Source organism: Zosterops lateralis (genome assembly GCF_965231275.1).
Source record: "Zosterops lateralis genome assembly, chromosome: 2".
Taxonomy (NCBI): Eukaryota; Metazoa; Chordata; class Aves; order Passeriformes; family Zosteropidae; genus Zosterops; species Zosterops lateralis.
The window spans coordinates 8,472,629-8,614,618 of record NC_139763.1 but is presented as its reverse complement, the minus strand read 5'-3'; the positions used below and the strand labels follow the sequence as shown (position 1 = coordinate 8,614,618).

Here is a 141,990-nt window from a genome sequence, read left to right as displayed (position 1 = left end):
GATCCTGGGAGAAACCCTTATCCCACATAAATCGTCTGGAGTTGATGGATGGCAGGAGCCTCAACTATAAAAATCTCAGCCAGAAACATGATAAATAGTTGCATCCTGTTAAAAATAGGCAGCAGAGCAGCAGGCACATGCATTGGCTGAGGAGGATTGCCAGTCAATGACTGAACTGCCAAGGCATTTTGGCATTCAGCTTCAGAACAGGCTTTCAGGCTATTCTTGCAAGTGAACAACCTCTGTAGTAACCTGGTTTTCAGTGCACATCGAATTTCCTCTGGGTACCTCAGGAGCTGGCAGAAGAAAGCCCAGAAGAATGTTCTGGTTGACTCTGGTTTTTGTATATAGCAGGCACTGGAGCCAGCTTCTTTTGGCCAAAATCAAGTTTTTCCCTGTGGGCATCATTTAAATGTGTTTGCTTTACCACCAAATCCTTATTTTGTATAAAGTACTCTAGGGAAAAAGTTGTCTCTCTGCCTCCTCCAGCAGAGTTCCTGCATTTACTTCAACAGTAGCGTATTTGCATGGCGCCTGCTGCATTGGAGGCTCAGACTCCCATAGTGCAGGTAATAAACAAATATTACTGTGAGCTTTCTGGAGCAACTCTCTCTCCCTCGTAAGAACTTCTATAAAACAGTTGCTAGATTACAGACGGGAAAGCAAACCTTTCAAAGAAATTCTCTCAACACTTAAAACTACAAGCTAAGTACGTCAGTCACATGTGGTTTGCTCTTTATGCAGAACCAATAAAACCTTGCAAATTTCAGTTGTAGACCTCAAAACCTCCTGTCTATGACATTTGAAACCTTCTCTCACCAAGAAATTTCCACAGTAACGTCCCAAATCCTTCCCTAGCCCATAGTCTCCAGGCTGTTCTAGCTTCAGATCTCTTCCATGCTCTTTAAACACACAAACCCAGTCTTCTTTTCATCTCTGCAGTGCCCTCCTCCTGCCCTGTGTGGTTTCTAGCATGCTTCCATGTGCCCTCACACCACTCTTCCAGCCCTTCAGCTTGGCAAGAGACAGCACATGCTGTGACTCAACCAAAAATATGTAGATTTGGATGGGGGAGTTGTCAGATGCCAGTCAACATGGGTAGCATCTTCTCTCCAGCTTTTCTTGGGTGGAAGTACTAATTGATGTCTTTCTTCCCCAAGTACTGCCCTGGCCCACTGCCAGATTTGATTCTGTGCTGACCAGTGGAGCTCAAAAGCTCCAGTAGTCGGGGACTAACAGATAAACAGTGTGTTTGTGTAACTTTTGTGTCCCTAGGAAACAAGGCTGAAAACAGAAATATGAACTATGTCCATGTTTACAGATATCTTTCTTGCTAATATTTCTGTTGAACTTGCCCCTGGGACTCCAAGCAACTCTATGATAAACACTGCGTGAGCAGATAGTAAAGCATGGTCTCTACTCCAGTTAAAGACAAGGCAAAGTATGAAAATCTATACCATTTAACTATTTAAAAAATGGCTCTTGTAAATAAGCAGTGAGGAATAAACGGCACACAAACACAGAGATAGTTTCAGGCTGTGATCATCCGTATCTGATCATCTGAAAACAAAGATAGATACAAACTCGTCCTGTCTGAGCCCAACTTTAAAAACACAGTCTGATGCATTCACAGCAGCTCAAATGTCAAATATAAAGCCTCATTTATCTTAAGAGGAAATGCTAAAGAAAGAGGTAAGTCTTAAACCACATATCTTATAGGGCATCAACTTCCCAATTTACTATTTCCAGCAGAAACTTATCCTCTCTAGAGATTCACTACTCCACTGCCTTGCCATTAACCATCTGACATATTTTCCTCAATATCCATGGGTTCGGGACACTCATTGGTAGGGGGGACACTTGTCTTAAAAATCCAGGCTTGAATCTCTATGGGTGCAGCATCTCCTGATGCTGTTGTTCCACTTCACTTTTCCCTGGAGCAGTGACTGACACCTTGCTCAACCATAGTTCAGGGAGATGCCATGGAACTAACAATCATCTTAGCTCTAGTTTCAATCTATACAGTCCTGAGCTTGATGGTCAGGTCACTTTGCTAGGAGAAACACGTAGATCTGCCCCAATTAGGCAGGGTGAGGCTTTGAAAACAGGTTTTCCGTCTGTTGAAAGATTGCTCTCACCAATGGATGGTGGGTGGAACTTGCCCACAAGCTCAGGAAGTAGCTAAGTGGGGAACACGGGCCTCTCAGCTTACCTAACCTAGAAGCCTGAATGCCTCAGCTGATTTGGGCCTTACCATGAAAATTTGGTACATACATGAGCTGAATTAGACCAGACTTGTTCTCCATCAAGACTCTGCAGGACACTCAATCACCTTCTTTTTCTTTGCTGCATCAGGAAGGACTTACGCAATTTAAAACTGCGCATATCAGAGAGTTCAAAACAGATTGAGCCCTTCCCACCAAGAGTCCTTTTGCCATCCCAGGGAGCTCTAACCTGCATGATTGGCTCAATGTCAACCTCCTAAAAGAGCCCCTTTTTGATTACCGGCATTGGCAGGGCATGACTTGAGAACTAGGGATGCTGCCATGCAAAGTAGCTAGAATTTAGCTCCACACATTGCAATAAAAATGGACATGTAGAGGTCTCCCCCATTGTTTAGTATGGTTTGGGTTTGGGATTTGAGGTTTGGTTTTTTTAAAGGAAATGTTTTGGGTGGGTGTAGGAGACTTGGCAGTGAAGCATCAGGACAGCCAGTCAAATAGACAAGCAGAACTTCTATTTCTACCTCTCTTGTCTTTAATCCCAGCTTTCCTGCAGCTAAATCTACGGGTAGGGATGTAGGGAGGGAAATCTACACTTATTTATTTCTGGAAATTAGGATGAAGTCATTATAGCCTGCACAGTATGTTTGCTATTATGAAGTTGCAAACTGAGCTACAGAAAGGGCATTTTGTGGGAATTATTGTCAGCTGGCAGTCTCGGGCACTTGAGTACCCTCCATAACATGCATAACGGAATCAATTTAAACCTAGTGAAAGGGACATTGTCTGATAAAGTAATTCCTCTTTGAACACAAGATGGCAGCCTTAAATAAATGCAACCCTGCACAGCTTTTAATCTTACACATCATTAAATTCCTAATTTACACATTATGTTTTCATGGGCCAACCCATAACTCATTAGTGTTGAACTCTTGAGTTGTAAAGACCAACACACTAGACAAATGTGGGCTTCTTTATCCGCTTTTCTTTGGGTGGCAGTTCTCTTTTAATTTACCACAGAGGCAGACTTCAAATTCAACGTTAAGAAAGCTTTCAGATCTTGTGTGCTTTGTGCATCCTCTACCCCAAAGAAAAACCTCTCTGATTACTGTTCTGTACCCACAGATTTTACTGATAAAGTGTGGAACGTGGGATGGGGAATACCATCTTTTTTCAGCTTGTTCAAGATACTGGAGTTCCTTGAAAGAAACATTTTTCTGCAGGAGGATTTCAAACAGGCCTTGAAGTCAAAACTAAAACAGACTGCAAATAATACAGGGTTTGGAGCTGGTCTTCCCACTTTTCCACAAAACTTAACACACCAAATCATGTTTTGACCTTTTGTCTTTCCATTCTCTGGTCTGGGTGTTGGCTGAAAGAAGTCACAAATGCCATCTGAGCAGGAGGGTCTCCATAGGGCTCCAGTACCATGACACTAGAAATAATTCCACCAGAATGGATGGAAATGGCAAGAGAAAGGCTATAATCACTTTCCCTGCCTTGGGAACTACAAGTCAAAAATGTCAAGCATAGAAGGAGTCTTTACAAACCCAGTACCACTGCTTTAGCATTGCATGTAGGAACATAAATGGCTTTTAGAGCAGGTCAGACCAAGGGCCCTTTCAAGCCAACCCCTGGTCTCAGATTCCCCATGCAGGCAGGGGCAGTGGGGAGTGTGGCTCATTATGTGGGGTCAAGGAAAGCAGAGCAGCAAGGCAAGGCTTTGGGCTAAGTTTGTTCTTCCTGGCTGGGCTGCAGTTTGTCATGGCTGCAGGGCCACTGATCGGCAAGAGCTGCTGCTTTGACAAAGCCAAACTCCATCAGCACAGGGCCATAGATGCCCTGATGGAAACTGGAATGAGCTTCACAGATGGCTGGAAAGGCTGTTTATGCGAAGGAGAAGATCAGGATCATCCTTTTCCATCAGAGTTGAACAAGCTTCTAAAGAAAGTCAGTGCTCCTCAAGAGAATGTTTTGCTATGCTGCTGTTCAAAAAAAGCCACAAGCCTAAGGAGAGAAGAGGAATATTCATACCTCAAGTGTAAACAATTGCAGGATCTCCTCCCTATCCTCCACTAAGCCAAATGGAGGCCATCTACAACACCAGCAGAAGAAACCTTGATGAAAGTCCCCATCTATTCTCTTTCTTCTCATGTCTCCAGCAGCTCACCACAATTACCCCACTGGGCACCTTACAGACCCTTCAACTATTTTAGAGAATGGCAGTGGTGATCCAAGTCATCTGCCTGGCACCTCCATGGAGCTAGCTCCTTGTTCTTATAAGATGGATGTCTTCACACCCACCCAGTCCTTTTTTCCAATTGTTTTGTTATATAGGCATTCATTTTTCTCTAGTTTTCTTCATCCCTCCTTTCTCTCCCTTTTGGTGTACGAGAACGTACAATTTTGTTCACAGTGAGTGGGTACCCACCTAGAGAGATCAGCAGAGAAAGAGGTAACAAGCAGTCAAAGTGTCTTTCTACTGACACCACTTTCCAAGTGGAACCTTCCAGAGAGCTTGTGGATGGTGAGGGACAGTGTGTAGCAGCAGGGGATGTTCTCGTGTGGCAAATAAAGGGACTTAGGCTCTTTCCTGAGACTAAACTACCTGGGGAAGGAGGTGGGCTTGTGGTATCAACTGAACATCAGCCTCAGTAGGTTTTGCTTCAATTTCTGGCACGGATTTACAGATATGATTTAAAGCCAAACTGGGCTTCCTGATGCCTTGGTTTACTCCTAGAGGAAATGAGTCTTGAATTTGGAGCATTTATAGGATTCCACTCCACGCTCTTGCAAACACATTGAGAGCTGGAGACTCGAGTTGCATTCTGTCCTTTCTCCACATCTTCCCTATCAGAGATTGCTCTAGAGGTCCAATGCAACCCCCAGCAACATCTGTACAACCTCGTAAGGACATAATTTTAAAACAATGCATTACACAAGCATACCAGGAAAGGATGGATTCCTTCTGTGGTTAAAGCACAGCAGGAGGCCCTCAATGATTTAGGTCCTGCCCCATGGTTTGAACAGATCATTCAATCTTTTCAAGCTCCCAGTTCCCCTTTATGAGAGGGGAGCAGCTCTTGATAGGAATGCCTATGAGGATTAAAGCACACAACATGAAAGAGGTGAGGGCTGTATTGCTAAGCTGCATGACAGCGAGCACTCTCCTTGGCTTGCCAAGTCTCCTACGCTCCTGCCAGAGATGGGACACAGCCTCCAGAGGTGGCAATTAGAGCACTGCCAAGTATTACAGTGATGCGTGGCACACGGCACGGCCACCCCTCCTTGGCAGGGAGCCTCTGCAAACAGGGCTGAGCCACACAACAGCTCCCGGGCAGGGCAGTGTCCCTGCAGGCAGCCCGACACAGCCCACGCAGCTCCGGGCAGCCGCAGGGCCAGGGCGGGTGGCAGGCATGGTGCCCGATGTCCTGCTGCCACCTCTGCTGCCTGGGCATCTGCCTGCACCCTGCCTCTGCTGCCCACAGCCTGCCTGGCCTGCCTGTGCCTCGCTGCCCCACTGTCCACCCTGTCCAGGCTGCCTCACTGCCCATCCTGTCAATGCTGCCCCACAGTCCACCCTGCCCCACTGCCCACCCTATCCATGCTGCCCCAACTGTCCACCCTGCCAATGCTGCCCCACTGCCCACTCTGACCATGCTGCCCCACTGCCCACCCTGCCAATGCTGCCCCACTGCCCACTCTGACCATGCTGCCCCACTGCCCACCCTGCCAATGCTGCCCCACTGCCCACCTTGTCCAGGCTGCCCCACTGCTCACCCTGCCCAGGCTGCCTGACACAGCCCACCCTGTCCAAGCTGCCCCACTGCCCACACTACCCTGCCCCCAGTGCCCTGCCTGTGGCACTGCTCACCCAGCAGTGCTGCTCTTCTGAGGCTCACAGAGTCCCCCCAAAACCTTCTGCTCCCCACAGCCCCTAGTTCTGCACAGCCCCTCTCCAGCCACCCCCCACCATCACCTCCAGAGTCAGCACCTCCCCAGTTCCTGCCCTGCTGCTGACACCCACACACAGAGCCAGGCACAATCCACCTGGCCATATGGACCAGCAGCCAAACACAATTTTCCCCTCATCCACAGCCCCTCTGCAGTCTCCCATCTGCCCTCCCTGCTTTGCACACAGGGCTCAGACAACCCTTTACACGAGGGCCAGCCTCTGCAAGCCTCACCAGAATACAGACGAGACATACCCTTCAGCTACACACTGCCAGAGACAGCCCCTCACACCATGCTCAGGGTTCCCTCTGCTCCCTCTCTTTTGGCCTCCTGTGCATACCAGAGTTACTCCACACCCTGCACAGACAGACCCCTTCGCTCCCAAATGCAGCCACAGACACATGAAGCATGCACACACCTGTGGATCCAGAACTACAGAGGCACGAATCATTGATCTTATACAGGCAGGAGGCTGAGTGGAAAGGCAGCGAGGAGGTGGGATCAGACCAGTAGTGGAGGTCACAAGTCAGTGTGCTGCCTTTTAGGAATGCTGTTACCACATTTGCAACTGCATCCACCTCAGTCAGACGCCAGCTCCGTTACCCACAACGTCACAAGGTCTTCATCTGCACTCACCACTTGCCTGTGCCCCACTGACATTTATCTTCCAGGCAGTTCTCCAACACTGCTATAATATAGGACAAGCCCTATGGCAGAAGCAAACGTTCTGAATCACAAATATCCCTCCACCAGTCTGGCTCTGCATGTGCAAACACACAAGTCCTGACTCCAGGGCTGTGCTGCATCTCTCTCAAGCACTCCCCACCTCGTTCAATACCTGTGCACCTCACAAGACAGAGCATTCTTCTACAACCATCCCAAATATAACCCTACACTTCCACAGGACTGGCTTCCCAAATTCTCCATACAACTCAAGCAACACATACATCTCCACATCCCATATAGATTTTCATATTATCCAAGTCAACAGTAGTCTGCTGGCAGGGCAAGTTACATTGTGGTTGCCAAACCAAGAAATAGATCCCTTCGTTCATCATTAGAGTTAGATGGAGTCTGCTGGGAATGGAGACTGGGACTGCTTAGGGCTTTATTCAGCTTATTCATTTGTCCACTGGTATTAAACAATTTTTAAAAATTGTAATATTTATTTCTATTTTCACGGCATTACATCTATGTTGTATGAAAATAGATCACAGGTTGACCCTTGTACCAAACAGAATATATCCTAAGTAAGAAGACACAACAACCTGTAAATAATAGAGATGATGGTAATATGCAGAGTTGTTTTGTTGTCTCCTCTTGCTATATACACCCCATGATTTTACTTTCAAAATCTCTTCTCATGTTTAACACTGCAGTGGGCTGCTTTATGTCTTCCTGCACTAGGAAAAAAACCCCAACAACAGGTGTTTTCTCTCTGTCACATTGGTGGCATAATCAGCTCTGCCTTGGTTTTCCCTGGTTTCTATCACCATTTCCTGGCCATAGGTAGTGCCTTTGGTGAGATTTCACCCCATTTTATGCCCTTTCCATTGTCACAAGGTCGGGTCACTTCCTTAAAAGTAACATGCTGTGGTCAAGGTTGTTTCCCTTGACCTGGTTTATTGCCTTTTAAATGTTTTAGTGTTTTGACTGTTTCTCAGGTTGAGCACAGGATGTTTGTTGCACTGGTTAGAGGTTAGTATTGCGAAGCCTAGGGAGTGATATATGGACGGTTCATGCTTTCTTTTGGATTTAATTTTTCATCCTCTAGTGCTCTGTGGTGAAAGGAATGTTTGCTGCTTGCCTAGGGAGACACCTGACATTTAGACTTTATCTTCTGTAAAGGCTTGGGCCAAAATTCTCTTCCCTGACTTTGGGAATGGCAGTAAAGGGCACAGAGTTGAAGTGAAGGGGGGGACAAAGAGGGATATGTGTCTTTGTGATACCAGGCCACAGTAAGGAACTGTGCAGCCCTCTGATAAAAGTCAGTTCCTCCAATATAAATGGGGCTTTCATCCCCAGGCACCACGCAGAAATTCCTCAGTCCCAGAGTACTCGTGGGCCTGGGGCTGGAGGAGAAGAAAAGAAGAGAGCTTGTGCTACAGTGTCCTGCTATAATGTTCTAACCAGGGGAGTGCTCAGATTCTGGGTTTGGAGCTTTCACAGCCCTTGCACACTCAGGTAGAATACAAAGGCTGAAGAAAAGGTAAAGAATCTTCCCCTGCAATACTTTTTCTCAAGCTCAAAGCAATGAGGGTTTCCTTTTTTTCTTTTTTTGGCTGCCCCTGCCTCTGGCTTTATCTCGTGTCCTGAGTCAGTAACAGAGACAGATCTGACAGGAGCAGAAAGAATAAGGAAAGGACACCTTTCTGGAGACAACTCTCCAGTGTAAGATAGGTGTGTGAATCTTCCCATCTCCAGGGCATCAGGAGCCATGATCTCGCCCTCCAGAGAATTCACTTTCCCAGAGCTGAACACACTGACTTTCAGAAACTCTCCCCTTAGGTGCTTACACCTGGTTTGCTACCTCGGGTAGGAAACAAGGAAACACCAAGAGATGCTGTGCTGGTATTCCCATAGCTCTTCATTCCTGGCTTTCCCTGCCCCAACCACTCACTGCCCCAGAGGACAGTTCTGAGAAGGAGAGGAGTTCTATGAGAATATGAATGGTTGATCATAGGTCAAAGATGCCAGGATAGGTTTCTTCTGTGAGTGAAAGGTTGAAAGTTTGTGGTCCCAACCTATGTGTGCCCACAACTGCCCCTCCCAATCATTTGGATATCTGAGCTGTGGTGACTGATGGTCCATTAATAGCTAAAAAGCCCCCTTGGCACAATTGCTAAAAGAGCTATGAACTTTCTGTAAATGGCACTGGTTTATAGTTGTTGGAATAAGTGCTACTTAGATGGTTTCCCAATTTTAAATAAGGATTTTGTGTCTTCCTTCGTGTGCTCAGTGTGAGGGAGGATTGGTATGGTTGCGAGTTGCACTTTTGCTGTCCTTCCTGTGGATCAGTCATATCTGTTTTGCAGAACTACAGGTGAAGGCCTTCTGCATGATTCTTTTATTTCATCAAGTATGATGGGCTATAAAAGATAGACTTGCAGCAAGAAGAACTCAGTTATGCTCTGCCCAGTTCTTTTTTTATCACAAATTTTCACTTGCGAGTTGTGTCTGCCAGGCGGATTCTCCACAGTGCAGAGAGGCAGGGGAGCTTTCCCTGCCACGCTTTGAAAGGAAGCCTGAATGTCCTCGAACTGGCAGAATTTAGAGTGTGTTTAATTTCCCTGTCACTGAAATAAGATAGTATTTGTTTTAGAGATTTTGTGAAATACTGTTGTTGTTTTCCCGGCTGACCTTTGGAGGCTCTGCATCGCTGTGGCAGCAGGTTGCTATGGGGATCTCCTCACACGGGTGGGAGCACGAACCAGTGCACACACATACCCTGGGTGCTCCATCCTGCACCTGCTCAGTGGTACTGCACCACTAGGAATTGCTCACAGAAATCTGCTAGGCTGATCCATTAACACATAGGAGATCGAGCTCCAACTTGTGTCCCTTTTTCCCTGTACTTTCCTGTATTGTTTGGCAAAAGTAACTTTTTACTAAGTTAGTTGCTTATTTTCAATGGTGCCACAGGATTTGTTTTCTATTAGGAAATATAACTTGCAGCAAACTGAGGATCAGTCCTGAAGAGCTCAGCTTAAGCCAAGGGTTTAAGCTATACATATTTATGATGTAATTACTCTCTTCTTTTTTTCCGTTGTTTTTTGTGGTTTTGTATCACCTGTAAGGTAAAAGTATGTTCAGTGGTTAATTCCTCCTGGAGAAATCCAATACAAATTCAGCAATACTTCGCTGTTGGACAGATCTCTGAAAGGAAATGATTAATCTACTAACCTTGGATTTAGGAGATATGGATTTGAGTATCTGCTTGCTACAGATTTTCCATGTGACCCTGATGTGTAAATATCCTCAAATATGGCCACTAGCCTCTGTGCTCGAGTTCACAGGCTGCAAAACAGCATCACCCTGTCTCTCAGGGCAATGTGAGAAGAAGGAAGGCACGTGGCCTCAGCTGGGTAATCCCAGCTTCTTTACAAGGGAATCTGCTGGCCCACAGCAGCAGGGTAAGCAGAAGGTGACTGGGAACGAGTGTGGAAGAGAAAGGGATGGCAAAATATTTTGTTACAGACACACACTACAAACTGAGGCTGCTGCAGGGATGGGTTCCACACAAGTGCCTGGCAAAGGCAAGGCTATTTTCAGGAAACTAGACCATAATTTGCAACTGCTCATGCTGACACAGATTTTTCTATAGTTTCATGTCTCAAGCACACTTCTGTTTTGTATGGGCATAATTAGTGCCAGTGACTGTCTCCCGAGGGAGTGTCTGAACTGGAACTCAGCCATCCTGAAGGTACAATATCAGGAGAAGGTTATCTAAGAAAACAGGTACATCCTCCTAATCCCCTTCCTCCTTCCTCATATCCCATATGCAACCTTATTTACACAGTCCCAAGTATTTATTATTTCCTCAGCTATTCCAGAGGACAGACCATTTTTGCCAAATATTTGCCACCCTGCATGTGACATGAGACTCACCATAGGCTGACTGTAAGCACAACATCCAATCTTCCAACACTAGTATACATGCACTGTCTCCCTTCCTCCTTCCAAAACAGATCTTGTCTCTGCATTTTGGTCAAAAATCCATCATCAAAAGTATTTATTTGTTTTAAGTGAATCCAGGAACCAAGTCTTCGAACTGCTGTCTTTTGCAATTTCCTGAGCCAACCCCACTTCTCTGCACAATTCATCACTGCTTGCTTTGTGCTCTGCCTGCTCTACCCCCGAGAAACATTCAAAGACATTGAGTACAGGCCTTAAAAGCACACATGCCTGTGCATGGCCGTCTCTACACATCCTGAGGCTGTATGGGCTGAATTCTCCAGGATTTGAAGCTTGAGGGAGGAATGCATCCAGCAGACACGTCACAGGCAGGGGCCACAAGAAGTATTGCCAGAGCTGAGTGTAAAAGTTGGTATGCTGGAGAGAAAAATCACAAACATTCCCCAGCAACTGTCAATGTGGTCCATCTCCAAGAAGGGCTTCACATCTGGGAAGAAACTGCCTGCAGGTAATTGGGTTTGCTAGAGTTGCCTCTCTAATTAATAAGTGATTTGACTTGGAGATTGGAAATATTAGTTGAAATGATGGCATAAGCACAGGGGCATTGGGGCTGCTGTTGCTGTACTGTTCAGAAAGGACTTTCCTGCACAATCTAATGACACTCTATGGCAGTTTGAGGAATGTGAAGTTGTTTGCCCAGGAGACCAACAATGTGATAATATTGGCATATAACCTTCTAGTATTTGAGTAATTAGTTGCTTAGCTACTTTGGATAGGTCATTATTTTGCAAACTGGAAACATTTGCAAGTGGTGATATTTTCCTCGGTATGGTGAAAGAGCTAAACCTATTCTGGCAGTGTACAACTCCTAGAAATATATATGCATAAATTGTTTCTAATGAGACCATCTGCCTTTTATAGCCCCTTTGGAACTAAATAGTACCCAAAGACCACTCTGTCTTTCAGATATCCATGGTCAGGAAGGCTGCTCCTGGCAATAACAGTATGTAGTATTTTGCAACTAGAGAAGCTTTTTGATTCCTACATTTCAAGATATGTTTGTGTGTGCTTGTGTGCATGATGCTGCTTATATTTGTTAAAGTTATTAGAAATCACTGTCCCAAATCTCTTAAGAGATAGCATCTGGTAACTCATCTGTTAAATTAGTATTTTCAAAGATAACAGAAAGTTCGATCTTTCACTTACAGGGCTGGGGGCAGCTTGGCAATGATTCTTTGTCATGTCAGGATCTTCCTGTGTTTGCAAAGGAACAGCACTGTTTTAAAGGAATACCCTCAATTTAAAAATCACAGCTGAGTTGCTCAGACTCAACATCTCACTTTGAGGTGCTCACATTTTGACATTGGTGTAAAAACTGTGTGACTTCCTGCGTGTTGTGTGCAAAGCCCCCCTGAGCTCAGCATGTTGAGGGCACAAAGGGGCTCAGCACCCCTCAGTCTCCAAGCAGCTGCTGTCCTGCTGCCCAAATCAGGCCTAGGCAACAAGTTTCTTCTTTTACTCATGTTTATAACCTCACACCAATTACTACAAAAATAACAGGATAATCTGTAATTCAGCACTTGCCAGCTCCTTGCCTTCACTGGGCTGGAGCCGACTGACTGAGAATAGTGGAGTCAGGTGCTTTTCTTCACGTCAAGTTTTCAGTCATATCCCCTCTCAAGTCCTTCTATAGCAAAACAGACCTTTAAAAAGCCTCCACTGACTGTTTGTTTGTTTGTTGCTTTACTCTGCAACCACGTGGATGCATTAGCTTTGGTCTGAGGATTTGTAAAGTCATGCTCCATGTGGTTTCTCTTTAAATACTCCCTGCAGTTTCTGGCGGAGGAGACCTCAGGCATGTGCTGGGGGACAGCCTGTCTGGGAGGGAGGGAGATCTGCATGGGCAGGGCAGGGCTCGGGGTCATGTCCCCTGACAGCTGGGGAGGCCAGCTGGAGTCCTGGCCTCTGGCTCCAGCCTGGATGTGGCTGGGCACACTGGTGTACTGGGAACACTGGGTGTACTGGCAGTCACACTGGATGTGCTGCGCAGGCACATTGGGTGTACTGGGCATGTATATTGGGTGTGCTGGGCACACTGGGTATGCTGGGAACACTGGGTGTGCTGGGCAGGCACACTGGGTGTACTGGGCACACTGGGTATGCTGGGAACACTGGGTGTACTGGGCAGTCACATTGGATGTACTGGGAACACTGGGTGTACTGGGCAGGCACACTGGGTATATTTGCCACACTGGTGTACTGGGCAGGCACATTGGGTGTACTGGGCACACTGGGTGTACTGGGTACACTGGGGAGTGAGCAGAATTAGTGAAACATCCAGTGAAGGAGGAGGGGAGCTGCACTTGTACAGAGGGAGACAAGGCTGGGCACACAGGTCATGGAGCAGGGACACAGGGTTTCCACTGCAGAGGTGCCTGGCTGTTGAATGGGAAGGTCACCCAGGGATGGATTTTTTTGAGGCAGTTTCACAAACCTCTCCTTCCTGAGGAACTTCTCAGCATGTGCCTCCAGCCCCCCCAGAGCCCTCAGAAGCCTCATGTTGGCACAGCCTTTCACCTTTCCTTGGATTAGCTGAGCTAAAAGCCATGGGTGCCCATGGGACAGTGCACAGGAGGGTTTTCCAGGGTGTACCTGGTAGGTGACCAGCCCTGAGGCAGTCAGATGTTTCCATGATACTCTGTCTTGAATTAAATATTCTATGCCAGGTCACGTTAATTAACATTCCATCTGTCATAACACAGCAGGGTAGTGAGCTGAGGTGGGGGGGAGGATAAACACTTTCCTATTCACTACCTGCTGTTAATTAGAAGAGAATTTTTTTTTTTTTAAGGCTGCACTCTTTTTAAGAGTTGGTGAATCAGTGCTTTGTGATAACTCAGGTGATTTGGGTGAATCTAAGGTCTCAACTATAGCCAAGATTATTCCAGAACTTTAGTCAATGAGCTTAGTGCATATTCTCATCTTAATTACAGCCTGACAGTAGCCATGCTACATACAGCTCAGGACAAATGCACATTCAGGAGGCTCAGGGTTGGAGGTTTTTTCAGTCATCATCTCAGATGTCTTCCTTTGAAATCTCAACTTGCCCTATTTCCTCTCAGAGGAAAGTTTTGCTGGGAAGTTTGATAAAACCCCTTTGGTGTTTTTAGAGCTGTAGTGCTTTGAAATGTACCTGAACTTTCCTTTAGAGAACTTTTTCCTTTTTTTTTTTTTTCCCTTTTTTCTTTCTCAACTCAAACACATTCCACAGTTGCTTGGCCTTGTTGTGTACCTGTTTGAGGTAGGTTAACTAGCACAATAAAAATATTAAAAATATTGATGAGTTAGCATCTTATCCTTTTTTTTTTTTTTTTTTTTTTAATAAAAAAATACCATTTTCTCTTCTCACATCACATGTGCAGGAATCACCACAGAGTTTGTGACTTTGTGAATAAGCATTTGCACGCACCATGGCAAGGAACAAGAGAACACATGAGAGCTCTGGTAATGTAGGTGGCTGTGCAGCAGGTGTGTCACAGCCATGCCAGCTGTGAGCATCCCTGTCATCCTGCCTCATGCAGGCACACTCACATCAAGCTAACCAGGCACAGTCAGCTTGGGGGCTGCTGCAGCTACTCTCTCTTCTCTTTGGCAGGGCTGTTTTCTGTAGTTTTATCCATCCAGCTTTGCTGCTACATCTGTATTCCATGGAGAAGCCTTTGCCAGTACAGAAGAGTGGTATTCCCCCACCTACAAAACACCCCGATGCAGACACTGTGTGACTCTAAGAGGACAGCTCTGACACAGAGCTTGGTCCCTGATAGTCTTTGTTGCTGAGATAATAGGATTTCCAAGATATGGGGCTCAGGGAGAGAGTTTGCTTCTCTTTTGAATATAATGGCTGGAGCTGGGTTTGGTATTGTTTCCAGTGAAACACACTTTAAAGCAGAACTTTGTTTTTATCTTGACGGGCTTGTTTGTTTGCAAACACAGAGCCTCTATCATCAGGACAAGTCTTCTGCAAATAAGTGTCTTAGTGTGGTTAAAGAAGGCCATACATACATAAAAGTTACCATCTGGTTTGTAAACCACAGCCCAGGGATCTGAGGGGGACTTCCCTTGCACTTTTGTCAGAGCTCCAAGATGTTTTCCTCTGGACTGGGTCACAGCTCTGAGCTGTAGTAGTCTTTGTGTGTTTCAATAGAAATGAGCAAAAGTTCACATCTCAGTTAACAAATGCAAGGATCTCTAAAAAGTAAATCAACATGAGCAAATTGCTTCTGTTGCATAGAGAACACTGGTGTGGCCAACGTCACTGCTACATACACAAATTAAATGTTACGTGCATAAAAGGACTTTCAACCACAGGCAGGAAAAATAAAAGTTCAAAAGAAAATCCATGAGGTAGAGCAAGGCCCACAGAAAAGGATGGACAGCAGGTGAAGGGATGGACCTGTGGGAAATCCAAGAGCATGCTGGGTTTAGTCCCTTTCCCTGTAATTGTAGTTTGCTTGTGTGACAGAACCCCTGGAGAAGAAGAGAAGTGACAAGACAAATGGCTACGTTCATTTTCATAGGTTTGGGCACTGAGGGATGGAATCCAAACTGGCAGAGTAGTTTCTGTCAAGTAGTATTTCAGTGAGTAGGAGCTCCAGGAGGGATTTTTACTCCTTACCAACTCCAACATGAGGTGGATTCACCAGAAAATACTTACCAGGGTGTGACTGAAATCAGAAGTGGACAAACAGGGTCTTCCTTTAGCTGTTCTGCCTCAAGTACCACCCTTTGGACATAAAGGACACAATCAGGAGCTGAAGTCACCGGGAAAGTGTCTTCACCCCCACCTGACAGTGCAGACAGAACTGGCAGATGCCAGAAATAGCAAGGCCTCCAATAAGACCTGGTGTTAAAATCTTAGTTTTTGTGTTATAATGTTACAAAATGTTAGAATGGTCTTAAAATTTGACCGTAAGGTTTGACAGGAACCTCTGCGTTCCCCTCCTGCCTTTTCTTCCAGGTCCTCAGTTTCATCTCTATCTTTGTGGTGCTGCTCTGGCCCTTTCTGATTTTATTTTATCCTCTTTGCACAAAGACTCTTTTCTTTTAGGACTTGTCCCTGTTCCCCGAACTATTTTTACCAGTTCCACCTCAGTCTCTTTCCCCTGTGACTCACTGCTGGGAATCCTCCCCTGGATCATTCCTCCTTTTCTCATCCCCACAGCGTCACTCCTCCTCTGCTAGAGGTCAGAGCAGGAATCACTTCTCGATTCCTAGCTATAAAAAAAGCAATATCTTGGAAATCCAATGCCTGAGGGCAGTCTGGTGACTGCTCCTTCCAAAAGCAGAGCAAACAGGCTTCTGTGACTCTTGCAGGGCTTAGCCAAGGTGCCCATCCCTGATGATGTTTGTACACTGAAAGGGGAGGTGAACTAAATATTTCTGTTTGGTGCCCCTGTACTGTCCTTTGGATGTTCAACATCTGCCAGAAAGGACTGGGCACTGGGTGGGAGCTGGGCTGCTTTTGACCCCTTTCTGACCCCCTGGTCAGAGAGCAGCCACCAGCTCCTCCCTGGAGATGGCCACCTTCAAAGGCAAAACTGTTTCCTGCTGCTGCCTCTCAGCATTGCTCCTGCAGAAAGTTGCTCTCCTTGTCCTGTTAATAAATTTTTAAAGGCAATAAATCTCTGCTTCTTTTAATAATTAATTTTCATCTGACCAAGTTCCAGGTGGGTGTTTAGGCTTCCACTTTCTCCTGGGTCTTTGTGGACGGCAAGGAGCCTGTAAGCCCCATCGTTTGGAAACACGGGCACTCCCAGCCCTGCCCTGAGCCTCCCCGGCTGCCTGGGAGCTGCTCCTTTGGCTGTCTGGCTCTGCCTGCCCGTCAGCAGGGCCGTGCAGGGGAGCTGTGGCTTTAAGAGCCACATCCCTTCCCGATGCCATGCCTTTGGGGTTGTGCTCTCCCTCCCCCAGACCTTAGATTCCCTCTCCACAGGATGTCGGCTGTCCTCCTTGTCTCCTCCCTTCAGTGGGATGGTTTCCTCTGCTCTTGCTGTGATAAGAGTTTGTTTTCTTCTCCAGCATACCCTGGGCTAATACCACTCTCTGCATTTTTCTGCTTTGATACCTGCATTTATGTTCTGATTTCTTCCTCTCTCCTGGGGCCACGCTGCTTTTCTTTTCTCACCCAAAGCAGCTCTGCAGTAAAGACAGGTATAACTAATAGCACTGGGCTTCGTCAATGAAGCAGAGTTCAATTTACCCTTTGCAGAGATCGTACAGGCAAGAAACATCAGGCTAAGATTTATGTGGAACTGTTTGTCTAAATGGGCTTCCTACTTCCTTATTTCCATGGAGTGAGGAAGCTGCCAACATCTGCTCTGTGCCTGATACCACTTCTGATTCCACGAGTAGAAACTTTTCCCAAGGGACCAGGAGCAAGTAGTTTCCCAAGCTGGTGGGGATTTTGAATCAGGGGCTGTGTTTGTAGCAGGGAGATGGATAGGTGCAGGGTGTGGGTGTGCTCTGCATCTCCTGGCTGCACACAGCCTGTGTGAGCAGGGAAAATCCTTTGCTTCAGGCAGCTCCAACTCCACTTGCTCTCCGAAGGGAAGGAGAGACACCCAGCTTGAAGTGAGTCTTCTCAGAGGGCATGAGGGCAGAGGAGCTCGTTTTGCTCAGGCATCATGCATTTCCCATCCTCTCCAGAGAGAAACCACACTGTTGCTCCCATTGTTGCTGGTGTGCAGGGCTGATGAGAGAGATGATGCTTCTCTTGCCCGAACTGTGGCAGTCTTGTCTCCTGAGGGACAAAGTGCAGCTACTGGAGAACAAGCAGCACGTCCAGAGCAAGCTCTCTGCTGCTATGCACTCCAGGGAAGACTCCAGTGAGCCTCAGACCCACAGAGATTCTTTTACACTCAGGCTTCAACTAGAGGGAAATCCAGTTTTCTGCCTAAAAGTGATGTGGTTTATGGCTTTTGGAATGTGTTCTAAAGCTCTTACATGTCACATGTGGCCCCTGCAAGGCTGTGCAAGCATCCCAGCATTTTACTGTGCAGATACTCCTGCCTTCAGATGGAAGGAGATGTTGTAACTAATCAAAAATAGACTGATTTTATACTAGACCTGTAACAGAATAATTCGAAGGGAATGTATTAACTTTTGTTTTATTTAGCTTTGCCAACTTTCAAGTCAGCTCTCAAGCAACCCAGAAGGTTTTAGAAAGTGTTTAATCTAACTCAGACAATTTCCTGAACTCCCTAACTGGACCACCCCATTTTCTGAAACACTGCCAAAAGGCCTCAGTTACTCACAGGCTCCAGCGTGCTGCTCTTTCACAACTCCTCGCTGTCCTCTCACCCCACTCTGGAACCCCCGTGTTGCCTTAATATAGACCAGAAAGAGGAACCTCCCAGACCTCTGTCAGTGCCTGATTGCAGGAGCATCCGGCAGGGAGAGGGATCTCTGGAGACAAGGGAGGTCTTGGAACTGGTGGTTTATTGCATAGGTGAAAGAGCCTCGCCTTCAGCCACCAGCCTCAGCTGAAGGGGTGCCTCCAAGAGAGACTTAGCTCCTTGTTACAACGCATTATATCTCTTTTTGTGTTGAATATTCTAATTTGCAGTAACCAACCGGCGCGAGATACAAATCCTACAGAATTAACATACAGCCTATGAGATTACTAAATTACCATGTCATTCTGTATTCTAAACTTTAAAGGCTACTTCCTAATCTACCTTTTCCCTGATACCTTGGCGGGGCTCCTCCCCTGGGCCCCTAGGTGTCCCTTTGTTTGCTATTACTCAACCCACCTCCAGCTAATCACTGTCTTCCTGCCTGCCATGCCTACATCTCAAAGCTGGCTTTCATTTCTATTTCACTCACAGGCTTTATGTTTTCAGAATCTCTTGCCAAGCAATCATATCTGTAAGCTTTTCCTTCCTCATCTTTCCCAACACCTGATGGAGAAAACATTGCCAGCAGGGCTGGGGTGCCTGATGAGCCACTGCCTCAGTGGCTTCCTGGCTGTGCATGGTGTGAGCATGGACACCCATCCTGCTTGTGCTAATCTGCTGCTCCGGGTGTGCCCTGCCCACCCTCCCAGCCCCACTGCCTGTGGCACAAGCCTCTGTCCCTAGAGAGCCAAGGGACAGTCCCTGTTGGCCCTACAGGACATTGGTGCAGCTTTTCCTGACCCTGGCTCACACTCTGGGCTTGCTGTCCTGATGCCTCTGACCCTCCCTGCCTGTGCCTGGCAAAAGGCAGCAGGGGCAGCTTCTCATGGCCACAGGACAGAGGTGATGGTGAGCTGGGGTTGTTTAGCCTGGAGAAAAGGAGACTCAGAGGTGAGTCACTCTCTACACTCTCTACAACGCCCTGAAAGGTGGTTGTAGTCAGGTGGGGGTTGGTCTCTTTCTCCAGGCAGCAACTGACAGAATGAGTGGACATAGCTTTAAGTTGCACCAAGGGAAATAAAGGTTAGATATTTAGGATATTAGGAAAAAAAGTTTTTTATGGAAAGAGTGATAAAGTCCTGGAATTGTCTGCCTGGGGAGGTGGTGTAGTCATCATCCTTGGATGTGTTTAAACAAAGACTGGATGTGGCCCATGGTTTAGTTGAGTAGTTAGGGCTGGGTTTGACTCAATGATCTTGAAGGTCTCTTCCAACCCAGTGATTTTGTGATTCAGTGTGAATTCCCTCACCTCCCTCACCACTGCACACTGAGTCTATACAGCTGGATACACAGGGACACAGAGAGGACACCAGGATGCCAGAGCCCTCAAAGATCCATCTTTCAAACCTTAAGAATTATTTTTCCAGCAGAGATGGGGCGTAGCACAGTTTTAACAAAGCTGCAGCAAACTGGGGTTTTAGTCACTCCCTCACCAAGAGATGCTTGCTGTTTGGGGACTTATCATCACGTGATAAAAGTGTCCTCCTCAAACTTAGTTTCCTGCTCTTCTCCTGTGCTTCCCTCTGTTGTCCACCCACACTGCTGGCTCCAAATAAGGGCAGTGAGCTCCCTAGAGCTCTCCACCACCTACTCATCACCCTGCTGTCCTTCCTCCCCTGCCTACTTGCCCTGTCCCCTCCTGGTCACAGAGGAAGTGGGATGACAAGAAAAACTGGCTCAACTTTTCCAGGGATTTCTGGAGGAATTTGTTCTCTGAACCTGGACCTGGACCTGACCCTGACTGACTCATCTTCAGGATTTTCTGGAAAAGGTGTTAGGCACCCACAAATCCAAATGAAATAAAAAGCTGAGGGGAAGAGGATAAAGTCAGCAGTGAGAAAAGTGATGAATGAAGCTGCTGGGGTCTGCAGCGTCTTGCAAGTCAAAACTGTCACAAACCTCGCCAGAAGCCATCCAAAGTGCTGGGGTCAGAGCTTGCCTTGCAGCACAGTCCTGTCATGGGATGATCAATCCCAGCATGGGCAGGAAGCTGGTGATATTCCCAGCTCCCCAGGCAGGGCTGGAAGAAGTGATGAAACCTTCAGAACTCACAGCTTTCCTTCTCTCACCCACGGGAAGCAACTTTGCTGCAGGGGGGACACTGCCAGTAGGGAACAGTAAATTTGTGAAGGCAAAATATTGCCAAGGGCAGGGGCTTTCCTGGAGGAAGGTGGGAGCAGAGGCATTTGGGAATGGCAGAGCTGGGTTCCACATACTCGGGATGGATGGCTTTCCTTGGGTCTTGTAGGTGAGATGCATCTCTTAGGAGGTTAAACCTCCTGCTTCCACTCACTGGAGGTCTCTGCTCTAATCAGGATGGCACACAGGGCTCCACAGCTTCAGAGTCAAGGAGTTATTGCTCAGATATCATTTCCCTATCCTTCACAGAATTATTGCAGCAGGAAGAGGATTAACAGGTATGCAAATCACAGTGGAGGTGGGGGAAGAGCTATGCTAAAAAATTAATAAATGCCACGGTGGTATTGCTGCTCAGGCTCTCTGGTGCCGTTTTAGGAAAGCTAATGTGTTTGCAGGGTGGCTGCAAGCCTGATGGGAAGAGGGAGCCAAGAGACAACATTCTCCCTCCTGGCTCCTGCTCTGGGTCAGGTAATAGCATCTCCTGCAGAGCTGGGACTGGGAACAAGCAGCCATCACCCCCTGCACAGGCACACACACAGACAGGGACTGCACAACTGCAGCGTGTCCCTGCTCAGATGCTCAGGACTGCTGCACGCTGAGGAGGGGAGGTGGCAAATGATGGCAGGAGCACAGCCAAGGCTGTCTGTTCAGCCAAGTGAGCCGGGGAAAGGCACTCGCCAGAGTGTCTGTCTCTGCTGGGACTGACTGTGGTCCCTGACACGCTGGGCTGCGCTGACACCTCTTGTCATCCCGCAGCCACACGGCACAGCCTGCTCCCGCCGTCTGGCCGTCATCTGTCGCTGGCCAGCAGGGCCAGGCAGCAGCCGGGGCGAGCAGCGGCCGAGTCCCTCCTCCATCCACCCTGGGCGCCTCCCCAGCCGCCCTGCCCCAGCTCCCTGCCCAGCTCTGATTTAAACGGGAGGCAGCACATCTGCCCCCACCCACCTCACCTACCCCAGGAGAGTACAGAGAGTTGCAGGAGATGGCTAATGGCAAGCCGGTGATTTGAATAAGTCCCTTAGTGCCCAATCTCAATTTCTAAACAAGTCTGCTTTAAATTACATTGATTTATGATTCACATATTTTTATTTGATCAGTCAGTGGTGCTGCAAACCTTCAGGCACTTTAGGTGTTTCTAATCTCTCCATCCTGTTGGAGGGAGGCAGTGCTTGCAAAAGGCTTGTTTTTAACCCCTGAATCCACCAGCCACTCAGCCAGGACGGGCCAGCCCGTCTCCTGTCCTCTTACTAAGGCTCTTTTCCTGATGTGATCATAGCATAGATTATCCAGCATCTCTGGGGTCTCCTGCTGTCACACCAGGACACTCAACAAGGAACCGGGGTGAGGATATTTTGGGCACTGATTGTGACAGCCCATATCTCTGAGAGTTTACATTTTAACATCTGTACCAGGAAATCAGGTTTCTCAGTGTCATGGGGTTAGACAAATATCTGATAAAGATATAAACCTGTCAAATGCATTCACTTTATAAAGGACCAAACCCCGCAGAAGTCTCTGTTGTGTATTCCAAAAACTGCCTCACGCCTTCACACACAGACTGCCTGGGATCCTGCATTCCATGTATTTGGAAGACACTGGCAGCAGAAGAGGGACTGTCCTTGGGGCTGTCTTGCTGTGATTCAGCACCAGCTGCTGAGCAGACCAGCTCTGCTAATCCTCCTCCTCCACATCCTCATCCTCCTCCTTCTCCAGGGCTGGCTGGGTGAGGGATGGGGCTGACTCACCCTGTTCTGCCTCTAAAGCAAAGCTGAGGGCCCCATGGAGCACCAAGAGTTACCGCAGGTGAAGTGAAAGCAAACACTGAGCAGGAAAGGCTTTAACCTTGCTAGAAACTTGGTGGGGTGTTTGAAGCCCTGGCAAGTCGAACGTGGGCTGAGCGTGAGGCTGTGTTTGAGCTGATCTGCAGCTGTAGAAATAAGCCTGGGCAAGGACTCTCTGGATTCCTCAGCCTGCACTGCCTGTGCCACATCTGCTGTGCTCACAAGAGAGCCTGAGAGTGCCTGGGCTGGGCTGCGGGGGGTTCCTTCCCTCCTCACAGCTCTTGTTTACTATTAAATAACCTTGAAGGCAGAGACGCTGCGTTGTGTCCACAGACCGAGCGCTGGTCTGAGGCTCTGCCTTCCCGGGAATAAATAACACTCCCTCCCTTCCCCAGGGCTTCCCAGTGCACGGAGCCGCTGATCCCTCTACCAGGGCCCGACTCCCAGACTTACAAAGCACCTTTTTGCTGCAGCGTATTTGCATCTCTTTGTTGATTTTGCTAATCAAGCTCACTGCTGAGCCTTTGAAAACAGCGGTACTCGAAGGCACTCCATCTCTTTGGGCATGGCAGCCGTTCCAGCAGAGGTAACCCCTTGGGGGCCAGGCAGGTTTGGTCACTGGGATGCTGAGGGCTGTGTCGGGAGCACCAGCGGGTGGACGGGCACAGCATCCAGATTTCGGAGGCACAGGCTTCCCCAACTTCCCGAGCCAAGGTAATGCCACACTGCCACCAAAAGGGCAACACTTCCCTGGCTCTCCCTGACCCCTCACCCTGCTCCCAGACCCAGGCAGCACTGCCTCCTTCCCTTGCAGGGGGATGGGTGGTCTCCCACCCTGTCCCCACCCACCCTGAGTGGCTTCTGGGTCTCTCCTCTGCTGGTTTAGCATCCAGCCCCTGTGGCGACATTCACAAGCACTGCCATGTGCCGAGCTGGCCCTGCAGGGAGGTGACTCAAATCCCCAGCTGCTCACAGCAGACAGTGGGTAGCACAGATTGGGTCCCTGGGCTGGGGAAGCTGAGCTGTGCAGGGCAGCCAGGCAGATACAAAGCCACCCTCCTGGCATGGAGCAAGGGGACAGAAGGGTGAATTCACTCTGGAAACCCAGCTCCATTTCTTGCTAAACTGCCCATGGGTTGGCCCAGTTCAGAAAGAGGAATTACATTTGTGTAGACTGGCAGGTCACAAAGATACTTGAAAGTGATATTTTACCCTAAGATGTCATGAAGTGGGGAGAAAAGGTACCCAGCTTCAAAGTAGTTGTTTCCCTCAGTGCTTTATGCCATCAGTTCCAGCACCTCAGCAAGGGAGCCCAAGCTGGGCCCCACTGAGTGGTCAAACACCAAATGCCCATTAAATTCCTGTGGTGGTGGTGGAGGAACTTCTCCCCAACAAGCACCCACAGACCAGGGACACGACACGTGGCAGTGGCAGCCCAGGTGTCCCCAGTCCCAGTGCTGGGCTCTGTGGTTACCAGCAGCACTCTGAGAGCAGCCAGGCCAGGCTGTCACACGAGAGTCCCTTTGGCATAGGTTGGCTCCAGCTCCGAATTTGCATACTGTATTTGCCAAGGGTTATTAGTGTTGATCAGCTGTTAAATAATCTGCCCTTTTCATTTCAGGAGGCCTGTCAGGACTTGCCTTCACGTAGGCTTTACTTAAACAGCGGTTTCATGGCATATTTGAAAAGGGTTTTCATTAGGTAGCCTTTTCCTTGAAATTTCGACAGCTACAAATACTAAACACTGTCTCTGACATCATGAGCGTCTGCCACATGTGTTGCCTAACCCTCTACATCCCCAGTGTGTGGAGAAGCCTGCAGCCACAGAGCAGTAGAAATCAGGCTGCAGTCCCACTGGCACTCCTCACTGTGCCAAGGAAAGACCCAAGCCAGGAGATGAAGATAAAAGCAGATCCCACATCAGAAAATGAAATTATTCCCTGTTGGAGAAGGCCCCTCTGAGCTTGCTGTACACAGATTTTAAAAACAGCCTCACCCTGCTCTGCACGTGCAGGGATGCAGTCTTTGGGGTGACTTATGGTTGCATTTCAGCATCCTTGGTTTTATCTGTGTCTCTTCAGGGCCCTACACCCTTTGCAATTAGCCAGAAACAGGAGCTCCAGAGCCTGGTGAGGCTGGGAGCACGGGCCAGTGGTTCAAAGGGGGTGGCTTGTGACTCACAAGGAAACAGCAGGATGGGGTAAGAACCACATTTTGTGGTTAGGCAACACTGTCAAAGGACTCTGGAAAGTCAGGTCAGGAAAAACCTCACTTCAGGGCTGAAGGGAGCTACAACAACCAGCTGGTTTCCTCACATGTAATTATGCCCACTACCCTACAAATTTTTAAAAGAGCCAGAAAGGAATGAAAAATATGGATGTGGTAGTAGGGATCTGAAGAGGGGATTGCTATGCATACTGGATAGTCTTGAATAGCCCAGTGGAAAAAGTTGTGCTGCTTTGAGGGAAAAGGACCTTTGCTATTACCAGCACATTAATTAAAACACCTGCCTGCAGGACAGCCCCATGCTCCACATCTCCCATTTCTCTCACCTGCAGATTTTGAATGCCTGTTGAATTCCAAGGGCTTTTCACCACAGTTACTTCAGCACAGGGGAAGAAACCCACAGTGCCAGGGGAGTTTGCTGCCCACTGCCCCCCTGCCATGCTGGGGGCAGAGCCCTGCCCTCCTCTTCCCAGGACTGAGCCAAAGCTGGTCTCCAGGTGGTACATCCAGGTGGATGCTGGCAGAGAAAAGGGGGAGCAGGGAGGTCCCTGCAGATCTGAGCTGGCCACGTTTTCCTCAGCCATGCCCAGGAGGACAAGAGGGTGGCAGTGGGTACCACAGCAAGCTCAGTCTTCCCTTTCTCTCCCACCACTCCTCTGGGGAGAAGAAACAAAAGCGACTGTGAAAACCAACCAATTTGACTGTAACGAACCATAAAACATGGGATCAGCTCTCCACCTCTGGGTCACCTCACCAGCACAGTGCTTGGCTGTGCCTGGCTGGTACTGCCTGTGTTACGGTCATCAGGCAACAAAGCCAGCATTTAGAATTGATTAATTGATTTGTACATTAAATAGGTATTTGTGCTCAATTATTGGCAGGTTTGTTAATAGATTATTATTTAAACAATTGTGATATTTTAAATTACATGTTATTTTATAGATGCACATTTATTTTAAAAAGAAGAGCTCTCCTTGCATCTATTAACATATTAAAAAGAAAATAAAACATTCAGGCTGTTATAATGCACAATGTGGCATTACTCTGGTACTTTCCCTAAGCTAGGGAAATCTTATTTGTTTAATAATAAGTTAACCATGAATATGCAAATCTGCATCCGTGCAGTACCTCACTGCTGTCACTATTAATGAGTTGCAAATTAATGTGACAACAAAAGGAAAATCTATTTAGTGACAGATTTGTGGTTCCTACCTGGCTCAAGAGAGCAACCATCTACAGTCACGTCAGTCTGCTGGAGGAAAATGTGCACATGGCATGGACAGGGTTTTCTTCAGGACTGGCAAACCAGAAACAAGATCTCTTCACCCCAAGGGCAGCAGGCAGTGCTGCTGCTAAGGACCCATCACACTTCACTTGCAGGAAAACAGTCTCTTCACTTTGCAATCAGGGGAACCCATGCAAAGCACACTAATGGGTGAAATGCAGAACTAGCAAGGCTGATGCAGGTAGACATCATGGTGGGATACTGAAAATTTCATCTTCTTCAGTGCTCTGGAGATTTTTGCACCTGACACCGCTCCAAGTGAAACTTGGATTCCTGTCATCTTCCTCTGCTCCTCCTTTAAGCAGAAATGCAATGGTGAATGAGCACATTGAGAAAAGATCTATGTCTTCACAACTGTGGCACTCAACTCTTCTGCCTTGTGGTGCCTCTTCTACCACCACTGGCCTCATACTGAAATGAAAATATGTTCTGCAAAAAAATTTAGGCAGATAAAATGCTATTTTTCCAGTTACCTTGGATCTGTGCAAGTTTAAAGCAATAATGTGTGCCTTTTCCCTGTGCAAACTGATGATGCTGAATGTTTACCAGCAGCCCTACAGAGCCTGGGAATGGCAGCTGCCTGCACTTACCACTGCCTGATACATCAATGCTCAAATGATGGGTCTCATCTACAGTTTCATTATTTTGCACAGAAATGAAGGGAGGAGTCAGCTTCAAACTCTTTTGATTCATGGAGTGAACTTGGCCTCGAGGAGCAGCTTTTGAAATAATTTCCATTCTGCTCCTGTGAACTAAAATCATAGAATCGTTAAGGTTGGAAAAGACCTCCAAGATCATCAAGTGTTAAGCCAGCACTGTGAAGTCCACCACCAAGCCATGTGCCCACATCTACCCTTCCTCTGACCCTGGCTTGCCACTCACTGCATCAGTGTCTCTGGCACAAGACTCCAGCTCAGCCACCATAGCAAAGCAGAAGAAATGGGAAGAGTGGCTGGAGGGAGAAATGACCCAAACAGGAAACTCCCAGGGTTGACACCACTCTGCAGAACTCTTGGGTAAGGCAGGAAGGCAGAGGAGGGGTTCAGTATTTTGGTCCTCAGCAGCATTGCTTATGTCAGGGGAAACTTCCCAGCACTGCCTGTGCTGTGGCTCCCCCTTAGCCTCCAGGCAACCAGCCAGGGAATTGGGTATTCCCTGGGATTTCCCAGCCAGCAATAAGTAAAATTTGGCAAAGGAACCTCTTTGAAGCGAGGCTCATCTTCCTGTTCTAGCTGGAAATAGGGTTTTTCCCTATTGCACCAATGGTTGTTCAACACCTCCACAGGGCAGCACGGACTCCCAGCCAGGCAAATCCAAGTGGTAAGCAGGGGAAATTCAAGGAAACACCTTGGCTTTGCCCCCAACAGCATCAACACCAGGCTTTCACCTTGCAGAAGGCAAGAAACAGGATCAGCAAGGTTTTACCATCCCCAAAGGCTGCGTTTCCATTTCCTCGTTTTTTTATTAACCTGGAGCAAAGCCAGCAGTGTGAGGCAAGCATGTTTGGCCTACGGAGGATGCACAGGAAAGCACTTTAAAGGAGAGCAGTGTGAGACTAGGAACTGAACTGCTGAACACAGCCCCCACGCTGGCTGGAGCTCACCCAGTCCCTGCTCTGTGTCCTTCAGGATCCAGACAGTCCCAGTGCTGGCCAGTTTCACTCCCTTGCCCACATTCAGCCCTGGGACGCTGCCATCTCTCCTCTCCTATCCTCTCCCAAGGCAACTCTCCCCTGGGAGAGTAATTTTGCCTCCTTGCAAAATTACACCTGCGTCCAGCCTTTCCTTGACAACCTCTCCCAAACCACCCAGCACAGGGACAGCCAAGCCAGGCTCATGCCCCCTCCTGCTGAACCCTCTGTGCTCCCTGAAGCACCCTGGTAAAGCCATGTCTCTTTAAAACAAACACATTCCAGACTATGGAAGGGGTGTGTTATGTCAAGGGACAGCGCTGGGATCAGGTGCTCCCTGCCATGACCCTATTTTTAGAGCACAGGCGCCTGGGGCAGGCACACACACCCACATTACAGCGGGATGAGGCTGTTACTGTATTTGAGCACCAGGCAGGAGCCAGCATGGAGAAGGCCCAAACTGTACCCGGTGGAGGCAGGGAAAGCTGACTAAGCAGAGATGCTCGGGGAGCACGTGTTGAGGATGCTTTGAGGAGGAGCTGGCCAAAAGAGGAAGCCCTGTCAATCTTGGGTTTGCCCGAGGGGCTTGGGGAGAAATGAGGTGTTTGCCACACACCCCGGGGAAGTGGCACGAAGCTGATTTATACCCAGCTCAAGCCATCCAAGCATTACACAGGTGATCAGATAAAGGCGTCCATAACAACTGCTTTTAGCCTTACATATTCCGGCTCTCTTCTTTCTGGGAACATCAGGGGGTGAAAGCAGATGGCACTGGAGAGTAGGAGTGTCTGTTTCAGTTCCTTGAAAAGCTGGGGATTGTTTGAAAAGGAAATCCAGCATGCACATAAAAGCTGTGCAGGAGTGACCATCATCCCCCTTACCCCAAGTCTGGAAAAAGGAGGTCGGTAGATGTGTTGGGACTAAGAATTCCCTGTCCTGTGCAGAAATGAGACTTCAGTGCCCAGCAGCAGTTAGTTTTTGGACCATTCTCTCACCTCTTGGCTGAGCTACAAAACCACCCTACCCACAGGAACAGCCCCACTGTAAAGCCACACAATACAAATGGTTGGCAGAAGACTCAGAAGCAGCACACCAGGAGAGGCAGCAGCTCTGAGTCTTCCCTTCCAGGACACCTTCAGAAATAAGGCACTGTTCTCCTTACCTTCAGCCTTCAGGACAATGGAGAAATTTCTTCACAGATGCTTTTCCCAAGTCTGCTCAAGTCCCTTTGGTGGGGTCCTGGCCCCCATCAGAGGAGCAGCTCAGTTTTAACACCTCAGTGACAGTTGACTATTGTAAGACACTCTACTCTTAATAACAGCCCCAATTTTAAACTCAGGAGTTCACAGCAAGAATTTGCTTTCACAAGAGGAAGGCAGGGTCTGCCCAAGCCCAGGAAGCCCAGCCTCTTTGATAAAAGTTTCAGAGCTATGCAAAAATGACATTCTGGTCACTGTCCCTTTAAATCCTCCCAAAATGTGCTCATAGGTTTAATGCTCCACATTAAAACTAAAGCTTTTCCCCTGGTACTATTTTCCTCCACTCTGCAGACTCCATTGAAAAAAATAATTCAGCCAATTAAAATTAAAAGGATGTCAAAGGAGGGAAAATGATTGAACCTATCCACAATTCTTTAACTAAAAGACGGTGCAGAAGGTATTGTGAACACTTTTAAACCCTTGTCCCACCAAAAGCATTGACCTGATCTTTTCTTCCAACATGGAATTTAGAAAGCCAATAGAGATTGTACCCCAGATTTCATCAGATGCTTGCTTGCACCTCTACCAGCCCTGCCCAATTTGGAAAGTACACTCTCCTTTCATAAACATTAATGAGATGAAGCTCATGTCACAACCAGGCACAGAGTTAATGGGAGTCACTTTAGCCTCTTCATTTCTCAACAGTTTTATTGCCTTTAAGAAAATTTTTGTAAAATATAAATACAAAGGCAGAAGATTTACTTACAAAGTTAAAACACAGATCTCAAACATAAACACACAATTCAGAAAATTTAGTTTATGTACAGTTTCAAGCAACTTCAACATATGTTAGTTTTTCAATATTTTACAAGGTACAGAAAAAATAGTTCAAAGTCTTCTTTAAATAAAGAGCATAAAATGTTTAAACATATATAAACAATCCGGTTTGATGTGTGAAAACTAAATTTCACAGCTTTTAAATTAGGATATAAAAGTTCTTACAATTAGTTGATGCGTATGGATATGGTTTAATTTATATTACAAACTATTGAATTATATTCAATAGTGCTTACCTGGCCAAAGCAGGTAATTCTGTAAACAAAAAAAACGAAAATAATATCACCAAGTGCCTTACCGAATTCTATCTCCCAAACAAGCCACACGACTTTGATCACATCACCTAGAAAAAGTATGTTCTGTGTAATCAGTGCTTTGTATGAAACAAAGTCAATGTGTGTGGGTGTGTTCTTTAAAAAAAAAACGTGTTCCGAGTAATAACAAACTTATCCCAAAGCCTGTGTGCATTTAAAGAAACATTATATAACAATTTTCTGTAAAAACTGATTGAAGTTTAAAAAAAAATTCTTCCAAAATCCATCCAACTGGAATTCAGATCTCTTATATAAAGGAAAAGATATTTTCATATTTAATAGTGTCCTTTCTTTACAGAAACAATTTCATTTGAACACATATACATAAAGAAGTAGCTGTATAGAGCACTGTACATTAAATGGCCTGATGGTTTCACCAGAGGATGTCGAAGGGAGGGTCCTCGTGCGGATGCAACCAGTGAAGCTCGGAGCCGAGCAGAGTCTTGAGCTCGCTTGTGAACTCCACCAAGTCCAAGAGCTCTTTGCTCTCTGGGTTAAAAGCTTCAAGGTCCGTAGCACAAGAGAACAACTGGCTGAGGGAAGTCTGTTTGTAAAACTCTGCCTCCGTGATGGTGACGACTTCCAGGTTGGGGAAGTTGCAGCGGAAGATGCGCGAGGACATTTTTAGCCGCTTCACCACGTCCGAGAGCAGAAGCCAGTTCCGTGGTCTGTGGAAGCAAAGGAGAGAGAGGCTCCAATAACTGACAGTAAGTGACAGGATTCCTGACTCTTCCCCAGGATTCCTGACTCTTCCCCACATTGCTGTGTGACAAACCCTCCCTGGTCCCAAACCCACAAACAATCCCTCTGAAATCAAGGCTGTCACTCAGGGGTCGAATACAACAGATGAGCAGGTGTGTATGTATTTATTCAGAGTACTGCTACCTGCAGCTTTGTGAAGAAGGATCCAGGCATGCAGGGGCACTGGGACTTGTAAATCCTGGGCTCCTCAGTGCCCATGTGGGCCAGCAGCCATCCCAACTCAGACACCTAAAGGTTAGCCCAGCTGATACCAACTTTCTTTTCACAAGTAGGGAGATGGCTTATAGTTACAACCACAAAACTCAGCACCTCTGACTTCCAGAGATGCTAACATTAAATGGAAGTCAACAGTAAGTTGTTTTTTTGTCAGATAAACACAGTTTTAAAATTCAATCCTTGTATTTGCCCACTTCAGGGAATTAAGTTAGATCCATCATCCATGTAACAAAAAGACACTAAAACCCACACTCCTGCATGACCAATATTTAAAACTACCAGTCATCAAAATTGGTGCAAATGGTAAACAACAGTCATTTACAAATCTAATTTATATCTTGAATATAATAGATAATATAACTTTCCAGGTCTTTGCTTATTATTAAATATCATAGAATCTTCTCTAAGATATTTGTTTGTTCCAATTCAGAGCTTTAAACCAGTTTTGCTACGAAGTTTAGAAAAGCAGTAATGGTGTCATTTTGTCATCTACAAAAACGTCTCCACTCAGCAGCAGAACAGAAAAGCCCATGAAATACAATTAACACCTTTGAAACATGATACCCAAATTTAAGTGCTAGAAGCACTTCTATTTTGGAAAGTTACAAACAAGACACCCATCTGGGATGAGGAAAGGAATTTGTGTTCAAACATCACTTTTCCCGCTTGGGGAATATGGCAGTCAAAACTCAGCCCTGACAAACAGCCTTTTCTCCTCTTGCTTCCTGTTAGTTTATTTCCAAAAAAACCCGCCAGCAATTACAGTATTGATCTCTCATTTATGTTACATAAATACAAACACTCTTCCGCAGCAACACAAACTGCCACCAACCCAAGCAGATCATCCCAGCTGTTTTTACCCCAAAATTAGTATTTGTTCTTACCCCTGAGAGAGACACACTTGAATGTTGTAACACGGTAAGGGAGGCTCATCCAAAAATTCAAATTCAAACACATCGCTAAAGCCATCTTCATCTTCATCACCTGGGCCAGGAGGATTTGCCAAGACATCAAATCCAGATTCATCTTTTGGATCTAAATAAAATTGAATAAAGGTGCTAAGTCAGCAGTGAAAAGACTGTTGCAGATCTTGCTTTTTTTCCCCCAATAACGTGATCTGTAAACAAAATCAGTCTGCTTCCTTCCTAGCTTCCTCCACCACCACAACAAAACAGCCCCCACCCCCCTGTTTTTAAAGTCTCTGCATACAAAGAAATAAAGGGCAACATTTGCTCACCGCACACAGAGCTGCCATAGAAATCCCAGTACAAACCAGGGTCATCAACACTTCGACCTTGCAGGTCAGTTAAATACTCTGGAGAGGAAAAAACAACAACAAAAACATACTGATGAGAACCAAAAGCTGGCAAGTTAGGAGACTGCACGTCACAGAGCCTCAACACGCGTCCTCCACACCTTCCATCAAAAAATCCCACACCGTATTCCTGGCACACACGATACAAACAACAGCATATATGCAGCACCATTCCTCCACATCAAATAATGACCCACCATATCAAATAATCACCTATGGTCTTAAAGGGACAGACCCAACCTTAAGCTTCAGGTACTGAGAACAGTATCTGATTTTTGTGAAGAGAGGGTGTACCACATTTTTTGGTCTTCACAATTATTCTGGATACCAAATTGAGGGTGAAACTGTGGCCCCAAATAAACTGATGAAAAAGGTTTTTCCACACAGGTATGTTCAGAAGATGTGGGAGATTTACAAGCTGAATTGGTGAAAAGATACTGGGATTGAGGATGCTAGGAAGTCAAAGATACTAGACTTTACTGGAGTCCTGAAACACCTGTGTGCCATCTATACTGCACCATTTAAACAGGTAAACAGATGAGTACTTAAACTCATGGACTATGAACACTGCAAATACACTCAGAGGAAAGCTATTAGGGGATGCAAGTGTCTTCACCCAAAACCAAGAGAAAAAAAAATCCTAAATCCTAAAAAATCCATATAACATGGATGTGTTTAAAGACAAGAGCCTTTAATGTATTTTAATAGTATTTCAGATATAAAACAAGGCAGAACTGGCAAAACCAAAAATAGTCTAAGATAAAAAAGCAAGACCATGGGAAAACTTAAGTATGTTTAACAAACAGCTATTTGAATTGGCATGATTCTTATTTTCATTTCAAGCATAAAACTGAAGGCACCGAAACAGCCCGCTGACCTCCTACCCACCTATCAAATCTGACAGTGGAATAATCCTTATGACTTATTAAGAGTTTCAATTAGAAGGAGCCCCCAAGCATGGCTGTGATTCCCACATGCAACCTCTGGGTGTTTGCAGGCAAAGACGGAGCTACTGCACCCCAGCCCAGCCCATCCCATCCCACGGCTCCTTGGCATGAAGTCACCCCTGCCAGGCAGGAGGAACTTTGGGGGACAGGAAACAACCCCCATCTGCCAGAACCAAAAAGCCCCATGAAGCATGGGCACAGACCTGTGAGGAAGGTCTCCATGAGCTCACTGTGGGTCATTTTCACAATGGTCCTCCCAGAGTAGGTTGCAAGTGTTGGATCAGCACCATAGGACAGTAATAGGCGGACAATTTCCAAGTGGTCGTTTTCCACCGCGTCGTGGATTGGTCTGGTGAGAAATAAAAGAAAAATCACGGCGTTACACTTTGACTCCACAGTGTTATGCAAATGTTTCTGACAAGAAACTTCTGACTGTAGATCAAAGTTATTTATAGAAAGTAACTCTATTAATACAGCTGCCAATCATCTTATTGTCGGTTTTACTTGCACATTATCCCCCTCCCCTCTTGTCTTCAGTCAGACTGCTCAGGGCACATATTTCTGTTATGTCTACTCCTTGCTGTACACATTTTCAAGGGACAGTAAAATAATTACACTGCTGTAACAGAAAGCAGGAGTTGGTGTGAAGCCTCACAAACATCATTTTGCTGCAAGTCACTCTACCGTTCCAAATCTCTGCCAATTTAACAGCGTGTTGTGGAGCAAGGCTCATTCAGCCTGCCTCTGGGCAAGCACAGAAATCAGTTACCCAAAGCCTCCTAAATTATGTACACAGAAATAAGTTATGAAAATTTGCTAGGAATTAAACTTCACACAGAACATCCTCTTTAAACAGTACTTGTGAATGTGTTTGCAGCACAATTCTACCCTTCTAATCAGAGAATAGAAAAACATGTTATTTTAAGTGTGGTCCACCCAGAAATTAACGCATTTCATGTGGTGTGAGCAATCTGTACAAGCTCAGACATAGATTTTGTGAGCCTTCAAAAGGATTATTCATTAATACACAGGCCTGCAATTCCAGGTTTAGAATTCCTTATCGCTAATTATAAATCGCATTAACTTTTGCCTTTAAAATTGATTATACGTAACGGAGAGTTGTCTGGAAGTAGAACATATTACCCTTCAGACTAATGAAGATGTGTTAAAATCCCATCTTTTCCTTAGACAGCAAGAGCAGGGAACTAAAAGCAGAGTCCAATGCGTGGGCAGTGATCGTGGCAAGTCCAACTCAGCACAACACTCCTCCTCTGGGCTGTCAACACTGCTGCCCCCCAACAAGGCTTTCAAGCTCTCAGGGAGATTGTACAAAAATGCAAGGAAGGACTTTAACCAGGATCACACACTGCCTTCCTGGAAAGCTTCCACAATGATGTTACCACGGGAAGTCATCTGGAAGCACAGCCAAGTGAACCTCTCCGCTCCATCTCCCGATCTGCCAAGCAACGCTCAGCTGACAACCAGGGCTTCAACTCCCTCCTGCCAAGAGGTCACATCCCAGCACTCCTGCCTCACAGGGCAACGTCCCCTGGATGTCACCACTGCTTTGGCATGACCTGCCATCCACGAAAGCTCAGGACAGAGGAGGGGAGAAATCAGTCAGAAGAAGATGGCACACCACTGTTTTCTCATCTACCACACAGCACTGCTGGTAGGAGGGGGAAGAGGGTGACTCTGGTAAGTCTCAAAAAGATGTTCCAGATGTATTTACTCCAAGTACTTTCCAGCAGGCTGTGACTTAGGGTGACTAACATGTGCTATATGTGAAGGGTTCTTGCTTGCACCCATCCTGCTGGAAAGCTGCATGTCACACCAGTATTGACATGTGCACAATTACTGACTTGGGGGGGTGAACTTGGGGACTTGGTGGTTTGTTCCCTATGGGAAGAGGGCCTATCCCATGCTGCCTGCCTCCCATACACCCCGTGCCACCAACAGAGTGAAGAAGCAGGTGGTCCTTGAGCTGCTGAGCACAGTGCTCAGTCCAGCTTATGCCAATCCTCAGACTCTTGGCAGCAGAGAGCACAACCTTCAAAGCCCAACATACTGCTCTTTGGAAAGCCACCTTGACATCTTAAGACCAGAGAGGTCCATGAGGATCACTGGCCAAGGGTCAGGATAATCCCTTTTCAGTTTCTGAGGGAATGTCTCTAAAAGAACAGTCTCTAAAACTGATGCCTTTGAGACAGAGAGTGTTGGAGGAGCCAGCATTCCCGGGATTCCCCTGCAAGTCTCACCCTCCCACCTCCACCTACTGACTGAGTCAGTGTTTCCCCACAGGGAAGCATCACATCCAGGATCTGGTCAGTGCTGCATCACAGTGTCACATCCCAGGTGACACCAAGCAGGAGGCAACAAATAACAGAGGTGCCGACACGGAGGCTGCAGAAGTGTTGGGTGTTTCTTGCTGTCAGCAAGCATCTGAGGCCTGAGCTGCTGGGTCATGGCACTCTGAGCATCTACAGCAGGAAAGGTCAGCCTTGCTGCAAACCCTCCTGTCCCCCACTGGGCATGAAGCATCCCTGGCTGAAAGTCTGGCAACAGGCACCAGGAGCAGATCAGCGTTAGGGCTGTTGCCAAGTGCTGGGAATGCTCCTTCTCCCCCCACTCCCTCGCTTTACTGGAGTCTTTAATTTTGAACTCTTTTTAAATTTTATTTCAGAATTACGATTTTCTGGTTTGGGAGGGGGTTGAGGAGTGTTGGGGGATTACTGGTTTGTGGGTTTTCTTGTTTGTGTTTGGGGTTTTTTTTTAAACTGACTTACCTAAGTGGCTTTTGAAGCTGTAATGAATTCAAGATGATCCCTTAACTTATTAAAAACAGCATCTAAATCACCGCCCAGTGTTTCAATTGATTTAACGACACTTAGGCGAGTTTATTAAAGGGTGCCTGGGCATTCCCCAGGAAGGAAAAATTGCAGCACATGGGCTGTAACCCTGTGATGGAGCCTCCTTCTGCCTTTTTACATGTCACCAAGCCCAACGTGGTGCTGCAGACAGAGGCAGCGGGGCAGGCAGAACCAGATTCGTCATCTCAGAGTACACAGGGAGGCTGCCTGGGCATGAGAGGGGAATTTATAGAGGCATGGGGAAGGAAAGGCGTAGTAAAGCAGTGCGGAAGAAGGAAGGACAATAAATAGAAGGAAGGAAAGGAAATACTGGTGGGGATAGGGTGTAGCGGGGGGAGAAGGAGATTCCCCATAGATAAGTTCAGGGAGAAAAGGCCAAAACAGAGCAGCAACAGACTCTTTTACTGGCTAGAACAGCTTCTTGGCAAGCTCACGAGCGGAACCATGCAAAGGCACAGCTATTTGTTTGCTTCTCCCAGCAGGGCCAGCAGAGGAGGGAGTATTCTTCAGTCTTGGCAGAGTTTAACCATCCTCTTTGTAGGATGCAAAAGCAACTACTGGAATAGGCAACTTTTTCAGATGTGAAAATAAAAGAAGATCCCTGGGAGTCCTCTCCTGGGCTGCTTTGCCATACAATCTCTTCCACCCTGAGCATCGTGGAAATAAACACTCTCTATCCCTAATGGTACAGTAAACGTAGCACAGCTCGTTTCTAAAACAAACCCTTCAAAAGGCCCCAGAAGGATCTGGGGACATTCGAGAGCTGCAATATCCTACAACAGACACACATCTCAACCCTCTCTTGTGTGTACTGCCGAATCCTTCCTACTATTTTTACTGCCACGAGAAGTTAGGAAAACATTTCACTGGGGGTTTATCATTCCACCACCAAAATTATAAACTATTTAGACCAGTCAGGGTTCGCTCCCAGCCTTCCAGGCACCGCCAGAACTCTCCCCACTGCAGCCAGAGATCCTGCAACTCGCAGGGCAGTGCCATGTTTTGGCATTTTGTTTTTGTTTCCACCCGCCCCGTTGCGCAAGGCTGCCCCACGGAAGAGTTTTTGCAGGGGGGCAGCTACGCAGGCTGACTCTTCTCTAACGCAATTAGCTGCTGGAAGGTATGGCCCTGCCAAGACCAGCTGAAAGGACACAGGAAGAGAGCCATCTTGGCATGGTCCTCGCAGGGAAAAAAAAAATATAAAATAAATTAAAAAGGCTGAGCTCATCAGCTGCCAGCGGGAAGGATAGAGCGAAACTGGCTGCAGAGAGAGAATCTAGCGAGCGAACTGTGAAGCAACGTGGAGCCCTGGCTAACAGGCAGGGGACGCCTGTATTTTTGGCATGTGGCCGTGTTTCTATAATGGCACGGGTTCAGCTGCAGAGGTAAGAGGAGAAGAACAGCGAGATAAGGCCAAATACACGCGGCAAACAGCCTTGCTAATGTCAGCTCCAACACCCCTGGCCCAGCTACTGCACTGACTGGGGTCCTGTCAGGGAAGGGAAGCTCTCACCTCTTAAGCACAGTCTATTATTATTTATAGGTAAGACGATTAAGAGCCCTCAGTGACTGCAGCACCTCGGAGACAGGTCTTAAAGATCTCCGGGTTCTACAATAATCTTTGATTAGGCACTAATTGAGCAGCAGAGTGCTTGTGTATTCAGGGTCTGCAGGCACTGCATGTGGTCTATCAGCATAGAGTTTAAGGGGAAAAACATCCAAGACCTACCACATTTAGCCTGGCCAGATGTGCTGTGAATAGGGCAGAGAGGGACATCCTGTGCCGAGCTGGGGTGAAGGAAGGACTGCACCATTCCCACACCCCCAAACACTGTCTCCTCCTTGCCCCTACACCAGTCTGGCGCTTTGTTTGTTTCTGGCTTCACCGGGATTTCTGATACCATCAGGAAACAGAGGCTGAACGCCTGCCTCATCCCAAAACACACACATGCAAAGCCAGCACGTCGATCAGAGCACCCGCAGCACTTCAGAGATGCACAGACTCCACAGAACTTCCCTGCATCCCTCACATCCATGCGGACATCCCATACAGACCAAAGCCATGTCCTCACCAGCCACAACTTCTCAGAGTGTCCTCAAAAAGCCGACGGCAGAGGCAGCAAGGACCAGAGCCCAGAGCTCCAGGTGACCCCCCAAGCTGCCTCACAGCACAGCTGTGCTCACACAGCACAGCGGCTGCATCACAGTCACATCACTCCTCTGTGCTGCTTCACATTAACGGGCTGAACACAACCACACACACCCACTGTCAGGCTTCAGAGCTTCCACAGCACCACCACAAGTACCTCTGGATAAGTGGGGTGGCAGAGGGGAAAATAAAAAGCATATTCAGAGTCATTAAAGAAGCAGGAGAGGAGGACAAGTCTTTGATGGTGCGTTTTTTGGGTTTTGTTTTGGGCGTTTTTTTGCTGTTCTTGTAAAAACTTTACTGTATTTCTAAGGGTTGAAGATGTTCTGGAACTTAATTTTAAAAGCAACACAGCTGAGGAAGACTGATACATCTTTCCTCCTAAAAGTTAAAGGAGAAAAACTTTCAAGAGAGAACTGGGATTTGTCTTATGAATGTCCTGACTTACTCTACAGAGACAGAGAAGTCTGATCCTGCCAAAAGGCAGTGCATCACACAGATCCAAAGTTCCTTACAGAAGCTTCTGCTCTCTGTCCTGCCCAGCTCAGACCATCTTCCCTCTGTGTATTAGTTGTGTTTTGGATTCTTGCTGTCTGTTGGGCAGCTTTCCAAATGAAAAGTAAGTCTGCCCTCAGAAAAGAGGCAACAGCGCGCTGAGTTCTGACATTACCATCTATGATCAGATCATCATTATGTTCATTTCTAAAATCCATTTTCCTAAAAACAACTTTTCAGGGTACACTGGCCAAGTTTCTTTCTTGAAAATCAGCTCCGTCTGTGACTGGAAATCAGAGGTGGACTCTGAACTGGCGGGTGATTAGGACTGCTCAGACACTTCCCAGGGATGATTTTCTATATAGGTTATTCCAGCGAGTGAGACAAAAATAATTTAGGATTCTTTTTACGGTAACTCACCGCTGTTGTACAGGTCACACATTAAAGCTGAAGGCAGCAGAAAATGCGAGGCTGTTTGTCAGCCTGGAGAGCTCAGAACTCTTACAAAGACATGGGCGACAGAGGAGGAATCTGACAATCCAATCGGGGTTTTAATGTTTCTCCAAAAGGCTTCCCTTTGGGCTGTGATGGGCTGGTGATGGGCCGGGAACAATGAGCCATCACGAACTTTTTAATGGACCATCCTAACCAGACCTCTTTTTGTTTTCCTGACTCCTCCCTTCCCAAGTTAATAAATAAAGATCTTAAAAACAAAAGAAGCAGGCTCTTAGTTACGCTAATTTTACCTCCCTGGCTATTTGGATGGTGATAGGGAAGGCGATAAACCATTTAAGATAACAAGCTGCAGGAGATTGGGAGAATACAAAGCGACCTGTCCCCAAAATGCACAGACTGAATAACGCTCTGCATATGCTCAGGACGAGTTACCCCAAGGTCAGCCTCACAGAGGTGGTCAAAGAGGTGCTTTAGGAGATACACAAGAAGCTTAAAAAAAAAAAAAAAAAAAAAAAAAAAAAAAAAAAAAGTCCGGAGCAGCATTTTTTTTCTCTTCAAAGCTAAAAAGAAAAGCTCGCTATCTATTCTGCCAGCACAGGAACTAAAGCACCCCTACTATTCTGTGAAGGAAACTAAAAAAAAGGCTAATTCGGGATTTAAAAAAAAAAAAAAAAAAAAAAAAAGAAAAAAAAAAAGTAAATCCAAAATATCAAATGAGCAGATAATTTAACCGTTCAGCAAACAGCATTTTTATGCAGCATATACAGGACTCGCACACCCGATGGCCACAAAAGCCTGAAGTGCTCTCAGAAGTAACCCTGCTAACAAGGCAAACTCCACTCTGTTGGCACAGCTCAAAGGACCTGCAGGGCACATGAGCAGGGCTGCAGCTCAAGTATCACTCCTTCCTGCCCTGCAGCTGGCAATTCCACCGACTAACAAAAACCAACCCAAGCACAACTTATTAAAATTCCCAGAAGAAGAAAGAAATTTCCCTGAACCCGAGTCACAACAGAAGCGTGTCCCCGGCGCTTTATTAACCAGAGAGCAGAGGAGGTCACACAGTCCTGCCCCAGGACCAGCAACAAGGCAGCGCTACCTGCCCTGAGTGTTCCAGGGTGTGCAGGGCAGGACAAGGGGAGGATAAAGGAGAGGCACAGGGATGGGAGGGAGGCAGAGATGACCCGGTGCCGGGCCGGGGATGCTGCTGACCTGGTTCCATCCTGGGCGCTGCAGTTGACGTCGGCGCCGTACTCGAGGAGATGCCGCACGATGCTCAGCCAGCCCCGGGCACAGGCCTCGTGCAGGGCACAGTAACCCGCGTTGTCACGATGATTCACATCACACGCCTTGTTTTCCAAACAATACAGAACCACTTCCTGGAAACGGGAAGGAAAAACAAGATGAGCATCGAGCTGTTTCTTGCTGCGTAAACGCGCAGGTTTCTCTGCTTGAAGGTAAAGGGTGGGGGGGAAAGAGGCTAAAGACAAAATCCCTGTGATGTGCTGAGTTACCCTCTATGAGATGGGTCGGTCAAAAGGAAAATAAAAGGGGGAGCTGTTGACAGTCCTGTCTGTTCAGGAGACATAGCAGAGAGCACGACTTCCCTGAGCAGACTAATTTGGGCAAAGTGACACTGAGAGCTCCATGCCCTGCATGACCCTGTAACCCCCAACATCAGGAATTGTCACAGAGGGAGAACATAAAAATTTCACAGACAAAACTCACAATGTTCCACTTCTGAGAAACTTCTACACGTAAAGCCAGTGGGAAGGTTGTTACTCTTACATCCACATTTTTTTTAACTGAAAATTCTGTGAGTGCAACAGCAGCACGGCCAACGTCAGTTTGATTTTAAAAAGAAAAAGTGCATGACCCGAAACAAAACACATTTAAGACACACAAAGGATGGTTTGCTATCAGCAAACAAAACCCAGCCTGGCTCTGTCGAGATCGGGGAAATCCCATTTTCACCCACCCCAGTTCTCTGCATGCAGAAGTAAAGCCAGGCGCCAGGTTCCAATAACGAGCCCGGCGCCGCAGGAAGCCATGTGAATTTAACACAATTCATCTTGCAGTCAAATACACCACGCTCCAGAGCCTGGGCCAGACTCAGCTCTGCGCTGCCGTGCAGCCTTGGAACAATGACTGCTCCATCACTCAACCGAAAATTCAGGATGGGTGCCAGTCTTCCTCGACTCGTGTCGGATGCAAAACAAAACAAAACACATTTCTAAGAGATGTTCGATGCATAAAATAGCCTCCACGTTCCCAGATTAGTGGAAAACCATTAATTTTGCATTTGAGTGACATCCTTGCAAAGCCAGATACGGCACAGAGGGGGCGAGTGCTTGTTTTGCCAAAACAAGAATCAAACAACGTCGGGCGCAGCGCATTTATTCTTCCCGTTTCAAAATAAACCGGAAAGCCCGCAACAATCTGTGCTCTGGGTACACCTGACTCGAGAGCTGGTATCCAGGATACAGCATGAAGCTGCTCTTTTAGCAGGCCCTCACCAACCAGGCTAGAGCTTGAGAGCTAATGAGCTGCCTGTCCCAGGCTCCAGAGCATCCCCTCCACCTGCCACGGGGGATGCACCCACCTACCCCAATGCACACACCCATTTAACCCAGGAGCCTCACACTCCCACCTCTCACCAAACAGGGGCTCTGAACGTTCCTGCTAATCAGCCCAAAGGCCAAAAAGCAGTCCAGAACAGATGCTCCTTACCCTGCACATGCTCAAGCCCGTAAGAAAGGGCTGTGCAAAATTATACTCCAGAGGTATGAATTCTCCTTCAAAACCAGACCACCCTGCCAGGCAAATTAGCAGATGGATATAGGTACCAGAAGCAGTTGCTGTATTCAGCACCACTTTTAGCATGCAGTTACCATTTAAAATAGACTTTGCAACTCAAAATAAAAGATGTTTCATCTATTTTTGTAAAAAGGAAAGGCTCATCCTAGGGTGGAATACTTACTACTGGACAAAAAAGCTAATTTTGTCGGGCAATTCTGTGTTAAGAGGCTATAAGAACAATGTCATTAACCACAAAATGTAACCATAAAGACCATAAAAGTCTACATTGTTAATTAATTAAATGCCTCATTAACTTTTTTTAACATGATTTATTCCATTTACAAAAAAAATTAGCCACCATTGCCAAATACAGGAACATGTGGTGCCACAAACACACTTTTGGTTTCCCAAGCATTTCTTGCTAAGGTTCGGGGAAGGCTGTGAGAGTGCCACAGGGCAATTTAATGTCTCTTCAGGTGCTCCATTTAAACCACCATCCTGAAAATCACTCACAGTTAATCCAAAGAGTCAAACTAGAACATAACCAGACACCTCCACCTCTGCTGCTTCCAACTTCTTAGCCAAACTGCACACAGCCACATCAAAGTATGCACATACACATGGTCCATCCTCACATGCAAGAAGCTGCCCTTTTCCAGGAAGAGGTCAGCATCCTCCAGGCCCCAAGAAGCCACTATTCCCCCACAGCCAACCTCGGAACACAGCCCTGGGGTCAGGCATTATATGCTGAGCCTTAACACTTCCCCTCAGCATCATACCAAATCCCTGAAGAGATGTCCATTCCTGGGCAGGATGCAGGAGCCCTACACGAGCTGTGCAGGGGCAGGATGGTGCTCTAGAGCTCCTGCTCCTGTGGCAGTGACACTGGGAACTCCCTGTGCCTGGATAAGCCCTGCCTTCATGTGTGTTTAAATGCCCCATCACACACCACACACACTGCTAATTTCACTGCCTTCCCAGGAAGGATTTAATAACAAACTGATGAGGGAACTTTCCAAGTCCACTGTTATGGTTTCATACAAGCCAGCAGCCAAGCCCTAGGCAGCCTCACTCACTCCTTCACCAGCAGGACCAGGGGGAGAATCAGAGAATCACAGGGGTCAAAGGTGGAAAGCTTGTGGGCTGAGATAAAGACAGTTTAATATGGACACAAGCAAAGCAAAACCAGGAATTCATTCACTGCTTCCCATGGTTGGGCAGGTGTTCAGCCATGTCCAGGAGAGCAGGGCCTCATTCCACTTATCAGTGACTTGGGGAGAAAAACAACATCACTCCAAACTTCCCCCCTTCCCCCCCCAAATTTATACACTGAGCCATGATGTCAGATGGTCTGGAATATCCCTTTGGTCAGTTTGGGTCACCTGTCCTGTCCGTGTCTCCTCCCAGTCTCCCATGCACACCAGTCTCCTCACCAGTGTGGCAGTAGGAAAAGCAGAAAAGACCTTGGTTCTATGTAAGCCCTGCTCAGCAGTAACAAAAACATCCATATATTATCATCACTGTGCTCAACACAAATCCAAAACACTGCCCCGTACCAGCTGCTGGGAAGAAAATTAACCCTACCCCAGCCAAAACCAGCACATCCAGACACACAGCAAAAAGAAACATGAGGCAGAAAGACAGCTAGTGTTTCCTCTCACATCAAATTCATTACACAAGCCTTCTGTAATTTTTTTCCGAAAAAGACTCTATGCTCCCTGTAATTCCCTCTTCACAAAAAGTAAATTACAGTTTTAAGACTACCATTATCTCAAGTCATTTGTTTCAAATGGGGAAAGCAGAATGGATTTGAGAGTGGCCATACATTGGGATGGGTTGGTAACATCCTGCTGAAGCATGGCCTGGTGCAGAAACCTAGGAAGGGAAAGGCAAATCTTCCCACCAGCTTCATCAGGGATTTCCAGGGCTGAAGACCATTTGCTGCACTGTCTTTAAGTAGCCTTGCTGGCTGCAGCCCTGCAATTTATCTGACCAGACATAAGCCACACTTGTCCTTCGACATTTCACACTTGGGTCAGCTTCACAGACAAGATCGTATCCGCTTGTGTCCTGCTTCCTGCAGTGATCTGGGGCACATCTGCACCCTGGGGCTGAGAGCAGGACAGAGGCTCATGGCCTCACAGCATTCGGGCTCCCCATGGGCCCAGCAGTGATACACACAGCCTGCCAGCACCTCTGCGTGCTGAAGGGTTTGGAGTGGGATCTCTGCACAGCCTCAGGGCATCCCTGCTGCAAAGGCAGGCAGGCTGCCAAGGGCAGGCACGAGCTCATCCGGTCTCAGGGCAATCCAGCATTCCTGCCAGGGCTCGGTGATGCCCTGCGGTGCCAGCCGCTTCCAGCTCCGAGCTCCGAGCCCTGAATCAGCACTCGGCTCCCTCTGCAAGCCGTGGCCCTGATGATGCAAACTCGTCTGCCCTCCCCTGCCACTGAGCTGGCACAGGGCCACCGGGCTGCCGCCACAGCAGCCAGGGAAGCCCCTGTGTGCCCACCAGAGGTTGCTGCCCTGCTAACAGGGGTGGCAGAAAACTGACCTGTGCACTTGCCAGAGGTCACAGACCAGCATATTACCTTGACTCATCCAGATTTTTCTTCCTTTTTTTTTTTTTTTTTTCACACAGAGGAATTTCTTACTTCTTGACCATTCTCATTCTTTGTGCAGACAGAGGAATTTCAGCTTTCTACTAACCGCAGTAGTCTCATCACTATCAAGAAAAACCCCTCAGTTATGGAGCTTCCATGGATGATCAAACTGTCACAGCTCACCATGGGCCAAACATAGCTCTGGCTGGGTGGCACAGCCACCCACCACTCTGAGCCCTGAAAAACACAGACAACACTGGATTCTGGCAGCAGTTTGGGTGCATGAACTGGGCTCTTTCCTTGCCCTGCATTCCACCACCAATATAACCAACTGCTGCACAGTCAACACCACCTGAACAATCAAATCAAATGAGCTGAACCTTTAAGCCTATTAAAAACATGGTGCTCACTTGAACTTTGGGTGAATTCAAGCCAGAAAATGGAAATCCCCAACCAGCTGATAATGGGAAGGCATGGTGGCACATGGTGGCACACAATGCTACCCATACCTTGGTGAGCCTGGGTATCCCCAGCCTTTCTGCAACCAGCCAATCTGATAGCAGAGAGATCCTGCAATCAAAGCAAATGGAGAGCCCTGGGCCCCTACTTGAGCAAGACATCAGCCCATCACTAAGTTTGGGAGCCCATCACTGCTCTCACTGAGCTGTGACAGGCACAGAAAGCCAAGTGTCCAAGCATACCCATCCTGCCAGACCCCATGCAGGAAGAAAATACACACCAATAGCTTGGAGCACATGCTACAACACATTTTGATTTTGGACCCACTGAAAATTAAACCACCTAAATTACAGAGAATACCATAGCACTGTTGTAACAACTACCTCTCCCAGCTAGAGCTGAAGTGCCCTGGGTTAGAAGAAGCCTTTGTCTAAGGTAAACAAAACCTTTCCAATAAACCCTGCCTTCCAGAGCTGGACAAGGCCTCGCTCCACACAAAGCTCTCTCCAGCTATACAAAGAGCATTTCAGTGTTTCAGCAAATCCCCAAGGCTGGGCAGGCCCCACCTGCACCTGGGCTGATGCCACCTTCCCACATGAGGCTCAGTCCCAGCTCCAGGGTGCAAGCAGCCCTGTCAGCAGCACAGCAAACCCTGCAGCCACGCCGAGGGCAGCAGCCACTCTCTGCAATGAAACACCTCTGCACCAGATCTGAAATCGAGCAACAATGCTCATACCTACATGCCCATATTTCCCCAATAAAAGCCTGCTTCAAAACGGCAGGGCTAAGGGATTCATCGGTTTCTGATTTTTGTAGCAACAGGGGGCCCCTTTCATTAGACAACATTGTTCCAGCTACACCAAGCAGCTCCAGACGCCGAGGATAAAGCATGCAGAGTGCTCCTATGATGCGTCTGATCATGCAAGAGGACACTCCAAGTGCTACATCCTGTGTCACATACCAGATACTCCTTGGAGAGAAGAACAAAAATAAAACCCTTCTAAACTACACGCTCTTCACAAACAACAAAAGCAGAAAACATACAGCTCATTAAAGATCACCATAAAGATTACTTGGGAGGAAGAAAAAAATAATAAAAAAAAGAAAGACATTCGTTCTGTTTGCAGATGGTTTATATTTAAAGGGAAGTGGGGGTTACCAATAAAACTTTACCCTTTGCTCATTCCCGTGGGATGCTGCTCACCCTGCATCCCTGCCAGCTGAACCAGCAGTGGTGGGGAGTCATTCCCACAGCAACCTGCCTCCAAACCCCACACACCAGGGAAGGGAAAGCAGCAGGGGAACAGGAGTTTCAATGACCCAACCCAAAGCTGCCGACCCAATCCAAAGCTGCCAATTCATTGAATTTCCATCTATAAAACTGGGAAGAGTGTGGAGGCAGATGAGCCTGCCAAGCCTCTGCCCTGGAGGGATGTCCCTTCAATGGAATGTGGTACGCTTATCTCAACCCTCCCCGGGAGAGATAACCCTTAGATGAGGCTGTTCTCCCTGGTCATGGAGAGTTCCCATAATGCTCCAACATACCCATGTAGATTCTTTCTAACCCACTGTTTTTTCCCCTTTGGTACCAACTCTACTTTCTTCCATAAATACCCCAGCTTCTGCCCACTACAGGAGGGAGCTGTCATCCCTGGACAATAAAGATCACCCTGTGGAACTGCCACATGGCACTTCTGTCTCTCTGTCTGAGTCAGCCTGGGAGAACCTCACAAGGCAGAGCTGAAACCACTGCTGAGAGCTGATCACTTGCAGCCACAGGCTGAGCCTTGGTCCCAGAGGACTGCCCGAGACCCCTGGAAGGCTGTCTCTAGCGAGACCTCTCTCTCTAGGAAGATTGCGGCAATTCAGGTTGGACCACGGACCCCTCAGCTGCTCTCAGAAGAAGATTTCAACTTTTGAAATTATTAAAAAAAAAAAAAAATCATCCCGAGGGAGCCTTACCTCATAGCCCAGGCGTGCTGCCCGCTGCAGCAGCGTCTCCCCCGCGTTCTTGTTGACGATGAGGCGCCGTGCCTCGGGTGGCATTGGCCGGCTCGGGGCAGTGTCCATGGGCCGGCTCAGGGCGGTGTCCAGGGCCGGGCTGCCCAGGGGCAGGGGCGTGGGCTGTGGGATCGGCAGCAGTGAGGGCTGTGTCTGCTGCAGGCGCTCGTAGGGCTTCTGCTGCTCGTACAGCTTGGCTGGCGAGGAGTCACAGTCTGAAGTTGGCTCCGGTCGCTTCCTGACTTTCCTCGTTACCGTTACCTGTCAAAACCATTACAGCGGGGGGTTTTTAATCTTTGTCTGCACAGTGCAGTGATGGGACTGTGTTTTGTCATATACTCCTCTACTCGTATTTAATTTTTAAAGGAAGACCCGCTACAGCTTTTAAACGCAAGATGCTTCACCCCTGCAACAGTGCCTTCAACTAAGATTAAGAAAAGCAAAGACAAAATGTGCGAAGCATCCATAGACAAATCTGAATGCAACCCCCACTACCCTGCATGCAAGATAGTGCATTAGTTCTAAGCAAGCTGGCTCTGCCTTCTCAGAGGCCAGTGGACAATTAAGACTAAATAAAGATACCTTATCTTCAGCATTTTCGATATCTGTGGTATCATCCCCTGTCAAAGATGACCTCCTTCTCCTCTCCTGCAGTGCCAAGTGTTTTGTTTTACACTGACGTTTCCCTGATGGCTTCTCACACTCGCTGTATTTCGGCAGCAGAGATGCATGTTGGAAATCCTCCTCTTCGTCTGTGTACAGCCCATCTGTCTTCCGGCTTTCTTTAATTTTCTGCTGTTTGGCAGCCAACCTCGAGGCTGGAGTACAGCTTGGCTGAGCCTGCCTTTTGCTGTTTGCATTGGTGGATGCAAGGCTCTTCATGTGCGGAGACACCGGGAATACGGGCAAGCCTAAATGGGAAGGAAAGGCATTACACATCGCATGGTGCGTTAAACGCAAAATGCATTGCTAGCACTTAACACAAGCTCCTCCACTGCTTAAGAGATCTACAATTACATTTTCAAATCATTAATATTTTAAGCGTTCCACATCCAAACTGTAAATAGCATCTCTCCCGTCGACGCCGCGCTCACGGCTCCCGGGCTCTAATAAAAACCCCTGAATGAAATGCCCCGCGCAGGTGCCGGGCAGCGTCAGCGCCCTGGGGATGTGTGCCAGGCCGGCTTGGCAGTGCCACAGCCCGGCCACCACGGGCAGAGCGGAACAGCTGCAGGGAAAAACTCGCCTCCTTACCCAGGACTGCCTGATCTGAAGGGGAACCAACTCCTCCAGCAGCCTGGGCCCCAGCCCGGCTTGTCTCAGTGGGGTGGAAGTGCAGACACAGGGATAGGGAGAGGGGACAGGGAGAAAGGTGGGAGCATGGATTAGATTTTAATGGGACAGCACAGGTGGGAATGTTGAGCTTAGCCCCAACACAGTGGTAAGATGGGGAACACATCCTAAGCAGCATTTGGACTTCAAAAACAAGCCAAGAGAAGAAAGACCACTCAAGGAGCTGTCCCTACAGAAGTCTGTGCAAGCTGTCTATCAGAAAGCAGAGTGATTTTGCAGGAAAAGCAATCAGATGCTTTTTCCCCCAAGAATTCCGTTCAGAAGTGAGTCTTTCTGGGACATTGGGACAGTAAGGCCAGTGCTCTGCTGCCTGTGGCAGGATACTGGCAGGGCTGGGTTTTCTCTGGGGGTTAGTTCCAACAAGCTGGATCCCACAATCTGGGCCACATGCAAAAAGCATGGTTAGTTTTGGTTTTTTGGTTTTTTTTTTTCAGAGTGCAAGCAGGCTTAAAACAAAACAAGGACAAGAAAGTTGACTTTTTATAGTCTGAATTTCCCTTGGGAGGAGAATTGAGGTGACCTCAGAACCAACTCCTCTGCAGAAAAATTAAAGGTTGCTGTAAAGGAAGGGACATTTCAGCCAAACAATACTACACAACCAAGGGAAGGTGTGGAAAAAACTTTGAGAACTTGAAAGAAGCTCCCTTGCTCTAAGAAGTCTCTGAAGTGATGCTACTTTCAGAACTGAAGAGATGGCGGGAGCAAATAAGCAGGTGCTCAAAGGAGAGACACCCTTACTTAAAGAGATTCGGTCTGGAACCAGTTGGTAAAAAAGAAAACAAAATCTAGAATCCTCTTGGTGGGCAGTTTCACACTTTAGTCTTCCTTTAAATAGACCTGTGAAAGCAACTCACAGAAGGCTTTCTAGATTGAGGATGAAAACAGAAATCCCTCAGTTCTTTTGAGGCAGTCTTTTTCTTTCTAGAAAAAGACACATACCACGGCTTGCCAAGCAGATGTCAGGGAATTTATGGGACACATGATGTGCAAATTGTTCAGCAAAAATCATTTAAGTTTTTCAGGCTTTGCAATACTGAAGGAAGGCACCTAGTCATAAGCTGAGCCTATGGAAGCAAGGCTGTCTTTCCAACTCTGTAGACAGCATGAGGTAAAGAGTGTTTAATCCTCATGTTCCCAGCTAACCTAACTGAGTAGCATGTGAAAAGCCCAATTCCAATACCGAAGTACCATCATTACCTACTTAATCACTTACTAAAGAAAAAAAAAAAGATGGAAAGTAACAATGAGGAGCTCTGGTAAGTACAAATGGAACAAACAGCTGCATGCAGAAAAAAACTACAATAGAATGAGAAACTCACAGGTCTGGAGAAGGATAGAAATACTGAAAGGATGGAGGAAAAAAAACACAGGAAGCTGATCTCAAAGAACTGCAGGCTTTCCCATGCAGAGATGTCAAGGCATTGAAAGCAGAAGTTTAATCACCACAAAAAATGTGTACTCCTGCCTGCAAACTCCACATCAACTCTGTGCTTCACTCTGACCCTCCGCAGTGGTGACAGCAGGCACCAGGCTAAACATGCATCAGAGCCAAGAGATGGACAGCAGCAATGTTATGGGCCCAGGAGCTTCAGGATCAATATCATTGCAAGACACCAGCACTACACAGAAAAAGCCAAGCATCAGCATGGGAAATGCAAGACAACAGGAGCAGAAAAGCAGCAACTGTTTAATCCTGGAATCCCAACCCCATCTTTCTGTCTGACCATGTGAAGAGAGAAGAAAAACAAGAGCGAGCAGGGATACACCTAAATATCCATTGGGAAAAAGAAAGAAAAAAAGAAAACCCAAACCAAAAACCCCAAAAAACTCAGGCCTCTGACTGATGTGGGTTGTGGCAAGTCTGACTCAGAGCAGGACCTGTCTCCCTTCCCGCAGGAGCGGGGCTGCCGAGAGGTCCACGCGGAAAAGCAGCTGCTGCCGCGTCACCTGAATGCTCGCTTGTTCAGCTCCCACCCCGGCAGCTGCCTCCTCCTGCCTGCCAAGCCCGTGGCCCCCGCGCTGCCTGCAGCCCCAGGCAGCTCCCAGGGGCTGGCACATGTTCCCCGGTGGGCGAGATCCTCCTGGCTTCTCTCCTCAGGGCTTTTGTTTCCGCGCTGTTCAGGCTTTTCTCCTCGCCGCGGGTGAGCGGCTGCGGCTCCCCGGGGGAGCATCGGGAGAGCTGGCACAGCACTGCCAGCAGCACAGGGTTATTGCTCAGCTGGGACCACAGCACAGGCCGTGGCTTCTGCCTTGGTTACGGGGCTGGGCAAGCAGTGTGGTGCCCTGAGGCAGCAGTGTGCCCGTGTTCATGGACCCGATGCACCCTGGAGACCCAGCACAGCAGCCTTACTTTGCAACAGGATCAGAGAATCATGAAATGTTTTAGGCTTGGAAGGGAGATTATCCCTTAAAGATCATCCAGTTCTAACCCCCCTGCCATGGGCAGGGACACATTCCACTAGAGCAGGTTGCCATGCCCTTGTCAGAAGTCCCTCTCCAGCTCTCTCACAGCCCTCTTTTAGGTTCTGGAATGTGCTGTAAGTTTTCCCCAGAGCCTTCTCTTCTCCAGGCTGAGCAATCTCAGCTCCCCTTCAGCCTGCCTTTAGAGCAGAGGTGATCCACCCCCAGTTTTCTTTGTGGCCTCCTCTGGACTCACTCCAGCAGGTCCAACATTCTCCCCATGTTGGGGGCCAAACAATTGGACACAGCACTGCAGGTGAGGGTCTCACAGGAGCAGAGCAGAGAGACAGAATCACCTCCCTCGACCTGCTGCCCACACTGCTTTGGATAAACACAAACAGGGTAGCAAGTCCAGAAGTCAGGAACCTCCACATTCCCAGAGACATGCAGCAGGCAAGAGTGGGAAATCATCCTGCTAATGTCAGACTGAGGCTTCAGAGGCACAGAGGCAACTCTCATGTCCTGTTACAGCCTTGGGATACAACCAGCTGCTCAGCAGTGGGGACTGCCACAACTTCAGACAGTGCTTGAGCACAGACAACAGCTGTTGTCGGCCCCAAACTAAAAAAAAAAAAAAGCTGTAAGTGACAGTATATATGCTTATATTGACAGTCTCTGCTTGCTTAAGAAAAGTTTGGGGACTAGTCCTGAGCAAGACAGGCAAGCTGGAAGACTCCATCCCCATGAGACTGTCATGCAGAGGATGACAATGGGGAAAAATGTCCTCACCCCAGTCAACTAAGAACAAGGAGATTCAAAAGTTTACACTTTAACAGGGCTGGAGAAGCATCAGCAAAATTATCTAAATGATATCCAGTGTCTTTGTACAATGAATAGTGAGGTGCAATTTAGTCAACTTTACGGTTTTATAGCAGCTTCCAAACTCAAGAGTTTTTTTATAGCCATAGGGCAACTGAACCTGAATACCTTTGGGAATGGTGCATAAATTGGGAGCCACCTCTTTTTCTTTCCCAAGGCCATGAGCCTATCACTGCCACAGGAGGCATTGCAGGGGAAAGTGAGAGCATGCTTACACAATACAGCTCCTTGTTAGTGACCCTCCTTTAATCTCTACAAGGTATCTCTCTCTGAAAGCACAAAGGTGAGGGGCAGGGTGTTTGAGCCCATACCATGCTCACCAAGGCAGCACATGAAGTATGAAACTAAGAGTCAAAGCTCCTTTCAAACCAAGTTTTGATGTCCTGCTCTACAAATCCTTCTGGAGAACCTTCCCCATCAATAAGCATCAAAGTTTGGGGGTTTCTGCCCTCAGATAATCCTACCACGGAGAAGGACAGATGAGGAGCTTTAGGACCAAAGAGAAGCTGATACTTTGGCCTGTGACTGTTTCAGAGACGCTACTAAGGAAAATCCTCACTGGCACAGGATGATCTGGACTCAGTCCTCTTGCTTCTCTCTTTTAAGGGGATCTCACTGAACTCTAGGTTAGGCCAGCTGGAATGTGAATGTCTTCTAGTCAATGAAGGTCCCGGGTTTATGAAGGAGGAAGGAACCCAAATGCCATACATGGAGCTCCCACTCTCAGAAATAGTCTTTCCTCAAAAACGAGCCAAGGGCTAGGAGAGGTAAGAACAGGAAAAGAGAAAGAAGGGAAAAGGGGATTGACCCTGTGGACTGTGTCATTCCATTCCCTGTCAGTTCTCCAACAAGCTACAACAGCAAAATGTTGAAGGGAAGTAGAAAAGCATCGGAGAAGAAAAATATGCCCAGGGGCTGAGGACAGTGAGGACAGAAGAGTGACCTGTCCATCCCAATGAAAATTTGGCAGATTAAATCCGCAGGCTCTCCTCCAGGATAGGGAATCAACAGAAATGGGATGGAGGATGGGGAAAGGAGGAAGTGGAGTGAGGGGGGGAAAAAGAAGCCAAAAACAAGTCAAAGAAAGCTGATACACTTTGAGGAAGCAATCCCTTAGGAGAGAGGTGCTGGAAGACCTCTGCCAAGGGGCCGGGAAGTGGGGTGAAAGGGGTTTACAGGATGTGCTCAGGACAAAACAGCAAAACATCCTTGTCAGGAGGAGGATGAGCTTTACTCTTGAGCATATAGCCTGGGAAAGGCAGGGGAAGCCAGCAGTGCTGAGGATGCTGGAGGTGTTGGGTTCCCAAGATTAAGAGCTGCTATAGCTGCGCTGATGCTGTTTCAGAAGCTCACAGCCCCTCAAATCCTAGGTGTGGTTAAACACCCTTACACCAAACTAGCAGCCCATTTGTTCCCTCTCTCACCCAAAAGCACGCCCACATTTTATGCCCGCCCCAACTCTCCTCTAGAGTCATAAACTTCATCTTCACATCATCTATGAAAATATTTAAAGCCAAAACACACATGCACGCACACACAAACACATAGTTACACACATACAAACACATTTTCTTGTCTGACAAATATCAGCTACAGTGCAATTCTTAAAGAGGAGGTGTCAGTCCTTATAAAAATGGAAATCTACAGAAATATATATAATTAAAAAATACAAAACAAGAAAGAAGAAAAAAACTCTTGACAATTCCTTAACATCGGTGGCAGCATGCGTCACTGTAAATGCTAAAGCCAGCTGGTTTCCCTAGTAGTCTCTGCATACCTTGTTCATTGTCACTTGTTTTGAGGGACTCTTCAGACCAACTTCTATTGCTTTTGGCCTCTGACCTTTTCTTGGTGTGCCTTTCTTCTGTGAAGTCTTTGACCTTTGCAGTGGCCTCTGGCTGAACAGCCTCAGCTAAATCTTTCCTGCTTTGCCGGCCCAACTTGCCGGACGGGGATCTCTCTGGTGACACCTGCTGCTCCCATAGTTCCCTAAGATGCTGCAGGTGACGCTGCTTTTTGGGATGGAGCCCTGTTAATTCAATGCACACCTTCAGGTTGGTCACCTCATTACAATTGGGCTCTTCTAAGTGGTTAGAGGAATTGTTTGTCATTTCCCTCTCAGGCCAGTCATCTAATGGAAAAATAACTAAAAATTAATCAAAAAGCCCCCTCAACTTAAAACAAAAGCTACATTTCACTTTCGGGGCATATAGTCTCAGCTTTAGCACCAAACTATGCATTTTAAAGCTTCGCTCATTAAGGGTTACATGCACTACAGTAACTTGCACTGCTGTGGCTACAGTGTCCAATGACTAGTGCTTTATCCTTACATACCAAGTTTTTTTATATATACATATATATACATACATATATATACATATATATAATTTAAAAGTGAAATGACAGTGCTCACATTAGTAACTAGCAAGTTCAAAAATGGAAACACATTAAGCCAAAGGGACGTTCCTTTCACAAGACATTCCTTGAGAGAGACCAAAGCAAAATGCTGTCTTACCTTTGGAGTTCTTTTTCTTTTTTGCTTTTGATATAACTTCGTCCTGCAGTTCATCCACAAAGCTTTCATTTTGGCTGCCATCATTTTGCACTCTCTCACCAGAGTGTTTACGTTTCCTGTCCAGACGTGGACATGAATGTTGGCCAAAATCTTCTGTTGGCTGATCTTCTGCCTTTTCATATACAGAATGTCTCTCTAAATAACATTTCTCACTTGAGAGATCTTTTTCCTCTGGAGTTTCAAGAAAGTGACCTCGGTTGTTTTCTGTACTAGCATAGTTACCTAAAAATAAAAAACAAACAAACACCACAAGACCTAATAAATACGACACAATTCATTGTGAGAAGGCTTTGCTCTCTGATCTCTTCAAAGTCATCTCCATCATGACTTACAGCTCATGAGGCATGCAAATAAACACAAAATTGTACTTGGGAACAAGTCACCTCTGCCCAGCCCCTAAGGCAGCAGTTTTCTCAACTGTTAAGCAAAAAACCCCCAAATGCACACTACTTTGTGTTGTTTTTACATTAATTTAAGAAGCACAATATTCACTACACTTGTATCCATAGAAACATCACAATATGCTTTTTTAAATAAAGAAACATCTTTAGATACTGAAAGCACAAACCCTTTTCACAAAGCAACCTCACCCCCTTAAACTCTGGCAAGTAACAATCCAGTTCAAAAATACCTTCTGATGACAACCAAGTATTAGTCCTCCCCTAATTCCCAATCTTTCACTAACTTCTCCCATCAAATTGCACAGTCTGACTTAAAAGCATTCATCCCTTCTTCTGGAGATATAAATGGGATACAGAACACGGACACAGAAATACCACTAAGAATAGCTGTGATATTTTGCAAAAAAGCACTACTTGAATCCAAGGTTATAAAAAGGCTTCCTCACTTCAAGTAACCAACCAGGCACTGTACCTCACATGATCTCTGTCACCTCCTTTTAAAACAGACCTCACTTTTTTCAAGGAGTATTTCCAGCAATAGCAAGAGGGTGAGCTCTGAAAAGCTTACTAGAAACTAGTCTGACAAATTAGCCACAAAAACACCCATGCTGTCTCGCCTGCACTAACTTCAGCTTCCCTCCAATACTGTTTGCCCAAATTCAGAGACAGCCTATGCAATTTTAAATGGATGCTTGATTTAAAATTACACTTAATCACCATCTTGAATAACGTTATTTTCTTGGGTTTAACCAAACTAGCAAAGGCAAGGTTAGGCAGAGATGCAGTACAGACTTCAACACAGATAATCAGCTCCTATTTACGATTCCCACAAACAAGTTGGGCTTCCCACGTGTTTTAGCCCTCCTGGCCGACAATTACTCCACACCTCTGCCACTGTCTGACAAACTGTATGTTCCATCCTGCTTCCCCATGGCTCACTGTTCCTTTTCTTCTTCCTCCTTCTTGCCCTTCCTCCTTCTCCCACTTCTCTCCTTCCTGCAAACGTATTTGCTGGTTTCCCACCTGGACCCCTGACAGTTCTGTTCCCCTTCCCCCCTGGAATGGAGAGGAATCCTTTCTACCTTTTACTCAGTCTTTTGCCCTGTGCAGCCTGGCCTTCACCTTCTGCTCTTCCCCCTTATCCGGGCTGACACTGCTCCTCTTCTCTCACTTCTCTCACTGCCCCCTCTCCCCTCCTGTGTCCTCCAAGACCCACCCCTGGCAGTGTCTGGAGGCAGCCCAATTCTATCCCATCTTATCTTGACAGCACCTTCCTACAGCTCTGCAAACCCCTCCTGGTTTCATGACTGTTCTCAAAATACTTGTTGTCAGTAATGAAAGGGTGGGGGGTAGCGAGGGGAAACCTTCCTGATGAGTTTTCACCACAATCTGGAAATGGCTCCTGGTAGCACCAAGGGCTCTGGAAATGTTTGCGGGCACCAGAAGACACCCCGGCATAATTTTTACACTGCTTGGGAAGCTGCCTGCAGGGCTGCTAGTAAAACAGCACAAGATATCGGCCAAGAAAAATCAAAACAAAAGCTGATTTTCTGCAGGCGAGCGGGACGCTCGGGCTGTTCCGCTGCTTGGCGATGCTCCTCTCCACAAGGCCGTCTGGCCAACACATGCTCCTTCCAAGACTTTAAAATGCACTTTGTCACACTTCTCCCAGCCAACAACGCTGAGATGTTCCAGAGAACAGGTATCTCAGCTTACTGCGACCGTGCCTCTAAATCGCAGAGTCCCCCCCAGAGCAGAATGAATCTGGCAGCACCCTGTGCTCGCACATCTGGCACGAGGACGCCGCCCCACAGCTGTACCCTATAACCACACCAAAAGCACCAGCAGTCCTGTTTCACACAGCATAAAAGCAGCTGGCCCAGCCACGTTTTAAGTCACACAACAGAAATGAATGCGTCTATCAGATTTCATTTTACATTTTTAATGCAATCTGCTATTTTCCTCCTTTCATAAGGAAACATTATACTTCTGTGGTCAATTTCCCTGACGAGATCGGGTAAGGGCACTCTCAGCCACACTCCTGTGCTGTCTTAGAGCCTTCTCATCTCCAGCAGCCCCAACAGCTACACGCCACGGTTCATGCTGAGAGTCACTACACTGGGATAGCTTTCCTGCTTCTAACACTGTCTGGCCTGAGAAAAGGCAGGCGCATCCTGACCAATTCCCAGAGAAGCTCTTGCAGGGTCAAAGGAAGTAGCAGGCTGTAGGGAAGGGGGGGGTGATGGTCTTAATCTTTACGGCTTGCAGGAAACAGCAAGCTAATTCCAGCCTGCCACCACCGAAAGCAACCTGCTGCAGATTAATTCCTTCTCTATCTGCAAGAGGACTTGGCACGGGGGACGCTGAGCGCCGCTCGCTCAGACTGCGCTGCAAAATAAAGAGAGGAGAGACCTCGCTAACAGCTTGTCACTGTCAGCCTTCCTCCGGGGCTCCACGTGCTGGGAAGAACAGCACACACCTATCGCAGTTCATCCAAAAAACACTGGCTGCCAGCAGCTCCGTGACACCTTGGCCTCGGCTGCCTGGTCACATCCCAGAGGGACCCTCAGGGGAGCAGAGCTACATCTCCGTGGCTGCCGAGCCAGAAATGCCTCTCCAGGACTTCTCGCTGCACACGCGGCTCCGGGATCCATCAATCCATCCCACTGGCTGCGGCTGAGGCCATTAGGGAAGCGGCATCTCCGCGCGCTAATCCCGGTTGTGTAATCACCTCGCATCCAGGCGGGAGCGCGGCCCCGGCGCAGCCCCAGCGCAGCCCCAGCCAGGGAGCCGGGAGGGACGAGCCCCTGCCTGTGCACTCCCGCCTCTCCCACAGCTGGATTCCCGGTGCCAAAGAACAAAGGTCACTCGCTGCCGGGGACACGGCGCAGCCCACGGGCTGTCGGGCTCTCCCCGCAGCCTGCACCGACACGTCGCAAAGCCCAGAGGCTTTTCCCCCCTGGCACAGCTGCAGCTGCCTCACGGAGCGCTGGCTCTATTAATATTTTACCACTGGATTCCGCTCTGTCCTCAAACTGTTTTGCAAGCAACCGGGATCAGACGTAATGTCTCCCCAAATTAAGATATAAATGTCAACAAGCACAGCAATATAAGCATAACGTGCGTGCCCAACAAGGATGAGGAGAATTTATCTGCTTTTGTTCCCACCACCCCCCTCCCATGCCATGTATCTACAACATCCTTTTCTCTGCCTGAGGAAGAAAACAACAACAAAATACTTGGGAGTTCTCGTATCATCATTATTCAAACAGTGGCGAGGTAGCCAGAAACACAGGATAAATGCTGAGTTCTCATAGCAACACACCTCTATGAGTAAGGAGATTAAACTCTTAAATGTGTTCCTTCCTCAAGCCTCCAGTATTTGCCAGTCTCACACCAGCTGTGACAACCAGCACCAACAATTCAAACCATTTCTCACTGTCCTACCAATCTAGAAACAAGGAAGAATTAAGAAGATGCTTCTTCACAACTGGTTTCTGTCTGAAGCAATATCTTCTTAGTGCACAGGTTACAATCTCACAAGAAACAGTTACAGACACGCATGAACAGGCTACCCAAAAAAACTTTCGTTTTTCCATCTTCCTGTTCCTGTCAACTGCTGTCAACGAGACCAGACCCTCCCATGCAATGCAAACAAGGAAACACATCTTCATGTTTAGGCCGAAGATTCTTTTGTTCAAATAACATGGCATCTAAAAACAGCCTTTTCTCTTCCCTGGAGCAACCTCTCATTGCCCTCATATGCAAGGCACCCTTTATTCATCCAAAAAACAGTAATGACTATCCAAATGCTAAAACCCAGCGCTCAGCACAGAGATCACAACAACAGTAAGAAATACCCTAAGACATCCTCAAAATTCAGTTCTGGGTATCCCATGGGGCAGAAGGAACCCAGTTCATTTCCATTTTCCTTCCAAGTACCTCTGCTTGGGAGCTTTCCACATTTCTTTCCTTCTGCCCAAGTCTACCACACTGCACGAACAAGCAACCACCACTCTCAGTGCACAGACTTTTTATTTTTTTTTCCCTTCTATGTCCTGTGGCAGGAAGGTAATAACTGACCAGGGCAAAGGACATGTTTACTGCCTCCATCTTTCATTTGTTCCAGTGTACACACAGCCCAGCAAGAAAAAGAAGAAAAGCGGGGCATCAGCATGCAAAGGGACACTGGCACCTCACTACAACGCTAAGATCAACCGTGCAATGTATTTAGGCACATTGCACCATTTACCTTCACACATACCAACTGCTTTAACTTTTTCCTAATGACCTCATTGCCTTAAGATCAGGCTTCTAAATATACTGGGATAATTTTGCCCAGCTAAGGCTTAAACAGGCAGTGTCTTCCATCCTAAAAAAATTAAATAAACAGGTAAAGTCATGCTCTCCAATCAAGAAATTCACAGTTTGTAGAATTCATTCAATCTTTCACACATTCTCAGAACCTCTGGAGGAGCTTTGTTATGAACCGACATGCGATCATCACATGCCCGTATTGATGCCCGTGTCCGTGCCAATAGCTTAAATCACTTGATCTCTGAACAATCCTATGACTCATGACATATGCATCCCATAATTTATCATGTTTGTGCTATGAAAATGCACTGGAGCAGCATTGCCTCAGCAACATTTACAAGTCACCTTGGCAACAAAGCAGCTTTGCGCCTGCTCTCAGATGCCCGGTCTCAGATGCCCAGCAAAACCCAGACGAGATGGGAGAGAACTGAATCACATCTACTTTACTGCTCGCCTTTAATTGCTCATTAATTAGCTAACATGGCTATCTGCCTTAAATTGGGCCTTTAAAAACAAAAAGAGTAAAACAAAAAGCTAAACAAAACAAAAGCCCAGCTTCTTTTACCCTTCTCCAGAAGGCTGAATGCTCGTACTTAAGGAGACTCCCAGCACAGCAAAGCCATGCACTGCCAAGTAGGAGGAAAAGTTTAAGGAACCGGATATTGTGCCTTCATGTGCTTCCAAAAAAGTCTACACACGTGCAATACAGCTAGGAAAAACAGCGAGTCCTAGGACAAGCTAAAAAAAAAAGGCAGTTTCCATCGCATCAAATGCCTCTGTAAGCATCACCTGCCCGTGTTATTTAGCCTTTTGTTGCACTGGTAGGTTTAGAGGAGCCAAGGGGGCAGGCAGCTGCCAGGGCCCCCACTGGCTCTGGTGCTCCGTGCCAAGCACGGCTGCCACCGTGCCGAGGCAGCAGCAGGGGAGCCCTGGGAGCTGGCTCCGTGCCACAATCACAGTTTTGGATGCAGTTTCCTTTCTCCCCACTGACATCAGGCAGGTGAAGTGCTGGCAGTGGGGGCAGAGCAGCTCGCTGGTTTCACTCCTGAATTCCCTCCTCTCACACAGGTAAAGGCAAGGCTGTTTCGCTTTCAAGCGAGCGCCAGACAAACATGAAACAGAGAGAAACAACTTTTCAAGCAGCAAGATCGCTTGCAGGAGGCAGAAAGGAAACAGAAGAGGCTGCAAACCATCAGCTCATTCCCGTTCAGGAGCTTTAAAGCCAAACACACCAACAGCATGGTCAGAAATTGAAGGCAATGGGAAGGCAAAGGACAAGCAGCCCTGGCTCTCACCGAAGGGGAAGAGAAGGCAGAGCTCATCACCCCTTTGCCAGTCACTCAGTGAGAGATGCATTAAGGCTGCTGGTGGCTCAAGCCCCAACAGAGAGCCCGAGCCACCACAGTAGAGGCATTCAAGAGGTGTGAAACTCGGCTTCCTGATTTATCAGCTGCTATCCCGAGGGGCAGGAGGTGAACCACCACGATAAAAAACTTTTACTGAGACCTGAATCTGTACTGGTGAGTATTTGCTGCTGCCCAGGCGGGCGTACAAAAAAAGGAGCTCCCTCAGCAGAACAGATCCGTGCTTTTAGGAGTTTAGACATTTGGCCAAAGTCTGAAATAGCCTGTTAAGTCAGAGCTAATTAGTGGAGGAAAGGAATGAACTAACATAAGACTGAACATACTTTCCCTGCTTCCAACAGTTATTTAACAGTCTCAAACAAATTTCAGCCGGCAGATTCAAGTGCCAGAGATCTCACTAAATGGTGAATTTACAGACAAACCATATCATCAGCCTTTTGCAAGGATGGGGGGAGGGGTTTCAGCATACAATTATGCTCTAACACACTCATCCTCTCCACAGCCCCCTGCTGCCCCTCCACAAGCACCCCATGTCCCTGAGCAAGCCTGCCTTCCCTCCCTTCAGTTAATCCCCTGCACCCTTCCCTCAACTCCACAGCCCATCATCCCCCCTTTGCTGAACCCTCTCTGCAGCCAGAACAAGCCAGCAGGACTGCTGCTGCCACTGCTCTTCTAGCTTTCCTGCCCACCCAGGGTGGAATTTAACAGAGGACATCACCAGGGCATCCCAAGTCCTCTGAGGAGCAAGGAAGGCTGTGATAGGGACAGCCAGGGCAGCAGCCTGTCCAGCTCTCAGCTTCAGCACAAGGGCTGCAAAGGCAGCTGTGCCTTCCTCCCTGCAGCTACCTCGATACAGCTTGGAGAAGGAAAAGATTGCCTAGCTTCCAGAGGCTCAAGCCTGGCTCTCCCCACCCTGCTACCCTGTCTATTTCCACAATTAGAACTTTCCCTTACTATTTTGCCAGGCCAGGCTGTCGTTTTAGCGATAGCAATGCCACAGTAACTTGAATTTAGGTGAGTAACTGAGGAAGTACAACTGACCAGCATGCTCCCTGCCAAATGCATTAACCAAAGACCAGAACAATAATTCAAAGTTATTAAATTGCCTGAATGAAATTTTCTACTAGCCCTACTCATGAATCTCCACCTACCAAAGAGCACATTTAACCACTGAGTTACAGAGCTGTGCACACACACAGAGTGCAGTCTGCAGTACAATTCCTCTTGTTTTGCAATGCTTTCAGCACACATCTTTTTTTCTGAGTTGTTCAAAATAAAGTAGCAACAGAAGGAACCGATCCGGTATAAAAAAGAAGTGATCTTTCTTGCATAGAGTAAAAAATCCCCTAATACCATTTATTTATTTCTAAGTTTATCTTACTTTTAGGACATTGCGTTTTCCATAGTCCTCTGATACCCTGTAACAGCCTAGAGGGAGCAGACAGCCCCACAGGGAATTTCACAAGAAATTTCTGCCTGCAAGAACCTGTGCCTCACACACACCTCCCAGACACTGCAGCAGAAGTCACCCAGGCAAAGTAGCTTCTTAACATTTGGAGTTGTTACTGCCAGGTTTTATGGATAAGACAGCCTGGCAGATCACATCCTTCCGCACGTCCCTTCACTCCTCTGTCCTCCATCCTTGCTTTGAAGACTGCAATACTGGCATATCTCAGTGCTCCTGCAACTTCAGGAAGCTGAACTCCTTCTTGTTTTCCTCTCTTCTCCCATATCCCTTCTGTATTTACATTATAACCTTAGACCTTTGCTTTCACTGGCTGATGTGCTACCCTATCAGTTGAAAGGAGGATCTCTCTAAGGCAGTAACTCAGTGACAGACAGTTAACTATCTCCTGAAAAGCAGGTGCAGTGGCAACCAGAAACTTGCAAATCCCAGAACAAGCACAGAGGGTACCAGCCATGGCAACTCAGCACCTGCAGAGGATGAGGTCAGTGACTTTCACCAGCAACACGGTGAGAACACGAAGATTTGCTTGCTTTGCTGCAAGCTGCCATGGCAAAGAGACACATACACGCTTCAGAAAGCCATCTAAATTCGCTTACATCTGTCATTGTCATTTTGGTCAGCAATGGCATCTTCCAGAGCAACCGACTTTGGCTTCTTTTCACTGTTTCCTTTCAAGTTTTCCCAGTCTGCCTGGCTGAATCTGCAGACCTCTGAGTCTTTGGTAGCTGTTTGGCCTTCTCTCTCTTTCATCTCCAACTCTGAGAAGCGCATCATTGCACGCTAGAAAGAGAATTGATATGAAAAAAAGTCTTGCAATAAAAACTACTTCATTTACCTTACCTTATATGAAAGCATTTCCAAAGAAAAATTGACTCAAAACCAGGGTTTCAAATAGACAGCTACGGGTAGGATTTTAACACATCTGACTTGTAAACAGTGTTCTAGTATCTTATAAGCAAATAGTCACACAATTCTTTCATATATAAGTATATATATATATAAAAGACTACATATAAATGTATACTATATATAAAACAAAAAACATTCGGTTTTGGAGGTAAAAAGAGACAAAAAACAAAAAGAAATAAAATAAAATAAAACAAAAAAACAACAACACAAAACTGTACAATGAATAAAAGACGACCATGGCCCACAAACTTCCCTTTGTGTATTTGGAAATGAAATTTAACTCAAAGGTTTATGTAAGAGTCTAGTAATAAAAATTTGAAGAACTGACCTCACAGTAAGCAGCAGGTAGACATAAAATACTGTCCTCTTGTAATCCTTCCATCTATGTAATTAAAATGGGCACTCAATGGATCATTTAGATAATTTCATCCATTTTTATAAGCACAAACCAATTCTTTTCTTAACAATGCAAAACAATTTGGCTTAACTCATCCCTTCATTAAAAGTAAAACACCCTAAGAATATTCCTACACAATATCTGTCTATCATCCCTTAGCATCAACCTCAATACCACTCCTACACCTCCCTACGCGCTTGCTTGGCACCAGCGTTGCCTGAGACCCGCTAATGCATGGCTGCAACTCCTCACCATCCAACGGCACATTTGGCATACAAATCACAACTTCTGGGTATGCCGTGCTAGTTGGCACTACAGGCCAGCCCAGAAATTACAGCCAGCGCCAAGGTAACATGCATGCCTGTCTGACTCCCCTCGAAACTGCACAAACATTGCATTAACGTGCATTAACATTTGTACCAGATCTTAGTAAAAGCCCTTTAAAGCCTGCTAGCCCATACATACCTGTAAGCCACACATACTATTCTCTTTACAACCGCCTCACTCTCATTAACAACTTTACTTTGCTATTTAAAACCATTTACGGCGAGTACGCCCCAAACAAGAAAAAATTTCCCTGGTCTTCCCCGCCTTGTGTCGCTTTCTCTCAACTTTATTAAAAAACTCAACTGTGACTTGCAACAGAGAAATAACGACAAAAAGCGCGGTGGCCGTTGGGCCGCGAGGACTCACCTGCAACGCGCGCTGCTCCCGGCTGAGCTGGCTGGAGTCGGCGTACAGTTCCGTGGTCACACACTTGAATCGGTCACCTACATAACCAGCAGAGTTTGCGATCCTCTTGGCCAGTTTGGATGGCTTGGGTTTCAGTGTTTTGCCATCGGCAGACTCCGCGTCCTCGGCTCCGTCTTTGGTATAAGTCTGGTTGGCATCGATGCTGGGCGGCGCGGTCCCCATGCAGAATGGCTTCGCGTCCTCCTGCACCTTGCCAAAAGCCAGAGCTGGGGCATCGCTCTCGTGCGTGCTTTCCAAGAAAACAGGAGAAGGCTGGACGGCCACTCTCTCTTTAGGCTGGCTCACAGATAAATCTTCTTTCCTTAAGCCGAACACTGATGAACTCTGGGCTTGCTTGAAATTATAGGTTTCGTGAACATCATTATTTCGTCCGAACTCCTCTCTCATTACAATAAAATCTCTGTGCTGAGACGCCTGCTCTACCTTGTGCTTTGTAGGGTCATTAGTCTGATTACTGCTTTCCGTAGCAAAGCTGGCTTTCGTTACATTTGCTTCGCTCTTAGCCTCTTGCTCGTCTCGCAGAAGATCTGGGAAGAGGTGTTTGTCATTTTTTGCAGAGTTTTTACTATGGCCAGAGCTCTGGTGCAATTTCACACTCTTGTCACTGGGCATTTCGAAATGCATCTTCCCGCCGCTCTCCAGGAGCTCTGGCAATCGGCCCCGCAGAGCCGGGTCCTCATAGCGGACCCTCTCGTGAGACCGCGACCTCCGCTCTGTCTTCTCCTCCTTATTGATCTCCAAAGCCGAATGCTGCAACAGCATGGGGTGCACCATCCCCACTCCCAGCGCATCCTGGTAGGTCATGAACTCCCCCCTCCCGGCTGGCAGGCTGTAAGGGAGGCCAGGTTTGGGAGCCAGGTGGGTGGGGTAGAGGCTGCCGTTGGGCAGCAGGACAGGGTGAGGGTAGACATGTCCTTTCCCGTGGAGGGTGAGAGGGCTGATGGCAATCCCCTCCGGCACTGGGTATGGGAGGTAGCTCCTGGGGTAGGGCAGAGGCGGGGAGCGGAATGCCTCGTTGGGCGGCAGGAAGATGGGGCTGGAGGCCAGGGCAGTCTCGGTCGCCTTGAAGTTGGCTTCCTGACCACAGGATTTGGCCACCTTACTGCTGTGTTTTGCAGGGGTGGCAACGGGCTGCCCAACGTGCTGGATAACCGAGGCGGTGCTCTCTGCAGAGCTCCGGGCAGTCTTGGCGCAATCCACGTTGCCATTGGGAGCTGGTGACGCTGACGCTGGCCGCCCCCCCGCTGACACCGTCCCCGAAACGCTGCCGACCACTGCCTCTGTGCCACCCATCCTGGGACAGGAGGAACTCCGTGGCTGTGGCATAACCCAGTCCAGTGCCTTGTTTTTCAGTTGGACGTTCTTCCCAGCCTCCTCACTGGGGCTGGGACCAGGAACGATCCAGGAGGATGGCGCCGTGCTGATAATTTCAGGCCTGTAGATGGGGCAGCTGTTCCCGGGAGAAATGGTTTCTTTCTGAACGATGTCACCGCCTGGCAAGTGCGTCCCCCCTCCTGCCCTTCCATGCACCAGCACCGTTGGCATAATTTTCTTACCGTGGTCCGACTTGCCAGCAGTTTCTGCATCAACCACTTTTGCTGACAAATCCAGCGGTTTGTCGGTGACATCTTTGGTCGGGGTCTGCTTTTCCAGGAGTGGGGGAGACCTGCTGTCCTTCCGGTCGTGGCCAGCTTTCCGTGCATGGGGGGCAGATGGCAGGGGTGCCTCCCCAGCATCACTGCCTTTGGGAACCTTCCCATTGGAGAGGCGAGCAGGCGGAAATTCATTGCTGATGTTCACGTAGGGCTTAGGGAGCGTAACAGCAGAGGAGGGAGACGTGGTGATCCTGGGGAAATGTTTGTGGAAATCAGCATAGGCATCCCCGACCTGGGCGGGCAGGGGGAGGCGGGCAGATGGCCGGGGCGAGTGTGGCAGCAGGAGTGCAGGATCTGCTGGCAAGTTGGCAGGGGTCGGCTTGGCGGTGGGGACCCGGGGCTGCTTGCTGCTCTGGATGTGGGGGTAGGCATCAACAGGATTGCCTGGGCTCACACCCATCTTCCATGACAAGCTCTTATCCGGACAGTGCACCAAAGGTGGGATTGCTGGTGAAGCTGAAGCAGTCGAGAGCCTCATGGGCGACGCCAGAGACGAAGGGATGTGAGGGGCGACGTAGTGGGAGGGAGGCAGGTATAAAAAACGTTCACCGTTCGTACATACGGGCGAGTAAGCCAGGTGCTGTGGTAAGCTGTAGGTGGACTGCTGAGGTAGCAATGCCTTGTACATGTTCAACGAATACTTATTTGGTGAGTCAAGGAAAGGGTATATGGTGGGCGTTGCACCCTCCATGTAGGGGTTTACCCAGGGGAGCCTTAGGTAACTAGCACCATTGACACCGAGGGGACTCTGCCTGTCACCCGCAGCTCGGTCCAAACCCAGTGTCTCCCCTGTCGGGACTGAATTTTTTTGTATTCCAGGTGGCGTTTTGTATATAGCACTGAAGCCGTTTGGGGCTTTTCCAGAGACAGCCGCACTTTCCACCGCCTCGGGGGGATTAGACTTAAACTGTATCTCTGGATTTCTTTCAGGAGTAAATCCCAGGGTGGCTATCGAACCCGTAGCATCCCGCGATTTTTCCGAGCCAAGTCCGCACAAGCTGGAATAGACAATGCTACCGGGCACTCTGAGTCCTTCCCGCATGAGCCCAGACCTGTCCATACTCAGAGCTGCAAGACTGTCGATGCGATGTGCTGTGGTTGCATCCACCTTTACAGAACAAGAAGCATGTTACTTTCACATCTCACTAACATGACCACCATTCAAGCCACAGATAGATCAGCATTTTGGACGAGAAACAGTAACAATGCAAACATGCTGTTTGTTGTGAAAACGTACAGAGGCTGATTACACTGGAAAATGAGAGAACAGGAACCTATGGAGCAGTATGTGTAACACCACAAACATCGACACCAATCTCTCCAAATCCAAAATTCAAACCGCCAGGAACAAAGATGGAAGGACTCAAGCAACCAGGAGTGGCCCAGAGACGATGCTCAAAGACACTGCTCCTGTGCAACCACTGGCTCTTCAGCCCCAGCCCTCCCAGAGCAAGAGGATGTAGCTGTGGCGTGGAGAGCAGAAAGAGAAGAATGGAGCGCCTCTCCTCCTCATCCTCCTCCTACAGGACCTCTCCCTCCACCACATCTCTGCCCTGGGGCTCATCACCCCCACATGATTCATGGGGCAAGGCATCTGAGGATGTAGCATGAAGAAAGGTCTGCTGTCTAATTTCTTTCCCACCTGCTGCTCCCAATGTAGACTCAAAGAAAGGAAAACCTCACTAACTTTGCTGGAACATTGACATTCTTAATGCTTACACAAACTATTTTTGTCACACATGCATGGCATTATTCATAGCATTCCGCATGGCATCATTCATAACAGCAAAACTAAGAATCTGATATCATACAGCAACACATATCACAAAGCATCAAGAGATTAACGGGATAAGTAAACAAAGCCCCAACTTCACTGTTTCACAGAAACAATCTGAATGTGCCCAAACCCATTAGAGCTGCAACAGGAAGGTGTTTTAATCATTTCTCCAAATGGATCACACAGTAACAGGCAGGGGCAAGAGTCGCAGTGGGAAGGACAGGCACAGATTCATCTGCAGCATGAAGCACATAACTTCTTACCACACTGTGATTCAGGTGATTTTCCTCCCTCAACTCCAGTCTGCTTTTCGGTGCATCACCATCATTAACGGGAATTTTCCTATTGAAAAACAGAAGCTTACTATTTGAAAACATCCTGCACATCTCAGATCAGTGCAGTATCATACCACCTCCATATTTTGATTCCCTCAGAGAAGTCCCATGAGATAACATGTGTATCCTTCTCTGTACCCATTCATGCCAACTACTTTGAAAATCAAGGACTATTTGAAAATAAGCATAAAGGGTTTTGACAGCAAGAACACACCAAGTACATCTCAGACCAGCCTCTTCCAAAGCAAGCAGTTTTTGTCAAGGTCTTCTCTTTTGCTCCTTGCCCTTTCTTATTTCCAGGGGGAGAATATCCCATTTTAAACATACTCAGTTCATATACCATCCATAAACACTGCTGAGGATAAAATTAAAACACACATGCTAATATCATATGAACATCAGCTCTTCCATGCTAAAGAGGGAGTTGCACATCTGTGCCATACCAGTGTTGCAGCTGTGGGACTTGTTATCACAGAAATCACCAATAAAGAATATACCTTAGTGCCAAATTCCAAATCCCAGGGATAAAAATCACTGACATGCAGCAGAAGGAAAGTTTCAGCATTACCCAAAAGAACTCCTTTCAATCAAAGTGCTTAAAGGCACATCATCACCATAAAGCAGAAATGTGATTTTAATCCATTTATTTTGAAAAGATTCACCTTCCCTGCAAGTAGCACATACAGTTATTATCCCTGAACAACTGGGAAGAAAGTGGGGAGGGAGGGTGAGAAAGCAAACTGAGACACTTGGCTGTTTTCCTTCAGCTTATGTTTGCAAACAGTATTCCCTGCAAAGACCAAAAACTTCCACCAGCTTTTTGGAGGCTTTTCACACAACAGTGAGAACAGGGAATGAGAAGAGAGAAAAGCACTAAAACCACACAAAACTGGCACAGAGAACTGGAGGCACATCTGCAGCTTCTGTCCCAACATCATTTTACTTTTTAAAAAGCTGGGATTTAAGGGAAGGGGATACCTGACACTGCCTGTGTCACCCCATGGAACACTGTAATTTTAATCATCAAAAGAATTATATTCATCAGGAAAAAAGGTGGGGGGGGGGGAGGAGAAATTCACTTGTGGGAGACAGACACTACTGATCCTATTTCACATGACAAGCTGTTGGTCCAAAGGCAGGGAACACCAAGTTGCAGGCATGAGCCCCTCTGCTGCAGAGAGTCACCACAAGAAAACATGCACTATTTGGTTTAATTCCCCTTCAAATGCAAAATGATAAATTAACTGTAAAAGCACACTCAAAGGCTGCTTTGGGGGCGCCCCCCACTTCACTGACCCAGGTTGCCTGTTCCATAGTAAATCAGCATCTGCTCTACTGCTCACAGGCACGTCTTGACTCTCTCCCTTTGCCCTCCCTCCAAGCTGGGCTGATCTCAATGCAAGGTGGCAGCTTTCTGCTCCAGTGTTAGGGAAGCGAGCTAACTCCGAGACCTCGCTCTGCAGAATTACAGTGTGGTTTAACTTGCCAGAAGCTTAAATATTTACCTGTCTTCATTAATTCCACACATGCGGACCCTTTCATTGCTCATCCAGCTATGAACATTGCCATAGAGGGGAGTTGCAGAAAGCATGACGTCTTCTTAAAAAATCAACGCTTCTCTTCACGGTTTTATATTCTATTTTAAAAAAAAGAAAAGAGGAAGAAAATAAGAAAAAAAAAAGAAAAAGTTGAGCAGATTTGTCTAGGAGGAAGTGCAAACATCACAGTGGAGCAGCCAGCCTCCCTCCGGGTAATTAATAATGAATGCAGGATTGGTGCGGGGAGTGAGCTGCCTACGTTAACCGCTAAGGGAGATACCCGGCAATAAAGGAGCAAATTGAGGGCATTTATAGGTCAAAGGAGATGGATCTTTTCCCCAGCGCACATCCAAAAAATTAAGAATCATTCCAGACTATCGACAAATAAAAGTTTCTCCGCAGCATTTCATTTCCACAAGAAATGACTCAGCCGGCCAAGTATACACCTGTCCCCGAATCTTCATCTCACACAGATTGAACCAAGGAAGGAGACCCTGTGAGCCTGGGGGAACATTTAAACAACCCACAGGCACTCACAAAAGCCCTGCTTTAGGAACACACAGGAGCAGGAGAGCACGGTAAGAACAACCACACACCGGCGCGTGTTAGCTACGCTGATTGCTGATAAGGCTTTTACACGACGACTTAAAACTGAAGAGACACTGCTACAGAAGGCATCTAAATAAAAACCTCCCTTTTAGCGTCTGCACATGACTAACTTGGAGAAAGGGGTTAAAAATAGTAAGTGGGTTGGCGAGCTCCCCACCCCTTGATTTGATTAAGTGAGGAGCCCTGGTGGCTTCTGCATCGGAGCTGTTGCTGCTGCTGCTGCTGCTGCTGCTGCTGCTGCTGCTGCTGCTGCTGCTGCGAGTGCTTTCAGTAATTCAATGATGCCTGCTCACTCCAGGGAAAGAAATCATTAGCGGGCTCACTGGAGAAGTATTAGCAGTCCAAGAGGATCGGCGCTGTGTGCAGCCAGAGAGGCAGGTGAAAGGTAACCACATTTCTGCGTCCAGCAGCCGAGAGGGAAAGGCTTTTCCTCCCCTCTACCTTGCCTAATGCCACCTCCGCTCGCATTAAATTCTAGTTTGCTGCATGAGCGAAGTGTCAGGACAAGCTGCGTTTTATTAACAGGATTATCGCGGTGCATGATTTATTCCAGTGCAAGATTTTAATTGCTCTTCGGAGGTTGAGTCGTTTCTTTTGACTGAGCTTCAGCCTGCATCCTGCTGCTAAATGCTGGGTTAATAAGTAGGGGGAGCCTTTAATGCACAGGATATCCCTCAGCTCTTCCTCTCTCACAAAAATAGAAGCCTTTAAGCAGGAGGCATGATACTCCTTTTACACACACACACAAGCCAGTAACGGGCGATTGACCACTGGGAGTTTAATGCCTAACGTCTCCCAAAGCATCCATGCTTCCCCAGCAAACTCATTTCCTTTGTCAGGCTACAAAATATGCAAATGATCACTTTGGCATTTAATAGGGAAGAAGCCCAGATTGGGCCTTTAACACAATACTTCACACACGTTCAGAGAGGTTTAAGGACTGAAAACGGCAGGAAAGCCTTGTTCCCCAACACTTTTTTCTCCCCTCAGAGGGGCCTTTTGTGCAAAACTCCACGTCTGGAACAAATGTATATTAATGAAACGGCGCGGTGACCCTCCTTTCTCCAGGACGGTTAGCTTTTCCTAATGAAGTCCGCACAAATCGCCGCCAGGAAACAAAAATCCACGGAGGTTAGTTACCGCGCCATCATTCATAAGGAGTTATTTCGCTGGAAAGACGTTTTTTCTGGACAGATTTACTGGTTTCCAGATGCGCCGCTCGTAATGTTTTCAATAGAGGCAGCGGCAGCATGGAGAGAGTGATTTAGGGGTTTACGTAGGGTTAGTAGCCAGTAAGGTTAGCAGCCACCCCGTGCCATGCCTCATCTGTAAGGGACAGACACTGGCTCGGGAAGGGCCTGGACGGCACCGAGTCCCTCTGTCTGTCCCCTCTTCCCTTTGGGGCCAGGGCTCCTCGGAGGGGCTGCCTGCTTTCCTCGGGGGAAATGTATCATTAAGATAAGGCGAGGTGCCTGAACTAGAGCTCATCAATCCCCTGACACGTGCAGATAGCGAAATGCTGAAGTTGCGCTGGGGGGAGCGAGAGCTGCTGCAGCCCAAGGCGGGTGATCTGGAGGCCCCACAGCCACCCCCGCGCCCCCCGAGCACGGGAGGGCAAAGCCCGCCCAGTCGCAGGGACGGGGTGGGACATCCCAGGGGCCCCGACGGCTGCCAGCCCCTTCCCCAAAGCCACCCCCTGTGGCCGTGCGCCCCCGGCGTGTGTGTGTGTGTGTGTGTGTGTGTGTGTGTGCACCCGGCGTGTGTGTGTGTGCACAACCATCGCCGCCCTGAACTCCTGGTGAACTGTTTAGAAGTGGAGCTCTGCCGAGCGAGCCGCGGCGCCACTGCCAGCCATAATTTCATTGCAACAAGCAGCAGACTTTTAACTCTTCGCACGCCCCGCCGCTCCCCCTGCTCTCTGTCCCCACAAGCCTGGCGGGGACACTTCTCACCGAGAGATGCTCGGCCCAACGCCTGCAGTGCCACAAGCGCTGCGGGGACAGGAGGGGACAACGGAGGGGGCAACGCACCTTTCTATATTTATACCCGCCCTCCGCGGGGGTGGGCGCAGCCGCCGCTCCCGTTACGCAACCCCGACGGCGGGCTGAGCGCCCCAGCGCACGGAGGAAACCGAGGACACGTCTGTCCCTCCCCCTGTCACCCAGCGGGGCCCCGCCAGCGCTCCCCGGGGCGCCGCACCCCCCCGGCCGCCCCCGCTCTGCGCGGGGCCCGGCAGCCCGAGCGCGCACGGCATTTCCTCCGGGAGGTGTCTGGCCGATAAAGCCATCTGCGGCTAAATATAGACGGTGATGCACGGAGGAGGGAGGGAGGGAAGGCGCGGGGAGGGGTTGGGTTGGGTTGGGTTGGGTTGGGTTGGGGGGGGATGAGAGGGAGACGCGCAGCGCACACGCGGTTCCGCAGCGATGCCGCCGTGCGAAACCAGTTGTGAAAAAAGCGCCTGCAAGCACTAACCTGCCTCCCGGCGTGCTGCCGAGCCGTGCCGAGCCGAGCCGTGCCGAGCCGTGCCGGGAACACCCACCCACCGCCCGCGCCCGCCGCAGAGACACAGACAGGGACAGGGACAGGGACAGGGGCAGGGACAGGGACACAGGGACAGGGACAGGGACAGGGACAGGGGCAGGGACACAGGGACAGGCACAGGCACAGGAATAGGAATAGGCACACACCACGCTCCGCACCGCTCGGGCAGCCGATTAAAAAGGGAAACGTTCGGGTCTCCCTCGCAACGTCAACAGACTTTTGGCAGCCATTGACGCCAGCAGCAGCAGCAGCAGCAGCAGCAAAGTTTTGTTAACACGCTCCTGGCGTGGAAACGAGAAAAACCCGATGCCCGCGGGGAGGGGGAGAAGGAGGAGGAGGAGGAGGAAGACTCCACTTCTCGGCGCCTCCGGGGGAAAAGAGGAGGGGATGGCATCGCCCCCCGGGACAGGGCAGCTCCTCTCCCCCCGTCCCCTCCCCCATGGCCTGGGGGAGCCTGGCGGGGCTGCAGGGGAAAGTCTCAGCGAGGGGGGAGCGGGCAGGGCCGGCCCGGAGGAAACCCGGCGGCTGCAGCGAGCCAGGAAGCGGCTCGGGAGGAGAATTGCAGCGGCGCACGAGTTCCCTTTTGGCGCCTTTACTCTTTTCCACCTCCGAGCCCCGCCTGGCAGCCCGCCAGTTTCCACTGCACAAGGCACGGAGCCGGCGGCGGGCGGGGAGGGCTGCGAGGGGGATAAAAACCCTCTGCCAGAGCCGATGGCACCGCCGGCAGCTCCGGCAAACAACCCGGCCTTTCGGATATTAAAAGCCACGCAATAAATTACCTCCGATCCCTCCCCCCATCGCCCTCCCCGCCCAGTTCCAGGCCACTGCGAGGATCATTTCTAGATTTGTGAAAATCCCCGAGAAAGAAGTGAAAAAGCAATCGGGGGACTGGCAGCGATCTACTTCGATTAGCGCTCAGCCCCGCGCATCTGCAGCGGGATTTAAAGGGCAGCGCTCGCTCGGTGTTCATGAGCTCAAACAGGGGCTGATGCTCATGGGTGTGTTTGGGCGCCTCCTTTATCTTGTGCCTCCGACTTACATATTTACGGCTTACAGGAACAAGGAGCTGTGCCACGGCTGGAAAGGGGACTCCAGAGACACCCTATTGCTGCACCCCTCACAAGGCGCCCTATAAAGCCCTGGCAGCAGCCAGCGATCTAATATTAGACCAGTGTTAAAAGAACGGGCTTGGCTGCGTTTATATATATATATATATATATATATAAAATAAAATATACCGTGGGTGATTTTTTTGCAATCTCCGCACGACATCACCGCCAGTGACACGTTTTGTAAACCAGAGGAGGAAGCTGCAGACTAAGTAGCCGCCGCACGGATCCGCGGATTAGAGAAGAAGTTTGACCTTTACCCGGGACGTGTGGCATTTCATTTAACCATAAAGCTAAAGCACAATGCGCCGGCGAGATCGCTAAACCGATTTAAAATACATATTGAGTCATGCGCGACAGTAGCGCATCTCGGCTGAGGCAGCGCAAGGGGGTCGGAGACTATTTTAAGGCTCTTTGCCGCAGCCACCCCCATCGCTCCCGTGTCCCCCGTGTGTGTCCCCCCCTTCCCAAGGCTCCCACTCCGTCACGTGTCCAACAGCGACCGGGACTTTCTTTCTGCCGTGTAAACACGGGGCCGCCGGGGGCACCCGGGGCCAGCGCCACCGCCCGCGACAGCGGAGCATCCTCATCCTCCCGCCCCGGGGACCGCCACCCCGGCCCCAGGGAGCCAGCCCCGGCCCCAGGGAGCCCACCCCCGCCCCAGGGAGCCAGCCCCGGCCCCAGGGAGCCCACCCCCGCCCCAGGGAGCCAGCCCCGGCCCCAGGGAGCCAGCCCCGGCCCCAGGGAGCCAGCCCCGCCCCAGGGAGCCAGCCCCGGCCCCAGGGAGCCCACCCCGGCCCCAGGGAGCCCACCCCGGCCCCAGGGAGCCAACCCCGGCCCCAGGGAGCCAGCCCCGCCCCAGGGAGCCAGCCCCGGTGCGGAGGGGCTCCGGAGGGACCCCCGCATCCCCCCTGCCGCCCGTCACTCCTTGGCCCCTGCACAGACCGGCGCTGTCCCCTTTCCCATATGCTGCGAGGCGAATCATCGCATCGCTCTGGGCCGCCGGCGGCAGCCAAAAAGGGGCAGAAAAAAAAAGAAAAAAAAAAAAGTTTTCAATTAATGATAAGCCTAGGAACCGGGGAAGAGGGGGCGGGGGGAGGAGGCCAATGAGGGAAAGTTAAAATGGCTGGCGATCCTTCAAATAACCCTGGCGGCTTTCCCCCGGAGCCCCGGGGAAGACCCGCACCCCTATGGACACACTTCTGGAGGCCAAGGCTGCCTCCCACAGCGCGGTGCCCACACCTGAGGGTTACGGGACATTCGCATGGGGGGGTCACTCACGTCCCCTCCCCTCCCTCCCTCCGGTTAATCCACATTGGGGTGCAGCAGAGAGGCTGCAAAGGGGCTCCCGCACACAGCGGGGGGAGCTGAGGCGGCTGCTACACTACCCAACTTCGAGACATCGCCGCATGAAGGATTTCCCGGAGACTCGCGGGAAACACCGACCCCACCCGCCGCACGGGCAGCCCCGCACCGCCCCCGGGCCCCCGGCCCTCCCCCGGCTCGAGCGATGCCCCTGTGTGTCCCCAGGCAGGCGATGCCCCTGTGTGTCCCCAGGCAGGCGATGCCCCTGTGTGTCCCCAGGCAGGCGATGTCCCTGCTGTCCCCGGGCACACGCCGCGGTGGCGGGACGCGCTCTGGGGGGGGCGGGGGATTCCTGCCGCCGCTCCGGGAAACGCGGCTACTGGAGGAGGCAGCGGCGAAGGAGGAGGAGGAGGAGGAGGAGGAGGAGGAGGAGGAGGAGGAGGAGGGAAGGAGCCACAAACCGGCTGAGCCGCAGGAACCCCCGCGCAGACGGGGCCCCCCGGAGACAGCCCGGGCTCCCTCCCGCCGCCGCATCTCCCTGCGCGGGCCGGCCGCGCCATTTTAGACACACACACACACTCACACACTCACTCACACTCGCACACTCACACTCACACACGCGCACGGCAGGAGCGAGGTTTCCGCCGCCGCTGCCGGAGACAACAGGAGCAGCCGAGCCCGGGCTGTGCGGGCGGAGCGGTGATAGAGGGACACACAGAACACACACACACACGCACCGCGGGGCCAGGCACAAATGTGCATTTCAGGTAATTTAAGGCCGCATTCCCGGCGCGGGGAAGAAGGAAGGAAGGAAGGAAGGAAAAGCGCAGGCCCTGCGCGCCCCAGCCCGTGAACCCGCCGCGCACTCGGCATATCCCGGGAACTCGTCATTGTTGCCTTTATTTCCGTGTGGCTTTTGCTTTCCAGGAGGGGGATAGGAAGGCCAAAAAAAAAAAAAAAAAAAAAAAAAAAAGCGGGGGAAGGGGATGGAGGAAGGGAAAAAACAAAATAAAAAAAGAAAAATATCACCAAGCCAGCCCCTTCCCCCTGCTCGCTCCCCATTGTTCGCCCGCGGGGGGCTGGGATGGGATGGGAGAGCGCAGCGCCACGGGCTCGCCATCAGCCCTCCCCTGCCCACAACAGCTCGGGAAACTTGGGAGCAGGCTGGGGGGCAACCCCCCTCCCCACAGTGAATACAAAACTCCCAGCGCTCCTGCCGGAGTCGGGCGAAGGCCCTGCGCTCACTTCCGCAGCGTTATCCCCGCAGAAAGAGCGGAGCGCGGCCCCGTTTCCTTCCCCGGCCCCGCCGCAGCCCCGGGGGGGGGGGGGGGGGCGGAGTGATGGATGGGCCGCCCGCCCTCGGGTCCCTCCCCGCGGCCACCCCGGCACCGAGCCACCCCCCCCGGCATCCGTCGGGGACGTTGGGAGATATTGATCACGGACGGCTTCATTTTGCATAACTGCGGCTGACAGGGCCTGTGCTTCCCTCATTGACGGAGCAACAGCTCCGCGGGGCTGATGGATGGATGGATGGATGGATGGATGGATGGATGGATGGATGGATGGATGGATGGATGGATGGATGGGGACCGGCTCCCCCAGCCCCGCTCGGTTCCCCGGCCGGGGCACGGGGGCTCCTCACGCAGCAAATGGCCGCAAACAACGGGCAAATATTAAACTTGGGTGCCTCCGGCTTTGGTTTCCCCAGCGCGGCCGGCACGGAAGGCTCTCGCTTCCCGCAGGGCTTTGTCTGCACAGCCACGGGGACCTTGGGCGGCCGCATGCGGGAAAAGCGCTTGGGAAGTTGGGGGGTTCTCCTTTTTTTTTTTTTTTTTTTTTTTTTTTTTTTTTTTTTTTTTTTTTTTAATTTCCTTCTCCTCCTCCCACCAACCAACAAACAAACAGCCCGGTTTCTGCTGAACAACGCATTGAAAAATAGCCTCGCCCCAAAGTTTATGCCGGGTTTATGGCGCTAAGGTTTCTCCGGAATGGTAAATGCCTTCCCGAGCACTTTGGAAAGCGCTCACAGCCCTCACGGTTAGGAAACTGCACTATGAGCACCTCGAGTGAACGTCTCTGCAGCGTGTCCTGACCTCACATCCACCACCTTTATCCACACCTTTGGAGGAAGCGCCTGGTCCAGCACGGGCAGAGCCAGCGCCCAGTGCGGGACACTCCGGGGCAAAGGAAAGGAAAAAAGGAAACCCAACCACACGTGGAAAAAAAAAAAAAAAAAGAAAAAGACAGAAAAAGGAAATCAAAAGGACATAAAGTTGCCGTGCACAGGCCGCCACCGGCCCTGCCTTCCCATCCCTTCCCACCCCACCGAGACAAAGCAGCGAATCAACTGCGATGCAGATGGGCGGCTAGGAATTTTTTTTACTTTTTTTTTTTTTTTTGCTGCTGCTGCTGCTGCTTAGAGCTTTAATTACTCGTTCTTGATCCGTGGGACTACGACACGACACCGCCAAGGTTAAAATGCCCTGAACAGCTCTGAGCAGATGTGAACGAGTTGGCAGACGCGCAAATGAGGTCTGCCTCTAAGCATGATAACAAGTGACTAATACATTGCATATCGCTGAAAGAAAATTATTTTTCTCTAATTTGCATTAGCTCCTTTTTTTTTCTTTTTTTCTTTTTTTTTTTTTTTTTTAACGCCGCCGACATTCCCTCCTCAGAGGCAGCGCAGCATAATCCTGAAAATATTGCTCCGTGACTTTAAAAGATTTGGAAGGAGGCAGCAATTGCCAGTGTTTTGGCTATGCGAGTGTTTTGGCTATGCAGGCTTGTTTATCTTTCCGCCTTTGCTCCAAGGCGAAACTAGTTTCGCAAGCAGTATTCTTGCAGAAAAAATGGCACGTCGTATAAAACACCAGTTTATAGGAATTGATGCTAAAATTGTTGAATGACTACTGGTGTGCTTTTGCCACTAATAGCACAGTGTAATCCATAAAGGACCAAGGGGACAGTCAAGGCCAAAAGAGGAAAAAAAAAAAAAAAAAAAAAAAAGTAATAGATTGACTGGAGAGAAATAGATAAAGACAACCCATCGACCCAAACGACTAAAAAGGGGGGTGAGGGAGGAAAGAAGCATCTCCCCTTCTCTACCTGCTTTCCACCCCAGAGCCACCTCGTCAAAGAGACAATAGTAGGTGGAGGTCACTTACTATATAAAACACAGCAGTTCTCGCAGGTAGTGAAATTATGTCAGGTACAAATATAGGCCAGAACCCAGTTCTCCAAGTTTCCTCGACTTTCCAGAGGCTCTTCTGAAAGGGCCAGGAGATCACTCTGGCTACTGGAGCAAACTTCAAGAACAGACAGCATTTCACATCCTACGCTCAGGAGACAAACCGAGGGGCTTGGATGCAGAGGAGGCTTTGAGCACAAAATAACCACTCGGGAAATTTATGCACGAGGATTTTTTCCCACTGAAGACCCACTCCAGGGACCTCTGCACGTCCAGGTTTATCAGGGGTCGGTCACACACTCCATCCCGAGCGATAACTGCTCTGCCAACACGTGTTAGCGGGGGAGAGGCTCTGGCAGCCCCCGCCCCGTGCCGAGCCCCGGCCGAGCCTCGCAGGGACCGCTCTCCAAGCCCCGGGCAGAGCTGCCCCCGGGAGGGATTTCCCAGCGCCGGGGCCGGCCGCTCCTCCCCGCGCTTGTAAATCGAGCGGAGGCGGAAAGAGGGGCCGGGGGGAGGGGGCGGGACGCTGCTGCTCCCCGGCCGGCGGCGTGGGCTGGGAGCGGGGCGGGAGGGGAGAACGGCTGGGAGCCCCGGCATCGCCATCAGCATCAGCATCGCCATCAGCATCACCGCCCGGGAGCCCCGCCACCGCCATCGCCATCAGCCGGGATGCCGCCGGGCCCCGCAGAGCCGGGCGGTGCCTCCGGGAGCGGCCCCGGGGCCACTCCAGAGCTTTTGTGTGCGAGTGCCAGCGAGGCGCGGGCTTTTCGCGCTCCAACAGCTGTCACGTTATTTGCGCTGGCTGTAAACAGCCTTCGCCTTCCCCCCCCACCCACCCACCCCACCCCACAACCCCCCTTGCCACAGAGTTAAATCCAGACTAACAATCCCCAGTTAGAGATCAAACCAACAACAGCAGCATTGTGTCTGCCTTCATTGCTTTGCCATCAACTACTGCAGCTGGTTTAGTCGGAACAAGGACCACCCTCTGCCCGCCTCCCCCGCCCCGGGGACACAAACGCTCGTTCCCGGGGCTGGCCGGGCTGTCCCGGGGGCTCTGGGGCCGGGGATGGGGCTGGGGGCGCTCCCGGTGCCGGTGGGAGCCGCGGGGCTCAGCGCAGAGGGGTTTCCAGTCAGCGCTCCCGCCCCACGAAACGCCCGCACAGTCACACGCTGAGCTCCGCTCTCGGCTTTGGGAAAGGCTCGGGGGAACCCGCTCCCGCGGCGGGGAAAGCCGCGCCTGCAGCCGCGCAGCGCCCGCGGAGCGCACGGCGGGCTCGCCCCCGCGGCGCGCCCCCGAGCGGCCCTGCCCGCCCCGGGAACGCCGGGCTTCCCCGGCCCCCGCCCTCCCGACCCGGGAGCGAAGCCCCCGCCCAGGGACCCCCTGCCCTCCGCTCGGCCGGGGGACAGAGACACGCTTCCACCTTCCCCTTCCCACCGTGAGGACGGGAGCGAAAGGAAAAAAAAAAAAAATATATATATATATAAGCCAATAACCTAAAGCACAACTCCAGCTCCGCTCACGATACAAACACCTGGAAGCAAAGGAGTGCACTGCACACCCTCTGAGAGCCTTTTCTCTGGGCACAGATGGAATTTGAGTGTAAATCCTTATACCGCCTTCCCTGCCCTTACTTATTTTTACAGCAGCAGCAAAGTTGGAGGAGACGTGGAATTTACTCTACAGAAACATGGGGAAAATAAATCTGTTCGAGGAAACCCTTCCTTGCCCATTCTGACCCCTGGCATTACCCAAATTGTGCCTCTCTTAAGGGAAAACTGAGACACGGCAACTTTCTCTGAAATTTGTGTCCCGCACAAACTCTGGAGGAGGCCACAGGAGCTGGAATAACACTTTCTGTGTACCCAGAAAGGAAAAATAGCTGACTTTATTGAAAGCATAGCTCCATCTTGGCCTAACTCCCACCTAAGGGCAGCACTACCCCGGCAGGTAAGGGGCTTCACACCGCTGTGGTCAGTCTCCCATTGACTTCCAAATCAGATTCACCACCCAAAGACACCAGTACATACTCTCAGGTCAGTATCATCGACTATTCATTGCCTATACGTAGCTAGAAATCTGCTGGCCTGGTAAAAACCACTGCTAACAGAACAATGTCAGCAAAGGCTGCAACACAGTCTTGTGAGAGACAGGCGATTCGTGCCTACTGAGGCTCTTTCAGCACAAAGGCTTTTAGAGGAAGAAGAGAGAGAGAAGGGGGGAAAAAAAAGAGGGAGGGCTCTCGTGTTTCAGGGCTGCTGTCCCCTGGGAACCAAGAACCAAGTGTAGCTTCAATCAAATGCTGACTTCTCCTCTGGGAGCTCAGTAGGAAACCTGATCTCACTAGCTCATGCCTGCCTCCATGCATATAGGCTGGGTTTTCTTTCATACCAGCAATTTGTATAAAGAGGGGGAGCCAATATAGTTTATTGCAAGAGAGATCTCGCAGTAATGGATCTAGAGAGATATTTCTGTAGCTAAAATAAGACAACCTTCAGCCACCTGCTCAGGGCAGGCCGTGCCACAGCTCCACACACACACACACACACAGGGCTCTGCTGTGGGCGCCCTGGCACTGCAGGGCACAGCCTCCCACGCATCTCCCCGAGCCCTGCATCCTCCCCAGCTGCCAGCAGCCGCCCTGCCTTGGGCTTTGTGCAGTGCCAGGTTACACTTCCATTAAAACCTTCACCCTGGGAGATCACTTCCTGCTTGCAAAGTGCTGTTCCAGCTTCCTCTGCTGCTGCTCCCAACTTTAGCCAGAGGTATTTTCTCTGAGATCCCGTGAAGCATCCAGCCCTGCCCGCTGCTCCTGGGCTGCCCTGGCACGGCAGAGCACAGGAGGTCTGCAGGGGAAGGCAGGCCAGTCCCCAGAGCTCCGCATAACTCCACACAGGGCTGCTTAATTCTGCACGGGGCTTTGCTAATCCACTTTGTGCCTGACTGCTGGAACGGGAGGAAAGGAAAACACTGCACGGGGAGCACGACCAGGCCAGAGCAAGGTGAGCCTGGGGGGGACTGCAGCCTGTGGGAAGGGCTTTCCTTAACACCCAGCTCAGCCTCCTACCGCTGTGGGCAAGTCGGAGGAGCTTAAAGCACAACCCAGCACACCAGGGCGTGGGAGCAAAGGGGATTGCCCGAGGATCAGAGATCCCTGTGGGATCTCTCCATAGCCGGGAGCTTTCACATGGAGAAAGTTTGGCTCAGGGAGGGAATTTACACTTAGAAAGAGGAGCTCAGCCCATCCCTTCTTGTGCCATTAACAAGTTCTCTGTGAATTTCAAGGAGAGCTGAGAATACGCCCCTCCAGCTTTGATTTCACTTCTCTGTCCCTACCTGTCACCGCACACAAATGCCATACTCAAACCATGACTAAACCAGCCCCACAAAGCTCTCGCACCCCTCCCAGATGCAATGCCAGCCCAGCCCAGGGGAACAGAGAGGAAACACAGCGGTGGGTGAGGGACAGGCAGCCCCACAGCACCTGTCCACACAGGGACAAGGACACCCATCAGAGTCTGCTCTCTGTGCAGGTACAGGTGTACTTCTCTCTGCCATCAACTGTGCCAAGTGCCAGCTACTCCAATACTCCCCTGAAGGTGCAACTTTCACTTTTATAACAGAGGATACAGGCCCAAATGTTTTGTAATACGCAAATACTGAAAGGCATCCAAGGCCCCCAGGTGAGGTAGCGGGGTAAGACCAAGAGCTGAAAATGAAAAGCAAACCATGCTTTGAGAAAGAATGAGCTGGCAGACTGCAACCCACCGTGGGCTGTCTAGAGGTGCAGGGGAAGGACCCACCACAGCACCAACCCACTGCAGCTCCTGGATGCAGGAGATTACTGCAAGGGCAGCAGGAGCCGCGGAAAGGAGAACACCAAGGCTGCTGGGAGCACTCTCAGCCCTCCTGGCCGAGGAAGCACAATGACAGGCTTTCCTGATGCAGGCTCGGCTGTGCAGCACAGCCCCGAGCCTCTCCTTTCCCCTGTGCTCCACTGAACACACTCAGCTCTTTATCCGAGCCGTTCCCAGTGTGGCTGGTGGATTCTGCGCTTTCCACTTTAATTGTCTTATCCAAATAAAGCTTTGTTTTCCTTAGCACGACAATCCCAACATTCAGACCGAGATTTTCATTGGACAGAGGAGATATTTTATTCTCTGATTGTTCAGGGTGTCAGGACTTACAAGGAACAGCCCCAGCCTGTGTGCCTCCACTCACAATGGGCGCTTTGCAGCCCCTCGTCCCATCGTGTAGATTCATTTCACCGAGTTATCAGGATGAGAATCATGTTTCTCTCAATTTCATAGCTTTCCAAGTCTACCCTAGACTTTAACAAGTCTTTTAGTTTGCACCTAGACAATAAATTTTGTTTAATTTAGCTTCCGGTCTTTAATTTTAGCAGGTCTTCTTTTTGCATGCAAATCAATATGGCAATTACCATCTAAAAGCTCACCCAGCCCTAGGTCAATGTAAATTGATCATTGTCCGCCTTCTACAAAATAACACCGGGAGTCTGTGGTGCATAATGAGATTATACTGGAAACTGTCTTTCAGATCACAAATTATATTTCATGCTGTCAGGATATTCTCCAAGCAGACTTCCTTGCATGTCTAATCACACGGCACCAAATCTATCAGCTCGTGAGGTAGTTTTGGGGTGCAAAGAGTGAAGGAAGAGTCCCAAATAATTCAAACAGTTTCAGAAAACAGACAGGCAGGTAACAGAGGCGTGCTCTCACTCGCTAACTTTTCCAGCAGTGGAAGAGAGGAGAGGGGGAAAAAAATCACCCCTCAGCCAAGAACTGCTGTCCAGCAAACAAGGAAAAATGAATTCCCCGCTGGAAAGCAGCAGAACTTTCCTAAAGCCACATTTGCAAGGAGTTCTTGGCCTCCTCCTTTCCATCCCCAGCTCATCTGCTCAGCCATTCAGAGGAGCGCTGGCATTCCGCTCCGGAGGAACCCGCCCCAGGGATGCTCTTCTCCTGGCACAGACCTCCCTGCCCGCAGAGCCCGGGGACCCGAGCAGGTCAGCGCGGAGGGAAAAGGTCGCTCCGGAGCAGCGGCTGCTGTAAGCCGGTTCCCTGGAAGGCCAGAGGATTAACGGGATCTGCTCACAGCCAGGGAACTCCCCCTGCCTGCAGCCCGGGCCTCCAGCTCCCTCCGGCACGCACAGGGATGCAGCCAGCGAGCGCTGCTTGGCGCATCCAAGAGGGGTGAGCCCGGCCCCCCGTGCCCCTGTTCAGGTTATTGCAACACCCAGAAAGAGGGGAACAGGCCCGCTCTGCCCATCAATTATTTCTAAAGCACCGCCAGCCTAAGGAGGAAGTATTAAACTCGGCCTCATGCTGCTCGAAGCCCACACTAAAAATGTGATGAATTGCAGCGTGCGGGGGAAAGACAGCGCATCGCACATCACCTGTGCAGCCCAACTGTGCTGCAGGGTCCCAGCAAGAGCACAGACCTCTGCCGAGACATGCAGAAATCGGAGATCACTTGTCCTCCACGCTAAGAACCGATTTACTCCAAGCCATATTTAATCTGAGGGCAACGTGGCTGCTTAGCTGCGACCTCAGCTGCAGCAGGCCCTTTGCCTGTCTTTGCAGGGGCCACTCCTCGGTCAGAGCTGAGAGACCTTGTAAACGACAGCCACACATTGCCAAAACTACACATTGCCAAAACTACACATTGCCAAAACTACACACTGGTATGTGCAGCACTCATTATCCTGGGCTGTGGTGACCTGTGTCCATTTTCTCCACAAACAGAGACGTGCAAACATGTCAACAACTTTGTGCACTGGTAGCTTGCACAGACCCAGAAAGTTTGCTTGTATGGACTGTACAGGAGCCCCTGCAGCTCAGTCACTGTTAGGGGACCTTGGCTTCCTCACCAGTCCTCAAAAAAGTAAATTATCATGGGGTGGAGGAAGAGGGATGACAATTTTGAACTGTCTGACAAGCTGGAGCTCTTGGCACATTCTGGCAAGGGCAGATACAGCGTGTGACACGGAGCCTGGATTGTCCACCAGCACAGGAATAAAGCCAAGGCACCAGTATTGTTTCAAGACCCAGTCCATATTTGGGCATTCAGCTCACACATCCCAAGTATTGCTTTAAATATTAGAGACATTTGCCAATGTGGTTCATAATGCTCTCAAATAGGAGAAGTCATTTCTGTTCGCTCTCAGATTACTGCCTTGGTCTGGATGGTGGGGGGGTTTTTTGTGGGGGGGAGAAGAGAGGGAAACCCTGCTGAGTCTGTTTGCACTGGTCCTTATTAGATATGCAACAAATCTGCCATTTCCGGCGCTGCTTCTATCTAATTAGAGATGTATTTAGATGTGACGTGTAAATAAGCGCAGAGCTGCCGGCTGCCCTGGCTCCGTGGACTGCTCGGGAGCATTTCCAATCAGGCTGTAGCGCCCGGAACCAGGGCTCAGACAAAGAGGGATGGGAATGGTCTGTGCTGCAGGCGAATCCAACAAAACCAGCTTTTATCTATCGCTCTAAAGCCTTAACTGCTTTTAATCTGTACCGCCCAGGCTTGCACGCCGGGATCGCATCTCATCCACACCGAGGAGGACGTCTCCAGCACAAAAGGAGGCACAGACGCCCAGAGGAGCTGAGAACACCCCCTGACCCACCCGAGCTGCAGCACAGACCCCGCTCTCCACCTGCCCTTGCTCTCCACGAGGTGTGCTGGCTCCCCTGGGCCCCCAAACACCCCGAGGCAGACACGAGCCGAGGGCTGCCCCACGCTGTGAGCACAGACGTGGCCCCGTGGGGTAAAAGGCACCGAGCTGCAGGAGGAGAAGTTGGCGGAACCTGAAGGCGGCCACGGGAACTCGCAGGGCCGGGAACATCCGTGTCGGGATTTCCAGCGTGGGAAGAGGGTGGGCACGGCAGGGCCCCGAGGGGGGGGGAGCCCCGGGGACACCCCCGAGAGCCCGAGGGGCTGCGGCGGCTTCCCGAGCCCTGTGCCTGCCCCAGCCCTGTGCCTGCCCCTGCCCCATCCCTGTGCCTGCCCTGTGCCTGCCCCATCCCTGTGCCTGCCCCGGCCCTGTGCCTGCCCCATCCCTGTGCCTGCCCCATCCCTGTGCCTGCCCCAGCCCTGTGCCTGCCCCATCCCTGTGCCTGCCCCAGCCCTGCCCCTGCCCTGTGCCTGCCCCGGCCCTGTGCCTGCCCCACTGCCCCGTGCCTGCCCCATCCCTGTGCCTGCCCTACTGCCCCGTGCCTGCCCCATCCCTGCCCCTGCCCCATCCCTGTGCCTGCCCCATCCCTGCCCCTGCCCCAGCCCTGTGCCTGCCCCATCCCTGCCCCTGCCCCAGCCCTGTGCCTGCCCCAGCCCGGCTCCCAGCGCTCCGCGGAGTTTCCAGAGAGGAAACTCCTGGGAACGAGATCATCTGGCACTCGCCTCGTCAACTCTTTTCCTGTTGTGGGAAACATCTCGTACAAAGCCATGAGATGGACGGGGCAGCGCTGCCGCGTCCTCCCGGCTCCCACATCATCCCTGCGATCGCTGCCGCATCTTTCTGCATCTTTCCAGGCCGGGATAACCAGCCCCGATCCCCTCTGGCGGGAAGGGTTAACAACCATCACCACCACAAAAAAAAAAAAAAAAAAAAAAAAAAAAAAAAAAAAAAAAAAAAAAAAAAAAGAAAGGAAGAAAAGAGGGAGGAAAAAAAGGAAAAAAAAAATATCGCGGTGACCTTTTCCTTTTCGTCTCCCCCACTCTCCCTTTCAGGCTCCGGTTCCTGAGCTCGCAGGGAGCCTGAGCGGCTGTCTAGACCGATCCATCACAGACGGACAAACAATACCAGGAGAAGCCCCTGCCCGGTCCCTCAGCCTCCGCCACTCACCTTAGAAATGGCGAAGAAGAGAAAAGTGACCGCGGTACAATCCTCCCCGGTGTATTTATAGCCTTCCCCATAGCCCACCTTCATGCCTGACAAATGAGATTTTGTCTGCTCTCTCAACGAACGCTCCAATAAACACACACACTTTTCTTTTTTTTTTTTTTTTTTTGTATATGTGTGTGTGTGTGTTTGTTTTTGGTCACATTCCGGGCTCATCCCTCCGATCCCGGGGCAGGCGAGGGCCCACCACGCCCGGGAGTGCCGGCAGGTTTGACAGAGGGGGCGGGAGGAGCAAAACAGGGGTCCCGGTCACTCCTCCATACGCAACCTCCCCACCTGGAAGCCTCAACATCCGCACTCCTCTCGCCCCTCCGCACCCGGAGCTCTCTCTCCCCGGCCCCTGCCAGCCCTCCGGGTTGCGTATTAAAGCGCTATACGGGGCGAGGAGCCGGAGGTCCAACGCTGCAAAAGGCTGGGGAATAACTAATGAGCTGTGCAGCCCATTGATCCGGTGCATACTTCCTAATTAACTCTGAGTCACCTATTTGTGACAGCAATTCAAAGAGCTGCACCGGGGATAAACTGCAACCCCGGCGCGAGAAGGCAACCCGGGGGGGGGGAGGGAAGAGGCGGCGGGGACGGGGGGGGCGAGGGGAGGAATTTGCTCCTAATCCTCCTAAAAGCAATTAGGGTGAGCGCTGCGCTGGCTACCTCTCGGGGAAAGAAAAAAAAAAAAAGAAAAAAAAAAAAAAACAACCCACCCAGCGGCTCCAACAGCAGAACCGAAAGGAAATGAATCGGTGTCGCAAGGGCGACAGCAGCACCGGGCTCCAGACAGACAGACAGACAGACAGGCAAGGCTCAGCACCTCGGGGACCAAAGTGGGGAGCGCGGCGGGCGGAGGGAGCGGAGGGCCGGTCCAGGCGGGCACGGGGCTGCGGGAGGAGGTGACCGGGAGCGGAGGGAGGAGGTGACCCGGGAGCCGCGGTGATCCCGGAGCGGCGGAGCCACCGCCGGGGGCTGCCCGGGGGGACCCGGAGCCCGCACCGCCCGCCCGCCCTCGCCCCCAGCTTTGTTCCCAAGCGCCTCTGGCGGGGCATTGCTCTCCCCGGCCGCCCCCCGCCGTAGGGCCACGGGGAGGGGGCGGGGGAAAAAAAAAAAAAAAAAGTTAATAGAAACCTTTGGAAAATCCGGGCTTGGCTACGTGGTGCGGGTTGGGCTCCCCCCCTTTTTAATGCAAACACGAATACAAAAGCTGCGGGCTCTAAAGAGCAGATGAAAGCAATGAACGGAGTTTCTGGAAAAGATTCATTAGTGGGAATTAATGCTGAGAGGAGCTCCGAGGCGATACCATTAAAGTCAGTCCCCACACTTTGTCAGTTTTACACCGCTATGGTCGCGGCTTTTTTTTTTCTCTTCTCGGGGTAGATGGGGGAGGTGCTCGTCCCCTTCCCCTCGCCCCCTCTGCGATCACCAAACCCGGGATCTGACAGACACCGCGGAAACGAGACGGAGGGAGGAAGGGGAAAAAAAAAAATAAAAAAAAAGAAAGAACAAACCACCCAACATACACACACCGCGAAAGAAAGAGGAACGTGAACGCTGCGCAGCCCTCGCCCCCGGACTCGCTCCGCGAACATCAAATACGTGCCTCATGTGCTGCGCAGAGCCGCCCGCTCGGCCCCGGCTCCACAAAGCGGCCCCCGCTGCCTCCCCGAGCCCCTCTGGCCGGCCCGGCGATGGCCAGCCCCGAGCCTCCCTCCGCCTCGCTCTCCCAACTCCAAACTACATTTTCGGGCTGACTAAACTTCCGTGTGGCGCCGCAGCCGCCGCCAGCCCCGCTCGGCGCACGGGAAAGCCCCGGGCCGCCCCGTCTGTCCCACGTGCGCCGCCCGCCCGCCCCGCCGGGCCCCGGGGACAGCGAGCGGAGCCCGGGGCTCTCCCGGCGGGGAGAGGGCGGCCAGGAGCGGGGTCTCCCGGCGGGGGGAAGGCGGCCAGGAGCGGGGTCTCCCGGCGGGGAGAGGGCGGCCAGGAGCGGGGTCTCCCGGCGGGGAGAGGGCGGCCAGGAGCGGGCTCTCCCGGCGGGGAGAGGGCGGCCGGCAGCGGGGTCTCCCAGCCGGAATAAGGCAGCCGGCAGCGGGGTCTCCCGGCAGGAATAAGGCGGCCGGCAGTGGGTTTTCCCCGCCGCTCACCTGCCCGCCGCCGCCGGCCCGCGCGTTGCCCTGGGCGGGGATGGCGGAGCCCGGCCCGTCCCGCCCGGCGCGGGAGCTCTCCCCGCTCCGCCAGCGCCGCTCCCCGCTCGCCCCGTCCCAGGGGAGCCCCCGGCACGCCGCCGCTCCCGGCGCCTTCCCGATCGCCGAGTGCGAGATGCCGGGAACGCCGCCGCCACTCCGCGCACGGGCGCGCCGGAGCCGACAACGCCATCGGTGCTTCCCCCGCCTCCGCTGCCCCGAACAGGCATCTCCACCGGCAACTGCCTCCAAACTTCCCCTCCGGCACCGCAGCCCCGGGGCCGCTCGGCCAGACCCCGCTGCCCCCGCCGCTCCGCCCGAGCCCCGCCGGAACTTTCTGCCTTTCCCCGCGTCCGGCCGGGGGGAGCCCCGCAAACCTCCCCAGCCCCGCGGGACTCGGCGGCGCTTCCCGCGGAGCGAACACCGACTGACCTTTGCCGCGCCGCGGGGCTGCGGCGGCCGCGCTCCCGGACGCGGGTCCCCACAACAGCCCGGCCCTGCTGCTCGGTCCCCGAAGGGCAGCCCCGTCGGGGCTGGGAGGAAGAGGCGAGGAAAGTTTCACGGATCCCGCTCCCCTCTCCGCGGGTGCGCGTGTGGCGGGCGGCCCCGGCGCGGGCGGGTCGGGGAAGGGGCGCGGGAAGAGCCGCGGGAGCGGGGCCGCCGCTGCGCCGACGGGGCAGGTGCCCGCGGGAAGGGCTTCGCTCCTGGGCTCGGCCGGGCTCAGCAGCGGCGGTGGGAGCGGCAGCCCGCGATGCTCATTCCGGCTGCCGGCTCTGGTTTGGCAGCGCCATGTTGCTGGTTTGCTCCGGGCGAAGTTCCTGCGCTGGCGAGCGCGGCGCTCCCCACATCTCGCCCGCGCCGCCGTCTCCCGTGCCCTGGCCGCCGCGGCTTTGTGTGTGTGTGGCTGGGGATTTAATTCTCCTCCTCCTCCTCCTCTTCTCCTCCTCTCTCTCGCTCTTTTTCTTCCTCTCCCCCCCTCCCCTCTTTAGTCCGCCGGGAAAGCCGCTCTTCCTCACCTTGCCGCTGGGAGACCGGGCTCCGTCTGCTGCACGCTGCGCTCCCCTCGCATCCCCCCTCCCTCTCTCCCTCCTCCTCCTCCTCCTCCTCCTCCTCCAGCCGTCGCCTCCCCTCCCTTCCCCTCCCCCCGGGCAGGCGCTGCACCGAGGGAGCCGCCGCCAGCAGCAGCAGCGGCAGCAGCGCCGCCACCGCTTTTTCCCTCCGCAAGTTTCCCCCTCCCCTGGCTGCGTTTCCCCGCTCAGGCAGGGCTCGCCCGGCCGCTCGCCCGCTCTCCCCCCGCCCGCCTTGCCCTGACTAATTGATTTGCCCCCCCTCGCCCCGCCGCCAGCCCGGCCCGGCCGCTCCCCCGGCTGGCACAGGTCGCTGCCAGGCTGCGGCGCCCCGGGGGGGGACTCCGCGCTCCCCGGCAGGCGGGAGGGGAAAGCCGCCCCCCCCCGATACTCCCCTCTCTCGCTACCCAGAAGGCCAGTGGAGAACCGCAATTACCATAAAGCTCCGTTCACTCCGCTCCGCCAAGCTGTCAAAGCCCCGGCGGCGGCGGCGCTGCCAGACATCGCCGGGAGCCTCCGCGGCGGGTCGGGTCGCGCCGCGCCGCCGCCCCCGGCACGGGGCTCGCCCCCGGGCCCTCCGCCGGCCGCCCCCCGGTCCTCCCAGCCCGGCCCGCTCCCCCCGTGCTCCCGGGGCCGCCCGGAAGCCCCCCGGGATGCCGCCCCGGTCACACCCGCCGCCCCCGGGTTCCCCCCGTCGCGCAAAGCCATCCCCGCTCCCCCCGGAGCTGCCGAGGGCCCGGAACCCCCGCAGGGTCACAGCGCCAGCGGGCTCTCGGCCGCGGCCTCTCACACTCGCCGAGGGCGGGGTGTCGCCCCCCGAGCCCGGGGCCCCTCTCTGCCCCCACCGCCCGCCCCCGAGTGCTCGCGGTCCGCGGCCCGGCCGCGCTCATTTCCGCGCTTTGCCCGCGCTCCGCTTCTCCGGGCTCTGAATCGGGATGGGAAAAAAAAAAAAAAAAAAAGCCACTCGTTTGTCAACGTCTGCATTGCGGGGGGCGGGGGGGCCGAGGGGGACCTTATTAAAGCGCGTTTTCGCCTGATCCGGCTTTGGCGGCCCTTAACGCGCTCTTTCCCCGGCGGGAGCGGTGTGCCAACCCGGGGTGGGGTCACGGCTGGAGCGCCCTTTCCCTCGCTGACATTTCTACGGCCGCTTTAAGATTCCTGCCCGGATCGTGGAGCCCTTTAATCTCCGGGTTGGTAGTTATCGGCTGCATCTATTTACTTTGGCAAGGCAACTTTTGGCTCGGCGAGCTCGACTTGTAAATTTCACGTTCATAACGCCCATCCCCGCCGGTACTCCCGGCTTTGGGCCCGCGGCAGGGAAGGGAAGGGAAGGGAAGGGAAGGGAAGGGAAGGGAAGGGAAGGGAAGGGAAGGGAAGGGAAGGGAAGGGAAGGGAAGGGAAGGGAAGGGAAGGGAAGGGAAGGGAAGGGAAGGGAAGGGAAGGGAAGGGAAGGGAAGGGAAGGGAAGGGAAGGGAAGGGAAGGGAAGGGAAGGGAAGGGAAGGGAAGGGAAGGGAAGGGAAGGGAAGGGAAGGGAAGGGAAGCTCCCGGGGCGGCCCCGGGGCCAGGCGGGCTCTTGGCCCCGCTGCTCCCCCGCAGCTCCCGGCGCCTTCCCGGGAGGAACGGGAGTTGTGCCACCTCAGCGCCGCCGGCGCCGCATCGAGCCCTTCCCGCCGCCGCTCGGAGCGGGAGCGATGCCGGCCCAGCGCCGGGCCAGGAACGCGGGCAGTTCGCCCCGGGGGGGAGTTTTAATCGCCTCGTTCGAAAAGGCTGCAGAGACGCTGTGAGCTGGAAAAGCTGCCCGCACCGAGGGGAGCGGCGAGCAGGGCGAGGGGAATTCAGCGCCAGAGCAGGACGGCCGGGGCTGCCCTGCCTGCTTATCTGTGAAAGGTGGAAAAATGAGAGTTTTCTAAAGTTGTCCCTACTAAAACTCACCCCCCCACCCCCCACCCCCCAAATCCAGAAGCTTTTAATAGAGAAGCTACACTAAGTCTGGGGAAATTAAAAAAAAAAAAAAAAATTAAAAAAAGGTGGGGGTCGCGCAGTGCTCGGGAAAAGGACACAGAGTCCAGAGAAAAGCACACACACCCCACACACACACACACGCAGCCGGGTCATGGCCAGAGCGTTGGCATTTCATGAAACTGCCATCACAGGCTTTGGAGTTTCACCGCGTCTCTTAAAAAAACCGGCCCGTCTCAAAGCAGAAGTGAAATATCCACCATGTGAAACCCGAAACGGCAGCGGCAGCGCTTCAGTTTCCTCGCAGGGGAGCCCTGGCAGCCGCCGAGAGCGGGGAGCGGGCTGCGGTCCCACCGAGCTGCGGCCCCACCGAGCTGCCCCACGGGGAGCGCTGCCCCGAGGAGCGGCCGCGCATCTGAAAAGGCTCCCGCACGTTTTTTTAATCTCTAATAACAAGCAGAAGGACACCTGGCCTATTACGCTGTAAAGCTATTTTTTATAAAGATGTTTTAGGGCTAGACATTAAAAGTTATTAGACTGAACACACGTGAGTTACAGGCACGCAGCTGGAGGGAAGGCCTCTGTTGGATTTTTTTTTTTTTCCTCCCCTTTCCTAGGAAAACCTCATTAAAACTGCTTCTTTCGATATGAAAGCAGAACTAGCGCGTTTCCTGGCGAGGTGGCCGCGGCTTCCCGGCCTCATTGATCTGGGCTTTGTCTCTCCCCACAGGTCTGATCCGCGGTGCCAGCGGCCCGCACTTGCATCACAAAAGTCTCTCCCTTCCCTTCCCTTCCCTTCCCCCTGGCTGCGAGCCCCGGATCGCCAGTGTGTGCCCACAGCATGGGCTGGGTGCTTGGGGCAGGGGTGCTCGGCTTTTGTGTTTTCCACTAATGACTTAAAGTTATCTCGGGGTAAACTCGCTCCGCTTTTATTTTTAACCGTAAACTTTTCTTTGTGAAGGCAGCTCCCGTCGTGGCGGGGCGGAGGAACAGACCCGCGCTTGTTCGCCTCTGTGCCTTTTTTGTTCCCCGGGTCCCCGAGCTTTGCCGCGGGAGGCCGGCGGCTCCCGGGGAACACATTGGGGCTTCAGTTCGCTCCTCCCCGGCCTGGCCTGGCCTGGCCCGGCCCGGCTGCGCGCCCCGCCGCCTTCCCCAGCGCGGGCAGCGCTCGGCCAGCCCCGGAACATTCAAAGCATGCTCTCGCCTGGCGGATTACCGGGCGGCCTCCCCCCTCGCACAGGCCCCGAGGGAGCTGACCCCCGGGTCAGGGCGCTGCACACCGCGCTCTCCCCGGGAGGGAACGGGGGCTCCGCGCTGGCGCTGCTCGCGGAGCCGGGCCGAGGATGCGCTCGCAGGAAAACGGCCGCTCCGATAATGCCGAGTACTTAACCTCCTCGTAAAGACAAATCCATTGTTAATGGCAGAATAGGCTTCTCGCAGGAGGCGTCCAAGTGGGATGGCTTTATGCCGGCTCTCATTTACCTCCAGCGCCGCCTCTAATTGGAAGCTTCCCCGCGCCCCCGGCCCGCGCACCGCGCAAAGTTGGGGTTAAAGCGCAGGAGGGGCGAGGCCTCCCCCGGCCCCGCTCGCCAAACAGCAGCCGGAGCACGCCAGTCCCTCGGGCACGGGGAATGAGGCACAGGGGAGATGGGCGCTGCGAAGGTAAAATGAATTAATGCGAGCGAGGTGCTCAGACAGCCTGGTGATGAGTGCTGGGAAAAGCCTATAAATAACAGATCACTGTCCTAAGCTCTGAATTGCCCTGCTCGAGTGTGCCTTAAATCAGACCTTTATCATTGGTTATTGTAAGGCTGTTTTTAATGGAAGTGTAGAAATCTGAATAACAAAACCAGACAAGGCTCAGTCGGCGTTACCGAGGGGCTGCGGCGCTCTCAGACCTGACACGGCCCCAGCACATTGTTGTTTCACCGCCGCGCAAACCCCCCGTGCAATCAAAGGGGTTTTGCATAGAGGAGTACTATAATTTCACTTCGTAGTTCAGGGCTACTCCGTTGACAGGAGATCCATAATTTTCCTTCCGTCTCCTCCGAAGAGCCCCAAACGCGCTCGGTTCACGGACTGAGCGCCGCTCTCTTTCTTACAAAGGCGAATGACAAACCGCTCGGGTTGTCTTTGCTTTGCTCCGCGCCCCTTCCCCGCTCCAGGGAACATCCAGCGGAGATGCCCGCGGTCCGCTCTGGCCGCCCGGCAGGGACAGACAGACAGACAGACACTGGCACTGTGGGCCTGCCCCCAGCGGGGAGCTCGGCCTGCCGCACCACGGCCGGGGAGCGCTGCCGGGCCCGAGCAGAGCCCGGAGCTCACAACCCGCCGCGATTCCGTGATCCCGCTCCGGGGACGGGCCCGGCTGCGAGGGGCGGCCAGGCCGGCTGCGGGCTGCCCCCTGCACTCTCCCCCTCGCACACCACGGCCATTTTGTGTGCTGGCGGCGCGCCCGGGTGTGTGTCCCCGGCCCCCGCCCGCTCCCCCGGGGATGCTCCGGGCGCTGCCCCGGGCGCTGGGGCCGGGCCGGGCCGGGCGGGCCGCGGGGCCCCCGGGCGGAGGGAAAGGCGGGCGGCCCCCGGGAGCGGAGAGATGCAGCCGCCAGGCAAGGCCCTGCAGGGGAGGGGGCGTGCGCCGCACAAGTCTGGAGAGGAGTAAAAATAGCGCCGGCGAGGTTGTCGCTGTGGTGGCCGCCCCCCGGCCCGGCGGGACAGCGGGGGGGAGGGAGGGCGGCCCGGGGGGCTCCGGGGGCGGGCAGGAACGGGAGCAGACAGAACCCCGGCCCGGCGGAAAGCGACGCGGGCGAGGCTCAGCCTTCGCCTTTGAAGGCGATGCGCGGGAGCTGGAGGCTACGAGCCCTTCTCCCGGCGGGGTCCCTGAGCCCCGGGAAGCGCAGATTTCGGCCCGTCCCCGTCCCCCGGGGAGCTGCGGTGCCGAGCGGGGACCTGGCGGGGGAACAGGAACCACCGCGCTCCCCAGTTTAAACAGAACACGGCGGCCGGGGGAACCGCCATGGTTTGAAGGTGTGTTTGTGCAGACTACAGCTTGTATGTTAATAATTGGATACAGTCGATGAATCACCTCCGTCCTCCTTCTGGTTTTGTTTTTGTGTTGTGTTTTGTTTCGAAGGGGGTGGGGAGAGAGAAAGCGAGGAGACGGTGGCTCGGCGCTGAATACCAATTCCGAGCCGGGTTCATAAACACTGGGGTTATTCACTCCGCCCCAGAGGTGACAGCGGAGGCCCCCGGGCTCCCGGCCGTGCCCGCCGGGGTTTGCTGAGCCCGGCAGCGGCGGGCGGCTCCTCGGGGTGCCTACATGTGAAATGAGAGCTGCAACATCAAAGCGGCGGCAGAGCGAGGGCAGGGAGGGGCTCTCGGTGCCCACACGTGTGTTGTACCTTCCCAGAGAAAAGCCCCTCGTTTTTAAAATCGGACACCCCCGCCCCCCGCCCGCCCCTTCACTCGCATGGCAGACACGCGGAGAGATTCTTTAGTCCTGTACTTAACACTTCACAGTGTTTTTAGCAATTAAGGCGAGAGGGGGGTGGGTATAAAGATAAGCCACTTTTTCGCCCTGCAAGTGTGAAAGATAAGATAACAGTAAGCTGGGGCAAAACGTCTGCTTACAACCTCCCCCCAGCGATTCTGATCGGTCACCTCTTATCTCAGAAAATGTTCATTTCGAAAGCGGCTTCAAAAATCCACGGGAAAAATAAAAGTATTTTCCGTTCAGAAGTGCCATTTAAAACCCCGTCCTCACTTCATCTCTCTCGACATCGTCCTTCCCCCTCCCCCTCCCCCCCCCTTCGCCATCACGGTACCCAAACAAGGGCAGCGGCCTCTCCACGGAGCGCCTCTCGGAAGCCAAATCACGCAGGTAATCAGAGGAGCGAGGCCTGTCAGGCGCCGAGATTAGCGGCTCCCCGCCGCTCCCGGCCCTGCCCGCTGGCCGTGCCCATGGCAGGCGGGGGACCGGCCCCTGGGAGCCCGCAGAGCGGCACAGACCTGTATTGGGGAAAGGGAAAGGCCCTGCCGGCCCCACAGGCTGCGGCGGGGCGAGGCAAAGCCTGTTCCTTTGGCCGCAGCCCCCCCGACGGCGACACTGCCCCAGCCCGGCCTGTCCCCGGCCGAGCTCCGGGATCCGCTGTGGGGGCCGTGCTCGGCGTCCATCGGTCCTGATTCGGAGCCCGTGGGCCGTCCCGCTGTCCGGCAGGCCTGGGAAGGGTGCCCGGTGCTCAGGGGGGGGCCCGGCCCTCTCGGCCCCGGGCAAGGCCCCGCCGCGCCCGCCCCAGGCCCGCGGGCAGGATGTTCCGCCCCGGCCGGGGGTACGCGCTGCTTCCCAACCCCCGGGGCCTCCCCTGGGCCAGGAGTTTCCCCCTCCCGTCCCCGAGCCGTCGCCACCTGCGATAAACCGAGATGTCGAGTAGAAAAGGGTTCCCGACACCTTCCCCAGGGCAGGGCGCGGCAGCGGCGTGTCCTCGCCGCCCTGGGAAACCTCCACACGGGCCTCCAGCAGAGGAGTGTGTGTGGCGTGGGGCTGTGTGTGTGTCCCCTTGTCCCCTTGTCCCCAGGCAAAGACACATCGAGGGCACCGCAGGGGAAACGTGATAGCGGCGAGCCCGCGCTGCCCCAGCGTGCTCGGGGCCGGAGCGGGGCCGGGGCGGCTCGGCCGGGAGCCAGGACGGTGGGGGGCCTTCCCCAGGCCCGCCCCAGCCCCGATCTGCTCCTGCCGCCCTTCTCAGAAACCCGGCGGTGCCGCGCTCTCGAAGTGAGTGGGTCAGCAGCTGATGACAAGGGGAAAAAAGAAGAGAGCGAGCGAGCGAGAGAGCGAAAAAAAAAAAAAACTCCCTCCCAAACCCCAGCCTGGCGCGATTACTCATCCCCAGAGTTCCCCTAAGTCAGAGAAACTTGGCCAAGTCCCAAGGCCGAGCCGTTAACACGGTCTGAGGCTCCCCGGGCACCTTCCGCCGCCGGGCCGGGCCCGAGGGGGCCGGGGCTGAGGGGGCTGAGGGGCCAAGGCCATCGGGGAATGCGCGTCCCCGGCGCTGTTCGCGCTCGAGTTATTGTGGAGCGTTTTATCTTCACAGTCACATCGGCAGCTAACGAAGCTCGGCGGCTGCAGCCCACACGACTTTGGTTCTCTGCATTTATCCTTCAATAAAAGCCGATTCCTTTATTAGAAACAGGAGACGTGTCTCCTACCGCCCCTATCAAATCCCAACTGGCGAGGCGCAGCCGACACCTCCCCCTCAGCCCCCCCTGCCCGGGAGGGGCGGGCGGCACCACCCCACGGCCCCCGTGCCCCCTCCCGCCGGACCCCCCACCGCGAGCATCCCGCACCGCCCGCTCCGGCCCCCCAGGACAAACAGGGGCAGCCCGGTCCCCTTCCCCCGGGGCGGCCACCGCCCCCTCCCCGCTCCCCCCGGGCAGGAGCAGCCGAGGCCGGGCGGCCCCTCCCGGCCCGGCACGGGCAGCCGCCACCCCTCCCCTGCCCAATCAATCGCCCCCACCAGGCGCACCCACACGACTTTCGTTCCCCTGCATTTATCGTTCAATAAAAGTCGTTTCCTTTATTAGAAACAGAGGAGACGCTTCTCCCACCGCCCCTCACCTCCTGCCCCTTCCGCGGGCGCAGCCGGCGGCCCCCCCCCCCCCCCCCACACCGCCCCCCGCCGAGCGCGGACCGCCCCAGCCCCCCCCACCGCCGCCGCCCCCTAAAAATAACAATAACAGTAATAACAATAATAACAGCCGCCGTCCCCAGCAGTCGCGGCAGTCAGCACCCCCTCCGCCGAGCTCGGCCCCCTCCCCTTCCCTCTCAAATCCCCCATCGCCAGGCGCAGCCAACCGCCCCCCTCCCGCCCGCCTTTCCCCAGGCGCGGCCAACGACCCATCAAATCCCCTTGGCCAGGCACGGCTCGGCCCCCGCCCGCCTCGAGAGCCCCCCCGGGCACCGAGCAGGTCTGCGCGGCGGATGCTTCATGTGCGACTCCGAGTGGAGCTGCCGCTCCGCCGCTGCCGGGCGGGGAACGCTTCCCCGGGCGCCGCCGGGAGAGCCGCTGCTCGGAGGATGCCAGCCCGCTCTGCCGAGCCGAGCCGTGCCGTGCCCAGCCCCGCCGTGCCGTGCCGTGCCGAGCCGTGCCCAGCCCCGCCGTGCCGTGCCGTGCCGAGCCGTGCCCAGCCCCGCCGTGCCGTGCCGTGCCGAGCCGTGCCCAGCCCCTCCTCCGCGCCGCGGAGCGGAGCGCCCGGCGGAAATCTCCCCGCTGAGGAGGGGCCGGGAGGGAGCGCACTCTGTATCGCATTAAATTAATCGCTCGGCTCCGGAGGAGGCAGGTGATTCTGCCAAACACAATGAGGGGTTTGAGCGCTGCGGAATAAAGCGCTGTTGATGGGGCCGTGGGCGGCGGTGCCCGGCTCCACCGCGGGCTGGCTCGGCGGCTCCCGGCCCATCGCGGCCCCGCTCCCCCGCCGCGGCCCCAGCGCGGGCAGCTCCGGCTCGGCGCACCCCACCCGCGCCCTCGGCACGGATAAAGGGAGGACGCGGGGGGGAACGAGCAGCCGCCCTGGCAGCGGGGGAGCGGCAGCCCCTGGGGACGGGAAACGGGGGGTAGAGGGGGCTGTAGGCAGCTCTCCCCACACCCCCCCCCCCCTCCAGCCCCCGCTGTGCGTCCCATCGGGGGCGGCCCTTTGAGATGGGGCGGGGGGAGGACACGACACGGGAATGAGCCTCCCCAGAGGAAGCAGGGGCCGAGTGCCGGGAGCGCCGCTCGCTGTGCACAGCCCGGGGAGCGCGGGGCCTCCGGTGCGGGGCGGGCGGCGCTGCCAGGGCTCGGGTTCAGGCGGTGGCAGGCGTTGTTTTCCTCGGAGAGCGGAGGAGGAGGAGGAAATCTCCGGGTTTTTTAATGAGGGGGTGCAGAAGGGCTGAGCGCTGGGATTACACGGCGCGGAGACAGAGCTGCGGGCTGTGTGTGCGCGCAGGGCTGGCAGTCTCCGCCCGTCTGCCTGCTAATCGCACGTTTTCCGCTGTTAAAAAGAAACCGAGACACTGTGGCCGAGCCCAGCGCTGTCTCTGTGACTGTGACATGAAAAGATGGCGCTCTCTCCCCTCCCCCAGCCTCCCTCTCGGTTTACACTTCCTCCCCAACAGCTTTTGCCTTCCAGTTTTTTAAAGCCCTCTTTGCTCCTTCCTTCCCCCCCCTCTCCCCCGGCCGGATACCACCAGCTTCCAGCCGCTCGGTGGGTCCCTCTGTTGCGACCATTTTTTTTTTTTTCCTTTTTTTTTCTTTACCTCGCTATTTTCGCCTCTCCCTTTTCTCGGAAACCTCGATCTCTTTATGTCTCGCTCTTTTGTGAACTTCAGCGGCAGTTTGCAGGAGGCGAGGGGGAGGGGGGGACGGAAAAGCGGGGAGGGGGTTCCCCCGTCGCTTCTGCCCCCCATCCCTGTCCTCCCTCTCGCCCGGGGCCGGGAAGGCGAGGCGGATCTGGGTGTGGGGTGTCGGGGCGGGCAGCCCGGAGCCCCAGGGAGGTCCCTGCCCCCGCCGGGGACCGGGTCGCGCTGCGGTTGCCCCGGTGGCCCCGGGAGCGCTGTCGGGGCGGGGGAGCCGCGCTGGAGCGATGCGGCAGTGACAGTGACAGCTCCGGGGGGAGTTCACCTGTCCGGAAACCTGCGAGCACCAAGGTGGTCCCGGCTCCCGGAGAGGGGCCACGGAACTGGTCATGGCCCCGCTCCGAGGCAGGAGGGCTACTCTGCTGCCTTCCACATCACTCCTTGCGTTCATCACCAGACCGCTCTAAGTGCTAAGTTGGGTTTTTTTTCTTTTTTTTTTTTTTCTTTTTTTTTTTTTTTTTTTTTTTTTCTTCCCTAAGCCTGCAAATTAAATTCAGCGCCGCTCTCCTATTTTAGTGTCTGTTATGTTAATTGCACTTAGCGCTGGGGCGCTGCTCGCCAGGGATGTATGAAGGCCTTGGAGATTAACCGCAGGCTCTTTCTCGGAGTTTTCTGAGGCAGCAGCAAGTTCCGAGGGGCTGACAGGGAGTTGAGATCCCCTGTGCTGTCGGGGCGTGCCGCTGCTGGCCGGCACCGCTGCTGAACTCGGGGCAGAGACTCTGGGCTGGCAGGTCAGGCTGCCGGCGGCTCCCTGTGCACCCGCACATCTATTTGCCTAAGGATTTGCATTGCGGGACGACAGGTATTTTTCCTCCCTGTGGATGGCAAAAAATGCAAAATTACCGTGACTGTTTCTAGGCAGAGAAGCCGCGACTACGTGATCTGGCTGAACCTGTCGGTTGTGCTCTCTGGAGCGGCAGGGAAACCGGACACCTTTATCAGTGACCCCCGGGGCCGCTCTCCCGGGGCGTTCGCTGGATTTATCGCCATCTAACCCCGGGCAGCCCGCGAGTGGCGTGTCACGGCCCTCCCTGCCCTGCCCTGCCCTGCCCTGCCTGGGGATGTCCCTGGCTCTGCCCTGCGGTGTCACCCAGCCACTCCGGGGAGGAGCAGGCGTGTGTGGCCTTCCCAGGCATCGTGTCCCTTCTCCGGCCTCTACTTCATCTATTCGTTATCAGGGGACGGCGCGTGGAGTGACTGAGCCTAATAAGTTGTCCACTTGTTCATTCCAGGAGCATTGATTCCTGGTTCCAAGGCACTCTGTTCTAGCTCCGGCTACAGCTGCGGGGCATTTCGCAGCTGGTCTTTCGCCTAGACAAATATCAGCGAGAATGTGAGCGTTATTAGCCACATAAATAAATCATTAACGTGCACACAAATGTTATTTTAGCATAACTTCCAGGGAGAAAACATCCTGGCGGGGCCAGGCGTGCTCCCTCGGCCCGGCCCGGTCTGGGGCAGCCCGGCGGGGGCGGGCGGGGGTCGGGCCCCCCCGGTACGGCCCCGATTGAACATTAACAGGCACGGCCAGCCCGGCCCGGCCGCAGGGCCTCGCTCCGCAGAGCTTTGTCTGCTCTCCCGAGGCCGGGCGGGGACGCCGGGCGCTTTTACTCCCCAAACGCGACGGCGCTAATGAGATTAGCGGGCGGCTGGCTGGGAAGGGCCGAGCCGGCGGGGCAGAGCCAGAGCCCCGGAGCCCCAGAGGCCGGCCCTGCTCAGCCGGAGCCCGGGGCAGGACCGGCGTTCCCTCCCCTGTGGCCTCCCGCGAAGGGCCGGCGGGAGCGGAGAGCGGGGAGCGGCAGCCGAGCTCGCCCTGCCCCGCGGAATCCCGCGGGTGCCAGTAAAGCCCTGCCCGGGAGCGCTGCCAAGGCGGGCTCGCTTTGATATTCCGCGCCACGGCCGCTCCTCCGCTCGCTGCTGATCACGCAAACGCGAGCCTGCCCCGGCACTCTCCGTAACAAACACCGAGCGCCTTTCGCTGGGCGCCCAAAGTAAATACTGTATCGGAGAGAGCGGGGCTGCGCCGGGAGGCTGAAACCTTCCACTTTTCTGCACTTAGCAACAGAGCGAGGCGCCGTGCGCGCCCTCCCCGAGCCAGCCCCGGTGTGATTGACTTTCTGGTTGCAATGCAGATATTCGCTTGTCAGTTCAAGGGCAGGACAGAAACTGTGCAAGCGGAGTCTTGTGAACGGAAATCTCCCATTTACGAGGTTCTGCTCCAGCACCAAAAGCCACCCTCCAGCACCTTTGTTCTGCGTGCAGCTGCTCTTACACACACACCCCTCCGCCCTCCGCCCAGCCACATCACCATCCCGGCCCTCTTCCCGCGGCTCCCTCAGATGGATTCTCAGCTTTCCCCGACTGACCGTGGGGGGGGAGCAAGGGGGAGGGAGCCCGGGAGAGGCTGATGATGAATGACAAGGCGAATGATAAGAGCCGAAGCGACAGCAAAGGCAAACAGGAGCGGTCTCTGGCAGGGCCCAGAGGCGGCCGCGGGAGCTGTGGCCGTGCCGTGCGGGCAGCGCTGTCCTCCGCGGGCAGCCCCGGCTCCCCCGGCCTCCGATAAACACATTTCGGTCACGTGGCGAGCCCGTACGGTGCCGTGCTCCCGTTTGCCTTCCCCGCTCGCTTGTGGCTTTTCACAATAACAGCCCATCCGCCCGCGGGCTCAGCCTCACCTCCCCGGGCCCCGGGCAGCCCGCCCGGCCCGGCCCGGCCCTGCGGGGAGAAGCCGCGGCTCCCGCGGGGAGGTTGAGCCCCGGCCTGGGGCTGGCAGCGGCCCAAGGCAGAGCTGGGAAAGCGTCCGGCTGCGTCCCGGTTTGGGCTGGAACAGGAGCCGGCTGCACGGGGGCAGAGCAGAGGCCAGCACTGGCCACATCCCCGGGACAGGGCTCAGGCAGAGCTCAGGTCCCCGCAGGGTGGAGTTTGGCCCGGGGACCGCAGGTGCGGGCTTTATGCGGGTGATGCTGAATTCAGGGCGGGGGGAGCCCCCGCAGCTCCGTCAGGATCGTCCGGGCGTGGAACGGGCTCCGAAGGGAGGAGCGGGGAACGGGGCACCCGCGGCGAGACGCCGGCAGCTCTGCAGTTTTAAAATGGCTGAAAAGGGTGTCCCCGGGCATCCCCTTCCCGGTAGCAGCAGCGGCGAGCCCCGAGCCCCGGTTGGTTACGGGAACAATGGGGCACCGCGGGCGCGCCCGGTGTCTCCGCTGCCGGGGCCGTTCGGGGGCAGCGGGAGGCGGGAGCCAAGTGACCCCCCCCCCCCGCTCCCAGCCCGGCGGAACGAGCGTGCCGGGGAATCCCTTTATCCCGCTCGCTACCCGCCGGCCCCGGGGAGCAGAGTGCGGGCTCGGCGCCGCAGATGTGGCCGGCAGGGAGCGGGGAGCCGATCCACAGCGGCTCCACCTCCTCCACAACCGCAGCAGCCCCCGGGGAGCCGGGCACCGCTCAGCCGGGCACCGGGGGGTTCGCACCCCGCAGAGCCCCCGAGGGTTTCCTGCCGTCGGGCACCGCAGCCGTCCCCCAGCAGCCCCACCCGGGCCCCGGCCACCCCCGGATCTCCTTCCCGGGGCAGGCCTCTCTTCTGCAACCCTCCCCTCTGTCCGCAGCTCCCCGGAGCCCCCGGGCGACCCAAGAGCGGCCCCCGGTGCGGTGCCCGGGTTGCAGCCCGAAATCTGGCAATTATGCAAATGCCCAAGACGTTTTCCCCTTTGATCTGAACTTCCTCGGAATGATCCCCTCTCACTACGGGGCATGAAAATGCCTCTCGGACGTGTAAAGTGAGCTACAGAGCTCCTTTCATTCCCTTTTGTTACCCGCACCGGGCTGGTCTCCGCAGCCCCGCATTCCCCAAGCGCCGGGAAAGGGGACGGGAAGGGGCTCCCGGGGGAGGCGGCGGGACGTGGGAGCGGCTCGGGCCGCCGGTTGTCATGGCGAGGCCAAGCGTCTTCCCAAGTTATGTGCGACTAATGGGCTTGTGCCCCGCTCGGCTCCGGGTTCACCTTTCCCCCGCTGCTCGGCTCCCGCCGCCCTCCCCGCCCGCCCCCGGGAACAGCCCCGGCCCGGCCCCGGCCCCGCTCAGCGCCGGCGGATCCGACCCCGCGGGGCTCAGGGGGGCACAGGCCGGGGGCTCCCGTCGGGGGGAGTGCAGCCCTCGAGCGACTTTAAACTCCATCTCCTGCCGCGCTCCCAACCACCTCTTGTTTCAGTTTAGATAACTGAGGCTAACGAGGCACCGAATGTATCAGAGGTTTAGAATGTCTACACAACCGTGGATATGGTTTTCGAGACTCCCAAGAGCCATGGCTGGGGTTTTCTGTTATCTTATTTTCTCTTTTTTTTTTTTTTTTTTTTTTTTTTTTTTTTTTTTTTTTTTTTTTTTTTTTTCTCTTTGAAGGGATATTAAGAAAGTTTATGCTCTCTCGAAAACTACTCCTCTGTAAGAAAAACATTCTGACCGTTTGCTGGAGGCCATTTTATGAAACCTCAAGGAGGTTAATAGCTTGCATAATTTCAGGAATACCAGATCTCTCCTTAATACCTTCTTCTCATTCTCTGCCGTTTACTCAGAAAAACCAGGAGCTCTGTAGGCCATGACAGACAATGGATTCCTACCTATCTGAGGGGCCTGCACCAGAAAACAGATGGATTTCTTCCCTGCTCTGCTTACACACACAGCTGAGAGAAAACATGCAGTGTATCTGTGAGACTAAGGGATGCACATGAAAGAGGACACTGTGTAAGGAGCCCACCCTAAGTATGGAGGTTGCGTTTTACATTTTGCTGGAATTTGCTATTTCATCCAGAGAAGCACTGGTAGATTAATGAAATTGTGCTGCTGCAAAACAAAGCTGAGCAAACGGGAGAAGGAGAATTATTTGAACTGTTTCTAAAATGTTGTCGTGTTTGTTAACAGCTGCTTAACTCCATGTCTAACAAGCTCTTGGAAAATAAGTTTATTAATAAAAAAAAGAAAAAGGCAATGCCCCTGCTTGCTTACAATTAAATGATGACAGCTTATAATGCATTCCTTTGAGACCTCCAGTAATATCAGGGCTCAGGGGACTGGAAATACCTAATTCATAGATTTTTTAAACCAAGAATGGACTGTTATGATCAGCTGGTCTGACCTGCCACATATCATGGGCCAGTGAATTTCAGCCAGACGTTCTTGTATCAGACCCATAAATTCTGCCTGAGCTTTTAACCTGGCATCCAATCTTGCTCTAAAGACTTTTAAGTAACAGGAAAAACCACTGCTTGCCTCAGTTGTTCCAGTGGTTATGTCCCTTCACTGTTTAAAAAAAAAAAAAGTACCTATTTCTGCTCAGAATTCATAGAGCTTCATTTTCCAACATAGGATCTCATTATGCCTTTGTCTGCCACATTAAAGAGATCTTGACTATCAGAAATCTCCCCATAGAGACACTTAGGGCACTTAAAGACTATGATCAAACCAAGTCATAGCCTCCTCTTGGATAAATTAATAGATGGGATTTCTTTAGTCTTTTGCAATAAGATGCGATTCCCAGACCTTGAATCACTCTTCTAGCTCTCTTCTGATCCCATATTAATTTGCCAATGCACTTTTAACATGCAAACACCACAACAGAGCCGGACACAGTATTGCAGCAACAGCCTCATTCCTGTCAGAAGCACTAATGGCATCATTAGGTTGACTTGTTTAAAACCCTATGCAGATTACTTTTACAGATAGCCCTAGCAATACTGACTTTATTAAAACCCCATTTAAAAAGTCACCTGTCTTCATGCAGACTAGTGTTGTTCATCAAAATCACAGTGCTGAGCATCGCTTGACCAAAGTGCAGAGCTAGCTTAGTTTTTCTGGCTGGGGCTTTTTCAGTGCTCCATCAGCCCTGGCCTTTAGTAGGGCTTCATATTTTTTTTTTCTTTTGTCTGTAAGAAGCAACTGCTGCATATTCTCACAATGGCACTAGCCCTGGATGTACAGCAACAGAGAAGCATGGACAGAGCTTCACTGCACCATTCCCTCTTTACCCTGTTCCTCTCTTGCTCTACCAAAGCCCTCATTAAGTTGCTCCAAGACTCAGGGTAGTTCAGTCCTTTTAGTGCCCCAGTGATGGGGCTCAGTTTTGGGACACTCCTCCCCAGAGAGCTCACAGAGAGATTCCATGAGGGCTTTTTCAGCCATGTCAAAGGGTCTGCTTTCACACCCCAGCCCATTGCCCATCCGCCTTCTCATGAACATCTGCTCCAAAAGGTGGACAGTAAGCATGGTAGGGCTGTGAGTTACGTTGCATCAGGTGCTGCAAGCCTGGACTGTGTTCTGCATGAGAGGTGGCCTGAGTTGAAGCCAAAATGCCCTGGATCATTTGGGTGAGACAGGCTCTCAAAAGCCTCAACAGTAGCTGGGACTGCATTGTGCTGGGCTTTGTACAGCAAGGATGAAATAGTCTGACCCAACAATCTCTTTTCATATTATTTGTATCCTCAAAAGCAGAAAATCACATAGGATAGACCCAATCTAGGAAATGGCTGAGCCTCAGCTTCATACACTATTTCTGTGCTTCCTAGCAGGAGTCACACCTGAGCAACACTCCTTTATTTATTTTCCTCCCAAATTATAGGTCTTTTTTCATGGTTCTGGTTGGAGATTCAAGGTTGGTCATGGTCACACATCAGACCAAAGGTCCTTTTCCTACCAAGGGCAATCAGACTGTATCATCTTCTAGCTCACTTGGCTTCCCAGGCTGTCCTCACTGAGATCTGTGCCCTAACAGAGGTTGTGGCACTTGCTGGAGACTGGGGGAGCATAGTGGGCCTGACCCATGGTCACCTCCAGTGGGACAGTAACTATGACCTGCCCAGGAAAGCTGGTCCCCATAAAGGAATGATTCTCCATTTGCATAGAGCTGCTTAAGGGGCTTGCATGCCACTTATTCTGCCACTACCTCTGGGAATGTGGTGGCAGGGCATAAAGCCAGTGTAATTACATGTTTTATGCTAAGGTGAACTGTGATGACGTTCACATTACGTTAGAGAACCCTGAGGCTGCTGCTGCAATACCTGTCAAGGCCCAGCCTGCATAAACCAACACCAAGATGGAGACAGCACAGGATCAAGGGTTAAATTTCTTTTATGCTTATACCCCATCTCGCATTTTGCACCATGCAGTTGCACCACATCTGCCCCTTTAACCATAAATTATCCATGAGCTTAAATTATTTCTCCCATGACACATAGCACAGCCTTCAAGTCCTACTAGCAGCAGCCCTCCCTTCGTTTATACTCTCCACGTGCCCTCGTTTTACTGTGAGTCGACACACTTGCCCTCTCTTCCTATGACTTACACTTTCCTACCTCAGAGGACACATATATCAGAAGACACATCTGACGAGCCAGTTTATGGATATCCTCTCATACAATAGGCATTACTCCTTTTCCAGAACCACTGCTAGATAGCCATCGGGTTCAAATCAAACTCTCCATTAGACCCCACTATGGAAAAGCCAGCACAGAGAAGTCACCTTTGTTATAACAAAACACCCTTGAGTTGCACTTAATTCTAGTAAGCAGCACATTATCCTCACTCGCTGTACGAAAATGTGATTTATAATTTTAAAAAGCAATAATCATTCAAACCATCGGACCTGCAGCTTTGAGGCACTGCATGCTGCAGGATGGGATTGCCTCTCTTGTGTCTAATTCACCTGCAAGCACACATCACCCAGCCACTCATGACAGCCTGCACTTGCTTCTTGCCAGGCTGCTGCAGCCAAGAGTATTTGGGCCTGAGCAACTCTTTTGGGGTCTGCTCCCCTCCAACTCTCTTAGGGGGTTGCCAGTAGTTTTCATGGAGAGCAGAACCAGGCTGTATGTGTAAAACCAATGTTGACATTTCCTTGTTTAAATATCATACATCAGAGGGGGGTCACGGGAGCCAAGGCCACCAGAAAGGGTTCCCCCATGAGCTATTATTTCCTTTTAAAAGCACCAGGGACCCAGCAGTCTCAGCAGGGCCTCACACCCGCTTGTCTGCCCTTCTCTGTGAGCTGGCTGACTGCTGCTGGTGCCACTTAGCAAATACAGATGTTCAGGTCTTTTTCTTTCACCACGGGCCTCACTTATCCCTAGTGCAGAGGTCTGCTACTAAATGAATGCATCATTTAAGCCCTGTTTTCAAGGCCATGCAAAATACACACCCCGTCCACGCTCACCTCACTTTTTGCTTGCAAAAATCATCAGTGCTTTCCTATCAAATTTGAAACAAATGGCATTCAAACTTATTTTAAAAATTAATTGAACCAATACATCAACAACTTTCATGTTTTCATAGCCTGCTTGGCCCTCGCCTGGGAAATTAGAACTGCAGGAGGGTAATTTTGCATTTAAATCAATGGAGCTCTCTTTCCTGACAAGGTTGCCTTCACACTAAGCCAAGCAGTTCTACCAGAGTTCCAAAGAAGGGAGACCATTAGATGTCCTGCACCTATGGCACACCTGACCTCCCTGCCAGGAGAGGTGCCTTGGAAGCTGTGGAAGTGTAAGCCTCACATCAGCACCATATGGGGCAATGCTGCTGGGCAGTCCTGCTTATGCCCTGTACCCTAGATCCTTTCTCTTCCTGTTCATCCAAGCAACACCTCACCTGCTGTGCCTTACTCCATGAATTTTCCCCCATTCCTGATGTGGGAGTGTCATGCTGAGAGTGAGCAGGCTGTCAAGGTGATATCAGATACTGAGCTAGGAAGAAGTGTGTTCAGGGACTGCTCAGAAAAAGGAGCAAAGAAAGTGATGGGAAGACATGCCCTTTCCCAGGGAGGGAATGGCTGCAGGATTTATCTTTTTTATCTAAACCCCTGAACAGATTTGCTGCCAAAAGAAAGATAATCCACATTATGTAGAAATACAATTACATTCACATGAACACACACACACAAACACACACTGTTCCCTTCTAACCACAGGACACAGACTTTGGGAGTGGTGGCCTTGGTGAGACATGGCAAAGGAGCCCATGACTAAGTCCAAGAGCTCACCAGCCTCCCTGTACTACCAGCATAGCACTCATGGTCATCTGTCTCTATAGACTTTAAAGTTTTTCCTCCATTTTTGGGACAGGCAGGAACAATCTGTCTTCTGTGCCTACAGAGTTCCCAATACTCTAAAGTTCCCGGCACATAACACAGCATTTGTGAACCTGGAAAGATAAAATACCACTCAAATTTAGCATATGTCGATCCCCCTATTTATCTCTGTGTGTCCTGAGCCTTACCCTAGTCTAAAGCCACTCCTTACTGTTTTATAGTTTGATAATAGGAACAGTACATTAGATGATGCAAAGCAGAGTCTACCCCAAAGAAACAAGAAAGGTAGCATAAATGGAGTTTCTCAAAATATAAAGGCATCATTTAGGTGGTCATGTAGTGGTCTTTAAGAATTTTTGATGACAGGACTTTTGAAACAGTTTTTCCCCTTCTCAGAAGTGTTCTGAGGGTGGTGAGATGTCAAAACAGTGAAAAAGAGAGACAAGACTTGACAAACTGTAACTGGGAGAACATCAAAGGTGTAAATATGGCTCAAAGAAGGCCTGCAGGTTGGTGGGGACTGGGTGCCTGCAGCCTGCTACTTTTTGCAGAATTAAGACAGGCAGCAAAGGGCTGGGGTTAGAAGAGGGGCCTGCGGTGCACCTGTGGTCCAAACTGAAGAAGCTGTCGTACCTTTTTGGTACCAGCCAACTGCTCCGAGCCAGTGGGGTTTGCCCATTCTGCTTTAGTAATGTTCTCCAGTGCTTTGTTTCTGAGGCTTGGCCATCACCACGTAACAACACTTCCAAGGAGATCTTAGAATGCCCTTGGAGCAGCAAGGGAACAGCAGTGGGAAGACTATTGGAACCACCTTGGTCTGAGATGCTGGGACTTAGATCCACCCAGGCATTAATTCAGTGAAAGCCAGACAGGATCAGGCTGAAAGTGGCATAATGTGCTGTTGGAAGCAAATCCACATAGTTTCAAGTACACACAAACCATTTTCTATGGGACCTTGGAGTGTTTTACAAGAGCGCTCAAGGGACCAGGTGACTTTAGGCATGGTGAATTTCAGCTGCATAAAACCAAGGCTTAGCACTGTGACCACAGCCCTCCCTGAGGTAGGGATGACTGCAGAGGCCAAGCCAACAAGTTGGAAAGGATTGTTTTCCATTTTCATGGCTACTGTCTGGTTCTCCAGCTTCTTGTTATGCAGACTGCTTGGAAAGTGAAGTATGTTACCATCACAGTACAAGCCTGTGTTTTGTCTGCCTTCTAAAATGCTGGATGTACCTCTTCAGAGAGCAGCTCCATGCAGAACCTACAGGGAGGTGTGGAAACCCTGGGCCCCTTTTTTGCCTACTGCTCTTCAGGTTGCTCAAAAGTTTCAGTCCTGCCGTCAAACAGTGAACAACAAGGCTCAGGGCTGGAAAGTGTGGTGGTATATCATAACCTATGAAACATCTCTCCCCTCACAAGGCAGGGACCAATCAACTACATCCAAACCCCATCAGGACCCTGGGAAATGAGTTCTGGTTTGCCACAAACCTTATCCCAAATACAGAAGAAGGACCTTGTTTCAAGGACCTTGTTGTAAAACAACAGAAAGAGTTATATTGACACACATGTATCTGCTGCTGTCTCATTCCTGCACTCTTCTTTCAGGTGCTTCCTTGGCATGGGAGAGGGTATCCCCAAACCCTCATTCACCAGTACCTACAGGACTTCCCAACCACAGTTCATATTCAGTTTTCCCCAGACAAGAGTTACTCTGGCATTTGCACACACACACACAGAGGAGGATCTTTCTGAATGCCATATGCATCATCTTTGTCTCTCCTGCTCCCAGGCAGACCAGGGCTCAGCCTGCCCAGGCATGTGCCACACCACACCTCTTCCCCATGGTCTGCCCAGAGTCCATCCCCATTTCCTGCACCTTCCACTGTGCCAGCACCAGCCACTTCTGGAGGACAGAGCAACTGCTCTGGTGCAACAGGGGCACATGAATCATTTCCCTCCTTGGCAGTCCTCTCTGCTGTGCTCCAGCAGGACTGGCACAGTGCTCCTGCTCTGCTCCTTAAGCAGCACTCAGAGGTACAGGGCAGGTTATAGATTTTTGCCTCTCTGACTTTTGAGCTCAGCAGCAGTACCTCTGCTGGCAGGGCTGCACAGGCAGCTGGCTTGCTGCTGTGCCCCTTTGCTTCCTCTGCCGTCCTTGATGCGTTAAAACTTCCTCCAAAGGCCGAGGGGGTGGAGGAGAGCAGAGGGGAAAGGCAGAGCTCTGTGGGACAGCGGGAACAGGAATCGCTCCGGGTGCTGGAGGAGCACGAAGGCAGCTGCTCAGCCCTGCAGGCACAAGGCAGTCGGGGGCAGGAGCGCGGGCTGGGAGGTGTCACTCTCCTGACCTGGGCCCGGGGCCATCACCGGGCCGGGAGACAAATCGCCCCGGCTGGATCCCGTCGGGCACAGGGGGACAGCCCAGACACCGCTCCCAGCCCCACGCCGAGCTGCACATCCACCTCGGGGCCCCGGGCACGTCTCACCGGGACGTCTCTCGGCCCCGCAGCTTTCCCGGCCGGCTCAGCCCGGAGCAGCCCTGTCCCGCTGCTGCCGGCCCCGCACCAGCCCCGACGGCACAGCCCGTTCCTGCCTCGCCCGGGACTGCGAAGTTGTGCTGGACCCGGGCAGTGTTTTCCGGGCTGAGGAACGTGGCCTACATCAGCCCGAGCCTAAACCCCGGGCGTGCAATCACCCCTGTCCTGGAAGAGCTGCGATATCCTGCCTGCCTGGGGGTAGCAGGGAGCTCCAGAAAATACCAAGTGCGTGCTTGGACTGCATCAAAGGTATTTATTTTGATTGTCCCTTGGCTATAACTTCCATCGTTTGCCTTTGTTTTATAGCTGCTCAAGTTTACTTGCAGAATTAAGACAGATTTGGGGGGGAGGGGGAGGAAGGGGGTAGGAAGCCTTTGTTCTCCGGAGTGTGCTTGTCTTACTTTTGCATCATGTGGCCCGAGCGGCACACACACACATCCCCCCCGCCCCGACCGTATTTACTCTATCTCGAGTGAGTCCTTTGAAGGAGAGGGCAGAGTCGTCGTTAACCCCCTGCGTGCCTGCTGGGCCCTCCGCCGGCAGAGCCCGCCCGCCGGTCCTGAGCCCCCGAGCCACTTTGTCGCTTTGACGGGCGGCATCAGTCGTGCGTTTGTTCCCCCCCCACCCCCCAAAAAAAAAAAAAAAAAACCCAGAGGGCCATCCCGTGGCGGTGCCCGCCGCAGCAGCACGCCCGGGGATCCAGCGGCAGTGGCCTCTCGGAGACAGCCCGGGGATACCCCCTTGATCACTTGCAGACCGGGCTGCTCGCACGAGGCTGGAGATGCCGACAAACTCGAAACAGCTGCCGGGCTTCGCTCCGGCCTGACTGCTAAAATACGCCGATCTCCTTTTAATCTGTTTCATATTCACAAATTAAGCACTTAGCCTAGGTAATAAATCATGAGGCAGTTTATGAGGCTAGCAGGAGACAAACAAGTGGAAAGGGAAAACAATCGCCTAAAAGTAGATCCCGTATAACTGAAAATATAACTCGGAAATGTAGCCGGTGTAACTGGGAAAAACCTAGTCCGCGTTCCCTGGGGCGGCGGTAGAGCCCCCGCAGCCCGGCAGAGCCCCCGCAGCCCGGCAGAGCCCCCTGCAGAGCCCCCCCAGGCCCGGCAGAGCCCCCCCAGGCCTGGCAGAGCCCCCGCAGCCCGGCAGAGCCCCCCGCAGAGCCCCCCCAGGCCCGGCAGAGCCCCCTGCAGAGCCCCCCCAGGCCCGGCAGAGCCCCCCGCAGAGCCCCGCCGCACCGGGACCGCTCCGGTGGCACCCCGCGCTCCGGCCTTTGTCTCCCCGGGCACCGGCCGCCCACACCCGCCCGCTCCACCTGGGAGAGACTTCCGCGGCAGCCGGCCTGGAAATAATGACTCGAGCTGGCGATAACCTCGCCTTGCACACACGCACACCGGCTCGTCTGAGGCTGGGGCGGGGAGGGGGGAAGAGGAAAGTGATGATGGAAAAAAATTAAGTGAGGGCTCGTCTCACGCCGAGGCGCTCGCGCGGGATGTGGCAGTCCCCGGTGTCCCCGGGAAAGGCAGCCCCCGGAGGTGCCGGGGGGCTCCGCAGGGCACGCTCCCGGCCGCCGGGCGCAGGGGAGGGCAGCAGCTGGAAACAGCGCCTTGGCTGCCGGAGTTGTGCCCTGCTCCTCTCCCCGGGATGGCCGGTGCAGGGGGGACACACGCTCCCCCCGCCCCCGGGGGGCCACTGTCACCCTCGCCACCCTTGGGCGTCGCGGGGCGGGGACGGGGCTCCGGAGGGCAGGTCCCAGCCCCAGCCCCTGCGGCGGGAAGGGAGGCGGGCGAGCTGCAGAAGTGCCGGCCAGGCGCTGCAGGGGGGGCCGGGCACTGCTGCCCGCGGCGGCGGCAGCCCGGGATTCCCCGGCGCTTTGCCCAGAGGCTCTTCCCGGGAGAGCCGCCAGCCGCTCCGGGGCACGAAGCCGAAGTCCCCAAGACAAAAGATCCGACGCTAAGACCCCTCCTGGCAAAGTCGCGGCGTGCCCGAAAGTATTTCACCGGAGAGTTTTCCCCCGCCCCCGGCGGAGCTCCGCGCCGGGCCGGTGGCGCCGAGCCGAGCCGTGCTGTGCCCAGCCCAACCGAGCCGAGCCGTGCCGAGCCGAGCCGAGCCGAGCCCAGCCGAGCCCAGCCGTGGCAGCGGGGCCGCAGCCGGCTGCGGGAGGGGGAGCGAGCAGGGGAGGGTGGTGGAGCTGCTGTGTGGGGGACGGTCGGGAACATCCCCCGGGAGAGGTGAGGGGGGAGTGGAGCCGTGATTTAAAGGAACTCCCGCGAAAGGGAGCGACACAGACCTGCGGCCGTCCGCCGAATCCGATCTGCCGAGCTGCGGCTGCGAAGAGGCGCCGTCAGGGGCTATTTATCTCTCGCCGGAGCGGCGGCTCCGGTCCCCGCATCGCCCGCCGGTAACAATGGCAGCGGCCGGCGGCTCCCCACGCGCCGGGGAGGCGGGATGGATGGCGGAAGATGCCGCCGCGCTCCGCTCACACGGGCTCGTTCATGCATCCCTCCTGGCCGGAGCCTCTCGCTACTGCCGCTCCGCCGAGAGCTCCGGCCCGCTCCCCCCACCCCCCCGCTCCTCCACCCGCCCCCCACAGCCCGCCCTTCCCCAATTTTCCATTTTCAGGACTTTGGCACGGAGCCAGACATGTCAGGAGGGGATGAAACTTGACACAGAGATCTCAACCCAGAGCGATTTCCTCCTACCCCCGCCCTTCCCACCTCCCCCGCCCCCGTCCCCAGCCCCTAAGTTAACTCGGAGATAGTTTGGCCATATTTCAGTTTGAAAAGAAGGGGAAATTGCAGGTCACTGGTGCGTGGTCGGGCCGGGTGCATTTTTTTAATTTAAAACGGTAGACATCGAGGCCTGAAAAGCATCTGCAGCCCGTGCGCTTTAACTGCTCCTCCCGGCCGCGGCGCGGTTAACCCCTGTGTGCCTCGGCCGCCCGCCCAGCCCCGCCGGCGTCCCCTGCCCGTCCCCTGCCCGTCCCCTGCCCGTCCCCTGCCGGACTTCGGACCCGTCCGGGCAGCGAGCCCAGCGGAGCCGAGCGCTTGGCCAGCCTTCCCCCCCGCCCCCTTCGCCACCAAACGTCGGGGCCGGGTGGCAGCCGCCGGCAGGATGAGGCCCCCGGCGCGGAAGGGCGGCCAAGCGACAAGGAGCTCGCTGAGGGGTCCCCCCGCCGCTCCCTCCGCCCCCGGCCCCGCCCTCCCCCCGCAGAGCCCCGGGGGATGGGAGGGATGCTCGGCTGCTCCTTTCACCCTCAGCCGGCCCCCCCCGGCCCGGGACACACCGCAGGGCTTCCCTCGCCCCGGGCCAGCTGGGCACGCTGATAAGGGCGAGCGATAAGGGATGGGGGGGGGGGGGGGGGGGGGGTTGGAGGGTGGGGAGGGGGATGGACTCGGAATGAGGGAGGGAAAACTCCCGAAACGAGGAGAGCAGGGAGCGCAGCCCGAGCTAACTCCGGGGAGGATGCCTCAGCACTTTCTCTATTATGCATTTCCAGCACAAGGAAAGCTAATTCCTCCGCTGAGGGCCTCAATCAGGCATTTATTTGACACTCATGATGCATGAACGGCTAAACACTAGTCTAAGCGGAGGATCAGCCGCTAGTTTATAGCTGGCGAGGTTTTTTTTGATGCAGGTGAATTATGTTGATCTCTGAATGCCTCGTACTCCTAGTGGCGGCCGAGGGGGGGGGGGGGGGGGGGGGGGGGAAGGGGAGGAGAGAAAAATAAAACAAGAAGAGGGGGAGTGTTGGGGGGGAGATGAACTTCTTCAAGCTCCTCTACCGCACACCCGGGAAACAATTTGGCGGGGAGTTTTGGCTGGCACCCCTCCTCACGGCCCTCTCTGACCCTCAGTGTTCCCCTCACGCTCCAGGCCGGCCCGGCTGAGCCCTCAGACACCGCGGCCGGGCCGGGCCGGGCCGGGCCCTCTGCGGGGCCTCTCCTCGCCACGGCGGGAAAACGCTCCCCCGGGGAACGGAGAAGGAGCGTGGAGTGGGGAGAGTCACGGAGACAACATGGAGGGGGGAGAAGAGGAGGAGGAGGAGGGGAGAAACCATATGGAGCAGGAGGGAGGGAGGGAGGCGACACGGAACGAGCGAGCAGGGGAGGCAGAGGGAGGCAGAGGGAAGGCGGGTGGCCGCCCCGGCCCAGGGCGATGGGGCGGGCGGGGGCGGCCCCCGAGGGGCCTGTGGGGGCCGGGGGGGCTCGGCCAGGCCCTGCTGCCCTCCCTCCCTCCCTCCCTCAGGGCTGCACTTTCTCTCCATCTCCCCCACACTCTCCCGGGTACTGCCCTTTATTCCTCTCGCCTCCCCTCCCGGAGAATTTATTTTAATTTTTTTCCCCTCCTGCTGGCCTCCTTCCAACTGTTGTTCCAGGACCGAAAAAAAAAAATAATAACAATTAAGTAGGAGTCATGTCTTGTGACTTGCACAATCTCTTCTAACGCCTGAGTTCAATTTTACACAACATTTAATACAAATATTAAAAATCAATAAATCAGGGAGGTTGTTAATGAAATGTTACAGTGAGTGTGTGTCACCAGATAGGATTTTGGTGGGAAACATGTCTGATTTAGCAAAAGCTGAATGCAGTTGTATTATTTATCCTTCTGCTAAAAACAAAAGATAAAGGTGTTCATTAAATCATATCAAATCGAATTAAACTCTATTGGCGGGTCCCTCCAGCAGAACAGAAGTATGAAAAGCAGGGGATGGAAAATGAATCTCAATGCATCTCTTGACAACGGAACAGGAATCGGAACGCATTAAAAATAAATCAGAGCGCTGCTGTAGGTCACAACAGAAGGATTCGACTGTAGAGGAATAATGGGACGAGAGGCAGAAAGGCAGAGAGTACCCTGCAGGTACACCCCGGCACTGGAAGGGGAAGCCAGATTTTTAACGATAGGTCACACCTGGTCTGTATGAAACAGTCTTTGCCCCATTCACGCTGCTTCTCCATGTCCCCCTTCCCTGGCTGTCGGGACTGCAGCGCTCCCCGGCTTCTCGGCTTGCTGCCAAGTCAGCATTTGCAGCCTGGTGCCTTTGCCAGCCGCTCCCCCACCGCGGGCCTTTGCACCTCTCCCTTTTTCCACCCTGGCCTGTCCCCGCTCTCCCTGGCTCGAATCTGCCGTGCTTTAGCCCGGCCTATGGCACTCTGCTGCTATTTCCCGTGACCCGTGTCAGCCCTTGCAGGAATCCTTGGGAGCCGTCTGCGGAGAGATCTGCCAAACCCTGCCAGCTGCCCGGGCCATGGGGAGCGGGAGCGCCGCCCTGCCCGGGGCCCGTCCCGGTGGCAGCCCCCGTTTGTCTCCAGCTGCGAGGAGTGGCGGGGGGTGACAGGACCGGGGGGGTTGTCCCCTCTGCCGTGATGTGGCCGAGAGATGATGGTGGCGGTGTGACACCCTGGGAGAGCCCAGGCCGCGGCTCCCTGGAGACTCGAGGGGCGCGGTTCGCTCCCGTTCTCCCTCCCGGCGTAGCGAGGCCCCAGCTCGGGCCGTGCCACGGTGGGAACAGCGGCAAAAGGTCCTCTCCTGCCACCGCCACGCCGGGAAAGAGAGGTCTGTGACCGCCGGGGCGAGGGTTGCCGGCCTCTTCTCGAGCTCTCGTCCGGCTTCTCCAGGCCTGGACTTCGCTCCCGGCTCTCCTGACGCAGCTCCTTTCGTCCTCCTCCGCTGAGGGCGTGCAGAGTGCCTTCCTCACCCCGAGAGCCTTGGGCTTGTCTGGCCCTGTTAGCAGCCAAAGTGATGTCCCCTCCGAGCCCTCGGTGAGCGGAGGAGCTGCACAAGCCCTGCTCAGGCGGGGGCCGCCTCTCCCCCCGTGCGGGCCTGCAGAAAGGCTTGGAAGGGCGATCGGAGGAGCGGAGCCCCTGCTCCCCCACCCCCTGCCCGGGTCGGGGGCCAGTGCCACTGGAAAGGCTGCGGGGTGAGCTCTGCCCTGCCGCCCGCAGAGCCGGCAGTGAGCGGGGAGGCGGCGGGAGGCCGATGCGCGGCAGGCGGGAGTGCTCGGCACCGAGCCCGGAACGCGCCGCCAGAGCGGGAGCGCGGCGCCCCCGCGGTGCGGCCAGCGGGGCCGGCACGGCCCAGCCCCGGCGGCGGCGGGAGCGGGAACCCCCGGGCTCGGCCGCAAACCCTCCGGGAGACGCCGTCTTGCCGCTTCACGGTCGGGAGGCTCCGCTCCCGCTCCCCCCAGCTCTCCCTTCCCGCCTCCCCGGGGCCGGCCGTGCCGCGGCAGCGGTTCAGGCGTGCGGCACCGCCGGAACGCGATAAACAAGGGTGGCCATCTGCCCTCCGCCCGCCCGCCGGCACCGCGCCCGGCACCGCAGGGGGGTCCTTGCCCCGGCCCCCTCCTGTCCCGGGGCCGCGGGAAGCCGGCGGGAGGTGAGGAGGTGAGGAGGGGTCAGGGGCCGGAGATGCTCCCGCGGCCCCTCCGGACCGTGCCGCGGGCTCATCTCGCCGGCAGCGCAACTTCTGCTCCGACCCGAAGTTGCAGTTCGTCTGTTTGTTTATTTCCCCGGCCGCGGTGGCCGGCTGCCAAGCACGCCGACCTTGCCTATTAAAAACCCATTTCTCCTGCCCTGCGCGGAGCAGCAGTTTGCTCGCCGCGCTCTGTTGTTCCGTTAAAATAAAGCGCTGCAAAGTCTGCTCGGGGGTGCCGGGGGAGGCCGGTAATGAGGGGGTGGCGGTGGTGGTGGAGCTCTGCCCGCTTCACGCCTCCCGCCCGGGGCCGCCGCGGTCTCGGGGCGCCTCCCGGCACAGCCCCGCCGGCCGCCGCCGAGCTCCGGGACCGCGGCGGGGCGGGGTGACCGCCCGGCTCCCCGGCCAAGCCATTTCCTGCCCTCCGGAGCCGCGGCCCCTCGCCGGCCGCCAAGCGGTAGCTGGGTCTGGCCGGAGGACGGCGGGCGGGCATCGGGGCCGGGCAGGGAGGTTGGAAAAATCAACACGCGGCGGCGGCGGCGGAGGGCAGCGGCTGATCCCATTAGCCTCGTCAAGCCGGAGCGGCTGAGCCGGAACAGCGGGGTCACCGCTGCCGGGGGCGCCCCGGGAGCCGGGCGGGGCGGCGGGAGGGCGATGCCGGGTTCCTCCCCTCCTTTCCCCGTGTCCCTCGGGGTCCCCCCGCCCTCATCGGCCCAGACAGCCGCGGAGGGGTCGTTGCTGCGCACCCACCTCCGGGGGCAGGAGCCCGGCAGCTTTGTGACGCTGGGCTCGGGGCCTTTTCTCCTCGCTCGCCGCTTTGTTCGGCGGCGGCACTGCCCGCCCAAGGCCAGCCCGACCCGGCCGGCCCCGGCTCGCAGCTCCCTCACCCCTGGCACCACCCCTGTGCTCAGAGCCCCCTCGAATACCCGAGGGTGGCCTCTCTCCTCTCCTCCTCTAGGACGATCTAGAAGTCGTCCGAAGCAAGTTGCTTTTAGAGCAGATACAACAATAAAGTATATTGAAATAAGTCTGCGGTTGGTGAGTTTCCAGCGATACTTAATGGCACTCGCGGTAAACAGTCCCTCTCTGTGCGAGCGGGGAAAATCATCCAGACACAAGCACATTCCACCCTCTTTAGGGCTCCCTGGCTGTTATTATAGTTATTGCATTACTCTGGTGTAAGCCTTTTGTAACTAAGCTTCTATAAAGCCCCGCTTACAAGCACCCTGATTAGAATTTTCCTTGCCAGTAACCAAAGGCCACCCGCTTTCCAGTGCTATACAGAGGGAGCCGTCAACAGCCACCCCTCTGAATGTACGCTTTGTTCCTGGCAACAAGGAAACGAGTGGGCTTCTATTGGGGAGAATGCAACCCTTCTTTTAAATATCACACAGCGAGAGCTGATGGGGCACTGGGCTTCGGAGAGGCCGCGATGGAGGGAGAGAGGCACGATGGAGGGGTCAGGGGAGCGCGGAGTGGCCGAGCCCTAACGCTGCCCACGGAGCGGCTGCCGCAGCCCACGGCCGGAGGATCATCTGGCTGATCCCGGCTCAGGGGCGGGCGGGGACGGAGCCGGGGCCTGCAGAGGGAAGAAAAGGAGGACGCTGGATAATGGTTTCCCAGCAGCCCCGGCACCCTGTCTGCCAGCTCCCCAGGCAAAGGGAGAGCAGCGGTTCGCAGGCCCGGGGTGGATCCCAGTGCAGGGAACGGTGGTGACATTCTTAGGGGCTCACCCAGCACACCCAGAATCCCCATCCCAAACCCGTCCATCCATCCCGCCGCCCCTCCAGGGACGCTGGATGCCCTGGGAAAGTAAACGCCGAGCGGGTGTAGGACATCACCATTTCTGCACACACGGCTCAGCTGCCGGGCACCCCCATTTCCAGGGAAGAAGAATCCCCCGGTGGCGAGGCAGGAGCCCGGCTCCCCGGGGCTCTCCCTGCGTGCAGCTGCGGCCCCGCACCGCGCCCGGGGCGCTCAGGAGGCGAGCGGCCTCCTTGGGAAGGCTCGGCACCAGCCCGGCCATTGTGAGCGGCCCAGAGCCCGGGAGTGAGTGATGACCGCGTGTGTCCAACGTGCATTCAGTGACATTACTGAGGAGGTGAGAGCTTGGCGCTCCGAGGGCCGAAACGCTGGGCTTTCGCTTTCATTCAGGATGTGTGTAACACAGAGTCTTTTCTCAGCTCGTCTGATTTTTAACTTCCTCTAAACCTATCTCTCTCTCTCTCTCTCTCTCTCTCTCTCTTTTATTTCCTTTGCTCGGAGAGCAGCAATGAGAGACCGAGAGGAAACACGCTGCTGCTGTGCAAAATGTGGACCATGTGTGGGAACTATTTACTCAGAGTGTAACTGCAGCACCAGGCGAGGGGCTGGCAGAGCCGGGGGGCGGTGGAGAGCGAGGCTACGCTTCTCTCGCTCCTTCCCCCCCTCCTTGTCTTCCCTACAGCCAAACCACGGAGCTGTGTGTGTGTAACGGTGCGTTTTACTGACTTCTCGCTGAGCTTGCGTTGGGGTGGGTTTGGTTTTGGGTTTTTTTCCAGTCCAAGGCTTTCACGGTCTGCTTTTGTGCCTCAAGCCTCACCCACCTAAAGCCTCAAGCAAAGGGTTAAATCTTTGGAGCCCTGTAAGGAACTAGAGGGGGGAAAAAAAAGGAAGAAAAAGAAAGAAAAAGGCGGGGGGAAAGCAGTGAGAGCGTGAAGAAGCGGGCAGAGAGGGCTGCACGGTCCCCTGATCGTCCTTTTGACGGCTGCAGAATAATAAAAATAATTAATAATAATCCCTAGCCTTTCTTTTCTATTTGGCTGTACCAGGAAGTGCCTCTGGCCTTGAAACTCCCTATTACCTCTCTCCCCCCAGCCCCCGTTCTTTCCCTGGGAAGTGAGAAGAAAAAGGTCTGCAGCTGACAAATATTATCCATCCTTTTCATCGATTGGAGCATATACAGATGTGATAGCTTGATGTACGCTGCAAACCGGCTGATCCATCGCTTTCTCCCTCTCTGGCTGGCTCTGGTTCGGCCCCCTCCTCCTCCTCCTCCCCCTTTGTTCTTCCCCCCCCCCCCCCCGCCTTTCCCTCTCTTTAAATAGATTTCAAGGCGCTGCCTGTTGGAGAGCAGCTCTCCAGAGAGAGCGAGCTATTGCTTTCCTGCCGATAGCCTCCCCCCTTCTCCAGTTTCCAAACAGAAAACAATCCCCGGGCCGAGGAACCTGCGCTGGGCCTGGCGGAAAGAGTTAAAGTAGCAGCGAAGAGCGAGATAAGGAGGCAGCTCGCTGCACCATCGCTCTCGAGTCCTGGGTTTCAAAAAAAAAAAAAAGAAAAATGAAATTAAAATAAAGAATAAACAAATAAAATACAATTTGTGGCTCCGCGCCCTGCACCATGAGGAGGAGAAGAGGCGGTTGTTTATCCCGGGCAGAGCCCGGCCCGGTCCAGGGGAGGTGCCCCGGGCTGCCCCGGGCTCGGAGCGGGCTGGGAGGCGGCTGGCGGCGCGAAGCGAAAGGGTTAAGCCTCCCCTCCACCGCCCTCCTCTCTCGCCAGAGAATAAGCGTTCGCACGAAGCGTTTGTGAGCAGGCAGGCTGCGAGCAGGCCTGTGCCGGGGGATCCATGGCTACCCCGGTGCTCACAGCGCAGCTGACCCTCCCCTGGTGCCGGGCCCGGCCGGCCCGGGCCGCTACCGGGCACTCCAATCAGTTTTTCCAAAGGTTAGCCGAGGTCCCCGGTCCTCGCAGACGGGAGGCATTACGAAACCGCCTTTGTATCTGCGAGAACTTACATAAAAAACAAGCGAGAAGGAGGCGAGGGAGACAGAGCGGCTCCGAGCCCGGGCGGTGGGCTGGGGGCTCTCCCGGCCGGGTGTGGGGACCCCCAGGTACATCTCTCTTGGCCAGGGCACTGCACTGCCCGACAGGCGGCTCGCCCGCGGGACAGCCGGGGTGGCCCTTGTCGCCAGCCCCCCCAGAGCTGCCCGGGACTCGTCCGGTGCCGGGGAGAACCAGCCGGCGGCGAAAATGGAGCGGGAGGAGGGCAAAGGGCTATCCGGAGAGCTGCTGTGACAGATGCTAAGCTTTGCCCTGCGCGTGCTGGTGAGAGAAGGAGTTAAAAGCGAGCTGCTTTTTCGATCGAGCTGCTTCCCCGAGCGTCGGAAGGAGCGGCTTGCTAGAAAGCCGTCCATCAGCAACCAGTCCAACCTGCCCGTGATAATATGCGATCAACACCAAATCACCCCCGCCAGGCACGATCCATCATCGCTACGATGCAATGGGCCCTTGTATGGATGTGTCTACACGGGGGGCGGGCGGGGAGAGAAGGGGAGGGAGCGGAAAAGAGAGAGGGAGAGCGTGTGTGTGGATGTGTGTGCGAGGGGGGGACCGCATCATTCACCGCAATGGGAATCGCCGCCTCCCCCGGCTCTCGGCGAGCGGAGCTGCCCGAGCCAGCGCAGCCGAAAGTTGCTGGGCCGGGGCTGAGCGGGGAGCCTGGCACACGGCCCCGCCGCCGCCTCCGACTGACATCAGCCTCCCCTCCCCCTCCCCGCTCCTCCTGGGCAAGCTTGACTGGCGTAAAATTAATAATTAATAGGGTGAAATTGATTAAAGGGCTGGGCGCGCGATGGGGGCGCTCGGAGGGCCCTTCCCCTACCCGGTGGCTCCGCATCCGCCTCCCCGCCGGCAGCGGCCCGGGAGGGCCCGGGAGCGGGACTGGAGCGGGGCTGGAGCGGGGACTGGAGCGGGGACTGGAGCGGGACTGGAGCGGGGACTGGAGCGGGACTGGAGCGGGGACTGGAGCGGGGACTGGAGCGGGGACGGGAGCGGGGGCTGGAGCGGGGACTGGAGCGGGGACGGGAGCGGGACTGGAGCGGGACTGGAGCGGGGACTGGAGCGGGGCTGGAGCGGGGACTGGAGCGGGGACTGGAGCGGGGACTGGAGCGGGGACGGGAGCGGGGACTGGAGCGGGGACTGGAGCGGGACTGGAGCGGGGACTGGAGCGGGGACTGGCCGCCGCCGCCGAGCCAGGGGAGCTCCGGGGCAGCTCAGCCCGAGCAGGAAGGAAAAGGGCGGCGGGGAGCGGGGAGGAGGAAGGCGGCGGCCGCACAGCCAGCCCCGCTGGGTGACTGGCTGTAACCGAGACCGGCCGCACGGGCAGCGGCGGCGGCGGCGGCAGGCGGGGGCTGAGCCCGGGGCTGGCTCGGCTCAGCGCAGCTGTGTGTGTGTGTGTGTGTGTGTGTGTGTGTGTGTGTGTGTGTGTGAGTGAGTGTGTGTGTGTACAAAGCCGGGTCCCGGGAGCTGCCCGAGGGCGGTGCTCGGCAGCACAAGGCCAACCCCCCCGGGCCCCCCCGCTTCTCCCCCACCGCGATCAGTCTCTGCCACGGAGGGAGTGGGGAACCGCAGGGGACGCGGCCGGGCCAGCGCACGCCTCAGCCTCCAGCCCCGCGGAGGTGGGAAAGGGTTAAACGTTGGAGGGAGCCGGGGAGGAGGAGGACGGGGGATGGGGAGCGAGGGAGGGGGGGCAGCGAGCGCAGCGCTGAGCGCAGGGAAACCACAGCGCACCTGGGCTCGGCTCGGGAGCCGGAACGAGCCGCCGCCTCCTCCTCCCTCTTTCCCTCCCTCCCGCCCTTCCTCCAGCTCGGTGCCTGCCTGGCCCGTATCGCGGCTCTATCTCTGCAGCAGCGGGAGCTCAGCTCCTCTCCTTCTATCAGCTGCTCCCTCTAACCCCAGTGACCCAGATAAGAGCGGCGGCCTCCCCCCACACCCCTCCCGCAATCGCGCCGGGGGCCCCGATCCCGCTGCTCCCCGGCCCTCCGTGCCCGCCTCCTGCTGCCTCCCCGCGGGGCCGCCCCCGCCGGCCGCCCCAGCCCTCAGCGGGCTCCTCCCGGCCCCGGGGCTCCGGCCCGACCTCGGCGGGAGGCAGCGAACCAAACCCGGCCCCGCGCCCGCCCCCTCGCCGGGCTCTTCCCCCCCCACCCCCCCCCCCACCCCCGGCTGGGGCGGCGCTGCTCCCCGGAGCCCCTCTCGGACAGCTCGGGGTTATTGTTCGCCTGCGCTGCGTCAGCCCGCCGTCAAAATAATAATTAAAGGCAAAACAAACACCCCGATCCGGTCTTTCCTGGACACGCGGGTCGGAGCCACCGCAGCCCCAGTGTTGTTATTCCCGGGCTGGAAATAGCCCTGGCTCCGCCCTGGACAATCGCCTGTCAGAGGCCTCTTCTCTCCCCTCCCTGGAGGCCCTTCCCTGCCCTGCTTTATTTACTTTTGAAGTGTCTGGATTGATGGAGAGCTGCGAACGGCACTTTCTTCCCCCGGCTCCTCCCGCACCGGGGCTCCGCCGGAGCCTCTCCCCGCGCCCGGCGTGACCCGAGATAACCCGGCCCGGGGAGGCCGCGGCCATCGGGGGCGGGCGCTGAACCAAACCAAACCAAACCCAACAACAGATCGATCCCTCCCCAGCCGGGGCCGCGGCAGCCCAGGGCGGTATTGGGGGGTATCAGGACACCCCTCACAGCCGTTCCCGGACGGGCGGGGGGAGCCGGTCCCAGAGCAGCCGGTGTGCCCGGCCCGGGGGGAGGGAGGGCGGAAGGGAGACCGCGGCGGGGCCCGTAACGACACAAGGAATAAACACCAAAGTTATCACCAGCCGTGACCAAAATAAATGCCTGTGATAAAAAAGCACTGACAGGATGATCCATTACGCGGGTGTCACTGCCTACAACGAGGTTCAATCAGATACGCCGGTTGCCGTGGACAACGGGGGAAGCGGCGGTACCGGGCTGACGACTTTTCTGGAGAGGCGGGTGGCGGCTGCCGTCAGGGAGGTGACACGGCGCGATCTGCGCGAGGGTGGCCCGGCATCGCGGGGAGGGACAGCCCGCAGCTCCCGCGGCCGCCGCTCGCCTCGCGGCCCCCTCTGCTCGCCCAGGGAGGCAGCCCCGAAGCACAGACACATCCTCGGCCAGAGGAACGTCTTCCCCTCGCAGGCGGCCCCGCGGATGTGCGCGCAGCCGCCCGTGTGGGATGCGGTCGGGTCCCTCCCCGGTTGGTGCCCCCGCTGTCCGGGGCCCGGAGCGGCTCCCCAGGCGCCCCCCGGCCCCCGCAGCCCGGCGGGGGAAATCAATGATCGTTTGTTCCGTGCGGAGCGACCGTCTTGCGAGCGGTTATTAGTGGGGAAAGGGGGGGAGAGGAAAGGCTCTCTGCGGACTCCCCGCACGTCCTCTCCTCTGGCAGAGCCCCTCGCAGGTGCCGGGGCGGGGGCACCGGGGGCACCGGGGGCACCGGGGGCACCGGGGCCGGGCTGGCTGCCGGAGCCGAACCCCGGGGTTCCGGGCTAATCTCACGGCAGGCCGGCTCGGCGGTACGTCGCGGCCTCGGGCGGTGCGATTAATGAGGGCTCGGGGGCACTGGGGATGGGTAAAGGCCGATTCCCCGTATGCCACATTCCTCTGGATGGGGCCGGGCCGGAACTCGCCCCACAGCGGGGATGGGGCGGCGAGAACAAGGTGCTGCGGGCCTGGGGGCGGCCAGCCCTTCCCCCCGGCCCTGGGGACGGCCGTGCCCGAGGTGGGGATGGCAGGGAACAAGGGACGGCGCCTCTCCACCCCGCGGGAGGAGCGATGCCGGGGCCGTCCCCGCCGGTGCCGCGGTGTGTGACACGCCAGCCCCGTGTCCCTCCGGGCTGAGAAACTTCCTGGCTGCCAGCGACGGGTGCCTGCGCCGCTGCAGCGCATCTTTCCGTCCCGAGATTCCCCCCCCCCGCCCCCGCCGCCCCCTTCCCGTCACGATTTAATGCTTTTCATGTTCTTCGGCAACTGCGTTTCCGCAGAGAAACCCCGGCGCGCTCGCAGCTCGGCTGCTCAGCTGTATTGTGGAGAGCTCAGGCACAGCCGGAGTGAATCCATTACGCCTCGATCCTACAATACAGGTTTATGCGGATACCCTCTGATTTACATTTAAAACAGCGCACGGGCATTGTCTGCCAGCCTGAAAAGAAAACACAGCCCCGTAACTTCAAATGACCTTCAAAGCAATGCAATTAACTCTCGTAATTATCAGTACACGCCTTTTAGAAAAAGACACAGGTGCTCGCCTCGGTGCTGTTCCACCTAGTTAAGCCGCCTCGTCCTGCCAGGGAATGCCCCCCGTCTCTCCCTCCCCCCGCTTTGGAGTCCCCAAATGTGGGACTCGCTCCGCCGTTCGTACATGTCGAAACCTCCCTTCACCCTCCCTTCCCCCGCCTGGGCTGAGGGACAGCTTGCTCAGCGCGGCGAGGCTTTGTCACACACACACACACAGACACACACACAGACACACACACACACACACACACACACACACACACACACACATCACCACGGCGCTGGCTGGTGCCGGCGGGCTCGCTTTCCCCGCTCCCACAAAGCGCTCCCCTCCCGCCGGCCCCCGGACCGCGGGCCACGCAGAGCCGAAATTTAGGTTAATAGGATGGGCTTTGATCTGTGGTCCCCTTCGCCCGCCCCTCACCCCGAAGGACATCGATCCGCTCCCGCGCCGATCGCGCCCCGGCGCTACCGCAGTCACTCTCCGCGCCACCGGGGAGAATAAATAAATATTCCCCGAACGCGCAGCCGGCGGTGGCCCCGCGGTCCTGCCCGCCACGGCCCCGGGCATGACTGGCAGAGCCCCGGCGGCTGAAGGTGCAGTGTCACGGTGGCTCCTCCGGCCCGCGGGCAGCCCCGGGGGCGACACCGGGGACAGGGGCAGCTCCGGGGGGACAGGGGCAGCTCCCTTCCCCACGCCGCCCCCCCTCCCCTTCGCCCCCTCTTTTGCACACACGCACACACAAAATAAATAAATAACGAGGCGGCTGGAGCCATCTGGGGTTGGATGGCTTCTCATCTCATTACAGAGCATTAGGAGAAACAGGCAAATATACAGCTATTAAAATTAATCGCCTCGCGCTGTCAGCTGAACATAATGGAAATTATTTATAGGCTGCCTACGATGCCTTTCTCGTCACGGAGGCTCGGTGCGGAGGGAGAGACGCGCCCGCTGCTCCCAGCACACAGAGAGGCGTTCGGGGCCCTGCGGGGGTCGCCGGGCTCGGCCGGGGAAGTTTGGGAGGTCAGGGCGGGGGGGAAGAAGGAAAGGGAAAGGAAAAGGGAAAGGCAAGCGGCAGAGGCGCTGCGCTGAGCGAGTTAGGGTGGCTTGTTTTCAGGTGATTGCAGGGGAGCGGTGGAGAGGCAAAAAGGGCAAAGCGCGGTGCTGGGGGCCTCCCCGGGCGGCTCTAGAGGAGTATGCTCGGGGCAGGGTCCGGGGCAGCGGGCGGGCTCTTCCAGAAGGAAATCTCCCCTGCAAAGAGCGCGCAGGGCTCGGCAGGCACCGCGCCATGCGCTGAGGACACGCCGCGGGAGGGGGCGATGCTTCCCGAGCGATCCGCCTGCAGATCTCTGCTACCAGAGGAAATGTTAATTGTCAGCCCTTCCGCTCCAGCCTCTGGAGCGGCTCTCGGAGCTGTTTGCTTATGCTCCCGGGGAGATGGGGGTTTCTTCCGCTCCGGGAAAAAACCCTAAACCCAAGTGACTCCGCTAAGGAAAGCCGGCCTGCTTTTCCGACCGAGAAAGGGAATGTATTTGGGAAGCAAGGGGAACGCTGCCCGTGCATTTCCCCGCTCCGTCCGGGGTAGTTTTGGCCAAGAACAGCCGCCTCGGCTCGGCCGGGGCGAAGCGCCTCCTCCCCCCGCAGCTCTGGGGCTCATCGCGGTGCTTGAAATTCCCCTGTGAGGACTGAGAACCCCTGCGGGGCCGGGGGAGGCGAAATACGCGGCCACGGGCGGCGGAAGCCCCCGGGACAGACCGGGTGGCACCTGCGGGGTCAAAGGGAAGGTGCGGGAAAGGCCCAGCGAGAGGCTGGAAGCGCATCCTCGCCAGGCTTGAGAGGTTAATAAATATACCCGTCCCCCTCTTCCCAGCCCGCCTGAGGCTAAGACTCACAGCTCAGCGGGTAATTGACAGTCTCAATCCAAAATTGAAACATGTGTTAACAACAACGCCACGCATCCCAGGAGCTGCCCGGGAGATCGCCACCTCACGGTCTTTATATATTATTTGAATCCACCGGAGGAAAGTGTCACGAGATTTTCAGAGCACGTTTCACCCCTACCTGTAAATCAGCTCTTATCACCGCTGGCTGCTCAGACAGAGCCAGCCTCTGCTCTGTAGCGCAGGAGGAGCAGAGCCACTGCTCGCTCGCAGCGCTGCTTCCCTGCCGCCTCCCTGCGGAGCCCGCCGGGCCCCTCTGCTCCTCCGGGGTGAGCCCAGCGTGGGGCAGAGCTCCCCAGCCCCGTGTCCGGGAGCTCCCCAGCCCCGTGTCCGGAGCTCTCCAGCCGTGTCCGGGAGCGGGCCGGGACGAGCGGATCCGAGACCTGGACACGGCCGGGGCTGCGCTCAGCGCTCCCTGTCCCCTCCCTGCCAGAGCAAGCAGGAGCTGTGTCCGCGTCCCTCCCTCCCGCCAGCCCTTTTGGGGGAGTCAGAGCCGCAGTTGGGACCAGGCGCCGGTACCGGCGCAGCATCTTTCCCACGCGGCTGCTCGTGAGGATTCCCGCGCCGAGCGGAGGGCCTTGCTCTCGTCAGCGCTCCAGCAGCCACAGCGGGGTTGCCTGCTCCCTGCGGTGTAAGCTGAGGATTCCCTTCCCCCATAACCCCTCTAAGGCCTATGCTGTCCCTGGCAGGAGGGATCGGGCCGGGGCGGGAAAGCGCAAACTTGTGCCGAAGTGGTTGGACGTGCAGAGGCAGGACAGGACTGGCAGGGCTCCCCGGGAAGGGCAGGTCTCCAGGGCCTCCCACCGCCAGTTCCATCCCTTCCCCTCGCCGCTGCCATCGTCCCCTTTGCACAGCGGGAGCCCGCGTGAGGATCGGCGTGCTCCTGCGGGGAGGCGGCTGCCCCTGCAGCCCCTGCTGCCCCTGCAGGCCCCGAAGCTCCTGCAGCTCCCGCAGCCCCCGCAGCCCCCGCAGCCCGGGCCCGCTCCCCACGGCCGGTGCCTGCGGGCTCCGCGCGGAGGTCACGACCAGCGGGGCAGGCAGATGGAAAATCCCAGTTCCTGCCGCACATAAACAAGGTGGGGACGGGCAGAACGGCCCTCGGCGCTGAGCGGGAGGGGAGGGGCGTGGGGTCCCTCCTCCATGGCCCGCTGCCCGCCCAGCCACGGCTTTTGCCCCGGGAGCTCCCTCCTCCGGCGGGCGCCGGCCGCGCTGCGCTCTGCGGGGGCGGGTGGGCCCGGGGGCTCCGTCCGGCCAAGGGACGGGACCCCCGGTGGCAAATAGACTCCGCGGGCGGTCTCGGCAGTCAGGACCGCCGGGGCAGGGGGCGGGCAGGGCGCCAGAGCCGCAGCGGGGCACAGTTTGTGCCCGGCTCCCTCGGCCCCTCAGCGCGCCCTCCCCCCGAGCGGCCCGGCAGCGCTCGCCCACGCGTGCACTCACACGGCGGCACGCTGAGTCACCCGGGCACGCCGCCTCTCGCACACCGTGTCACGCACACGCTCCGTGTGGCGCACACCCCGCCGCTCCTCCACCGTGCCGTGTCGCGCACACGCTCCGTGCCGCACTCACGTTCCGTGTCACACGCGCGCTCATTCCCACGCACACTCGATGGCCCCTCTCGCACGGGCGCCGCATCCTCCGCGGGAAGCACGGCAGCCCTCGCACGTTCGCTGCTTCTCTCGGCTGGGACACGCGCCGAGGACCCCTCACGTTCCGTGTCTCACGGGCGGGCTGTCACACAGCCGCGCACACGCTGACCCGCACACGCGGCCGCACAAGCGCAGGGTTTCCCACGCAGGCACAGGCACACGCCTCCCCGGCAGCGCTCCCGCTCCCCACGCACATCGTCTCGCAGGCACTCGCCGCCTCAGACTTCCACACACCCCCCGAGCCGTCCCCGGCTGCTCTCCGGGCACGTCTCCACCCGCCCCCGCACACACACACGCACACACACACACACACACACACACACACACACACACACACACACACACGGGGCCCCCCCTGCTCAGGGCCGCAGGGAGCGGTCCCGGCGCCGCGCGTGTGTGTGTGCGCTTGCGGGAAACCCGAGGACCTTCCCTGCGGCCTCTTTGGCAGAGCTCCGCCGCCACCGCCGGGCCAGCTGCGCGGCCCCGGTCCGGAACAGCTTGTGTTTGTTCCCACCAGACGGGCGGGCGGGCGGGGGGAGGGAAGGTCAGCAGGTCCCGCACGGCGCAGCCCGGGGCTCTCTCCCCGCGGTGCCCCCGCCCTGGGCTGTGGGTGCAGCCTCCACCTGCCGCCGGGCATCCCCAGGCCGGGGAAACCCCACTCCTTTCCAAACTTCGCTGTCACTCTTTACACGCCCGTCCCCCATTCCCGTCCCGGGTGATGCTGAGGGGGCGGCCCGACCCCCGGGTGATGCTGAGGGCCCCGGCGGGGGCAGCGCCGTGCGCTCGGCGGCCGCGGTTGTGCTGCTGCTGCCGGAGCCGGCCGGGGAAAGGCCAGCGGCGCCCGGGGCGCGGGCAGAGGTAGCCGCTGATCTCTTGGCAGATCCAAGAGCGATTTGGCCGCCGCAGCCGGGAGGCCGGCCCGGATTATTCATCATGGGCGGACGAACACAATCCCTCCCCCCTCCCCCCATCCCCGTCAGCCCTGGATATTTTGTCCCGGCCGCACAAACAATATTCAACTTGTATCCTCTTCCTCGGAGGCACCGGGCGGCTGCCAGGAACAGGCTCCCGTGCGGCGCACGGCAGCGGGATCCTGTTTCCCCCGCAGCCGGCGGGGAGCGGCGGTCCCGGGGAAAGCGGGAGCTTTCCGCCCCCGCCCGGCGCACGGCGGCCGCCCCCGGGCCCTGCCGGGCGTTCCCTGCGGGGCTGGGCCCCCGCCCGGCGCGGCTCCGTCCCGAGGGCGGCCCCGAGGGCGGCGCTGGCCCCCGGCTCTGGCTCTGCCCGCCCGTGCCAAGCCGCGGGCACAGCGGGCTCCGCTCGCCAGCCAAAGCCCAAATGAAAGCCAGCTCCGCAACCGCCCCCGGGCTTTGCCTGGCGCCGCTTTCCCCCGCTCGTCCCCGCAGCCTCTCTGCGGTGGGAGCTGCCAGCGGCGTGGGGAGGGGTGGGGGGTCCCGGGGAGCCGAGCTGTCCCTCGGGCCCCGTGTCCATCCCGGTCCCCGCGGGGCTCGGAGCCCAGCCGGGCTTCCCTCGCCCTCTGTTGGAAGGCTCGGCGCGGTGCGGGGCCGTGGCGCCGGCGAGGTCCCCAACACCCCCCAGATCCCACCGAGGGGACGCAGGAAGCGTCTCCTCCGCGCTCGGCGGCAGCGGCGGGGGCGGCACAGCCCGAGCGGGGCCCCGAGGCCTCCTTTCCCTTCCACTCCTCATTCTTCCTCTTTTCCCTCCCTTCTCTCCCAGTTCCTTTCCCTTTCCATCCCTCGGCCTCCTCTGGGGGGGCCGCCCCGAGAGCGCGCCCAGCCCAGCGCGTCGTGCTCTTAAATCAAGCCTGGATATTTAAAGCTTAACTCCCAGTTTATTTTCGTCCGAGTCCAAAGGCGCTCTCTGCTTATTCGGGAAGCTATTTAAATACCTCCCCCGACCTCCCCTCGGGGTTATGAACGTTTGCTGCTGGAGAATTTCACCAAGGTATTTGTTACCGTCGGCCCGGCTCCCCAGGACGCCCCGCGGGGGCCGGGGAGCCTTGCCCAGGGCCAGGGGAGATGTGTTTTGAGTCGCCGAAGGGAGAAGAGCTCCTTTCAGCCCGGGAATCGCGGTACTTCACACTCACTTCGTGGTTTATTACTACGGGAGGAATCTGTTTATAGTCAAACCGTATTACATCGGGCCGTATCGATTTTCCAGCAGTACTCCCCACCGATTTAATTGTTTTTAGGAATGTCAATTGCAGCTCTCATGTTCCCTGAATTCATCAGCGTTCAAATGATAAACCTCATCACGGCTGTAAATCACAGGGCGATGTGCTCGTTACCGTCCCGCCCCCCGCGCCCCCGGCCCCGCGCACAGCCCCGGCCGTGTGCCAGGGGGTGTTAAACTTCACCACGGCCACAGCACCGCCTTCCCGCCCCTCTCTGCCTTTCACAGCCCCTCCACTCCATCTTTTAACTTTTACAGTCTTAAAATGAATGCACCGAAGAAATACACCCCTAAATTAGTCACGGTTCCCGGTTTCGGGTTCTACAGCTCAAAATCCCCTTCGCAGTGCAGAGCAGACAAAACCAGAGGGAAAAAACCCCCAGCAACCAACCAAAAAAAAAAAAAAAAAAAATACCCACCAACAACAAAAAAAAGGCACAACCTACACAGAGAAGTCATCGAGTCTTTAAAAAATAATTATGAAAAAAAAACCCCCACAAGCTGAAACAGCGGACAAGGCGCCGGAAACTCCGCGCCGGTGCTGCTGGTGGCTGCGCTAATCCCGGCAGGCGGGACAGACGGAACCCTCGCCCACTGCCCACTGCCCGCCCTCTGCGGCCGCGCCCGGACACGCGTGGGGAACTGCGGGGACCCCAAACCTCGCCCGAGACCGCCGGGCCCCGAGCGGCTCTGGGGTGCCCAGGGGACACCGGAGGGGTGGAGGGGCGGGGGCAGGGACTCCCCTGCGGCAGGGACGGGGACCCGAGGGTCAGTGTGGGGTATCCCCGGGGCAGGAGCGCAGCCCGCGGTGCCCGGGGCAGGCGAGGGTGGCGGGCAGTCCCTGGGAGGGCCCGGCTGTGGCCGAGCGCCGCTCAGCGCAGCCATTCCCGCAGCTTTTCCTTCTGCTGCCGCTGCGGCTGCTCGGGAACCACTTTCCCCCGTCACAAACGTGCCCTGCGGGCGAGCTCAGCCCCCACAGCGGTTTCCCTCCGTGGCAACCTTTACCCGGGCTCTCGGCCCGCTGGTTCCCAGAGAGATAGTGAAGTGCCTCTTGGGACAGGAGATTAATTTGCTCTGCAAAGTCAGCCACTGTCGCTTGGGGCTGCGGGGGGTTTATTGCGCGGGTGGGAGGTGAGGTGGGAGATGCCAGGCCGGCGGGGAACCCCCACACCGCCCGCGGTTACAGGGATGGCTCAGCGGGGCCACCCGCGGGCAGGGGGGAGCTTCTCCTGCGGTGGCTTTGGGACGTTTGAGGCGACAGCAGCGCCCGCCCTGGAGGCAAGAGTTACCCTCCAAACTCAGGTCGGACATCCCCCCCCCACACTAATCAGACCTGAGGGCCGTTTCCCCCCGAAGTTTCGGCGCAGCGCGGGGATCCAAGCACAATAAAACACCACCCGCGCTGGCGCCGGGACAAAGCCCAGGCGCTGACTCCGCTCCGCTCAGAATCCCCCAGGGCAGGACTTGGTGCCGCGTCTGCCACCCCCTTTGCACGGCACCGCCTGCGCTGCTCGGGGAAAGCCTCTCTCCCGGCTGTGCGCAGCCAGGGCCCTCCGGGAGGGCTGGGGAGCCGGGAGCGGGCTGAGCCCCGCGGAGCGCCGGGCACCGGGATGCGCACGGGCGGCTCGTCCCGCTCCCCGCCGGGCCCGCGGAGCCGCGGCCGGGGAAAGTCGTGCGGCGGGCGGCCATCCCTCTCCTCTGCCGCCTCCCGCGGGCAGCCCTCGGCTGCTGTTTATTTTGTTATCAAATCAATTAAGCTGCCGTTCTCGTATAAAGCGGGGGCTGGAGGGGAAGGAGGAGGAGGGGGTTTGGAGTAAAACTGTGGCCACTCCTTTGACATTGTCTCAGCAAGGCAAAGAGCTCCTCCTGTTGGAGAAATCATTTCCTGCTGGATGGGAAACCCTCACGACACGCCAGGGATTTCATTACTTTATTTTGAGTAAGGTGGCTTCATGTTGTATCATGTCTTTATTTTATTTTATTTTATTTTATTTTATTTTATTTTATTTTATTTTATTTTACTTTTCCCTTTTATTCCCTTTTATTTATTTTTATTTCCTTTTATTTCCTTTTATTCCATTTTATTACCTTTAAATTACATTTATTTATTTATTTATTTATTTATTTTTAAATTTCATTTTATTTTATTTATTAGTCGGTGGTCTCTGCGCCAATGACCATGCCACCTGGTGCAAATGCTCTTCTGTGTTCTACCTCTCTGTGGCCATCATGTCTGGCCACTGGTGCTTGGTCAAACACTAACTTCAAACATTGGACTCTTCCTGTGCTGTGAATAATGATCCAGCCCTTGTAATACCAACACGATATTTGGCACCTTGTGAGTAGCATTGAGCAGATGTAGAATTTTTTTGCTTGATCCAAAGTCTCCCAGAGATCTGTCCCAGTCACTGGATCACTGGAAAAGTTTACATGGGTTCCCAGAGGCCATCAAATCAGCTCTCATGCAGGGTAATTTCTAATCTGTGCTCTACTAAGTGCATGCCCATTATTATATTAAAAGTTTTTTTAAACTTACGGTGTCTGTTAAATGAGATAAGTTGAACTGGGGACCCAGTATAATTACAACTGGTATCTTTTGGGGAATCCCTGGCAGAAAAATCCAAGCACTTGATGAGCAAAGAGATTCTCCCAGAGCCTTGTGATTTGCTGAGAAGCATCCTCTGAAGGGGGTGTCTGGCTGGAAGAACAGATCTGGCTGCCAGAGGAGAGCACCTGGCCAGCCCATCCTGCAAAACTGTTGGGTTTCTACAGGGGCTTTTGCTCTCTCTGTCTGAAAAAGCTCTGCTCTTTGCTTCTCTAGCTGCCAACCATTTAAGGCTGTACCCTACTAAATGGTGATATATCATATTTGCTTATTTATAGAAGTGCAAAGAGGATCCAGATCTCCCCCATCACAGAATGCTATGTTCTAAACTTACCCTCATTTAGTTTAAAACCAACCACAATACTCATTGCAGATACTGACATCAGAAGAAAAACAATGCTCTTGCTCCTTCCCCTTGTTGAAGAACTCTAAAGACAAAGCCCAGTGCACTGAACAGGTACCTCATGGGAGACACTTTCAGGAAAAGCCACTGATTATAAAAGCCTTAATTTCTGGGCACTCAGCTACAGCCTGTATGGAAAAGCGGGTTCACTTGCAATCAGCAGCTATTTAGAAAAATTCCAGCTTAATTCTGGCCCGCCAAGAATGGATAAAAATGTTAAAACATGCACGTGCAGTAATGTTGGAAGACAGTGAAAACTGTGAGCAGAAGGTGCACTTCAAGATATTTTCTACTGTTTCTGCACTGTGAGATTATCCATTTTAGAATAATTTACTTTACTACAGTCACTAAATACAGTTGAGTTCTGTTCTTTAACCAATGACTGCACTGTCTCAGGCCATCTGCTCCTCCTACCCAATGCTGCAGCAGCCCAGATCTTCATGAGATTATAGGGCCACGTCCTGGTCAATGCAGAAGTGCACTCTCATTCACAGTGGGAGGGTAAAGCCAACAGCTGTGATCTTAATGTGTCCCCAAAACAACAATTTTGAAAGAAAGACAGCTTATTACAGCTTATTATTTTGTTATGTTTTAGTGGTTACTCCTTACCACCACTTTCATCCTCTCTCAGAATTTACTGAAAAGAGAAGGGAAAAAAAAAAAAAAGAAAAAAAAAAAGAATGTCTTACCTACATCAGGCACTTCCAAAGCCATAGAAACAATCAATGAAATTGCTAGTGTAGCCTTCAGCTATCTGCAGGCATGATTTCACCTTTACGTTACGTCAGCCACATCCACCACCCACAACCCACACACCTCCTCCCTCTGTCCCCACATTGGCTGTGTAACCATAAACTCAAACTGCACTGTGGTTTGCAGGGGGAGCAACTGTGTGGATCCGTGGTGCTCTGAGAGGAATTCAGGGTGTATGGTCTCAGCAGCTGGTGGGAGGGAGCTGTGTGAGAGGGTGCAAATGTTTTCTGTTTGTTTGCAAGTGGGAATCTATTGTAGGAGAGTTCATGGCTTGGAGAAGTTCTCTCCTCCTCCCTGTGCTGGTGTGAGTTGGGTGGTGCACTGAGGAAGCTCCATGCCGAATTCTGTTTTCTTGGCAGGAGAGGTTTGCGTGCAGGGCTCAGGTTAAAGGTTTTGAGTGGGAAGGGAGGGAGGAAGCCTGTGGGTTCTAGAAGTCGGTGGGGTGACATGCTAAACGTGAAACTGTGGTTAAGGGCTTCAAAACCCAGGTGAAGGCTGGGCTAGGGACTTCATGGCTTTCTAGTGTTTGTGTTGGTGGGATGTGCCACGAGCAACTTTAATGGATTTTAAACAATATTTTTGGTTTGGTGGGATTTCTGTGCAAACATTGACAGATGGCTTGGGTAGCTCATGTATTTTCATCTCTGTTCCTACCCTAGTGTCTTGCAAAGCCCTAAATCTTCACATACCACCTTGCTTTCTGTATGACCTCTTTAGTGGACTCCCCTTCTCTCTCTCCTTTTTCAGACCATGTCCTGGATTAATTCTGTATTTGGCTGTTCCTAGAGCCCAGACTAACTATTTTCTCCTGCTTTCTGACTCTTTGGTCAGCTCTTTCACTGCTCATTTATACAGAATCACTGGAGAGTTAATGTATTATGGGCACAGAGAGAAAAAATAAAGGCAGTGAGGGAGAAGAAAAAGAGAAAGGGGATATGAGTGGGACAGTAAGGAGGGCAGCATGAGAAGAGGTGGCAAAGATATTGAAGTGTAGGTGGGGGCTTGTCTGTAATGTTCTCTGTGGGTTTGCAGGACTGACAAGCTCCAAGGGGGAGGGAGAGGTGAGAAATCTGGCTCTGTAGTCAATCTGGACCCTAGCAGGGAGAAACAGAGGAACTGTGAGCTGACAAAGCCTGGGCAGCCCCTCTACCCTGAACAGCTTTCATGTAAGCTTTCTCCCCCCTTCCATGCTGCCCCACACAATCCCATTGCTGTAGCTGCCTGCACCCCTCTGCCCTGCCAGCTGAGATTCCCGTGGTGCAGATAAACTATGCCAGGGAGAGACTGAGGGAGCAGGAGCAGGGCTGGGCTCCTGGAGGGGTAAAAGCCCAGCAGCCCTTAACCCCATGGGGTCAGCCCTCAGAGGAAGCCCCTTGCTCTTGCCTCAGCTTTGTGGGGCAGTCAGGGCTGGCTCACACAGCACAAAGGTGCAGCTCCTTTGGCACGGGCTGAGAGCAGGAGAGTAGAAGGTGGCGTGGGTGTAGAAGCTGACCTGCAAGGACAGCTGCAAGTGCTGCTGATCTGGTGCAGAACTCAGGGCCCAGAGCCAGGCTTAGTCCATTCCTCCTCTACTGCAGAGGCACTGGAGCACCTGGGGCTTAGTGGGGCTTAACCACTCGTACCCAGTGCTGTCACTGGCTTGTCACATCACGTGCACAGCACACGTATCCCACACATCTCACTCCCCTGGTACCTTGAAAATCCACCTCCGTAGTTTCTATTATCAGGTGAGTAATGCAAGAGGTGGAAGGCTTTTAAACTCACATTACTGCCAAACCCAACCATTCCCTTTGGCTAAACTGAGTGTAATTCGGACCTGCCACCCAAAGCAGGAGGAATGATTTGTACCCGAAATTCCCCAGGTACAAAACAACAGAAACTTGAGGTGCCATCAGATCTTCCATCTGTAAAGTCTGGTGTTTACAATTATTTAGAAATAGATGAGAAAAAAAATGAACATAATTTAGAAATGAGTTGATATGCCAGAAAATAATGTTAACCCCTCTGTGCCTTATGCGAGATCTAGTCACTAAAATTTGGAGATTAAACTCAGCCAGGGAAGTTTGATACAGAGGGGTTTGATTCCTCTTCTGGCTGCAAATTCCGTGACCTTAGCACTAACATCCCCCCTTTTACTTGATGGAGCACAGTTTATTTTAGCAGTATGCACACCAGCTTCCCCTAATATGAATCTCTGCCATAAGAAATCACTGGCAACCCTTCAAAATACCATGGAAAGCTTTTGGTCCCTGCTTGAGGGCACGGAAGGTATTTGAAATGGAGAAAGCAACTGAAAATGGGGTATGGAAAAAGAAGGATTTAATATTTAAATGAGGCTCTTGAATTCCTCACATTACAGAGACATCAGGAGCAAGATTCAGCCCTTGCTTTGCACTGTCAAACACAGTCTGTGATAGTCACTGTGCCTTTTTTGTGGTGCAAGCCAGAAGAGGAACTGATCCAACCTTTTGAGCAACAGGCTGTGTGTTGTCAGCATCACAGGGTGGCTGTTTTGTTTATACAGCTCCTAGTGGAGGCAATGGATTGGCCTCTCCTTTTGCACCCTTCTGATGCTGGAAACCTCACCTTTAAAAGAAGAAACTTTTTGCCCCTATTTTCAGTGTTTTGAACCACATGGACACAGTCAGACCAAACACAGGTGTTAGCCTATTATAAAATGTAAACATTTATTACAAATCATCCCAGTAACCTCTTTTCCTATCTTTTCATCTTAATGTTGCTAGGTAAGGCAGGTGAGGCAGTTGGCAGGGCTTAGTTAAGCACCATTTTAAATGCCAGAAAAAAAGGAAAAAAGAGCAAAATTTCACTAGGTTGTGGAAGATTGGGCTTTCCTTTGTCAGTGATTCTTACTGAAGACAAACTTTAATGGTATTCATGCCTAAAAATATTTTAAAACCTGCTTCTTGGGGAAGAATACAGGCTCCAGGCTCCTGACCACAACAGTAAATTACTGACAGTGACACAGCCTATGCATATTTAGGGGACCCAGCTCTGCCCTCTCCTTGACAGGATAGTGGGTTGCCTTGGGGTCCATCTGCTCATATCACTGTCATCTGTCATGACATATTCATATGGGACCCAGCTGCTGAAGCTTACACCAAGAAAGAGAAAATGTAAAAATAATTGGTTGATGTTTATGTCATTCCTTAGGCTACACCCACGCAACCCTTTTCAGGGTTCACTATTTGAAGGATCATTATCTTTACATACATACATATATATATATTGTCCTATATCTTAAGTGATATACCCTTCTACTTTTAACCTTTAAATAATGCAAGGGCAGAAAAAGCCTTGTCAGCACTGCAACTCCCAGTAAAATTTGGCTGTGGTTTAATGTCAATAATAAAACCATCATAACATTTCAGTAAACTTGTTTCTAAGGTGGGATTGATTCTCTTAGATTTTCTAGGAGATTAGGCAACTTTTCAACTCAAGAGTTTTAGAAATGCTCATCACTGGAGCCAGTAGTCTGAAGGTGATGAAAGCTTTTGTACCAGGGCTGAGCCTGCTCTGGGCTTTCTGCAAGTTACCCAAAATTGTGTCCCACCACAGGCATCTGCCTCAGAGCCAGACCTACAACAGAGGCACTTTGGATCTCCTGGAAATGCAGCCCCTGTGTCAGTGGGTTCTGCCTCTTCTGGCGCTGGGGAAGGAGATGACATCCTGGTCCTGCCCACGCTCCCCATGGAGAGGCAGTGTGAGGGTGCAGACCCCAGCAGAATGTTGGCACTGTGCTGTGCATAGGGGTCATCCTGCAGAAAAGAGGGGAGCACAGACTGCCTAAAGCAAATGCCAGTGGCTGCTTCCCTCTGAAACTGTGCCCCAAAAGGATTTCAGCTAAAGGATTTGGGTCCATTATGAAGAGCACTGCCAGCAGGTTGAGGGAGGGGATCCTGCCCCTCTGCTCAGCCCTGGTGGGGATCACCTGCAGTGCTGTGTCCAGTCCTGGGCTCCTCAGGACAGGAGAGACATGGAGCTCCTGGAGCAGGTCCAGTGGAGGGTGACAAAGATGATGGAGGGGCTGGAGCATCTCCGTGAGGAAAGGCTGAGGGAGCTGGGCCTGTTCAGCCTGGAGAAGGTGAGGCTGAGAGGGGCCTCATCCCTGTGTGTCAGTGTCTGCAGGGAGGGCTCAGGGCATGGACCAGGCTCTGCTCCCTGGTGCCAGCAATGGGACAGGAGGGACGGGCAGGAACTGATGGCCAGGAAGTTCCACCTGAACATGAGGAAGAATTTCTTTCCTGTGCAGTGACCGAGCCCTGGAACTGATTGTCCAGAGAGGGTGTGGAGTCTCCCTGACTGGAGATATTCCAGACCCATCTGGACACAATCCTGTGCCATGTGCTGTGGGATGGCCCTGGTTTGTTGGACCAGATGACCCATGATGGTCCCTTTCAACCTGACCCATTCTGTGATTCTCTGATTTTATGATGCTGTATCACTACAGTAACAGCAATAACAAAGGAATGATCATTGATTTGAATATCCTCAACAAAGTGCTGGATTTAAAATATCATAATTAACCTGGGTAATAGTTATATAGGAAATGAAGTGTGAAACCACCATCTTTCACTTAAGAGATTGATTAAACTGAGATAGGTAGCTATGGAAATGAGTAGAAGAGGATGCTTGTATGTCTGGTAAATAAGAGAAACCACATGGACAGCTGACAGGAAAGTCAGCAAGCAGGCAGTAATCACAGCACCACTTGTTAAAGGACTGAGAAAATGCTCAGAGAAAGAGTTCTGGGGTTAAAGTGCTTCCAGAAACAAAGTTGAAACTGGAGGAAAAGAAATTGTTTCCTCTTGTTTGATTCTTCCTGCATTCTACATGTCAATTGCTTGCAAATAAACAGGGCTGCACCAAAGAAATAGCTCGCTGTTTCCAATTTCTAATAGAAATGAATGGTACATTTTTGTCATGCTGCCCTCCAAAAAGAGCAATTATGCATTGAAGATGACACAAAAACATAAACACATTTTCAAGGAGCAAAAATTGTCCATGTTCCTTTTTGACAACTCCCGAATTGTGTTTTCTATGCTTATTCACCTCTGGCTCTGCAAGGTAAGAGCTGCAGAAAAATCTTGTAGATTAGTGATACAGCAAAATCTCCTTATTTATGGTCTTTGAGGCTTCTGAGCATTGAGTCCCTGTCTGCTGTAAAAGAAGTGGCCTCAAGGAACTGCTGCCCCGGGTCACTCCAGAGGGCAGCACAAGCTCCTGTGCTCAGGGGCCTCTGGCTGCTCCCCCTGCCCAGCACTGGCTCCCTTTGCTCCCAGCAGAGTTTGCACCATTGGCAGAGCCTCAGCTTGGGTCAGGTGCTGCATTGTGCTGCACGTGCGTGTGTTTGATTAGGGAGATTGTCACTGGTACTGGGAAAGGTTTGAGGGGGGGCAGGGAAGAAGTCCAGCCACTCTACACAGGGAATCACACAGCAAGTGCTCTGTGAAGGAAAGCCCTGTGTCCCCAACACACCATTTTAGATCTATTGTTAGAGCACGAGGAAGGCAGTAATTACAATTGGAGACCAATTGTGCTCTATTTTGCCAGGGAAGATTATTCTCACCTCAGTTACACAGTTAGCTCTATTTTTATTCTATCATTTCTTTTTTCAGCATGCTGAAAACCTGAGAGAAGAACGAGTGACAAACAGAATTCAGACATGTCCAAGTAAAGTTACTTTGGAATGAAGAATAATCCATCAGGATACCATTTGCAGTGTCTATTTTAGTAAAAGTCCCCAGACTATGGTTCTTTAGAATTAAAATAAATATTGATATAATGTATAATATAGGCAGCTGGTTTCTGGATTGTATCGTGCTGTCATCTATCACTGTAAGTAGTTTTTAATGTAAAAATGAAATATATATTCTGCTGCAGCTGCTTATGTTTTCTACTGGGTTGTTTGTTTGTTTTTAACCATGCTATGTTAGACAGGGAGCACAAATTGACGGTCAAAGGGCCAGGTCGAATAAAGGACTTTTACACCCACTAGCCTGAGTGACTCCCTGTGTGATGTGGTATTAGATGAGACCATATTGTGCTTGGTGCATGTCACCAGCACCCACAAAACTAACACAAGCCATGGCTAGGCATTAGGACTTGCTGAACTGTGGTGCCAAAGCCCACAGGGGTGACATGGCCATTTGTGAGTTCTGCCCCATTCATTACTGCACACTGACCAGGCAGCTCCAGTCTGTGTCTAATGCCACAAATTCAGTGACATGCTCCAGTTTTGTGGAGCTTGTTGTCCCAGCTCATGAATTAGGAGGCTGCTTGGACTTGCCTTGGCATAGGTAAATGTGCTCTCCTTGAAACAAAATGCAGAGTAGGTTTATCTTAAACACATCCAAACATTATTTTTGGTGTAAATGAAGATGCTCATTGTACAAGAAAGGAGGCATCACAATGCAGAAATGCTGAGGGAAAGAGATGAACTAGAAATATACTTGTTATGTGAGCTGAAACCTGTGTTTGTGTCATCTGAGTTACCATTTGTTCTAGAATACAATAACTCATGATCCCAGACCAGAAATAAAGAACATCAAAATCTGTGACTCCACAAGCACATTTCTGTATATCCCAGTTCCTACCTTCAGCTTCCTATTGTGGACCAGAGAAGTCAAAAGATTTATTCAGAAGGAACCTTGGTTTCCCTCCAGTACCAACATCTGGAGGGTACAGCCAGAGCAAGACACACCAGGACAAGCACTGCTGAGGCTTTATGCCATCCCAGGGGTCTGTGCTGGGACCAATTCTGTTCAATATTTTTATTGACTACATGGATGAGGTTATTGAGTATTTCATTAGTAAATCTGCAGACAACACTAAGCTGGGAGCATGTGTTGATCTGTTGGAAGGGAGGAGGGCTCTGCAGAGAGATCTGGAATGGTTGGATGGGTGGGCAGAGTCCAATAAGATGCTGTTTAATAAGTCCAAGTGCCAAGGGCAGAAAGGACAGTGTTGTCTTGCATTTTGGCCACAATAATCCTCTGCAGCACTATAGACTGGGGACAGAGTGACTGGACAATGCCCAGGAAAGGGATCTGGGGGTTCTGGTGACAGCAGCTGGACATGAGCCAGCAGTGTGCCCAGGTGGGCCAATGGCACCTGGCCTGGATCAGGAATGGTGTGGCCAGCAGGAGCAGGGAGGTCATTCTTCCCCTGTACTCAGCACTGGTGAGGCCACACCTTGAGTGCTGTGTCCAGTTCTGGCCCCTCAGTTTAGGAAGGTAATTTTATTACCTACCTAAGCATTGAGACCCTTGAGCGCATCCAGAGGAGGCAGCAAGGCTGATGAGGGGCTTGGAAAACAAACCCTGTGAGGAATGACTGAGGGAGTTGGGGTTGTTTAGCCTGGAGAAAAGGAGACTCAGAGGTGCCCTTGTCACTCTCTATAACTCCCTAAAAGGTGGCTGTGCTCAGGTGGGGGTTGGTCTCTTTCTCCAGGCAGCAACTGACAGAACGAGAGGACACAGCCTTAAGTTGCACCAAGGGAAATATAGGCTGGATATTAGGAAAAAGTTTTTTATGGAAAGAGTGATAAAGTCCTGGAATTGTCTGCCTGAGGAGGTGGTGGAGTCACCATCCCTGGATGTGTTTAAGCAAAGACTGGATATGGCACTTGGTGCCATGGTTTAGTTGAGGTGTTGGGGCAGGGGTTGGGCTCAATGATCTTGAAGGTCTCTTCCAATACAGTGATTCTGTGATTCTGTGATCTTCAGAGAAGGGGGAGCAGCTTCAGAGAAACTCTCCAAACCTTCAGAAAACTTTCCAAAACTGCAGGTGACAGACACTGGAGGCAGGTTTGGGTAGCTGGGGACACCAAGAACTAACAAGCAGCTTGCTGGAGTCATCTGTGCCACCCTACATGTTTGGGAAACAAGGTTTTTTTCAGTGTTTAAAACAATAACTGCAAGGGCAACTTCGCAAACCTTCACAGACTCCTGGAGACTGCTTTGCTTCTCTGAGTTAGAGAAATGGCATCACTCTTATTTCATTGGATTGTTTTGGGGTTTGTTTTTTTTTTTGAGAGCGAAGTGGAACATGTTTCTTCCTTTCCTGACTGGTACAGAAAGAACATTCTCTCTTCTAATCACCATTTGACAGAAAAATGGAAGAGCAAACAACCTATGTTTTTCCACTGTGATTGTTTTTTGCTTCCTTTTATACCTTTCTCTCTGAAAAGTGTCCATATCTCCCTGCCCCCT

General features: G+C 53.5%; 1 protein-coding gene across 6 annotated transcripts; it reads right to left on the bottom strand.

Moving 5' to 3' along the window:
• Window positions 1–29,218: 29,218 nt before the first annotated feature.
• On the bottom strand, window positions 29,219–112,048 carry BCOR (BCL6 corepressor). 6 transcript variants are annotated; one of them, XM_083855012.1, is made up of 15 exons: window positions 112,029–112,048; window positions 68,835–68,965; window positions 67,258–67,336; window positions 63,503–66,325; window positions 62,741–62,794; window positions 62,100–62,283; window positions 53,894–54,175; window positions 53,156–53,509; window positions 47,329–47,657; window positions 46,708–47,007; window positions 40,099–40,265; window positions 33,120–33,265; window positions 31,892–31,969; window positions 31,539–31,689; window positions 29,219–30,344 (listed from the first exon to the last, which is right to left on the bottom strand). In XM_083855012.1, exons 2-15 carry the CDS (start codon window positions 68,918–68,920, stop codon window positions 30,050–30,052), a joined length of 5,328 nt encoding a protein of 1,775 aa, XP_083711138.1. In that variant the 5' UTR covers window positions 68,921–68,965; window positions 112,029–112,048; the 3' UTR covers window positions 29,219–30,049. The 6 variants fall into 6 exon arrangements, with proteins under 6 accessions (XP_083711138.1, XP_083711136.1, XP_083711137.1 ...); XM_083855010.1 differs by lacking the exon at window positions 112,029–112,048 and adding an exon at window positions 88,728–88,798; XM_083855011.1 differs by lacking the exon at window positions 112,029–112,048 and adding an exon at window positions 71,949–72,004.
• Between the last annotated feature and the right edge of the window lie 29,942 nt (window positions 112,049–141,990).

Bases quoted from the DNA above. Each gene is read 5' to 3' on its own strand.
- BCOR (XM_083855012.1), bottom strand. From the start codon at position 68,920: ATGCTTTCTGCAACTCCCCTCTATGGCAATGTTCATAGCTGGATGAGC. The intron at 67,337-68,834 runs GTAAATATTTAA...GTTTTTCAATAG, and splicing joins TGTGGAATTAATGAAGACAG to GAAAATTCCCGTTAATGATG. The intron at 33,266-40,098 runs GTCAGCAGCATC...ATTTCTCACCAG, and splicing joins AGCGCCCAGGATGGAACCAG to ACCAATCCACGACGCGGTGG.